The 144179-nt window shown below is 41.7% G+C and overlaps 1 protein-coding gene across 1 annotated transcript; it reads left to right on the forward strand.

The window, feature by feature from the left end:
• The first annotated feature begins 107636 nt into the window (after positions 1–107636).
• On the forward strand, positions 107637–111047 carry LOC125450128 (probable G-protein coupled receptor 139). The gene is made up of 3 exons (XM_048526107.2): positions 107637–107710; positions 107812–107925; positions 110143–111047. Exons 2-3 carry the CDS (start codon positions 107856–107858, stop codon positions 111045–111047), a joined length of 975 nt encoding a protein of 324 aa, XP_048382064.1. The 5' UTR covers positions 107637–107710; positions 107812–107855.
• Positions 111048–144179: the final 33132 nt, after the last annotated feature.

Consider the following 144179-nt stretch of genomic DNA (forward strand, 5'->3'; position numbering starts at 1 on the left):
CATAGGAAAAGGGCTTTTCCAATCAGCTCCCCGACATTTATGAGAATCATAAATTGATGAACGCAGAATCATGTACATATTGGATTGCTTTGTATGTGCAAAATTGTAATAATCACGTTCTGGCTATTGTTCAGACCCAAATTAAGTGTTTTTAGTCAGTGATTGATGCTGTAAAATGTGCAAGAATACTCAGATCAATTACTGTCCCCTCCTGCTGGGGTTTGTCGTTTTTGAGAAGGACCTGTATGCAACAATGAATAGTACTGATCACCGATAACTGTGCTACTGTTCTTTGTGCGCAAGTGCATTAAATGTTTCGACCAGGAATACTAAACTGATCTAAACTATGCCACATGATACTTGAGTTTGGAAGGCTGTGAATTTAAACTTACATGCACAATTTCGTAAGTTCTGAACAAGACTTAATGAACCCTAAAACATGGATCCTAAGATAATAAATTTTACAAAATTTTCAACTTATTATTCATATGGCAGCTTTACCAGGAGAACAATAAAATGCATTAATACTAATGATTTAATTCCACGCATTTTGATCACAGACAGACAGAAAGTAAAACAACAAATCCAAAATGAAAAATGGAAACAATGCAGCTGTGATAATTGGGGAGATAATGGGAACTGCAGATACTGGAGAATCTGAGATAACAAAGTGTGGAGCTGGATGAACACCCAGGCCAAGCAGCATCAGAGGGGTGCCTAAGATGCTGCTTGATCTGCAGAGTTCATCCAGCTCCACACATTGTTATCCCGTGATAATTGAGGAGGCTGTTTCTTTCTTTGAAAAAATAACTTTATCTCGTTTACAGATATCAATTTTATGCTGAAACAAGACATGGGCTCTGTAACGTCTAGTGCCTCTATATAAACATACAATTAAATTAATGATTATAAATCTGTCAAATGCATGTCCTCAGTCTGATACATCAGACGAAATAAAATCGAAAACCCCAGAGAAAAACATGCCCTCATACGTGTGGAGATAGGAGAACGCCAATGCCAATCCGTAAAATGCCGATCCTTTCCTGCTCACTGCCGACAACTCTCCAGCCACCATCGATGCCACTCCACCCACCGCCCCAACAGCCATCGGCTCTACAGGAAACACCAGGCCCCAGGCTTGCTGGGCATTCACCTGCCCCCGCCCCCCCCCACCAGGCCGCCCCGTCACTGGGGACGAACTGTCAGCCCTCATTGAAGGACTCCCCTTCATTCTCCTCCAGCCGAAGATCAATGATGCTGCTCATGCCTGAATGTTGAACAGTTTTTCTGCCACCTTCACCTCCACGCTTATTATTCGTGAGTCTAATCCTCCCTCTACTGACCCCTTGTCCCTCCTTTAATTTATCCCATCCTCTTGGACACCACCTCAAGGCCGCCTACCGCCCCTCGATCTATACATCTCTAACTGCCATTATTTGTTGCAACGTCCCCACCCCTCTCACTCACACCAATCTCAACAGAACAGGCTGCCTTCCGCTCCCTCCACTCCAACACTATCCTCACCATAAATCACACACGCATGGGAGGTGCAGTTATAGTATGGTGCACTGACCTCTAAATTGGCCAGACCATTTGCCAGCCCTCTGGCAACTGCTTCTAACGCCCCTTGATCATGACCCCTCCCTGATCGTCAAAACATCATGTCCCAGACCATTCATAACCTCATCATCTCACGTTCCCTCCCACCCATTACCTCCACCCTCATCATTCCTCAGCATCGCACCACCCATTTCTATTTCCTTTCTAAAATCCATAAATCCAATTGCCCTGGCTGACCTATTGTCTCTGCCTGCTCCTGCCGCACCGAACTTATTTCTACTTGTCTTGTCTCCATTTTCTCCACATCCTCCAACCTGCCCAGGAACTGCCAATCTACTTCCAGGACACCACCCATGTCCTCCACCTCCTCTAAAACATCTGATTCCCTGGCCCTCAACACGTCATGTTAACCAAGGTCACCCAGTGAGTATATACTTGCATTCCTCATGCAGACGGCCTGAAAGCCCTTCACTTCTTCCTCTCCCACAGGCCAGACCCTTTGTCCTCCATCGACATCCTTAATCATCCTTACACTGAACGACCTCTCCTTCAACTCCTCCTACTTCCTGCAGATGGAACGGCTTTCCATGGGTACCTGCATGGGCCCAAGCTATGCATGCCTCTGCGTCGGATACATGGAACAGACCCTCTTCCACGGCGACGCTGTCATTATCCCCCATCTCATCCTCTGCTGCATCGATAACAGTATTGGCCGGTGTTCACACAAGGAACTCAAACAGTTCATCCACTTGACTAACACCATCCACCCCAACCTTAATTTCACCAGGATCATCTCTGATACCTCTCTGACCTTCCTGGGCTCTCTATCTCCATCTCTGGTAGCCACTTGGAAAATGACATATATTTCAAAATCACTGTCTTCCATCGTTACCTCTACTACACCTCCTCTCAGCGACCTTCCTGCAAGAATGCTATCCCCTGTTCGCAGTTCCTTTGCCTTCACCACATCTGCCCTCAAGATGAGGCATGACACTCCTGGACATACCAGATGTCCTCGTTTTTCAGGGAATGCAATTTTCCCTCCAATAGAGGCCAAAACACCCTCGAACACATCGCTTACATTTCCTGCACCTCAGACCTGACACCCTCACTCTGCAATAATAACAAAGATAGAAATTTTCTTGTCCTCTCTTATCACTCCATCAAACTCTGGATTCAACGTATCCATCTCCGTCACTTTCAACACCTGCAAACGGGTCCCACTGCAAAGGATATATTTCCCTCTGCACCCACTTCTGCCTTCCGGAGGCTGTACCTGTGGTGCAACTCACTCATCTGCTCCACAGACCCCAAAAGCCCTATTACTCCCAGCACTATTCATTCCCTGCAAATGCAGGAGGTGCTACACCTGCCCCAGCACCTCCCTCCTTACCTTCATTCCAGGCACCGGAAAACCTCCACATGAAACAGATCTCCACCTGCACATCCGCTAATTTGCGATATTGTATCTGCTATTCCCGATGGGGCCACCATGACCTCAGGGAAACCAAGCAGAGGCTTGGAGTCCACTTTGTGGATTACCCAAGCTTGGTTAGTGCAAATGAAAACTCCACCCAGTCGCGAAGCACTTCAGCTTTCCCTCCCACTCTTTGAATGATATGTCCACCCTAGGCTGCTCCCAAGCCACAACAATGCGACCCGACAACTGTCGAAACAGCACCTCATATCCCTCCTGGAATCCTACAAACCAATGGTCTCAATGCGGGTTTACCAGATTCAAAATCTCCCCTCCTCAGACCGTATCGCAATATCAGTCCAGCTCATACCCAGCTCCTAACTTCTCCAACCACCTATCAACACATCCCAACTCAAGTCAAAGTCACATATCCTACCTACAAGCCTCATCCTGACTCTTCCATCTGTCTGTCCTCCCTGGAGCAACCTATCCCTTCCTAACTCCTCACCTACACTCACCTTTACTGGCTCCCAGCCCACCTCCTTAACCTGTCTGTATCCTCTACACCAAACTTCTTCTTTATCCATCTTCTATCCGCATACTCTTCTCTCCCTATTTATTTGAGAATCCACTTCCCCATCCCCATTTCTGAAGAAGGGTCTCGACCCGAAACGCCAGCTTTCCTGCTCCTCTGATGGTGCTTGTCCTGCTGTGATCATCCAGCTTCACACCGTGTAATCTCATCAATCATTCAGTGATATTTTGTTTCAAACATATGAGGAATTTGGAAGCTTTCAGTGATACAACCATTGCAGACAAGAGAGAAGATTCATTAGATGGTGCTTGAGGAAGTCAAAATGTCTCATTTATTTCCTGAATAAAATGTTATTAAAAGATAATCTCACTGGTTCGAAGAACTCTAGATCAGCACATTTTAACATTTTTCCGAATCTAATTCTGCCATTGAAGACCTTTACTAAGAACTGAAAATAGCAGGAGTCATTCTCCGGTCCAGTTTAATCTTGTCAGATTCCTAAACTACTTCCAAATACCAACTTTTCCCTCTGCATCGCATCCTACATAAATGTATGATATCAAATGAAAATATACATCAAATCAGGTACAAGAACTTTGCATCTGAAATTGTTAAACACAATGTTGATTCACACACAATAAAGTCAATAAAAGAAAGTCAAGAGAATATTTCTGAAGCTTGCATTTAGCCTCACTGGAACAGTATAGTGAGTCCAGGACAGAGATGATTGTGTGATAAAAGAATAGAGGTATTCTGCAAGGAGTAACTCTTGACGATTAGCAGTCGTATTTACTGACAACAGGGCATCCTGTGGAAGGCGAGAGAAGGCAATCAGCAGGGGAGAACTCCGATCATGTATTTTCCATATGGTTGCACGAGATCAGAGTTTATCTGTGATCTTCCCCACCCTCTCCTCCCCAGGTGCTTTACACATCTTCCTCCCTCGCCATGAAGCCTTGGCACATCCCTATTGCATGCAGGGTATGCCAGGGGAAGGAAGGGATTCTGTCCATCAACGCCTAATACCCAGCGAAGATGCCCCTTTTTCTATCTTGTATTTTGGGAGGTTGGGAATAATTCATCCATGAAAACACACTTCCTCAGATTGGCGGGAAGTGCAATTTTTTGTTGGCTTTATTGCTGCTTCTGGATCATATTGAGCATCATCAGTTCTCGGAGAATGTGAACGTGGTTGTGGGGATAGGGTAGTCGTGATCATGTATATTTCAATGAACGTGACTACAGTGGAGTTACAGATTGATGATGGTTTTCCTTCCACTATTTGACCACCTAAACAACGACACTCCACATTGCAGCTTCGTTTCCGTTGGTACAGCACTCACTAACACACACACACACACACACACACACACACACACACACACACACGCACACACACACACAAACACACACACACACACACACACACACACACACACACACACACACTCATAGTAATGAGAGACTTGTCATTCAAAAAGCCATGGGTCAAGTAAACGGTAATTTGTTTATCAGTGATCGGGCAGCAAGTGAGAAGTAACAGAGGAAACTTGTGCCGAATTCAGAGACATTTCCAACATTCTTACGGTGGAGATTGTGACGGAAAGAATTGAGTTCACTATTGTCTCTCTTGTGGCCAAATCGGTTGCAGCTGGCTTTTGTCAAGTTTAAAATCATACAACATGCTGCAGGTATGGTCTAAAAATGTACATGAAGACAGAAACTGTACATAGGGCAGTAAGCCTAGTCTAATCGAGAGACATGAATGCCAGAAACGTGCAGTGCTCCAAAGTGTCGTCTATTCTTGGCAAATGAAAACTAGGACTGTGCACATGCTCCAAGTTCATCTCATCGTGTGAAATGTCAAATACCAGCACAGAAGTCAGTATTGCGTCACCATGTTACTCTGTATTTACACTTGCATAGTGGTTGATACTGATCCACCTCCTTCAGAACCATGTCTCAGAGTGAACAGAAATTCTGCTACACCTGTACATCTGTCAGTTAGGGTTCCCTGATTGGACCAGATTAACACACCCCAAACATTGATCTCAACTTCTATTCCATCCACCTGACTGATCTCGTTACAATTATGAAATCCATTACCGTCTAAGTCCAGGATCTAAAGCTGATGATTTTTCTTGTCGCCTCTCAGGGAACGTCATTGCACCAGGTCCTGATTTTCTGACTGCACCTCAAATACTGATGTTGTATATCAGACCATTTGCCGCAAGTGCCTGTTTGGGGCCACATCACCGACGAGATCTTGTTACGTCATGAGACCAGAGCTTGCATCAACCCTGCACCTTATCCATGCTGGGACCACATTTCCTTGGTTTTGGCATTTGGCACAAAACTTCGGAACTTGAAGTAAACTGTCTCTCACGCTTCTGTCCATAATCAAAGTTTGGACTGCTCTGTCACGCAGACTGATTTGACAATGGATGGTACAGAGCTGTCCTTATGTGCGAAATGCCATAGGGCCTGAGGAAATACTTGAATTCCTTGCTGCTAAGCGATGGCCCATTGTCTGTGAGCAACGTTTCGTGGAGCCTTTGTGTATCAAATGATGTTCACGGCCTTTCTACTGTATTCCCCGTTTTGCAAAATGAACTATATGCACGTCAAACTACTTTGAGTCTGACTAAGATCGTTGGGGCACATGAAAAAGAGGATATAGTCAACATGTAACAGACTCCAAAGTTTACCCGACATTTCCCATGAATATGAGGAAGATGCAGAATGAAATTTATGCCCTTGCTAGCACTCTGGGTGCACCCTTACCAATATGGTTACGTCTGTGTCCCATACTGGACACCAGATATTACTTCGTGCTTCTATCATCATTCTGGAAACAGCTGTGTGACCCTGGTTGAGTTCAGACAATATCTGCCAGTGGCCTTTGCTCGGGTCAATTAATCTTGTTCCTCATATTAAAATGCTATCGTTTCCAGTGATCAGATCTCCCCAGGTCCAGAAAGCTTTCAATAGCAGATGTGAGAGTCATTTTGTTTCCATCATTAACACCAGTTGTTTTACTTTTGCAGGTCATCAGATTTTGCACCGGAAGTCTGACATTATCAGCGCTTACCAGAAGGGTCTTCAGAAACCAGAACAGACTTTTCCAAGTGTGATACCACCGCTAGTGCATCTACCAGCAGCTGGGAGCTCAATTTGCCCTCACTTGCTTCTTGGCCTCCTTGCATAGTGTTCCCAATCAGAGTTGTGCACACTTTTAGTGAGACCCCATCGCTTCATTTGACCTAATCCATGAACAATACGGCCTTGTCTCCTTTGAGTAGACCTAGCAGATATTCATGGTGTGTTACTATTACTACTGGATATATATAAACATATTGCTAGAACTTTCTCAAAGTATAGATGACTACCAAACCTTCTTTCTCTATGTGTGCACACTTGCATTCTCCAACAGTCAAAGTCTGGGAAGCACACACATTTTTGCGTTTCTCGCCATTGAATCATGAGTGAGCCAACACTACTTTAACACAGGACAGGGAGGCATCACATGTTGGCACCACATCTCGCTTGGGATTACAGTGTGCAAACAATTTAAATGATGAAACCTGCTTTTCCACTTCCTTAAAGGCTACTTCTTGTCTTTGAGACCACATCCACACCGAATTCTCTTTCAATATGGGATGTAAATTTGTCAGGTTGGAAGCCATGTTATACCTAAGGGTTCTGTAATAATTCACCAATTCATGGAAAAATCTAAGCTTTCGTTCAGATGAGGGCGGCTGGGCACGTTTGATCCGATTTGCGTTATCTTCCAAACAATGCACTCAAATCTTGTCGACTCTGTGTCCCACTTAGGTCAATTGGGACGCCTGGAACACACATTTATCCCTTCTCCAATGTATACCCACTTGGAGGAAAGTGTCAGTACAATGTCGCAGGACTCTTTCTGCTCATTATTGGTCTTCCTTGTTATTGGCATATCATTCAGTTAAAAGGTGAACTGGTGTAGATTTTGTAAAATGTTTACTGTGCTTCGCTGCAACATGTCACAAACTAATCGTCCCCAAAATGATAGTTTGGTGCATTGGTGAAAACCGTTATGCACCTTAAGTGTGCCATAACTCTGGCAAATCATTTTGAAAAACAAGTGAAGACCTGCCCGCTACATCATCACCACGCCAGCTTTCTGTGCAAGGACTGTATGTGAGGGATTGGATATTTATCGAGGTGCGAAAAGTGCTTTGCCATTTGCTTAAAATCCCCACCAAGGCAAACCAATCTGTTAGCCTTGACGATCGCAAAGATCAGTGTTGCCCATCACACAAACCTGTGACAACATTCGTTGCTTTAAAAGGTTATATCATCCATTTGTAATTATTTTAAAGAATTCATAAAGTGGAGTTCGACCAATAGAATAGACAGCTCGTGAGGTCTTGCAGTTTTTCTCAAAATCAAACCAAGTGAGGCAGCCTGGCTGCGTGCGGCTCGGACTCAAAGACCAGACTTCCTAGTTTTGTTGTTCAGCTTAGCTGTTGCTGGTCTTGTCTTGAAGAAATAAAAGTTACCCTCGGTCTCTTTTTTACAACGAGAAGCTGGAGTTCCTCTGATGCTGGGTCATATATGAGACGATTTATTTTGCAGATTTGTTTTTCTTTCCAACGGTTGTGTTAATTGGATATACCGTTTTGGGACAGTCAATTATTAATAGTCACTAAACCTGTAATTTTTTCAAGTTACCCTGTCGAGTTAAGTTATTCTAAATTCCTGTTCTTTTGCTCGTGTTTTAAGTACCATGTTTAAATAAATTATGTTTTGCATAACGTCAACTAGTTTGGCCTGTCACATTCATCTGGAAGACGGCACTTCACATGCGCCTTTAAAATAAGAAAACGGTGGATCTTGGCTTCGTTCTTTAAAGTCATTGTGTGGGTTTGATCTGGCCTGTAACAAAGTCTACTGGTTTGACGATTGTGTTACTTTCTAGCCTTCTGATGTATACCTCTACTGTTGTGCGTAAAGCCAATGATATTGAGAGGGTCTTGCAGAATCTTGGAATTGTTTCCTGGTCAACCTATAAGGTGGGCTTGATCTGTTCAGAAGCCCAAGGACCACACTGAAAAATCTTGTTGGAATTTAATTATGACTTCAATTCGGCTGCTGTTTTCTATTCAAAAACGAAATGTGAATTCTCCAACCAGTTCTGCCCACCAAGCTTGGGCGTGGCACTTTTACTACAATCAGCGGTAACCGATTCAGTTGTTCCTCGTACGGCAGCAGAACTGACGTTGCACTGTTCAGTCTTCTCTGGATAGTCCAACTGAATTCTTACACTGCTGAAGAGAGCCCAGAGTTTCTGCTGTCGCTTCTATAGTCTTCCGGTTTCAATCTCCATTAGAACCAGGTGACCATTTAACTTGACGTGTATTTTCGATGGTTCTGAGTTGGAAGGTGCGAAGAAACATCACTGTTCCAAGCAGGAAACAGGTGAAACCGATCGGGCATGTACTGTACTGGGGACAGACCTCTGGGTTATCTTACAAAATTTTGACCTGGTTGTACTCTTTTGCTATCTCAAATACACATAATGGCAGAAACCTGAACGTCCTGTTGGCCTGGATCCTTAAGACAATGATAAGCATTTGGCCAAGGCTTGGTTTTGTTTTGCCTGCCCTGAGCAAAGCTTTGCATTTCCTTCTCACAAGTATTGTCTCCCAAAACAACTCTTCCTGGCCAGGGTGCCTATTTCCATCATAACTCCCTGTAACTCACCCACATACTGCTGCATATTCTAATTACAAAAACAGTTTTGATGTCTTTTTGAAGTCAAGTGGGCTTCAGGTAGTAAGAGATTTTTGGTTAAGTCATTAATCCAACATACCAAATGGTGCATCAGCATCTCATTTAGCATTAAACCAAAGTCACATTCCTCTGCAAGCCCTCCCAGCCTCGGCAAAATTCTCAACACAGATTCCCCTGCAACTCAAACAACCGAGTAAAACCCAAAATGTCTCAGCATTTAGGGTGGTGTAATATCTCTGAACTAAATCCATCATCTTTGAAATGTTTTGATATCTTGTTCCTCAGGAATCAATAGGCTACTGATAATCAAAAAATGCCGTGGGTTCACAAGCTGCCATTAGAATTACACATTGTTTTTTCATCTGTACTAATATCATTTTCCCAGGAAAATATAACACATTATTTCCACATACTGGGCCCAGTCTTTTCGGAAGCTTCAAAATAATGGCATGATGGCAGAAATGTGGACCACAACTCCTAAATGCTTCTTGCCAAGGAGTTTCTTCATGAATTCTTTTGATTTTCTCACAAAGTCACCCTTTGTTTTAGCATGCATAGTACTTGTCAACAGTCTGTCTTTCTCAGAGCCAGCTTGCAAGGTGAACAGAACATCTGACAGTTCTGTCATTATCTGCAAGGCATGGTTTCCTAATCACGGCGGTTATTCTGGCTCAGTCAGGGAACTCACATTCTCTGAGGCCTGGACGTCTGACATTGTTGCAATTTCTACACTAATATTAACCTGTACACACTGTGACTGTTGTCCGAGGTGAGGGACAGACTGCACTTGTGCTGTGTGTGTGATGCAATGGATTTGTGCCCTGCCAGTGAAAGTGGCGACTGACACAGCGTTACAGAATTTCAGCACACTAAGGACCCATCAGCAGAACATTTGGACCATCTTTTCAATGCTGAGTCTATCCCCAGTGCCAATCTCTTGCCTTTTCCTCCAATATTCCCTGAATGATTTTTTTTCCCGATTTCTTCCTTGCAGTTTTTGCAATGCTTTAAATTTTTGCCCACTGACAAATCAGTGAGTGATCGTCTTTTGTTCCCTGAGAGTAAAAAGTCAATGAGACAAAATCTTTGTCATTGCATCTGTGCTATTTTTTTAATGAGGGAAAATGGAAGATAGTGGAGACAGGGAAATGGTGTTGTCAGTGACGGTGGTTGGAAGGTTTGTATTCTTAATCTGTCCAAAGAACTAACATAAGAATCTCAAATAAGCTCAACAAACCATCCCAGTCAAATATTATGTAATGGAAATTTCACTTCTTTCTTTCCCTTCAATGAAGCTGCTGGACTTCGTGAGTATTACCTCAAATTATGGTTTGGGTTTCATTTTCAACATGTCGGTAGATCATGTCAAAATCCACTGCACAACTCTGGTGACCATAAAAATTGCTTAAAATTCTTTCCACGTCTTTACTAACATAAATATCGGCAATCTACTCCTAGAGGCTGTATTCGTAATATCCTTGAGTTAGTAGTTGAGTGATTATTCGAGTTCTTCAATAATGACAGATTGCTTGTGGATTTCCAGCCACATCAATACAAATAGTGCATGTCTAAAACTCTTGGCGAAGGTGTTCCCGATGCCCTGATCAGTATTTTTCTGTGAAACAACAATAGATGATAACAACAAAACAACAAGGCAGACCGATGATCTGCTTATTATCAACCCTCTTTTGTTAGAACGTGGTATTTGCATATTGTGTATAATTTGCCACTGTAACGGTCGTTTCATTTAGAATAAAACAACCCTGGTGACTGAACTTAGAGGCTGTGCACAATTCTTCCAGGAAGAATTGGATTGCGTAATTTTTCATTCATTCACTGTGAGTTGAACAACATATATGTGTTGGTGGGTGAGTTATTTGTGGAGAGATTGGATCATTAGGATTATATTCATTGGAGTTTGTAAGATTGTATGGATGGATCTGAAGAAACCTTCAAAGTTCTTTCAATACTTGGCAGTGCAGATACAAAAAGACAGTGCCTGATTGGTGGGAACAAACGAACCAGGGGGCCACTCTATAAAGATAAGGTTTAGGGCGCTTAGGACTGAGATGAGAAGAAATTATCGCACAGAGAATGATGAGCCACTGGAATTCTCTACCACGTGACAATGTTAGGTCCAATACATTAAAGACCTTCAAGAAAGGTGTAAATATTTTTTGCACGAAGGAGGCGAAAGTGTATGGGCAGAAAGCAGAGTCACAGGTCAGAATTGGAAAAACTGTTCTGAGGAACTGTCATTGGACACGAAACTTTAACTGGTTCTTTTTGTCCCTTTGCATGTGCTGCCAGGCCTTCTGAGCCTTTCCAGCAACTTAGCTTTTGCTCCTGGCCCTATCATCTCCTTTTCTTTGTTTTGAAGACATAGCACATGTCTTTTTTCCCTCTGTTCCTGGGAGGCTCTTTCACGCAAGGTTTAAATAGTTTCTTTTAAGATTCCACAAACAAGAAATACATTTTTCAATGCATGATAAAATTTGGAGTCAGTGCATTTGATTATCTGAACCAAAAAAACTGCAGAAGCTGCTTGATTATCTGCTTGCTCACGCTGCTCTAATTAAGTAATTTATTATTCAGCTAGACTTGTCGTCTCACTGAAGTTTTAGTTCCACATCGTAGGTAATTGCGTTGATTATATGTTTGTGTTTCAGCAGGAAGAATCATTGAGTCCTAAACATCACTGCTTATTGGGAAAATGGAGTACCCGATTATATTACAGATTGAGCGCATTTACTATCCTATACTTGCAGCTGTTGGTGTAATTGGTAAGAGTATCATTCTAGTGTTTTTAATGAATGAAAATACTTAACTGTACTTTTACGTTTCTGTTTGAAATAAAACATACTTGCCAGGCTTTATCTATCTCTAATGCAAATCTTTCTGTTAGAGACCGAGCAAAATTTCTTGGTTTTGCTCATGCCTACAGAAGATAGTCGAGTTTACAAACATTCTCCACGAGATAGAATTCAAAACTGAAACATTTGTTCTGAGAACTTCCCATTGGTAGAAACTTTAGTGGGAATTGAATAAAAATTAGTTGCTTTGAATGAGAAATATCCTTCAGGGATCCATAAATTTTCTGTTGGAAATGCATGCATGATGTGGCTAGATGACAATGTAAGCCAATAAATGATTATCTTTTTGGATAATGGTGTTTTATATGTCTTGTGAGTGTGATACACTCATGTACCTTTCAGTTGTTTGTGATCCACTAAATATGTTCTCATGTAGCACAGTTTTGGCTGACTCAAATCTGAGTAGAGTGAACAGCACAGCATTATTATTCTTTTTTGTGTCTTCCTGAACTGTGGCACAGAGGAGGTTAAACTCACAAACATCAGGCAAGCGATTTAATCTTTCTTTTCTGTTGATACAATTAACGATTTGTCTTGTTATCTTGGGTTAACATTCACTCTCCACATTGTAAGTTGCCGGGTACAATTTAATTGCATAAAAGGATTGTTGGAATTATTTTCTGGAAGGTTAATGAAGATGTGTTTAATTGGGTCTACGATTGATTGCAAGCAGAATCTAACATTTAGCATAATTGTCATTTGTGGTAAATAATACTTGCTGCATTTCACATGAGGCTTATAAAAAAGCTGCACGTCTGACTGTCATTCAGTATGGTTTCGTGTCCCTGGGTGTTTTCGCTGCCATAAATTTTCACCTGATTTTCCACTAGAATATTGATAAGGCAGGCTGGGTAAATGCATCATGGTCGTCATTTCGCTTGTTGAATTTCAGATATGAGTAAATGAAGGTTAATTCACGAAAAAGATTAATGAACACAGCAAGTGACATTCAACACAAGACTTGGGTTAAATATATCACTTTACATCTTTCCAGAATTACAGCGATCTATTTCAAAGTAGCTTTGAATTTAATTAACATTTTTTCCGGTTTCCTACATTTTCTTTTGTACTCAGCAGATTTTCCTTGGCGCCAAAATAAAATAAAATTTGGTAATGCACCAACGTTGATTTCCTCATCCAGAATTTTGGTGCATTTTATTAGGAAATCTGGTTGTTTGATTTCCTCCCAAATCAGAACAAAATGTAAGAACCTACATTTTGCCTCAACAGGACTACAGAATGGTTCTTTTAATTTATAAAAGGAATTTTAAAAATGCAACAAATACTTTAATTAGTTCATTACCACGTGTCCTTTCATTCACTAAGTTTTTGTTTTGTCCAGCTCGAAGTTTTGTTGCACTTTTGTACCTGTTATGAACTATTAGGTACACCCATCTCCGTGTTGCTGTTCATGTGCTTTTGTCCTTCCCCGACTTCCTGTCTGTCAATTTCAAAATTGATTGCAAATATGTGGAGAACATAAATGATGAGGGGTAATCATGGATCCTGGTCTAGGGCACATCCGATAAACAAGCTTAAAGATGTATTTCTCAATACTTATAATTCTTAAAAATGTTTCTCATTGTATTTGGCCATGTAAAAATGTGCTTATTTGGTTGTTAGACGAATATTCTAAGCCCACATTACATTGTACTCTCTCCATTTATATCCAAATTGGGAGTTTAGTAAACATGAAAAAAAAAACTGTCAATCGTTTTCAGTGAAAACATAAAAGCCTATTTCCAGCTTCTATTCGTGCAATAAAAGTTTTATTCATGAGATTATTTTACTTTAAGAAATTGTTTGGGATATGTTTCAAAATCTCAACAACAGAAATGTGAATCAATGAATAATGACACATTTCATTCCAAAATAAAAGTCAACACCTTATTTACGTTAATCACGTTTAACATTCAATTTGTTTGCTCTTTATATATTGGTATTCATTCTGTTTTCTTACCTTAGTGTTGTAAATTACAAGTTAGGCTTGGATTATATGTCACAATAGCGTTGTTTTGATTGATGTATAACAATTGCTGTGTTTTTGTAATCATTGATGCTTGCATTGTAGCAGCAGCCAATAACAATGTGGTAATGTTCTAAATTTTTTCTTTCAGTTAACGTAGTGGCGATGATAATCCTGAGTCGAAGAAACTGTGGCCTCTCCAAATGCATCACTTGCTACTTGTTGGCAATGTCAGCATCAGATCTAATACTCGTTATTTTTGACGTTTTACTGAATAGAATTAACAACATTCATTTTCCAGTTACATTCCTGCACATCACTCCTCTGTGTGCTCTCAGACTTGTTCTGTTCCTTATGGCCATGGACAATTCTGTTTGGTTCACAGTTGCTTTCACTTTTGATCGGTTTATTGCCATTTGCTGTCATAATCTTAAATCAAAATACTGCCACAAGAGAATGGCGACTACAGTTATAGGAGCCATAAGCATTGTCAGTTGTTTACGTTCAGTTCCCTGGTACTTTGTATTTGCTCCTTCTTTTGTAACTGATAATGTGCCATGGTTTTGTATCTTAACACCAGAATACCATACCGCACTGTTTTGGAGAGTTTACGAGTGGATCCATAGTATTATGACGCCATCGCTTCCAATCGTATTGATTCTGGTGTTCAACATTCTCACTGTCAGGAATGTGATCATGAGCAATCGAGCGCGCCTGCGTCTCCGCGGTTATGGAAATGGAGAGAGTAAAACCGATCCAGAAGTTGTAAACCGTAGGAAATCCATAATTTTACTCTTCACTTTATCTGCTAATTTTATCGTGTTGTGGATGACAAATGTGGTACATTCTTTTGGCTGGCAAAATGTAAATTATAACTATGAAGACAAGACAAATAGTGATCCCATATTTGTTTTTCAAGAATTTGGATTCATGCTGCGACTTCTGTGCTCTTGTACAAACACATGCATTTATATACTGACCCAGTCAAAATTCAGAGAGGAGTTAAAGAATTCACTGAAATATTCATTTGATGTAATTGTTAATTTATGTAAATAAACAAAGTGAATTTCCCTGCAGTTGGAGCTGTGTTCATTCCAAAAAAAACAGCCATTTCAATTCAGATTCACTGCACAGTATTTGGAAGGTTATCCCGTCCCATGCGAACTGAGACCTGAAAATTTTGCGGACGCCTCAGTCAGTGGTGATGCTGACAGATTGAATGCTGATCTTAGCGATTACTTTGACAAGACCAATTTACGATTCCTCAGCCATGCATTTCATCTCTGGCTGCTGAATATTAGGATCTGTGAAGCCTGAATATTTGAAAGAGGAAGGAGCGGAAGAAGGTGGCAAGCAAACCATTATGAGGCTGCCATCTGTTGTACAGATGCAACTGGTCAAGTATCTGGTTTCTCAATACAGTAATGGATCGTTAAATATGTGGGTGGAGCAAATGGATAGTGTTGTAGACTCACACAACACAGAAACTAACTCTTTAGTCCAACCAGTCCATTTCAACCATACACATAAACTAAATCAGTCCCACCTATCTCTGTTTGGCCTCTATAACCACAAAATGTACTTATACATGTATTTAATAGAACATAGAACACAGAACATTACAGCACAGCACAGGCCCTTCGACCCTCGATGTTGTGCCGACGTGTCATACCGATCTCAAGCCCATCTAACCTACACTATTCCATGTACGTCCATATGCTTGTCCAAAGACGACTTAAATGTACCAAAAGTTGGCGAATCTACTACCGTTGCAGGCAAAGCGTTCCATTCCCTTACTACTCTCTGAGTAAAGAAACGACCTCTGAAATCTTATCCAAACATCTTTTCTTTGTTATAACTATATCCACATCTATTACTTCCCCTGGGAGTTTATTTCACTCCCGAATCTCTCTCTTGTATAAAAATGCTTCCCCTATGTTCTTTATCATTCTTAGTCCTCTGACTAAGACCGTATGATACCTAGGCTTGAATTCTTGACTGTGTGTTGGCGATGATTTACAAATTATAAGGTATTTTAGTTTATCCTGTGCATTAGCTGCGATTCCTGGTAATGGAATGAAGTGGTCACTTGCCTGAGTTATAATTGAGGTTATCGAGTTATATTGATGAATGCATATTTTGCTGGAGGAGTTATGTGTTTTTTAAAATATTTGTGCAGTGCATTGACATGCTCTATGAGTGATATTAATGGATAGTCAGGCCTGGTTAGCGGTGAACACAGATATTTGGGATAGGGTAACAAACTGCGGAGCTGGAAGAACACAACAGGCCAAGCGGCATCACAGGAGCAAGAAGGCTGACTTTTCAAGCCTAGACCAGTCTTCAGAAAAGAATTTCAGAATTTGCGGTGTCTGTTGGAGGTAAATTGAAGGATATGGGTCGGTTGCATTGTAGCTTTTATGACGAACGCCACAATTCATTCATTCTGGTAGTTGGACATTCATTTCGGATCGACCTGCTTTCAATGGCCACTTGGTGAGGAAATTAGAGACCAGATCGTTTTAGTTGCTGCTTTCACTCTCTCAGCGACAGCAATTCAAAACCTCAGTTATTAATATTTGTAATATTTCAAAGTTAGAAACTTAGTTAACCAAAGAATTGCCACAATCTCACAACAGCCATCGTCCAAACAATTCCGCACCGCACATCCGAGAGCATGCCATGCAGACTCATTCTCCTACCCGTGAATTTTCTCATGCTGAAGTCACCTAACTTCAACATAGAAATAGGATTACCGGTAAATGCATGATTAAGCAGTATGAATTGGTTATAACGTGGTTGACAAGTAGGGGAATGCAATTTGTAAAAGGCGAACTTATGTTGGCTACAATGTTATTCCATCGACTGTAGATTTTTGTTATCAACCTGAAATATAACATCATACAGAGTACAAATGTCTTCATTTGAACAGTTTATATGCTGGACCATCGCACCAGAATTATTTAAAATCACACCTCATTTAGTTCGAGGGATGGACTCTCATGCTCAATAGGTTGTACGAGTGTAAAATGAAGTTTAGTTTAAAATAGTATGCTAAAACATGAAACTTATTTGCATTATTTTGAATAGATTTTGTTACATATTCAACATGCCAGAATTGTTGAGCTGGCTAAACCAGCACTTGTCCAGAACTATTTTGAATACAGTGTCACTCAGCTTTACAACACATTTTAAACCTACAATTAACTTCAGTGGCAATGGGCTTCCTAGGAAAGCAATATCAGATTCCACTGCTTTATTTACCTGAAAATGTATACAAGAATTCTGTGCTGATGGAATGTTCGGTCAAATCATCATTTGAAGAGGGGAGGGAGTTTAACTAAAAATTACCAAAATGTCAATATCTGGAGAGTTTCGTGTAGAGTTGCTGGTTGTCATCTCAACCCCTCAATTTTGGACTGGCCACTTTTTTTAGGATCACGGCCACTTCAACGACTTAGCACTTAGATCATGCTGTCATGAAATATTACATCGAAAATTGCTGACGTGTCAATTTCAGGGGAGTTTCATGGAGAGTATGCCCGCTGTGAGCTCTGTCTCACACAATTTTGCACTCTGCACTTTTTTTGAGCATGTTCGCACCACTATACGGTACTGCATTTCCAGTTACAGAAATCTATTTAAAGCACATGTCTAACTTCATTACAAAGACAAGGTCAGGTTCATACTTGTAATGCCTCTTTGCAGCACCGCTTGCCTGAAAAGCTGTCAGTATAAACACAGCTCTAAAGGTGAAACTGCAGAGCCAAGGATGAATTTTGGAAGGATACATGATATTTATGTGACCTTTGAGCTCTTAAGTTTTTCCCCATCGGCCCGGTTGTATGTGAAGCATGATACTTTTACAGCACAGCGATGTGCTAGAATGCAACTATCTTGTGATCGCAGAACTACTTAAATGTCATGATTTCAAACATTTATGGTCAAGACGTTTCAGCAATTGCACAAATTCCTCGAATAATAGGGTAAAATGAAATGCATTAGGTTTCTGCTTTTTGGGCCTTTTCCTCGGGCATGTGGTTTCTCTGCAGAGTTTAAGCTCCAACACAACTGCCAATTCTAGCCACACAAGGATTTGAGTCTGCAGTTAGTGTAAAGAAGAAAACAATTAATTTTTTTCTGAAATAAATTAGCCACAATTCAGAGGTGGTATTCTTGTGACAATGTCATTGAACTCAGAGTTAAGATGATGATGTTCTTAGGGTGTAGCGGGAAATATCAACAATTACAGATGCATCTCCTTCAGCTATTGCCCCAAAAATCCCTTCTGAACAAACACTGCCAGCTCTGCGCAGACTCTGTGAAACATAATCACTATGACATTACCTTGTATTATTCTTTCAATGCATTTGATATTTTTGTACAAGTTTCAGCGTCAACAAACCGTCCGGGGTAGCCGTCTATTTCGATTATTATTTGTCAATGGGTTTGTCAGATAATTTTCAGCCTGTTCTCAGAAACCCAAAAGAAATGCTGCTTCAGATTCATTCAAAGCTACAGCACTAAATCTTCGAAAACCTGATCAGTGAAAGAAAAGTTTTTTTTCCCCCCAAACCTTCTGCTTATCACTGTGAAATTAACATCACTAAATCACAAAATGTATCGGTGGAAAATATGCTGAAACTGTGGTTGTTGACTTTCTCGCCGAGCTGGCATGTTCTTCTTCAGAAATTTCATTACCATGCTATGTGATATCATCAGTGGAACCTCTTATGAATTGATGTTGTGTAACGATGCTTGGGATTTATATTCTTTAGTCCAATATGTTGAGTAGTGTCATTTCTGGTTTTATCTGTAGGGTTTTATAGATGGGGTCCAATTCTATATGTATTGTGATTGCATTCTGGGCAGAAAACCATGCCAGTAGAAATTCACATGTGTCTTACAAGTCTTGATGTCAGTCCTGATGTGTTCTTGACTTACGGAAATGTGCCCGGTGTGTTAGGATATATTGTGTCCTCCTGTTGCTGTCTGCAAATCTGTTGCATTGTATAATGACAAACGTGTTGACTACATAACAGGTACACACTTTAGTTTGGAAGTGAGGAATAATGATGCGTTCCAGTCCTTGCATGACTTCTTCGCTGAGTCCTGAGATGGGTGAGCACATTCGTGTCCTGATGATCCGTTTGTGTACTTGATGATCAAAGATGAAGTGAGTGGCAAGTCAAATGTTGTCTAGTTTCAGTAAGTTTTACTTCCTTATTGAGCTTTTGGGCTGCATTGCTACTTCCTCCAGTAATCGGGCCATTGTTTCTTTGGCTCGTGGGATCCTGATTTATGTGAATAAAGCTGTGACAAGAAAGAATACCATATCTTCGTCATCTCTGATTTTTCTGATCTTGAGGGCATGAAGGAAATGGTGGGTTGAGGGGATGGAATGTATTGATCCGTGATACTTGTGATTCAACCTCTCTTGTAGATCCTTGGCCAGTTTGTGTGAAGTTGTGTCTTGTTAGAAAACAATGGGTCTGACGGGAATGTCACCCATCTGTACTTTAGGAAGTAAAGAGTTCAGGCCTTCTGGTTTCATTCCAATGTAGTGTGTCTTGATTATCTGTCCTGCCTCCATTGTCTCTTCAGAGCCTGGGAGATACTTTTACATAGATGTGGTGTTAGGTCTATCACCAAACGTTCATCAGTGTTTCTATCTGCAAGCTATACTTATGCTTTCTTAATACAGTCTGATTTGCTCATAATGACTGTCATGCACCATTTGGCCTCTTGTAAGATTATGACATTTTTGTCTTTCTTGGGATTATCTGTTGGTTTTCTCTCTGAGGTGATTAGATTGTCCTCTTTGTTCTTTATCTGTCTTGTGGGGACTATAGTTTGTTGGCTGGCTTGTTGTGTTTTCTCCGTGAGTCGGTTGTCTTTGAATATAATCTCCAGGGCGGTCACGAAGTCTGCTCTGTTCACATCCTTGCAGTCATATTTCAGTCCATATAATATGACAGCTTTCTCAGTTTCAGTAAATTGTGTGCTGGGTAGGTTTCCTGTCCAAGTGCCCAGATTGTTGTTGCACTTACCTTTGTGGTGGATCAGTTTGTTGAGTTTCTCCTTTAACTGGTGACTCTTCTTACTTTTGAATTTGTGTTGACTGATGATGATGTTGTGTTCTGGGGTTGTGGTTCCCTACTAGTGAGCAGTGTTTAGATCGGTTGATTTTATTCAGAAGTTTCCCATTTGTACCTGTGGCATCAGTATGGGCATCATGAACCATAGCCTGTCGCATGCTGCGCCTGTTATGTTCTGCTAATTTTTTTTGCCCGTGGACTGTTGAATGGATCGTGTATTTCTTGTTTTGGGTTAGTACCCCGTTTCTTCGGAATTTTTGGAGAAGATGAAGTTGTTCGTGGGTTATTCTCAGTAGGCTGGGACAATTTTCCCATTGTTGGGCAATGTTTAGTGTGTTACTCCTGCAAGTGTTTACAGATGTTACAAAAGTCTGAGGTTCGGGTTGTGGCTGATATTGACTTGATCGCCGAGCTTGCTTGTTCTCGTTGAGATGTTTCGCCATCATTCTGGGTGACATGATCAGTGGAGCCTCTGTAGGAACAGTATTATTCAACTCAACTTTGAATTTATATTGTTTTGTCGATTGTGTTGTGTTGTGAAAATTCGGGTTTTGAATTGTATTGGCTTGTTTATGCAGTCCATTTCGAAATGCTTGTTGAATGCATTTCGTGGAGAGAACTATGCCACGAGGAATTCCAGCATGTGTCTAAGTTTGGCTTGGTCTCCGATGGTGACTTTGTCCCAGGTAAACTGAAGGTCATACTTGTCTGAGTGTACTAATGCTTCAGGAGACTTTGTCATGCCATTTTTCCGCTCGTTGATGCTCATGTATTCTGTTGGCTATTTTGCTTCCTGTATGGACGCCATAATGTTTGTGGCAGTTGCTGTGTGATAATTTGTAAGCCACCTTGTTTCTGCATGTTGTTGGAAAGTGGTATTTAATCCTTGTAAGTGTTTGTCTTGGAGAGGTTGTGTTCTTGTGGACAAACATGATTCCTAGTGGTCTTCGGGGTCTAGTTGTCAGTTCCGACATGTTCTTGAAATAAGCCAGTGTGGCTAGTGTGTTAGTACATGCTGTCCTGCCTTGTTATTGCCTGTTTATTAGGCACCTGCTGCTGAGCTGCTGGGGATATCAGTTTAAGGCAAGAATTTTGTGTAAGTTTCTTTTTCTCTTTCTTGCACATTTCTGGGGTATTGTATTGTGCCGTGCCACTTTTAATTGGTCTCCTCATGCAGCTTTGTTTCTGGGCGTTGAGATTGTTGTTTTGGAAGGTGAGGATTTCATCAGTATGGTTTACTTTTCTGGATACTCAAGATTGGAACGCCACATTGGTCATTTTGGTTTCATTCTCATGCAGTCTGCATTGGTTATCTCACTGTTGTATTACCTCACGGCGGTGTTGGGACTATCACCACCAATTCATAAGTCTGTGGGTTACCACTGAACCAGAAACTGTACTGGACATGCTATATCAGTATTTTGGCTAGGCTCATGTCAGAAGATCGGAATCCTGCAATGAGTAACACACTTTCAGCCGCTGCCCAAAGTTTGAGCACCATTGACAGGCACGTCAGGGATGTGAAGGAATATTCTGCACTTGCTGGGATTTGTGCATCTTGAAAATATATTAGAAGATTAAGACCATATGGAGGAGAAAAAAAACAGCCTTTTGATTGTCTCCATGTCCACAAAAGTCCATTTCCTACTCGATCATAGGTCAGCAACGGTAATTTGAGCTGTCTGCAAGTTCAGGATATTAAGGAGGATATTAGAGCCATCTGATGAAGGGTCTCGGCCGGAAACGTCGGCGTTTCTGCTGTAAAGATTCTGCTTGGCCTGCTGTGTTCATACAGTTTCACACTTTGTTATCTAATATTCAGCAGGATTTGTTCTGTGCATCCAGAGTGCTTTCAGGAAACAGTTTGCATATATTCCAACTCATGGAAAGGCTGTACCAGAAATTGTACTGGGGAGTGAGCCAAGCCACGTGATCACAGTTTCAATGGAGAACCATTTTTTGAGCAGCAATCATAATTCTGTAAGTTTTAAGATAGCTTTGGGTAAGCTTATGTTTTGTTCCCGGTTTGAAGCGCCGAATTGGATTAGGCTAATTACAGACTATGAAGCAAGAAGTAGAGAAAAAAGTAGATTGAGGGCGGCTGTTTGTGTGTAACTCCACATCACACAGATGCCAATCATTTAAAGACGGTTTGATAAGTGGTCAGTAACTGTATCCTCCTATGAAGGTGAGAGATAAGGACCACACGTTTCGGGAAACTTGGGTGACTAGAGAAATTGAAAGATTATTCAAAAGCAAAGAGAAAATGCATGCCAGTTTTAAGAAACTGAAATTAAACAGATCCGGTTATGGAAGCAGATCTGAATTTAAACAAGGAATTGGGGCGGATGGGAGCAAACATGAAATGTCAATGGCAAATAGGATTAAGGTGAACCCCAAGGCATTTTATGCAAATAATGGGAGCAAGGGGATAGCCATGGAAAGTTTCAAGAACAAAGTAATTAATTATTGGTTGTAACCACAGAAAGTGCATGAGGTCTTTGATGAGTACTCACATTAATGTTCATGAAGGAAAGTGACATGAAAGATGATAATGTTAGTGACGAGCATGCTGGTATTCTGGGGGATGTCGATTTTAACGAAGACGTACTGTTGGGTATCTTGAAAATTATTAAGGCTTGATGGGCTATATCTCACAATACTAACGGTGGTAAGGGAGTCAATTGCTGAGACATTGACAGAGAGTCCTGTATCCTCTTTATGCACAAGTAAGATCATAGAAGCCTGGAGAATAACAAACATTTTTTTCTTTGTTGAAAGGAATCAGGGATGCTCAGGGAATCCCAAGTCGGTAAGTTTTCTATCATGATGAGAAAATTGTTAAAAAAGCTTCTTGGGAGCAGGATTTACTCACATTTGGAGAAGATTGGCCTTATAAGTGATAGTTAACTGGATTTGTGCTGGGGAGTTCATGTCTCACAAACTTGAGTGAACTTTTTGGAGCACGTGATATGCGTAGTTGATGAGGAAATGCCAATCGGTGCTGTCTATGTGGACTTTAATAAAAACTTGCACAACATCCCTCATGGTACGCTGGTGCAGAAGCCTTTGTTACACAAGATCCACACTGAGTTGACAAGTTGGATATCAACCTGGCTTGGTCACTGAAGGCAGTGTATCATTGTGGATCAGGGAGTTTTTGACTGGACCCTCTTAGCATTGGTATTATTCAATGAACAGCGTTGAGAGCTCGGTTGTTTGTTTTAATTTCAGACAGCACAAGTGTTAGTAGTTTTGCCGAAAGTGAGGATTTTATCAAACGATTATTGAAGTCAAATGCAAGAGGAAAAAAAAATAGACTGAACGGCAAGATCCTGAAGAATATTGATATACAAAGGGATTTTATGATACTAGTTCACATCTACCTGAAATTGCCAAGACAAGACAATGTGCGGTAAAGAAAGCACACGGTATGCTTGCCTCCACCATAAACAGCATTTAGTACAATGATCGCAGATCATGTTGCAGCTCTGCAACACTTCAGTTAGGCCACATTTGGAGTATTGTGTGATGTTCTGGTCGCTATACTACAGGAATAATATGGAAGCTTACAAAGACTAACAGAGAGTGGCAGAAAGAATGAAGGCTGTCAGAGTTTTTTAGGCATGTAAAGTGAAAAAGAGAGGTAAAATTGGACATTGGACCGATGGAAACTGACTGTGGTGAGGTTGTAGTGGGGAACAAAGAAATGACTGAGGAACTGAAGAATAATTTGACATCAGTCTTCAAGGTGGAAGCCAAGTGTAATATCCAGAAATTGAAGAGAATCACGGGACAGAGCTGATAATGGTGGCCATCATGAAGGATAAGTTGGTACAAAGACTGATTGGCCTAAAGGTGGAAAAATCAACTGGATCAGGAGGACTGCAACTTACAGTTGTAAAGGAGATAGCTGAAGAGATACTGGAAGCGATAGTGGTGATCTTTCAGGAATCGCTAAAGTCAGGGAGGGCTCCAGAGGACTGGAACATTGCTAACGTAACATCCCTGTTTAAAAAGGGAATAATGCTCAACATGGAAACTGACAGGCCAATTAGGCCAGCCTCGAACATGGGTAAGAATTTGGAGTCCATTGTAAACGATGAGATTTCTGAATATTTGGAGGTGCATGGTAAAATAGGGCAAAGCCAGCATGGTTTCATCAACAGGAGGTCATGCCTGACAAATCTGCCAGACTTCTTTCAGGAATTAATGAGCAAGGAAGACCAAGGAGAGCCAATGGATATTATCTGCTTGGCTTTCTCAAAGGCCTTTTGTAAGGTACTACACTGGAGGCTGCTGAGTAAGATAAGGGCCCACGGTTTTCGAGGCAAGGTGCTAGCATGGATAGAGGATTGTCTGTCTGACAGAAAGCTGAGAGTAGGGATAAAGAGGTCTTTCTTAGGATGGCAGCCGTTGACAAGTGGTGTTCCATAAGGGTCAGTGCCGGGACCACAATTTTTCACTTTGTACACGAATGATCTAGTTGAAGGAACTGTGGTTGTACTGGCGATTTTTGCAGATGTTACAAAGATAGGTGGAGGGACAGGTAGAATTGATGAGGTGGGAAGGCAGTAGAAGGGTTTCGACAGGATAGGAGAGTCAGAAAATAAGTGGCAGATGAAGTACAATGTGGGAAAGTGAGGTCATGTACTTTGGTAAGAAGAATAAAAGCATGGGCTATTTTCTAAGCAAGGAGAAAATTCAGAATTCTGGAGCGGAAAGCGATTGGGATTTCTAGTCCAGGATTGTCTCAAGGTAAACTTGCAGGTTGAGTCAGTCGGCAGGGTGGCAAATGCGATTTCGGCATTTATTGAATAAAAGAGCAACGATGTACGATTGAAGATTTGGAGTGTTGTATGCAATTTTGCACTCCATATCTCAGAAAGGATGCAGTGGCCCTGGAGCAAATTCAGAGGAGGTTCACAAGAATGGAAAGCTTAACATATGAGGAACGTTTGAAGACTCTTGGACTGTACTCATTTGAGTTTAAACGGATGACATGGGACCTAATTGAAACTTTCAGAATACTAAATGGCCTGGGCAAACTGGCTGTTGAGAAGATACGTCCATTGGTAGAAGAACTTGGGCCTCTTGGGCACTGCCTCAGTGTAAAGGGAAGAACTTTTAGAATGGAGAGAAGGTGAAACCACTTCAGCGAGAGAGTATTGGATCTATGAAACTCACTGTCACAGAAGTCTGTGGAGGCCAGTACATTGAGTACATTTAAGAATGACATAGATAGGTTCTTGATTATCAAGTGGTTGATGGGTTACGGGGAGAAAACAGGAAATGGCATTGAGGAACTTATCAGCTATGATTGAATGACATAGCAGACTCAATGGAAAGAATGGCCTAATTCTGCTCCTATGTCTTATGGTGTTATGGGTAAGACAACTTTTGATTTTTAACACTAGAGAATCAGAGGTGGACGCGAAACATGATATAAGCAGAGAACATTCGAGGCGATATGGATGTGTGGATCGTGGAATCTTTTTCAAAGTTTGAAAATGTCAAATAAGATGGGCACAGATTTAAGGGGAAAAGCTAAAGTGAGATGAGAGGGAATAGGTTACTTTATGAAGACAGTGTGTTGGCGTTGGTTCAGGCAAACAGGGGAATTGGGAGAAACAGATGCCAGAGCAATGTTTAAAAGGCATTTAGACATACACTCAAACAGCAAGACAATAGAGAGACGCACCATGCGCAGGCGGGCGAGTTCAGTTAAGAATCATGTCATGATCGGCACAAGAATTATGAGCCAAGAGTTTTTTTCTAACTAAGCTATAAAATGTACAAACCAACAATGACAAAACAGCATTGACCAGCTGTGTTCCACAGGGATCAGTGCTGGGTCCACCTTTGTTTGACATTTATTTAGATGAGTGAATAGAAATTATGCTTAATAAGTTTGTGGATAACACTGTTCTTCTTGGTATGGTACAAATTAAAAAAAGTTAACAAATATTATAAATAAACCATGATTAATTGATACAATGGTCTGTGGTTTGGCAGATAGAGTTAAACTTGGCTAACTGCAAGTCATTGCAATTTGATGAAACTCAACAAAGCCAAGAGCCATTCATTTAAAATACGACCCTGGGTACGCTTCAGTACAGAGAGATAGTGGTGCAGGTACATAGTTTGTTGAAGTTTGCATCACACATAGATAGAGTGGCTAAGGCGACATTAAGCACGCGTACCTTCATTGCTTTTACCTTTGATTATGGGAGTTGTGACGTTATGTTGTGGTTGTACAGTACAATAGTGCAGCTGTGTCTGGAGTGCTGTTTCTAGTTGTGGTCTATGTGTTGTCGGATGTGTCTTCTTAGGCTGGAGAGGGTTCAGAAGAGATTGACCAGAATGTTGCCAGGAATGGAGATTTTGAGCCAGATGGGTAGGCTATGACTTTTTCCTTGGGAATGAAGGAGGGTGAGATTTGACCTACTGGAGTTTTTTTTTAAATTGTAAATGGTACGCATAAGTGAATGGACGGTGTGTATTCTATCAGGTAGGGATGTTTTGCAAGTATTTTCTTTCGGGCCACGGGAGGAAAGGTTGAAAAATAAACCTGCAGGCCTTTTTTATAAGCACAACACGGAAAATGGTGGATGAAACCATGGTAGGTGGTGACATGAACAGGGAGGAAAGTATTCAGAAATTGCAGCAATTTCTTGATTAGCTGGGGGAGTGGGTCGAGGAATGGTAAAGCAGTTTAATATAGATAAGTGTGAGGTGTAATATTCTGGAAAGTCATATCACGGTACGAAAGTCAAGTTGAATGGCAGGGCCTGAAAGAGGGTAGGGGCACAGAGGGAAATTGGAGTTCAAGTAGCCAGTTCTCTGATAGTGGAGTCACAGATAGACAGGGTAGTGAAGAAGCCTTTTGGCACAGTGGCCGACATCAGGAAGGGCACTGACTGTAGAAGGTGGGAAGTATGTTGCAAATGTATGTTGGTGAGATTACACTCATAGTGTTGTATACAGATCTAGTCACCTTTCTGAAAGGAAGAATGTTCTTAAACTGGGAACAGCGCACAAGGAATTTATGAGCATGTTGCCAGGCCTCAAAGAATTGAGTTATCTGGAGAGGATGGACAAGCTAGGACTTTTTTTCTTTTGAGCAGAGAACACTGAAGGGGAAATCTTGGAGGAGTGCATAAGATAACGAGGGGCTTGAAAAGTTCAAGGCACTCAACATTTTTTTTTCAAAGGGTTGGAGAATCGATAACGAGAAGAGGGAAAAAAGATAAATGAGAGCCTGAGGGGGATCTGTTTTCCAGAGACGGTGATAAGAATACGGAAAGACCTGCCAGTGGGTGTGGTTGAAGCAGGTAAATCAACAACATTTAAAGGGCATTTGAATGTGTGCGTGGGCAGGAAAGATTGAGAAGAACATGTGTAAAGTGTAGGAAATTGAAGTTGTGTGGTTGGACGTTTTGGTCGGCATGGAGAAGTTGGGGACTAAAGATCAATCTCTGTGCCGTTGGACACCATGACAATAACTCTGTGACAGAGTGATTCCTTAGGAATTTGGAGATACGGATACAGTTACAATGTTTAACAGAAATTTAGATAAGCACATCAGTAAGAAATGCTTGGAGGAATATGGGGCATGTGGAGGCAGTTGGGAATAGCTTAGTTTGACATTTTGGTCAGTTTGGGTGGCTTGCACTGAAAGGTCTGTTTCCGTGCTCAGTAAATTTGCAATCCTGCTCTACTTTCTGCGTGCAGATCAACGGTTACTGAGGACTGTACTGCAGACTAGAATCGAACTGAAGCATTCAGGCATGATCTATATTTAAAAATAATACTCCAGATACTCTGGAGTCAGCATTGGGATCTGCTTGAAAGCTTCATATTTGACAATGGGCCTTTGTCATGTATCGGAAGTTTGTTCTACATTCCAGATGCCCATTCTCCATAAATTTTCTTAATAAGGAACTATCTCACAATGTGCCATTCGACCGCATCAGAGCGAGTGCTGTGTCAAACTCAATTGTGAGAAGGACGTGCAATCCAACACAGAGAGCAAGTCTCGGATGAAATCTCACAGAGTTTTACAAGAATGGATCAGGATCTGGGAACAACACTTCCTCTGGTTACAACATTGGAAAAGGGTTTTTCCTATCAGCGTAACGACATTTATGAGAATCATAAATAGATGAACACAGAATCATGTATATATTGGACTGCGTTGTATCTGCAAAATTGTAATAATCATGTTCTGGCTATTGTTCAGATCCAAATTAAGTGTTTTTAGTCAGTGATTGATGCTGTAAAATGTGCAAGAATACTCGTATCAATTTCTGCCCCTCCTGCTGGGGTTTGTGGTTTTTGAGAAGGATCTGTATGTAACAATGAAACGTACTGACCACTGAAAGCTGTGCTACTGTTCTTTTAATGCACTCGCGCACAATGTTTCAACCAGGAATACTAAACTAATCTAAACCAAGCCACATAATACTTGAATTTGTAAGGCTGTGAATTTAGTCTTACATGCACAATTTCGTAAGTGTTCGGAACAAGACTTAGTGAACACTAAAAAGTGGACACTAAGGTCATACATTTTAGAAAATTTTCAACTTTTTATTCATATGGCACCTTTACCAGGAGAGAGATAAACTGCATTAATATTCATGATTTAATTCTGCACTTTTTGATCACAGACAGACAAACAGACAGACAGAAAACAACAGTAAAACAAAAAATCAAAAATGAAAAATGAAAACAACGCAGCCGTGATAATTGGGGGGTTATGGGAACTGCAGATGCTGGAGAATCTGAGAAAACAAATTGTGGAGCTGGATGAACACCCCAGGCCAAGCAGCATCAGAGGGGTGCCTAAGATGCTGCTTGCCCTGCAGTGTTCATCCAGCTCCACACTTTGTTATCACGTGATAATTGAGGAGGCTGTTTCTTTCTTTGAAAAAATAACTTTATCTCGTTTACAGACATCAAATTTACGCTGAAACAAGACATGGGCTCTGTAATATCGAGTGCCTCCATATAAAGAGATGAATTAATTAATGATTATAAATCTGTCAAATGCATGTCCTCAGTCTGATACATCAGACGAAATAAAAGGGAAAACCCAAGAGAAAACAAGCCCTCATACATGTGAAGATGGCAGGCCGCCGATGCCAATCCGCCAAACGCCGACTTCAACCGGCCCACTGCCGACAGCTCTCCAGCCACCATCGATGCCACTCCGCCCACTGCCCCAACAGCCATCAGCTCAACAGGAAACACCAGCCCCCAGGCTTGCCGGACATTCACCTGCACCGCCCCAGGCCGCCCTCTCACCGGGCACGAACTGTCAGTCCTCAGTGAAGAACTCACCTTCATCCTCCTCCAGCCGAAGATCAATGATACTGCTCATGCCTGAATGTTGAACAGTTTTTCTGCAACCTTCACCTCCACGCTTATTATTCATGAATCTAATCCTCCCTCTACTGACCCCTTGTCCCTTCTTTAATTTATCCTATCCTCCTGGACACCACCTCAAGGCCGACTACCATCCCTCGTTCTATACATCTCGAACTGCCATTATTTGTTGCAACCTCTCCACCCCTCGCACACACTCCAATCCCTCACCCCCGAAACAGAACAGGCTTCCCTCTGCTCCCTCCGCTCCATCCCTAACCTCACCATAAATCATGCACGCACGGGAGGTGCAGTTATGGTATGGTGCACTGACCTCTAAATTGCCCAGATCATTTGCCAACTCTCTGACAACTCCTTCTAACGACCTTTGATCATGACGCCTCCCGGATCATTAAAACATCATCTCCCAAACCATTCATAACCTCATCATCTCAGGTTCCCTCCCACCCATCATCTCCATCCTCATCATTCCTCAGCATCACACCACCCATTTCTATTTCCTTTCCAAAATCCATAAATCCATTGCCCTGGCCGACACATTGTCTCTGCCTGCTGCTGCAGCAACGAACTTTTTTCCACATATTTTGTCTCCATTTTCTCCACTGCACCAACCGGTCCAGGAACTGCCCATCTACATCCAGGACACCACCCATGTCCTCCACCTCCTCTAAAACTTCTGATTCCCTGGACCTCAACACCTCACCTTCACCAAGATCATCCAGTGTCAATGTATTTGCATTCTAAAATGCATAAAAACCCTTCGCTTCTTCATCTTCTGCAGGCCAGACCATTCGTCCTCCACTGACACCCTTATCCATCTGTGCTAACTCGTCCTTAGACTGAACGTCTTCTCCCTTAACTCCTTCCAATTCCTGCAGAATAAACCGCTTGTCATGTGTGCCTGCATGGACCCAGGCTACGCCTGCCTCTTTGTCGGATACATGGAACAGTCCCTCTTCCACAGCTACTCTGTCACTATCCCCCATCTCTTCCTCTGCTACATCAATAACTGTATCGGCTGGTGATCCAACAAAGAGCTCAAATAGTTCATCTACTTTACTAACAACTTCCACCCCAACCTTAAGTTCACCAGGATCACCTCAGCTACCTCTTGTTCTTCCTGGGCCTCTCTGTCTCCATCTCTGGTAACCACCTGGAAAATGACATGTATTTCAAACCCACTGTCTTCCATCGCTACCTCTACTACACTTCCTCTCAGCGACATTCCTGCAATAATGCGATCCCCTTTTCGCAATTCCTCTGCATTCACTGCAGCTGCCCCCACGATGAGGCATGACACTCCTGGACATATCAGATGTCTTTGCTTTTCAAGGAATGCAATTTTCCCTCCAACAGTGGTAAAAAACAACCTCAAACACATCGCTTACATTTGTTGCACCTCAGCCCTGACACCCTCACCCTGCAACAAAAACAAAGGTAGATTTCCCGTGTCCTCTTTCATCACTCTATCAACCTCCGGATTCAACGTATCCATCTCCGTCACTTTCACCACTTGCAAACTGGTCCAACTGGAAAGGATATATTTCCCTCAGCACCCACTGCTGCCTTCTGGAGGGTGTGCTTATGGTGCAATTCACTCATCTGCTCCACAGACCGCACGAGCCCTATTACTTCCAGCACTATTCATTCCCTGCAAATGCAGGAGGTGCCACACCTGCCCCGACACCGCCCTCCTTCCCTTCATTCCAGGCACCAGGAAAACCTCCACATGAAACAGATGTTCACCTGCACATCCGCTAATGTGCGATATTGTATCCGCTGTTCCCGATGTGGACTACTTGACATCAGGCAAACCAAGCGAAGGCTCGGAGTCCACTTTGTGGAGCACTAAAGCTTGGTTAGTGACAAATGACAACCCCTCCCAGTCGCGAAGCACTTCAGATTTCCCTCCCACTCTTTGGATGATATGTCCATCCTGGGCTCCTCCCAAGTCACAACAATGTGACTCGACAACTGGAGAAACAGCACCTCGTATCCCGCCCTAGAATCCTACAAACCAATGGTCTCAACGCGGGTTTACAAGCTTCAAATTCTTTCCTCCTCGGACCGTATCTCAAAATCAGCCCAGCTCATACCCAGCTCCCTAACTTCTCCACCCACATATCAATTCATCCCAACTCAAGCCCAAGTCCCATTTCCCACCTGCAAGCCTCATCCTGCCTCTTCTACCTGCTTGTCCTCCCTGGCGCAACCTATCCCTCCCTAACTCCTCACCTACACTCACCTTTACTGGCTCCCAGCCTACCTCTTTGGCCTGTCTGTATCCTCACCACCAATCTTCTTCTTTATCCAACTTCTATCTGCCTCCTCGTCTCTCCCTATTTATTTGAGAATCCCCTTCCCCATCCCCACTTCTGAAGAAGGGTCTAGACTCAAAACGTCAGCTTTCCTGCTCCTCTGATGCTGCTTGGCTTGTTGTGTTCATTCAGCTTCACACCATGTTATCTCATGAATCATTCAGTGATGTTTTGTTTCAAACATATGAGAAATTTGGAAGTTTTCAGTGATAGAACCATTGCAGATAAGAGAGAAGATTCGTTATATGGTGCTTGAGGAAGTCAAAGTGTCTCATTTATTTCCCGAATAAAATGTTATTATTAGATAATCTCCCTGGTTCGAAGAAATCTCGGTCAGCTCATTTTAACCCTTTTCAGCAGCTAATTCTGGCATTGAAGACCTTTACTCAGAACTGAAAATAGCAGGAATCATTCTCCGATTCAGTTTAATCCTGTCAGATTCCTAAACTAATTCCAAATAGGAATTTTCCCCCTGCATTGCTTCCTGCATAAATGTGTGATATCAAATGAATATATCCATCCAATCAGGTACAAGAACTTTGTGTCTGAAATTGTTAAACACAATGTTGATTGAGACACAATAAAGTCAATAAATGAAAGTCAAGGGAATAATGCTGAAGCTTACTTTGAGCCTCAATGGAACAGTATAGTGAGTCCAGGACAGAGATGTCAATGTGAGGCCAACGTATGGAAAGCTAAAATAACAGAGAGATCCTGATAACCGAAGATCGTGTGATAAAAGAATGGAGGTGTTCTGCAAGCGGTAACTCTTGACGATGGGCAGTCACCTTTACCTACAAAACGGCATCCTGTGGAAGACGAGAGATAGCAATCAGCAGGTGAGAACTCCGATCGTGTATTTTCCATATAGTTGCATGAGATCAGAGTTTGTATCTGATCTTCCCCACCCTCTCCTCACCAGGCGCTTTACACCTCTTCCTCCCTCACAACGAAGCCTTTGCACATCCTTATTGCATGCAGGGTATGCCAGGGGAATGAGGGGATTTTGTCCATGAATGCAAAATGCCCGTCCAAGATGTCTCTTTTTCTATCTTGTCTTTTGGGACGTTAGGAATAGTTCGTCCATGAAAAGAGCCTTCTTCAGATTAGGGGGAAGTGCATTTTTTTTTGTTGGCTTTATTGCTACTTCTGGATCACCTTGAGCATCATCAGCTCTCGGAGGATGTGAATGTGGTTGTGGGGATAGGGTAGTAGTGATCACGTATATTTCAGTGAGCATGAGGACGTTGGAGTTGCAGGGTAATGACTTTTTTCCTCCTACGAGTTGACCACCTAAACAACGACTCGCCACACCGCAGCTTCGTCTCTGTTGGTAGAGCGCGCACACACACACACAACACACACACACACACACACACACACACACACACACACACACACACACACACACACACACACACACACACACACACACACACACACACACGCGCACACACACACTGTCACTCAAAAAAGCCATGGGTCAAGTAAATGGTAATTATCATGTCAGCGATCGGGCAGCAAGTGAGAATTATCAGAGGAAACTTGTGACAGAGCCAGAGACATTTCTCGCAGCTGCCATGTTATCTTTCATTGGCATATTTATCCGGCAACACTTCAGAAAGCGTGTGCAGTTTCGTGGTGTGACTCCTAAAAACTCAGACAGGATTCAATTCAGCAGGAACCTCCAATATTCCAGCATTCTTATGGTGGAGATCACGACAGAAAGAATCCAGTTCACTATTGTCTCTCTTGTGGCCAAATCCATTGCAGCTGGCTTTTGTCAAGATCAAAATCGTACAACATGCTGGAGGTATGGTCTAAAAATATGTCTATGAAGACCAAAACCATGCAGAGGGCATTAAGCCTCGTCTAATCGAGAGACATGAATGCCAGAAACGTGCAGTGTTCCGAAGTGTCGACCAAGTGGGGGAAAGGAAAACCAGAATTGTACACATGCTTCAAGTTCCATCAAGTAAATGTCAAATACCAGCACAGAAGTCAGTATTGCAGCACCATGTTACTCTGTATTTACACTTGCATAGTTATTGATGCTGATCCACCTCCTTCAGAACCATGCCTCAGAGTGAACAGAAATTCTGCTACACCTGAACATCTGTCAGTTAGGGTTCCCTGATTGGATCAGATTAATACACTCCAAACATTGATCTCAACTTCTATACCGGCTACCTGACTGATCTCGTTACAATTGTTAAATCCATTCTCGTCTAATTCCAGGAGCTGAAGCTGATTCTTTTTCTTGTAGACTCTCATGGAGCATCATGGCACCAAGTCCTGTTTTTCCATCTCCAGCTCAAGTACTGTGTGACAGACCATTAACCGCTTCAGGTGATGCAAGTGCTTGTTTGGGACCACATCACTGACTAGAACTGATTACGTAACGAGACCAGAGCTTGCATCAACCCTGCACCTTATCCATGCTGGGACCACGTTTCTTTGGTTTTGACATTTGACACAAAACTTTGTAATTTGAAGTAAACTGTCTCTCTCGCTTCTGTTCATCATCAAAGTTTGGACTGCACTGCCGTGCAGACCGATTTGACAATGGGTGGTATGGAACTGTCCTTATGTGCGAAGTGCCATATGGCTTGAAGAAATATTGGAATTGCTTGCTGCTAAGTGATGACCCGTTTTGTGTGACAAACCTTTCTTGGGGTCTATGTATATCAAGTGATGCTCACAGCCTTTCTATTGTATTCCCCGAGTTTGAAAAATGGACTGTTTGCACGTCAAACTACTTTGAGTCTGACTGAGAGTACTGGGGCCAATGACAGAGAGGACATAGTCAACATGTAACAGACTCCAAAGTTTACCCGACATTTCCCATGAATATGAAGAAGCTGCAAAATGTAATTTATGCCCTTGCTAGCACTCTGGGTACACTCTTACCAAGATAACAAAGTGTGAAGCTGGATGAACACAGTATGCCAAGCAGCATCGCAGGAACACAAAGACTGACGTTTTGGGCCTCGACCCTTCATCAGAAAAACATTATGGTTATGTCTGTGTCCAGTCCTGGACACCAGATATTACTTTGTGCTTCCATCATCATTCTGGAAACGGCTGTGTGATCCTGGTAGAGTTGAGCCAATATCTGACAGCGTCCTTTGCTCGGGTCAATTACTCTTGTTCCCCATATTAAAATGCTATCCTTTCCAGTGATCGGATTTCCGCAGATCCAAAAAGGTATCAATATTAGTTGTTGGAACTATCTTGTTTCCATCATTAACACCAGTTGTTTTACTTTCACAGGACATCCAGATTTTGCTTCTGAAGTCTGACATTATCAGCGCTTACCTGAAGGGTCTTCAGAAACCAGAACAGATTTTTCCAGGTGTGGTACCACCGCTAGTGCATCTACCAGCAGCTGGGAGCTCAATTACCCTGAGTTGCTTTTTGGCCTCCTTGCATAGTGTTCCCAGTCGCAGTTGTGCACAGTTAGAATGAGACCCTATCGCTTCATTTGTCATAAACTATGAACAACACGGCCTTGTCTCCTTTGAGAAGACCGATCAGATATTTGTGGTCTGTTACTATTGCAACTGGGCGTCCACGAACGTATTGCTAGAGCTTTCTCACATCATAGATGGCTACCAAACCCTCTTTCTCTATCTGTGCATATTTGCATTCTACAACAGCCAAAGTCTGGGAAGCAGACATTTTTGGGTGTTTCTCGCCATTGAATCATGAGTGAGCCAACACTACTTTGACACAGGACAGGGAGGCATCACATGTTGGCACCGCATCTCGCTTGGGATTGCAGTGTGCAAACAATTTAGATGATGAAAAATGCTTTTTCACTTCCTTAAAGGCTACTTCTTGTCTGTGAGACCACATCCACACCGAATTCTCTTTCAATATGGGATGTAAATTTGTCAGGTTGGAAGCCAGATTATACCTAAGCGTTCTGCATTAATTCACCAATTATTGGAAAAACCTAAGTTCTGCTTCAGATCGGGGCGCCTGGGCACATTTGACCCGACTTACGTTAGCTTCCAAACAATGCATTCAAATCTTGTCGACTCTGCGTCCCACATAGGTAAATTGTGATGCCTGGAACACACATTTATCACTTCTAATATGTATGCACAACTTGGAGAAAAGTGTCAGGAGTATGTCGCAGGATTCTTTCTGCTCATTATTGGTCTTCCTTGTTATTAGCGTATCATTTAGGTAAACAGTGAACTGGGGTAGATTTTGTAAAATGTTTACTCTGCTTCACTGCAACATGTCACAAACTGATTGTACGCAAAATGATAGTTTGGTGCATTGGTGAAAACCCTTATGCATCTTAAATGTGGCATAATTCTGGAAAATCATGTCGTACAACAAGTGAAGACCTGCCCGCTACGTCTTCACCACGCCAACTTTATGTGCAAGATCTGTATGCGAGGGATTGGATATTTATCGAGGTGCAAGAAGTGCTTTTCCTTTTGTCTAAAACCCCACCAAGGCAAACAAATCTGTTAGACTTTCCAATGGCGAAGAACAATGTTGTCAATTCCACAAACTTGTGACAACACTCATAGCTTTAAAAGGTTATTTGTGTTTTTTAAAGGACTTTGGAAGACGGAGTTCGACCAATAGAATAGACAGTTTGTGACGCCTTGCCAATTGTTCTCAAAATCGAACACATCGAACCAGCCTAGCTCGGTGTAGCTAGGACTCAAAGACAAGATTTTCTCGTTTGTTGTTTAGCTTTATGTTTAGCTTTAGCTGTTGCTGTTCTTGTCTTGAAGAAATAAAATTTACCCCCCTCTCTCTCAGTTACAACAAGAAGGTGTAGTTTCTCTGATGTTGGGTCATATACGGGATGTTTCATTTTGAAGAATTTTCTTTTTTCCCAATGGTTGTGTTAATTGGATGTCCCGTTTTGGGACAGTCAATTATTAATAGTCACTGTATCTACAATATTCTCAAGTTACCTAGGAGAGTTAAGTTATTCTAAATTCCTGTCCTTTTGTTCATGTTTTAAATATTATGTTTAAATAAAGTATGTTTTGCATAACGTTAACTAGTTTGGCCTGTTACATTGCATCTGGAAGTCGACACTTCACGTGTGCCTTTAAAATAAGAAAATGTTGGATCTTGGCTTCGTTTTTTACAGACATTGTGTGGGTTTGATCTGGCCTCTAACAAAGTCTACTGCTTTGGCGATTACTTCACTTTCCAGCCTTCTGATGTACTCCTCTACTTTTGCACTTGAAGCCATTGACATTAAGAGAGTCTTGCAGAATCTTGAAATTGCTTCCTGGTCAACCTGTAAGGTGGCCAAAATCCGTTTGGAATTCCAATGACCATACTGAAAAATCTTGCGGGAATTTAATTTTGATTTCAATTCGGCAGCGGTTTTCTATTTGAAAACACAGTGTGAATTTCTCAACCAGTTCCGTCCATCAAGCTCGGGCGTTACACTTTTACTGCAATCAGAAGTAACCGATTCATTGTTCCTCATATGGCAGCAGAACTGAACTTGCACTGTTAAGTCTTCTCTGGTATAGTCCAGCTATATTCTTACGCCAACTGAAGGGTTGGAGCCCAGAGTTTCCGCTATCACTTCTATACTATACTCTTCCGGTATCAACCTCGATTAGAACCAGGTGACCATTTAACTTGACGTGTATTTTCGATGGATCTGAGTTGGAAGGTGCGAAGAAACATCACTGTTCCAAACAGGAAACAGGTGAAACCGATCGGGCATGTACTGTACTGGACACAGATCTGTGAGTTATCATACAAAATTTTGAACGAGTCGGACGGTTCTGCTATCTCAAACACACATAATGGCAGAACTCTGAACAGCCTGTTGGCCTGGATCCTTAAAACAATGATAACAGTTTGACCAAGGCTTGGTTTTGTTTTGACTGCCCTGAGTGAGGCTTTGCATTTCCTGCTCACAATTATTGTCTCCCAAAACAACTCTTCCTGTCCAGTGTGTCTATTTCCATCAAAACACCCCATAACTCATCGTCATGCTCCTGCAAATTCTCATTACAAAACCAGTTTTGATGTTTTTTTTGAATTCAAGTAGGCTTCAGCTATTAAGGGGTTTTCACTGTTACATCATTAAACCAACAGACCAAATGGCATCTCATGAAGCATTAAACCAGAGTTACATTCCTCTGCAAGTCCTCTCTACCTCGGCAAAATTCCAGACACAGACTCCCCTGCAACTCAGTCAGCCGAGTAAAACGGAAAATGTCTCGGAATTTAAGGTGGCGTCGGATGTAGTATTGCTTAACTAAATCCGTCAACTCTTGAAATGTTTTGACATCTGGTGCCTCAGGAATCAATACGCTACTGGTAACCAAAAAATGCCGCGGGTTCACAAGCTGTCAGTACAATTATGTATTGTTTTTCATCTGCATAAATATCATTTGCCCAGAAAACTATGACATTTTTTCCACACACTGTGCCCAGTCTTTTCGGAAGCTTCAAAATGAAGGCATGATGCCAGAAATGTGCACCACAGCTCCTCAATGATACTTGCAATGAAATTTTGTCGTGAATGCATTTGCTTTTCTCTCGTCACCAGTGAAATAACACCACGGAGGCCAGTATCCCATCAGAAAGTCACCCTTGGTTTTAGCATGCATAGTAATTGTCTACATTGTATCTTTCTCAGAGCCAGCTTGCAAGGTGAACACAATGTCTCACCATCTGGTCACTATCTGCAAGGCATGGCTCCCTGCTTGTTGTGGTTAGAACAAAGAACATAGAACATTACAGCACACTACAGACCATTCGGCCCTCGATGTTGTGCCGTCCTGTCATACCAATCTCAAGCCGATCTAACCTACACTATTCCATGTACGTCCATATGCTTGTCCAATGATGACTTAAATGTACCTAAAGTTGGCGAATCTACTACCGTTGTAGGCAAAGCGTTCCATTCCCTTACTACTCTCTGAGTAAAGAAACTACCTCTGACATCTGTCCTATATCTTTCACGCCTCAATTTAAAACTATGCCCCCTCGTGCTCGCCGTCACCATCCTAGGAAAAAGGCTCTCCCTATCCACCCTATCTAAACCTCTGATTATTTTATGTTTCAATTAAGTCACCTCTCAACCTTCTTCTCTCTAACGAAAACAGCCTCAAGTCCCTCAGCCTTTCCTCATTAGACCTTCCCTCCATACCAGGCAACCTCCTAGTAAATCTCCTCTGCACCCTTTCCAAAGGTTCCACATCCTTCTCATAATGCAGTGACCAGAACTCTATGCAATACTCCAAGTGCGGCCGCACCAGAGTTTTGTACAGCTTCACCATAACCTCTTGGTTCTGGAACTCGATCCCTCTATTAATAAAAGCTAAAACACTGTACAGCTTCTTAACAGCCCTGTCAACCTGCGTGGCAACTTTCAAGGATCTGTGTACATGGACACCGAGATCTCTCTGCTCATCTACACTGCTAAGAATCTTACCATTAGCCCTGTACTTTGCCTTCCGGTTACTCCTACCAAATTGCATCACCTCACAGTTGTCTGCATTAAACTCCATTTGCCACGTCTCAGCCCAGCTCTGCAGCTTATCTATGTTTCTCTGCAACCTACAGCATCCTTCGTCACTATCCACAACTCCACCGACCTTAGTGTCGTCTGCAAATTTTCCAACCCATCCTTCTACGCCCTCTTCCAGGTCATTTATAAAAATGACAAACAGCAGTGGACCCAACACCGACCCTTGCTGTACACCAGTAGTAACTGGTCTCCAGGATGAACATTTCCCATCAACTACCACCCTCTGTCTTCTTTCAGCAAGCCAATTTCCGATCCAAACTGCTATATCTCCCACAATTCCATTCCTCCGGATTTTGTACAATGTTACTCTGGTTCAATCAGGCAACTCGTATTCTCTGAGGTCTAGCCGTCTGACATTGTTGCAATTGCTACACTAACGTTAAGCCGTTCACACTGTGACTCTTATCCGAGCTGATGGATAGACTCCACTCATGCTGTGTGGCCGATGCACAAATGGAGTTTAAATTCACTCGTGCGCATGAACATCTGACTTGGCCAGGACTTATTACCCTTCCCTCATTTCTGTACATCCATTGTCTACATGTACAAACATGTCAAAGCATATTTAAATGTATTGGTGCTGTTGTTCTCAACACACTGTGTTAACATGTAACATTACAATCACATCGTATTTTAAAGTTTCATCTTTGCTTGCAAACTGACAAATTGATGGGTGGTTGTCTATTGTTCCCTGAACGTAAAAGATCAATGAGACAAAATCCTTAACAGTGCATTTGTATTTCTATTAATGCGACAGAATGCAAGATAGTGGTGGCAGGGGAATGGTGTTGGCAGTGGTGATGGTTAGAAGGTTTGTATTCTTAATCGGACCAAAGAACTAATGTCAGAATCTCAAATAAGCCCAACAAACTGTCCTAGTCAAATGTTATGGACTGGAAATTTCACTTCTTTCTTTCCCTTCGATGAAGCTACTGGAATTTATGAGTATGACCTCAAATTATGGTTTGGGTTTCATTTGTAACATGTCGGGAGATCATGTCCAAATCCAACGCACATCTCTGGTTACCTGAGGTATTAATGCATGTTTGTCTTCCTGGCCTTACTCACCGCAAGGTATAAAGGATCCAACCATTTTGTACTGACTGCTTTGTCCCTGTGTCTCTTGGTTAGTCTCTCAGTATGACAGAAAGATAAAGGAAGGCACATGTACAGTGAGCCCTAGCTTGTACTTGCCTCGTCTTCCCTAACTGCCTTTGGAAAGATTGAATGCATTTTCAAGAAAGAGATTTCTTATTTATTTAACCCTCCTCTCCATTTGACTTTGAGTGCTTGTGAAGGCTTTCCCCAGTGCGTGTAGAATTTCGAGCTTGGTGCCAACACAACGATGAATTTCAACGGATTCTTTACTCTTCTTGAGTTGTAGGTGGAAGGTGGAGGGCGGTTGTGTTGCAGCTCAATGTAAATATTTAAAAAGTTGCTTAAAATTCATTCCATGCCTTTACTAACATAAATATAATCAATCTAATCCTAGAGTTTGTGTTCGTAATATCCTTGAGTTCGTAGTGGAGCGATGATTTGAGTTCTTCAATAACGACAGACTGCTTGTGGATTGCCAGTCACATCAATGCAAATAGTCCAAGTCTAAAACTCTTGATGAAGGGCTTCCCAATGCCCTGATCAGTATTTACCTGCGAAACAATAATAGAAGAGAACAACAAAACAACAAGGGAGACAGATTATCTGCTTATTATCAACCCTCTTTTGTTCGAAAGTGGTGTCTGCATATTGTGCACAATTTGGCACTGTAACGGTAGTTTCAATTAGAATAAAACAACCTAAGCGACTGAACTTAGAGACTGCATACAATTCTTTCAGTAAGAACTGGCTTGTGTAGTTTTTCATTCACGATGACTTGAACGACTCCATACATGTGTTGGTGGGGCAGTTATTTGTGGAGAGGTTGGATCATTACGATTATGTTCATTGGAGTTTGTAAGATTGCATGGAGGGATCTGAAGAAGCCTTTAAAGTTCTTAAAATGTTTGGTAGTGTAGATACAGAAAGACCACACCTGAATGGTAGGTACAGCGGAACCAGGGGGCCACTGTATAAAGATAAGGTTTAGATCACTCAGGACTGAGATAAGAAGATGTTACATCACACATTGAACGGTGACCTATTGGAATTCTCTACCATGTGAAACTCTTAAGTCTAAAATATTAAAGACTTTCAAGAAAGATGTAAACATTTTAAGTACAAAGGAGATGAAAGTGTATAGGCAGAAAGCAAAGTCATAGGACAGAATTGGAAGACCTGTTTTGAGGAAGGGTCATTGGACCCGAAACTTTAACATTTTTTTCCCCTTCACAGCTGCTGCCAGGCCTTCTGAGCTTTTCCAGCAACTTAGTTTTTGCTCCTGACCCTATATTCTCCTGTTATTTGTTTTGAAGATATAGTGCATGTTTTTTTTTCTCTGTCCCTGGGAGGTTCTTTCACGCAAGGTTTAAATGATTTGCTGCTTTTTAAGATTCCTCAAATAAAAAAAATAAATTATTCAACGCATGATAAAATTTGGAGTCAGTGCATTTGATTATCTGAACCAAAAAAACTGCAGACGCTGCTTGATTATCTCCTGCTCACCCTGCTCTAATTGAGTAATTTGTTATTCAACTAGATTTGTAGTCTCACTGGAGTTTTAGTTCAACGTCATTTTGCATTGATTATATGTCAGTCTTATGCATGTCTTTCAGCTGGAAGACTCATTGAATCCACAACATCACAGCTTGTTAGGAAAATGGAGTACCCGATGATCTTACAGATCGAGTGCATTTACTATCCCATACTTGCAGCTGTTGGTGTAATTGGTAAGAGTGTCATTCCAGTGTTTTTAAAGAAAGATAACACTTAACTGTACTCTTATGTTTCTGTTTGAAGTAAAACATATTGCTGGGCATTAACCATTTCTGACGCAAACCTTTCTGTCAGAGACTGAAGCAAAATTTCTTGATTTTGCTTATATCTACTAAAGAAAGTCGAGTTTATAAGCATTCTACACGACGTTAAATTCAGAAATAAAGCATTTGTTCTGAGAACTCCCCTTTGGTTGATACTGCAGTGGGAATTGGATGAAAATTATTTGAATTGGAAGATAAATATCCTTCAGGGATCCATGAATTTTCGATTGAAATTGCATGCATGACGTGACGAGATGGCAATGTAACCCACGAAATGATTATCTTTTTGGGTAATAGTATTTCGTATGTCTTGCGATTGCGATACGCTCATGTACCTATCTGTTGTTTGTGATCCACTGAATATGTTCTCATGTGGCACAGTTTTGACTGACTCAAATCTGAATACAGTGAACAGCACAGCATTATTATTCTTTATTGTGTCTTCATAAACTGTGATACAGAGGAGGTTAAATTCACAAGCATCAGGCAAGCAATTTCATCTTTCTTTTCCGCAGATGCAATTGATGATTTGTGTTGTTATGTTCGTTACGTTAATATTCAGTCTCCACACTATAAGTTGCTTGGTACAATTTAATTATATAAAATAATAGTTGGAATTATCTTCTGCAAGGTTAATAAAAATCTGAGGAATTGGGTCGACAGTTGATTGCATGCAGAAGCTAACATTTTGTACAATTGTCATTTGTGGTTAATAATACTTGCTGCATTTCACATGAGGCTTATAAAAACACTGTCATGTTGTTTGATTTTGTGCCCCTGGGCTTTTTAGCTACCAGAAATTTTCATATGATTTCCACTCGAATATTGATAAAGTAGGCTGAGCAAATACAACAGGCTAGGAAATCAAAAAACTGGGAAGGCTACAAAAACAAACGGAGTATAACAAAGAGAGAAATAAGGAAGGAGAGGATGAAATTTGAAGGTGGGCTAGCCAGTAATATTAGAAACGACAGTAAAAGTTTCTTTCAATACATAAGAAACAAACAAGAGGCAGAAATAGATATTGGGCTGCTCCAAATTGATGTTGGAAGGCGACTGATAGGAGATAAGGAAATAGCTGAATAACTTTAAAAGGACATTGCATCAGTTTTCACAGTGGAAGACGTGAGTAGTATCCCAAAAATTAAGGAGAGTCGGGGGCAGAGGTGAGTATGGTAGGCATTACAAAAGAGAGAGTGCTAGAAAAGCTAAAAGTTCCAAAAATTGATAAATCTCCTGGCCCCGATGGGCTACATCCTAGAGATATGAGGGAGGTGGCTGAGGAAATTGTGGAGGCTTTGGTTGTGATTTTTCAAAAGTCACTGAAGTCTGGAAAAGTAGCATTGGAAAATCACTGTTGTAACACTCTTGTTTAAGAAAGGATCAAGATAAAAGATGGAAAATTATAGGCCGATTAGCCTAACCTCGGCTGTTGGTAAAATTCTAGAATCCATTGTTAAGGATTAGATTTCTAAATTCTTGCAAGTGCAGGGTTGAATTAGAACAAGTCAGCATGGATTTAGAAATGGGACGTCGTGCCTGGCAACCTCTTAGAATTATTTGAAGAGTTAACATATAGATTAGACCAGGAAAACAGAGTGGATGTTATATATCTAGACTTCCAAAAGGTTTTTGATAAGGTGCCCCATGGGAGGCTGCTTAGTATGGTGAGGGCCCGTGGTGTTCAAGGTGAGCTACTGGCTAGGATTAAGAAGTGGCTGTCTGACAGAAGGCAGAGAGTTGGGATAAAAGGCTCTGTTTTGGGATGGAAACAAGTGGTGTCCCGCAGGGTTCAGTGTTGTGGCCGCAGCTGTTCACTTTATATATTAATGATCTGGATGAAGGGACTGGGGGTATTCTGGAGAAGTTTGCCGATGATACACAGATAGGTGGACAGTCAGGTAGTACTGAGGAGGTGGGGAGGCTGCAGAGAGATTTAGACAGTTCAGGAGACTGGTCCAGGAAATGGCTGATGAAATTCATCTGCTTGCTGTTTTTATATTTATATTCATTTTGTTTTCTTAGATTTGTGTTGTTTATGCTTGGATTATATATCACAATAACGTTGTTTTGATTGATGTATAGCAATTGGTGTGTTCTTGTTATCATTGATATATGCTTTGTAGCAGCAGCCTAAAACAATGCGGTAATGTTCTGAAATTTTTCTTTCAGTTAATGTAGTGGCGATGATAATCTTGAGTCGAAGAAACTGTGGCCTCTCCAAATGCATCACTTGCTACTTGTTCGCAATGTCAGTATCAGATCTAGTGCTCGTCATTTTTGATGTTTTACTGAACAGAATTAACAACATTCATTTCCCAGTTACATTCTTGCACATCACTCCTTTGTGTGCTCTCAGAATTTGTCTGCTCCTTATGGCCCTGGACAATTCTGTTTGGTTCACAGTTGCTTTCACCTTTGATCGGTTTGTAGCTATTTGCTGTCATAATCTTAAGTCAAAGTACTGCCACAAGAGAATGGCGACCACGGTTATAGGAGCCATAAGCATTGTCAGTTGTTTATGTTCAGTTCCCTGGTACTTTGTATTTGCTCCTTCTTTTGTTGAAGATAATGTGCCATGGTTTTGTATCTTAACACCAGAATACCATAACGCACTGTTTTGGAGAGCTTATGAGTGGATTCAAAGTATTTTAACACCTTTGCTTCCAATCATATTGATTCTGGTGTTCAACATTCTCACTGTCAGGAATGTGATCGTGAGCAATCGTGCGCGCCTGCGTCTCCGGGATTATGGAAATGGAGAGAGCAAAATCGATCCAGAAATTGTAAACCGTAGAAAATCCATTATTTTACTCTTCACTTTATCTGCTAATTTTATCGTGTTGTGGATGCCAAATATGGTACATTCTTTTGGCTGGCAAAATGTAAATTATAACTATGAAGACAAGACAAATAGTGATCCGATATTTGTTTTTCAAGAATTTGGATTCATGCTGCAACTTCTTTGCTCTTGCACAAACACATGCATTTATATACTGACCCAGTCAAAATTCAGGGAGGAGTTAAAGAATGCACTGAAATATTCATTTCATATAATTGTTAATTTATGCAAATAAACAAAGTGAACTGCCCTGCAGTTGGAGCTGTGTTCATTCCTAAAAAAAAACAGCCATTTCATATTTTATTTGAATGTATCTGTCGTGCTTGTTGACGGATACTTGAACGTGGCAGCACAGATTAGAAGGATGGCTAAGAAGTCCCAAGAGGCACTTTCCGTTAACATTTGTAACTTGGATTCTAAGAGCAGCAAGGATACGTTAGAGATGAACAGGACTTTGGTTAGGCTACAGCTGGAGAAATGTGCATTGTTCTGGTTACTGCAATATTGGAAGGATATCATTGAACCAGAAGGTGTGCAGAATAGACTCACCAGGATATTTGTTAGTCTGAAGCATTTCAGCTTTAAATAGATGTTGGAAAAAAAACTCAGTGGTTCTCATTTGAGTAGGCAACGTTGAGGGGGCACATCATTGTCCTGTAGAAGATAACAACGGGCATTGTCAGGATGAATATAAAAAAAAACTGTTCAATTGAGATGGAGAGTTAATAATGAGGTCAATTAAATTTTAAAAAGATTTTTCTCTCCTGGGATGGTGTGAAGCACGAATTCACTGCCTAGGATGGCACTTGATGTGTAAAACTTATAACACCTAAGATTTCCTTGAATAAGCACTCTAAGTTGCAGAACTTTGAAAGAAAATAAAAGAAAATAAATGTCAGTAGAATTCGAAAAAAGAACATTGAAAGAAAAAAATTGGGTCAAAATGAAAGTGTATCTCGTGTCGTTAGAGATGTATTGTCGGCACACACATGTTGGGTCGATTGGCCCATTCTATTCTGTATGATTCTATGATTCTCAATCACTGTTCCGTCTTTGTGACAGGAAAAAAAAAATATTTAATGATATTGCTGTGTGATTTTCTGAATGGTTTCTAACTGTTTAAATCTCTGACACCTTTCTTAAAATTTAACTGCATGACCATTTCAACTCCCCCATCCATTCTTCAGATGACATGTCCATCCTGGTCCTCCTGCAGTGCCATAATGATGCCACCCGTAGGTTGCAGAAACGCTACTCATATTCCGCTTGGGAACCCTGCAGCCCAATGGTATCAATGTGGATTTCACCAGCTTCAAAACCTCCCCTCCCCACACTGCATCCGAAAAGTAGCCCAGCTCATCCCCGCCTGCCTAACCTGTTCTTCCTCTGCCCTATCCCCTCCTCCCACCTCAAGACGCACCTCCATTTCCTACCTACTAACCTCAACCCGCCTGCTTGACCTGTCTGTCCTCCCCGGACTGACCTATCCCCTCGCTACCTCCCCACCCATACTCTTCTCTCCACCTACCTTCTCCTCGATCCATCTTCAGTCTGCATTCCCTTCTCTCCCTATTTATTTCAGACCCGTCTCCCCATCCCACTCTCTGATGAATTGTTCCGGGTGCTCCAGTTTCCTCCCACAGTCCAAAGATGTGCAGGCTAGGTGGATTGGCCAATGCTAAATTGACCCTAGTATTCCGGGGTGTGTGGGTTATAGAGGGGTGGGTCTAGGTGGTATGCTCCAAGAGGGCGGTGTGGACTTGTTGGGCCGAAGGGCCTGTTCCCACACTGTAGGGAATCTAATCTAATCTAATCTAAAACGTCAGCTTTTGTGCTCCTGAGATGCTGCTTGGCCTGCTGTGTTCATCCAGCTCCACACTTTGTTATCTTGGATTGTCCAGCATCTGCAGTTCCCATTATCTTTGCATAACTCTCTCGTTGGTTTGTGAATCCCAACTGATAATCAACTGTCAGCCCAATTCATACATAGCATGTCATTCTTGGGTCTGCCATCGATTCTCTCAGATAAAGATTTTGTTAAATTATGTCGGGATAATTTACTTTTGATCCGGAAATTTGTCGTATTGTCGTGTTCCTCTATTTATTTCTTCAACTTCAGATTTGCTGCATAGCATTTGGAAGGTTATCCCATCCCATGCGAACTGGGACCTGTAACTTTTGCGGACACATCAGTCAGTTGTGATGCTGACAGATTGAACGCTTATGACGTTTATTGTGACAAGATCAATTTCCAATTCTTCAGCCATGCATTTCAGCTCTGGCTGCCAAATGCAAGAGTCTGTGAAGCCTGAATGTTTGAAATAGGAAGGAGCAGAAGAAACTGGCTGTGATCTGGTGTACAGATGCAACTGGTCACGAATCTGGCTTCTCAATACATTAATGGATCATTACATATGTGGGTGGTCCAAATGGATAGAGTCGTAGACTAATACAACACAGAAACTAACTATCCAGTCCAAACAGTCCATTTCGACCATACATATAAACTAAATCAGGCCCACCTATCTTTGTTTGATCTCTATAACTACAAAACATACTTATACCTGCATTTATCCAAACATCTTTTCATTGTTATAGCTATATCCACAACTATTACTTCCGCTGGAAGTTTATTCCACTCCCAAAACTCTTGTATATATATATATAAAAAATCCCCCCATGGTCTTTATAATTCTTAGTCTTCTCACCGAAACCATATGCTACCTTGGCTTGAAATATTGATAGGTTGGTGAGTTGGCGAGGATTTACAAATTACCAAGTATTTTACATTATCCAGTGCATTAGCTGCAGTTGCTGGTAATCGAATGAAGTAGTCACTTGCCTGAGTTATATTCGCGATTACCCAGTCATGGTGGTGACTGCATATTTTGCTGGGAGGAGATATATGGTTGTTTAATAGTTGCGCAGTGCAATGACATGCTCTATGAGTGATATCAATGGATAGTCAGGACTGGTTAGGAGTGAAGACAGATAATTGGGGAGGGGTAACAACGTGTGGAGCTGGATGAACACTGCAGGCCATGCAGCATTAGAGGAGCATGAAGACTGACTTTTCAGGCCTAGACCATTCTTCACAAATGAATTTCAGAATTTGGGGTGAGTGCTGGTGGTAAATTGGAGGATTAACATCCGTTGCATTGTAGTTTTTATGAGGAATGCGACAATTTATTCATTCTGATCGGAGGACAAACATTTCAGATCAAGCTGCTCCCCATGTTCACTTGATAAGGAAGTTAGAGAGCAGATGGTTTGTTTAGCTGCTTTCATTCTCTCAGCAACATCAATTCAAAACTTCAGATATTAATATGTGTAATATTTCAAAGTTAAAAACTTAGTTAATCATAGAATCGCCACAATCTGACAACAGGCCCTTTGGCCAAACAAGTCCACACCCTCCCTCCGAGAGTATCCCACGCAGACCCATTCTCTACCCGCTCCCCCACCCCCGTGTATTTTCAAATGTCTAAGCCACCTAACTTGAACTTCCCCAGGCCCAGACGATTATTTGAAATAGGGTTTCCGGTAAAATGCATGCTTCAGCATAATGAATCAGCTATAACTTGATTGACAGGTAGGGGGATGCCATTTGTAAAAGGCAAATTTATGTTGGCTATAATGTTATTCCATCGACTCTGGATTGTATGTTATCAGCCTGAAATATAACATCAGACAGAGAACAACTGTCTTTGTTTGAAGAATTTATATGCCGGAACATTAAAGGCACCAGCATTATTCAAAATCTCACCTCGTTTAATTAGAGGAATGGATTCTAATGATCAATTAGATTAGATCCCCTACAGTGTGGAAACAGGCCCTTTGGCCCAACAACTGCACACCGCCCCTTGAAGCATTCCATCCAGACCCATCCCCCTATCACCCACACACCCCTGAACACAACGGGCAATTTTAGCATGGCCAAACCACCTAGCCTGCACATCTTTGGACTGCGGGAGGAAACGGGAGCACCCGGAGGAAACACATGCAGACACGGGGACAATGTGCAAACTCCGCACAGACAGTTACCTGAGGCTGAAATCAAACGTGGGTCTCTGGCGCTGTGAGACTGCAGCGCTAACCACTGAGCCACCGTGCCGCCCACAATAGGTTGTATGAATGTAAAATGAAATTTAGTTTAAAATAGTATGAATGCTGTTAAAACACGAAATTTACTTGTCTTATTTTGAATAGGTTTTGTTAAACGTTTCACATGCAAGAATTTTTTAACTTGCTCGTGTAAATCATTCATAGCAAAATTTGTCTGTGTTACAATCAGCGCTTGTCCAGAATTATTTCCAATACAATGCCACTCAGCTTTACAACATATTTTAAGCCTGCAATTAACTTCAGTGCCAATGGGCTTCATAGGAAAAAAAATATCAGATTCCACTGCTTTATTTACCTGAAAATCTATCCAGAATTCTGTGCTGATGGAATGTCAGGTAAAAATCATCATTTAAAGAAGGGAGGGAATTTAACTAAAATTTACCAATATGTCAATATCGGGAGAGTTTCGTGTGGAGTTGCTGGTTGTGAACTCAACCTCACACAATTTTGGACTTGTCACTTTTTTTAGGATCATGGCCACTTCAACGACTTACCATTTATACCAGGTTGTCGTGAAATATTACATCACAAATTGCTGATGTGTCAATTTCAGGGGTGTTCCATGGAGTGGTTGCTTGCTGTGAGCCCTGTCTCACATAATTTCGCACTCTACACCTTTATTTTGTGCATGCTCGCACTACTATACAGTACTGACCTTTCGTGGGATTTCCAGTCACAGAAATCTATTTAAAGCCCAACTCTTAATTCATTGCAAAGACAAGGTCAGGTTCGTACGTGTATTGCGTCCTTGCAGCACTGCCTGCCTGTTAAACTGTCAATATAAACACAGCTCTGAAGATGAAGCTGCAGAGGCATGACTGAATGTTTGAAAGATAAATGATTTTTATGAGACTTGTGCTCTGAAAGACGTTTTCAACATCGGTCACATTGTATGTGTGGCATGATAATTCTGCACCACAATGATGTGCTAGATTGCAACTATCTTGTTACAGCAGAACCACCTATATGTCATGATTTAAAATATTTATGGTGAAATCATTGGGCTGAATGTCCTTCTTCGCATCCCACATCTCATTGTCTTATGATACAAAACGACATCTGTGTGGCTCTGTGTGATCACCTGTCGTGTGTATGAACTGTTCAAAAAGAAGAGGAGTCTCAGTGGTGGGGAGGAACTGTTAGAATAAAGGATCTGTTTCCGTGCTGAATGATGCAATGTTTCTGAAAGGACATGAACCACACCACAAAATCTTGCGTAAGACAAAATGACAGTATCCCCTGAGCAGTTCCTACAATGCAGGGCATCTTCCCACATATTCATTCAGTCTGCGATAATAAAATGTGAGGCTGGATGAACACAGCAGGCCAAGCAGCATCTCAGGAGCACAAAAGCTGACGTTTCGGGCCTAGACCCTTCATCAGAGAGGGGGATATCTGCAGTGGGTTCTAACTGCTAGTCACAGCATCAGATCGCCAGGTCGTTGGAACAATGCAGTGATTCTCAACAGATGGAATAGGAATTCAACTGGTAACTCTTCTGTCAAGTTCAATTTTAGAATAAGAGCCAGATTCTAACTAGAATTAGGTCATTTTAAATAGTCGAGATAACATGGCATTCGCTGATAGAGCAGTAATCCACCTGTCAGGGGAAACCACTCATCTGCATGCAGTCTTAAATAGCATCTTCATTAGGTTTTTGATTACTGAACGAAGAAGTTAACCTGAAGCATGACGCATGACAAGTCAAAACAAAGGAGATCTTCAAATGCACTGACAGTAAAGTGTAGCTTTTTTGGCATATTAGAGCCAGTGACAAAATAAGTCAAAATGTGAATGGTGACATTTGGGAATTGTTTCAGCAATTGCTCAAATTCCTCGAATAACAGGGCAGAATGAAATTCATCAGGTTTCTGCTTTTTGGGTCTTTTCCTCGGGCATGTGCCATCTCTGCAGAGTTTAAGCTCCAACACATGTGCCAATGCTAGTCATACAAGGAATTGAGCCTACAATGAATGTAAAGAAGAAAACAATTAATTCTTTTCTGAAAGAAATTAACAATACTTCGGAGGCGGTATTCTTCTGGTGATGTCATTGAACTCAGAGTTCATAGGATGATGTTCTTAGGGCGCAGCGTGAAAGGTCAACAATGACATAGGCAACTCCTTCAGCTGTTTCCCCAAAACGTCCCTTCCTAACAAATCCTGTTATTTCTGCTCAGAATCTGTGAAACACAATCGCTATGGCAATCCACTGTATTCTTCTTTTATTGCATTTGTTATTTCTGTACAAGTTTTGGTGTCAGCAAATCGTCCGGGGTCGCCATCTATTTCAAGTATTATTTGTCCATGTGTTGATCAGGTAATTTTAAGCCTGTTCTCAGAAACCCAAAAGAAATGCTGCTTCTGTTTCATTCAAAGCTACAACACTAAATCTTTAAAAACCTAACGAATGAAAAAAAGTTCTTTTTTTCCCCAAATCTTCTGCTTTTCACTGTGAAATCAACATCACTAAATCACAAAATGTATCTGTAGAAAATATGCTGAAACTGTGGTTGTTGACTTTCTCGCCGAGCTGGTGTGTTTTCATTCAGAAATCTCATTACCATGCAAGGCGACATCATCAGCAGAGCCTCCGATGAATCGATGTTCTACGACTATGCATGGGGTTTATATTCTTGAGTCCAATATGTTGAGTAGTGTCATTTCTGGTTTGATCTGTAGGGTTTTGTATATGGGGTCCAATTCTATATGTATTTTGAATGCATTCTGGTTGGAAAATCATGCCAGTAGGAATTTGCATGTGTCTTACAAGTCGTAATGTCAGTCCAGATGTGTTCTTGACTTACAGCAATTTCGCCGGTGTGCTGGGACGCACTGTGAACTCCTGTTGCTGTCTGCTAATCTGTTGCATGCTGTAATGACAAACGTGTTGTCTACATACCGGATCTGCACTTTAGTTTGGAAGTGAGGAAGAGTGATGCGTTCTAGTCTTTGCTTGTCTTCTTCTGCAGTGAGTCCTGAGGTGGGTGAGCACATTTGCGTCCTGATGATCTGTTTGTGTACTTGATGATTAAATACGAACTGAGTCGTGAAGCACATATCTTGTAGTTTCAGTAAGTTTTAATTCCTTATATTGAGCTTCTGGGCTGTGTTGTTACTTCCTCCAGTCATATGGCCACTGTTTCTTTGGCTCGTGGGATCTTGATTTATGTGAACAAAGCTGTGACAAGAAAAAATACCATAATTTCGTCATCTCTGATTTTTCTGATTTTGAGGGCATGAAGGAAATGGTGGGTTGAGGGGATGGAATGGATTGATCCGTGATACCTGTGATTCCATTCTCTTGTCGGTCCTTGGCCAGTTTGTATGAAGGTGTGTCTTGTCGGAAAACAATGAGTCTGATGGGAATGTCTGGCTTCTGTACTTTAGGAAGTCCAGAGAAGCGTGTGTTGTTCATGCCTTCCGGTTTCATTCTCATGTAGTGTGTCTTGGTTATCTGTCCTGCACCCATTGTCCCCTCAGAGTCTGGGAGATCCTTTTCATTGGTGAGGCGTTAGGTCTGTCACCAAATGTTCATCAATGTTTCTTTCTGCAAGCTATGCATGCAGGAAGGTGCTGATTGGTGATTGGGGTGAAGGCTTGCATCAGTGTAATCACCACTAACAAACAGTGGTTTGTGGAGGGTGAAGGCATTAGAAGTAATGTTAGCGAATTTGCTGATGACACAAAGTTGGGTGGCAGTGTGAAATGCTAGGAGGATGTTATTAGAATACAGGGTGACTTGGACAGGCTAGGTGAGTGTACAGATGCATGGCAGATGCAGTTTAATGTGGATCACAACGAGATCTAGGTGTTCTTGTACATCATTCAATGAAAGAAAGCATGCAAGTACAGCAGATAGTGAAGAAAGCTAATAACATGCTGGCCTTCATCACGAGACAAATTGAGTATAGAAGCAAAGAGGTCCTCCTGCAGCTGTACAGGGCACTGGTGAGACTGCAACTGGAGTATTGTGTGCAGTTTTGGTCCCCCAATTTGAGGAAGGACATTTTTTGCTATTCAGGGAGTGCAGCGTTAGTTCACAAGGTCAATTCCCGGAATGGCAGGACTATCATATGTTGAAAGATTGGAGCGACTGGGCTTGTATACTCTTGAGTTTAGAAGGATGAGAGGGGATCTGATTGAGACGTATAAGATTATTAAGGGTTTGGACACAGTGGAGGCAGGAAGCATATTTCCGCTGATGTGTGAATCCAGGACCAGAGGACACAGTTTAAAAATAAGGGGTAGGCCATTTAGAACAGAGTTGAAGAAAAACTTCTTCACCCAGAGAGTGGTGGATATATGGAATGCTCCGCCCCAGAAGGCAGTGGCGACCAACTCTCTGGAGGCTATCAAGAAAGAGATAGGCAGAGCTCTTACAGATCGTGGAATCAAGGGTTATGGGGATAAGGCAGGAACAGGAGACTGATTGTGGATGATCAGACATGATCATAACGAATGGTGGTGCTGGCTCAAAGGGCCGAATGGCCTACTCCAGCACCTATTGGCTATTGTCTATTGCCTATGTGCTTTCTTATTACAATCTGATTTGTTCACAATGATAGTCATGCACCATTTCGTCTCTTGTAAGATTATGACAATTTGTTTTTCTTGGGATTATTTGTTGCTTTTCTCTCTGATGTGATTATATTGTCCTCTTTGTTCTTTATCTGTCGTGTGGGGACTATAGTTTGTTGGATGACTTGTTGTGTTTTGTTCGTGAGTCCGTTGTCTTTGAATGTAATCTCCAGGGCTGTCATGGAATCTGCTCTGTTCACATCCTTGCAGTCATATTTCAGCCCATATAATCGGGCAGCTTTCTCAGTTTCGGTAAATTTTGTGCTGGATAGTTTTCTTGTCCAAGTGCCCAGCTTGTTGTTGCTCTTGTCATTGTGGTGGTTCAGTTTGGTGAGTTTCTCCTGTAACACGTGTCTCTTCTTCTTTTTGGATTTGTGTTGATTGATGATGATGTCCTGATCTGGGGTTGTAGTACACTACTAGTCAGTCGTGTTCAGATACATTGATTTTGGTCAAGCGTTTCCCATTTGTTCCTTAGGTATCAGTATGGGCATCATGAATCATTGTCTGTTCACGCTGCGCCTGTTATGTTCTGCTATTTTATTTGCCAGTGGGTTGTTGAATGGATCATGTATTTGGGGCAGTACCTGGTTCCTTCGGCATTTTTGGAAAAAGTGATGATTTCACGGGTAGTGCTCAGTAGGTTGGGGAAGGTATGCCATTGTCGGGCAATTATTACTGTGTTGTTCCTGCAGGTGTTTAAAGTTGTGGTAAAATTGTGCGGCTCGGTTGTGGCTGACGTTGTTGTCTTGATAGCCGAACTGGCTTGTTCTCGTTCAGACTTTTCGTCATCATGCTAGGCGATATGATCAGTGGAGCCTCTGTTGGAACAAAGTTATTCGACTTTACTTTGAATCTTTATTGTTTTGTCTATTTTGAGTTGAATTGTGATTTGTACGGGTGTGTATAGGGGGTCCAACTCAAAGTTTTTGTTGCTGGCATTACTTGTGGAGAACCATGCCACTAGGATTTCCTGTATGTGCCTATAACTAGCTTGGGTTACTATGGTGACTTTGTCCCAGTTCACCTGACAGGCTTCATTGCCTGAGTTTACTGATGCTTCAGGAGACTTTGTCATGCCATTTTTCTGCTCATTGATGTTCATGTATTCTGTTGGCTATTTTGCTTCCAATCTGGCCGATACAATGTTCGTGGCAGTTGCTGTGTGACAATTTGTAGGACACCTTGTTTCTGCATGTTGTTGGAGTGTGGTCTTTAATCCTTGTAAGTGTTTGTCTTGGAGTGATTGTGTTCTTGTCGGCTAACATGATTCCTAGTGGCCTTCGAGGTCTAGTTGTCACTTCCAACATGTTCTTGAAATAAGCCAGTGTGGCTAGTCTGTTGGAACGTACTGTACTGCCTTGTTGCCTGTTTATTAGGCATCTATTGCTGAGTTGGTGGGAATATCAGTTTAAGGCAAGAATTTTGTGTCTTTTTTTTTTCTCTCTCTCTTGCGCATTTCTGGAGTGTTGCATTTGCCCTGACAGTTTTAAGCTGTGGCCTAATGCAGCTTTGTTTCTGGGTGTTGAGATTGTTATTTTGGAAGGTGAGGATTTGATCAGTATGGTTTGCTTTTCTGGATTCTCAAGGTTGGAATGGTCCATTGGTCATTCTGGTTTCATGCTCATGCAGTCCACCTTGGTTATCTGTCCCAAATCCTGTCATCTGTTCTTTGTCCAGGTGGTTGTATTACCTCACTGCGGTGTTGGGTCTGTCACCACCAATTCGTAAGTCTGTGGGTTACCACTGACTCAGAAACTGTACTGGACATGTTATATCATTATAATGGCTAGGATCATGTTCGAAGAGCGAATTCTGCAACGAGTAACACACTTACAGCCTATCCCCAAAGTCTGAGCACCATTGACAGGCACGTCAGGGATGTGAAGGAATATTCTGCACTTGCTGGGATTTGTGCATCTCCAAAATACGTCAGAAGGTCAAGACCATCCACGAGGAGAGAAAGAACAAAACAGTAGTTTGAATTTCAAAATGCCAAAAAAGTCAATTTCTTCCACGACTACAGGTCAGCAACAGTAATCGGAACTGTCTGCAAGTTAAGGATATTAAGGAGGATGTTAAGGCACAAAAAATACACTGAAGATCTTTAGACCGCACTTTAGACAAACTAAAAAACGCTATTAGTTGCAAGGGCAAGGGCGTGATGGGAGGCAATGGCGTAATATTATCACCAGAGTTTTAATCCAGGGACCCAGGTAAAGTTCTGCCTCCTGGCGTTCAAAACCTGTCACGGCAGCTGATAGAATTTGAACTCAATAAATATCCGGTATTAAGAGTCTCATGATGACTATGAATTCGCTATCGGTTGTTGGAAAAACCCACCTGATTCACTGATGTCCTTTGGAGAAGGAAACTGCCATATGTACCTGTTCTGACCGACATCTGTTTCCAGAACCACAGCAATATGGTTGTCTCATAACTGGACTCTGGGCAGTTAGTAATGGGCAATAACTGCGAGGCTAGCCAGCGATGTCCTCATCCGCTGAATTAAATTAAAAAAAAGGAAACTTCAGACATTGCACGTCACCCTCCAACTCATTTATTTCCCTGACTTAGGCAAATATCGCTTCTCCTTTGGTATTGCTGTTTCAAAATCCTGAAACTCCCTCCTATTGTGGGGCATTGTGTGCCTACCAAAAGTACATTGACTGCAGCAGTTCAAGAAGCAAGTGCACGACCACCTTCTCAATGACGGAGCTAGGAACGGGCAAAAAATGCTGAGAAACCAAGCGCGCTGAAAAAAAATTGAGGGCCATGTAACAGACGAGATTGGTTGAGATTTTTCAACACATGACATCGTATATAGTTTCAGTGTGCAATCTGATCGCTGAGAGAAAACTGCAGTAGTACGTTCCGGAGAAGCAGGACATCGTTCAAAGTCAGTCAGAGCATGGAAGAGAGCACAGCAGAGCAGAGCTGATTCCAGAGGCCAAGCTCCAGAGGTGATATTAAAACTCAAAGTGTAATAGAGGATTGAATGCTTTAGGATTAGTTCTAGAGCCTGAGTGAATAGGATCCCGAGGGAAATAAATGATAATATCTGTATATATGGTTTGAAGTTGGACAGATAAATCCAGTACGATAAGAACAGATGGCACCTGAATTGGAGATGCACAATTATACTTACAAGTGGGCTTGTTAGTCAAACTTTTGTGGGTTTAAACAGTGTGGAAGAGGTTTGGGAAATAGCAGTAAATCAGCATCTGGTGCGATTGAAATGATCGAAGTTGAGTCAAGAAAGTGTACGAAGAAGAATTGGCAGTGCCGGGTTAATAAGCACGACAGAATGAATAGCCTGAAGGCGGAGTCTTGTGGACCGCTTTGCAGAACACCTATGCTTGGCTCGCACTGAACAACTGCAACTCCCAGCCACTGAACCATTTCAACTCCACCTACCATTTCTCAGACGGCATGTCCACCCTGACCCTCCTGCAGTGCCACAACAATGCTCCCCGAAGGTTGCAGGATAAGCCACTCATTTTCTGCGTGGGAGCCCTGCAGCCCAATGGTGGATTTCACAAGCTTCAAAATCTCCCCTCCCTCTAATGCATCCCAAAACCAGCCCAGCTCGTCCTCACCTCCCTCACCTGTCCTTCCTGCCATCTATCCCCTCCTCCCATCCCAAGCCCTACCCCCATCTCCTCCGTACTAACCTCATCCCGCCCTCCAAATCTGTCCGTCCTCCCGGGACTGACCTATCTCCTCCATACCTCCCCACCTATACTCACATTTACTGGCTCCATCCCTTTCTCTTTGACTTGTCTGCCTCCTCTCTACATATCTTCTTCTCTATCCAACTTCTATCCGCCTCCCCTCTCTCCTTCTCTATTTCAGTACCCCATTTCCCCTCCCCCATTTCTGAAGATTGGTCTAGGCCCAAAATGTCAGCCTTCCAGGTCCTATGATGCTGCTGGGTCTGCTGTGTTCATCCACCTCTACACCTTCTTGTCTTGGATAGTCTGAAGCGTGTTCTTTTAATGGAATGAGTACAATGCAGCAGATTATTTCAGAGCCTGGATGAGTACATGGGACAATAATGTGGTAGGCGTTACAGAAATTTATTTGCGAGAAGGATTGGTTGCGGGGTGCAGGGAAACTTGCAGCTCAACATTCCAGGGTTTAGATGTTTCAGGCGAACTAGAGGTGAGTGTGAAATCCATTGGGAAGCATGTTACTTATTCATGCGAAAGTCACATGCATACAAAGTGAAGGCACAACCTCGCTCAGCCAGCAATGCCATATGACTAGATGTTAGGAATAAGAAAGATACAATCACTATAATGGAGTTACATGACAAGCCTCCCAGTAGACAGTGGTAGATAAAAAAAAACATGAAAAAGATCATGGAAAGATGTAAAAACAGCAGATTTATTGCTGTGGGTAATTTTAATTTCCTCAACATTGACTAGAACGCCCATTGTTTAAACAGTTAATATTCGGCAGAATTTGTTCGATGCATCCAGAGAGGTTTCAGGAAACAGTTTGCAGATACTCCAACTTATGGAAAGGTTGCATCAGAAATTCAACTGGGGAGTGAGCCCAGCCAGATGATCACAGTTTCAATGGAGAAGCATTTTGGGAGCAGCAATCATAATTCTAAAAGTTTTAAGATAGTTTTGGGTAAGCTTATGTCTTGTTCTCAGGTTGAATGCTAAATTGGTGTAGGGTAATTACAGAATATGAAGCTCGAAGTAGAAAAAAAATAGAACGAAGGCGGCTGTTTGTGTGTAAATCCACAACACACAAATGTGAATCTTTTAAAGACGGTTTGATAAGTGCTCATTATCTGTATCCTCCTATAAAGGTGAAAGATAAGGATCACAAGATTCTGGAAACTTAGGTGACTAGAGATATTGAAAGGTTATTCGAAAGGAAACAGAAAACACATGTCAGTTTTAAGAATCTGAGTTAAAACAGATCCGAGGGCGGTGATGGAAGCAGATCTGAGTTTAATCAAGAAATTGTGAAGGATGGAAGTGGACATGAAATGTCAATGGCAAGTAGTATTAAGGTGTATCCCAAGGCATTTTATGCAAATAATGAGAGCAAGGGGGTAGCCATGGAAAGTTTTTAATTATTGCGTGGAGCCACAGAAAGTGCATGAGGTCTTTGATGAATACTCACATTAATTCAAGAAGGAAAGTGACATGAAAGATGATAATGTTAGTGACGGGCATGCTGGTATTCTGGGGCATGTCGATTTTAACAATTACGTAGTGTTGGGTATCTTGAAAAGTATTAAGGCCTGATGGGATATATCTCATAATATTGAAAGTGATAAGGGAGTCAAGTGAGATGAGAGGGAACAGGTTATTTTATGTAGAGAGAGATAATGGGAACTGCAGATGCTGGAGAATCCAAGACAACAAAATATGAGGCTGGATGAACACAGCAGGCCAAGCAGCATCTCAGGAGCACAAAAGCTGACGTTTCGGGCCTAGACCCTTCATCAGAGAGGTTATTTAAGTAGACAGGGCGTGTTACTGTTGGTTCCTGCAAACAGGGAAGTTGGTAGAAACAGATGCAATAGCAATGTTAAAAAATGCATTTAGGCACACACTTGGACAGCAAGGGAATAGAGAGAGATGCACCATCTGCAGGCAGGCGAGTTCAATTAAGAAACATATCATGATTGGCACGAACATTATGAGCCAAGAGGTTTTTCTTTCAACTCAACGATAAAATGTACAAAACAACATTGACAATACAGCATTGACCATCTGTCTTCCACAGGGATCAGTGCTGGGTTCACCTTTGTTTGTCATTTATTTAAATGGTTTAGATGAGTGAATAGAAAGTATAGTTAATAAGCTTGTGGATAACACCATGCTTCGCGGTATGGTATAAATTAAAGAAGGTTAATGAATGTTATAAATAAATCTTGATTAACTGCCTCAATGGTCTGACGTTTGGCAGACAGAGTTTAACCTGGCTAACTGCGAGTCATTGTATTTTGATAAAAATCAACAGAGGCAAGAGTCACCCATTTAAAATATGACCTTGTATACTGTTTCAGTACAGAGAGATAGTGGGTAAGGCACATAGTTCGTTGAAGTTTGCAACTCCCATAGATAGAGTGGTTAAGACAACATTTAGCACGTGTACCTTTATTGCTTCGACCTTCGGTTATAGGCATTGTGACTTTATGTTGTGTTTGTACAGTATAATGGCATAGCTTATCCTGGAGTGCTGTTTCCAGTTGTGGGCTCTGTGTTGTCGGAATTGTCATCTTTAGCTGGAGAGGGTTCAGAAGAGATTTACCAGAATGTTGCTGGGAATTGAGTTTTTCAGTCAGATGGATAGGCGGAGACCTTTTTCATGGCAACGTAGGAGGGTGCGATTTGACTTAATAGAGCTTTTTTTTTAAAAATTGTGAATGGTACGCATAAGTGAATGGAGCATGTCTATTGCCTCAGGTGGGGACGTTTTATAAGTGTTTTCTTTCGTTGGAGAGGAGTTCGTCTGCCCAGTCCTCTGAAAGTGAAGCCACAGGTAGACAAGGTAGTAAAGAAGCCTTTTGGCACAGTGGCCTACAATCAGCAAGGGCACTGACTGTAGAAGTTGGGAAGTTAAGTTGCAATTGTATGTTGGTGAGACTACATTATAGTGTTGCATTCAGTTTTAGTCAACTTTCTAAAAGGAAGAATGATCTTAAACTGGGAAGGGCACAAAAGGAATTTATGAGCATGTTGCCAGGACTCAAAGAATTGAGTTATCTGGAGAGGATGGAGAAGCTAGGACTTTTTTTTTCTTTTGAGCAGAGAACACTGTAGGGGAAATCTTGCAAGAGTGCAAAAGATCACGAGAATCATAGAAAAGTTCAAGGCACTCAATCTTTTTCACAGGGTTGGAGAATCAAGGACCAGAAGAAGGAACAAAGATAAATGAGAACCTGAGGGGCATCTGTTTTACAGAGAGGTTGATAAGAATACGGAATGAGCTGCCAGTGGAAGTGGTTGAAACAGGTACATTAACGACATTTTTTTAAAAAAGCATTGCGATGTGTTCACGGACAGTAAAGATTGAGAAGAACATGTTTGCAGTGCAGGGAATTGGAGGTAAGTGTGGTTGGACGTTTTGGTCGGCATGGAGCTGATTGGGATTTAGGACCTATCTCTGTGCTGTCGGCCACCATGACAATAACTCTGTGACAGAGTGATTCGATCGGAATTTGTCGATACGAATACAGTTACACTGTTTAACAGGAATTTAGACAAGCACATCAGTAAGAAATTCTTGGAGGAATATGGGGCATGTGGAGGCAGATGGGAAAAGCTTAGTTTGACATTCCGGTCAGTTTGGGTGGCTTGCACTAAAAGGTCTGTTTCCGTGATATGTAATTTTGCCATCCTGCTCTACTTTCTGTGTGCAAACCAACATTTAATGAGGACTGTATTGTAGACGAGAATCAAACTGAAGTATTCAAGCACGATCTATTAAAAAAAAAACAAATACTCTGCAGTCAGCATTGGGATCTGATTGAAAGCTTCATATTTGACCATGGGCCATCATCGTGTATCGGAAGTTTGTTCCACATTCCAGGTATCTATCCTCCATAAATGCATATTGCAACATTATGATCGCATTTGACCCCAGTTGGTGTTGCACAGAAACTGTAATAAATGGCTTTTCACTGCTGTAGATAGGGGCCAGTGGCTCTCGATCAGCAAAGGCAAAATTCATGGTCCGGCATATGGTTCAGCCTGTCACTGAACTGTGTGTGGGTGGTTCACCCGATCGAGGGGCAGCCTTAGGTTAGACACTGGACAAACACGCCCCACACCCGGAGTCTCACCAAATTGTTCACCACTCTGATGCTGTGAGACATGTGTCTCCGTGCACTGGACGTTCACACCATGCCAGGGAGGATACATCGATCAACATTGAACCCCTCCTCCACTACGCAGTTTACCCAAAACTTACTCGATCACCCGCTTTAGAAGGTTGCCTGTGACAGAGAGAGACCGTGTGAGATAGAGAGAGATAGAGAGGGATGATGGCACAAAGAGAGAAAAATAAAGAAGTTTAGGCAGAAGGGGTGATGGAAAGAGGGTTGAGAGGGAAGGAGCTATAGATGAGGACTGGAGAGGCTGAGAGTCATTTGGAGGCAGAATACAGAGGTAGGGTGAGAAAAAAGAAACGAGAGAAAAGAATGACAGAGCATGAAGATTGAGGTAGGAAAGGCGAGAAGAAAGAAGAGTGCATCAAAATAGAGAATTTAGGTTTGGAAAAAAAAGATGCAATGTTATTGGGAGAGGCTGAGATAATGACGTTAGTTTGGGAATGGATGTCGGGTAGAACGGGGATAGGAGGATTAGTTTGTAATTGATACAGGACAATGGGGTTCGATGGGGATCAATAGAGAGCTATGGAGAGGATACAAAACATTGGGATCACTTTGTCAACTGAGACGGGGATGTGAGAAATTCAGAGGACTCATCACCACATGAGTATTTGTTAGAATTCATCAAAACTACAGGTCTTTGCTGTAATCTTCTGGGGAGTGGTGGGGACAGTTAGTAACCTCCCCACGGGCACCATGGCCTCAGAAACGACCTGCACTCTGATTTTGATGGGATTTATTTGGACCAGCTTCAGGCTTCTGTCTTCTTCTGTGCCAAAGAGGGAGTGATGGAAAGAGAGAGGGGAAGGAGAGACAAAGAGCCTCAAATGGCACCAGTAACTGCCACAGTGATGAAAAATAGGACACTAAGAGGTGCAGGAAGTGAGAGAGGAAGTAAGACTGAAAAACAGGCAAAGAGAGAGAATGTTGATATAGCTTCCATGATAGACAGGAGTAGTATGAGAAAGAGAGTGCAACCGTGAATGTGTGTGAGGGACATTGACACTGAATCAAAGAGTCAGTGACAGACAGAAGCACAATGAATATAGAGCAAGTACAAAGCTCAAAGCGATGATTAATTTATCACAACGCAAGTGTGGCAGGTTTGTCGGGGTGACGTGTTGTGTGAGGAGGATAGAGAGGACGACTGGTTCCTCTGACCACTGGAGCCACAAAAACAAAATGTAGCAAAATCATCCATTCATGTGACCATCCGCAACTCAGCAGGTCCATCTGTCCCATTCAAAAAATATGTGCCATTGTGTTAACGAGACGGGAATGGGACCCAGCACAAGGGGCCAGACAAAAAGACAACTGTGACAGCACAGTCCGACACGTGGGTAACTAAGATTGTGTTGTTAGTCAGTGATGGAACAAGAGAGTGGTGGCAAATTGGATGTTTGGAATTGGATCTTGGAACGACAATAAAAGTGAGAGTGCAGCAGAGAGATTGGGGACTTGGAAATATTGGGTCGAGAGAGAAAGAGTAGAAGAGAGAGAGAGAGCGCAGAGGGGTGGGGTGTTGTGGGAGAATGAGATGGATGGGCCAGACAGACTCGTGCAACGACTCATTGAAAGGGAAGGAGTGTGTCTGACAGATGAACGATGTCATTAAACACAAAAATTCAAGTCTACATCTTGCTTTGAGACAGAATTCAGACCCCAAATATGGACCCTTTTGGAAAGGCATTTCGTTTTCCTATGTCTTCTGCTCTCTGCCTCGCTGTCTCCATCTGGATTGTTCATGGCATCTGTGCCTGAGCAGCCGAGGCGTTCAGGCTATCTCCTCAATGAGGAGGGGAACGAGAATGTGACAGTCATGAAACATGACACCTGCATCATTGAACAGTCATGCACACTCAGAAGGAAACGTAGACTCGTCGGGGAGTTCGTCCTGATCTCATTGCCTAGTGCCAGTTCTCCAAACGAAGAAACAATAGGGCTCGGTGGGAAGCGGTGGGAGAACAGGGGCTGATTGAAGTTGCAAATGGAGAATCGACACTGGCTGTAATGAATGAAACGGTTTCCTTGTGTGCTATAAAAATCCAACTGCAGCCACAAACTAGAAGTGGAACAGTTGGCGTCCTGAAATTAAATAGCTCAGTAACACTAACGGGTTAGAGAGTGTGTGGGCGGGTTGGGGTGCGTTCCAGAGGGGTGAAGGGAAGCGTCAAAGCAGGCATGGAAAATGTTACTCTGGGGACTCTTTCCAGTGGAGTATATGTTATAGCAGCGGCAGCTACGTTACAGCCGGGGGAGTACATTCCTGTAGGGTGGCACGTTATAGCAGGTGTCATTCCAAGCAGTTCTTCGCTGCCCATTCCCGGGTTCAGGCACCAGATAATGGAGCATCTAGTGCAGTTCTCTGGTTTTCTCCTCGTACATAACCAATGTCCAACCATGCTGTTAAGGGAGACAAGAACCAAAACACAAAAACGGCGCAAAGTGGAGAGATGAGAGTGTTGTCCCCTGGTCAGTCAGGTACAGAATCACACGAGGAAGGGGAAAGAACAGGGCGCGTCTGTGTGTCTGTGGAGGGGTGGTATGGAGCAGTGATCAATGCCAGTGCTGGGGGTGGTGTTTGGGAGAGACAGAGAGACACAGGGAAAGACAGAGAGAAAGAGTGAGGTAGAATGAGAGAGGTAGAGAGATGTATCAATGAAGAAGGCAGGTTCACTGGATGACTCGGTGGGGCGAGCCGAATGCGAATGGCCGGGTTGTCAGTGGGCGAGTGTTGCGGAGCTGGGGAAGGGGCAACCTGACGGCATCTGTCTGTCTTTGTGTATCAACAAGTCTGCAGCAGCAAAAACTCTCTCTTTCAGTTCTGTGTGCTCAGCCACTTTAAACTCAAGGAGAACAAGATTGAGCCCCCCTCAGCAGGTGCTGCAAGTTGTGACATTGATAAGTTAGAGACCATAAGTGAGAGAACATACTTTCAATCACCCCGTGACTTTTGCAACCCAGATGAATAACTCAGTACAAAAAAGAACTATTGAGGAGAAACTTTCAAATCTGCAAGAAGGAATGCAAGAATTCTTGCAAACAAAGAATTGTTTTCGCCATCCTCCCTCCACACAGCTATTGGTTTGTTGGATGAAGTGCCAGAGGAGGTGCCAGATGCAGGCTCAGTTCCAGAGTTTAACAGACGTTTGGATAAGCATATTAATAGGAAACGTTTGGAGGGAAATGAATCAAACGCATGCAAGTGGGCCTTGTTTAATTTGCAACAATAGTAAACAAGGACTGCTTGTACCGAACTGTCTGTTTCCATACTGTACAACTCTCTGTCTCTATCACGGCTGGAGACAACAACATCAGGGTTCACATCTCATCAACAATCACTGTGTATCCCAGAAGGATGTCAGAAAACAAATAGAAAGACCATGATACACCCCCATGCACCCGCTCAGCAACACTTCGTGAGGTAAAGTATAAATAATGCAAATATACTTATCACTTACTCTTTCTGTCGCTGATTTCAAAACTTCATCGCCTTTTCGTTCCAATGGTCTGTGAGACCCAACAATACCAGCTCAGTCCTCGCCCCCTTCTTTTTAAAAATTCCAAGCCCCATCCCATCATAAAGAATTGTTTCGTCAATTCACTTCGACTGGCGATTTCAACTGTCCATCGGCCTGTACGACCAAACCCCTGCTTTAGTATGATCAGTTTCCTGCAAATGATGTGTATCACCCTGTAACTCCATACTTGCAGTCCTCTAACTTGACTATTAACATATGCCCACCAAACCCTCGCTACTCTCTTGCCCATTGCTCAAACCCTAGCGTCCAGTCCAAATGTAGCTCACAGCTCGATCAGGAGGCTTTCCCTCATTGATGGTCCACTGTGCTTTCAACCTCAACCTACTGTTCGCTCTTCATTGGTGCGGCACCTCCTGCCCCCCGCCCCCCGGTACTCTCTCTCCTGATTGGGTGCTGCACCTCTTCTCTCCATCCCTTTCATTGCCACACAATGGCTTCTGTTAGCACCCTAATGTTCTGCATTGTTTATTCCCATCGATCATCCCCTATCAGTCAAATACTATTCCACGATGATTGACCTCATAGGGCGCAATTCACTCCTCCATGTCCCATCTTTCTTGCAGTTCGAAGGATGGATTGCTCTGCCCGAAACTTAAACTCTGATTTATTTCAGAAATCCTGAGAGACCTGCGAACTTTTCGAGCAATTTCCACTTTGGACCATGATTTACAGCGTCTCTCCTTCCTTCAGTTTCTATCCTGCCAAGCAACATCTGACTGTTTCCATGCATTGACTATCAGGGAAGTGCTACCATTAAGCTGAGACCAACTCTGTGACTCTGGATTGCCTCATCACCAATGATCCCATGAGAGTCGACTGTCGAGGCAGAAGTGTGGCAGCAACATGTTTACTGTCAAGGCAGGTTAGATAGTTCTCAGAATCATTCCCAATAACTGTCTCCCCGTGAGAAGTAGTATATATCAGCACAAGACAGTCACTGTTTACACACTCTCACCCACAATCACCAGATTGCATGTTTGAAGCAATTTGTCGAAGCCAATATGAACTCGAAAAAATTGGCTGCACCATAATCATCTTACTTTCTCTGAAAAACAAAGTTGAGAAGAAAAGCCATACCTCCAGCTTCTGTTAACACTTCCGTTACAGCCTGAACGCCTTGAGCAAGAAAATATTGTCAGTTTGCTGGGACATTAGATCCAGGCTCCATATAAACCAACTGAACTACATTGCAGAGGCTGTTTGATGCCAGAAAAGATAGGGAGGGTCAATAGAAATGAATGTGGATTTACAACATGAAGGGTGGGAAGATTTCATCTTACTCCCTCACTTTTAGAACATAGAACATAGAACATAGAACAGTACAGCACAGAACAGGCCCTTCAGCCCACAATGTTGTGCCGACCATTGATCCTCATGGATGCACCCTCAAATTTCTGTGACCATATGCATGTCCAGCAGTCTCTTAAATGACCCCAATGACCTTGCTTCCACAACTGCTGCTGGCAACGCATTCCATGTTCTCACAACTCTCTGCGTAAAGAACCTGCCTCTGACATCCCCTCTATACTTTCCACCAACCAGCTTAAAACTATGACCCCTCGTGCTAGCCATTTCTGCCCTGGGAAATAGTCTCTGGCTATCGACTCTATCTATGCCTCTCATTATCTTGTATACCTCAATTAGGTCCCCTCTCCTCCTCCTTTTCTCCAATGAAAAGAGACCGAGCTCAGTCAACCTCTCTTCATAAGATAAGCCCTCCAGTCCAGGCAGCATCCTGGTAAACCTCCTCTGAACCCTCTCCAAAGCATCCACATCTTTCCTATAATAGGGCGCCCAGAACTGGACGCAGTATTCCAAGTGCGGTCTAACCAAAGTTTTATAGAGCTGCAACAAGATCTCACGACTCTTAAACTCAATCCCCCTGTTAATGAAAGCCAAAACACCATATGCTTTCTTAACAACCCTGTTTACTAACTTTCTCTCTCCCCTTTTCTCCCTCCCCTTTTTCCTTGCCAGTCATTTCCCTCAAACTCTATCTCGTCTGACTGTTTATCCTTTTTTGATTCTTTCTTTTTCATATGACCGTCACACCCACGACAGTCCCACTCCTTTCTGTCTTCAGACCCGCTACTATTTTAACCCATACATAACTCTTCCTTCTCTCCTTCTCTCTCCCTCCCCTTCTCTCTCTCTTCCCCCTTGTCCATAAATGTTTCACCAAGGTTAGGTTTCGACTTTTTGTTGGTTCCTATTAGTGATCTCCTCAAAAGCCCGTCTCCCAGTATCATCAAGGGTCTGGTTGAGGCGTGCAGCAAAATTAACCTGTCGACTGAGGACTGTTCCGAGTTAGCTCTGCCCAGGCGCTTTGCTGAATCATTGCCTAAACGGGAGGTAGGCTGCCTCACGCGTTGGAGATGCTGAAAGTGATGACGCCACTTGGGAGAGGTTGTATGCACCCTGTCCCACTAATCAACAAATGCCACATTCCCAGTTGATCAGCACAGCCCCAGCCTTAGGAATTGGTGGAGATCAGGCTAAATATCATTTTCTTCTGCACTGAAATCATTTGGCACAACAGGGGCAGGGATAGTATTGGACTGGAGGAAAGACTGTCCCCATCACCAACGGGGACAGAATGGAACTAGATCCAGAATAAATCTCTCTCTAACCTCCTTGTGTGACATTGTCGTAAAACAAGACAACACAGGGTTAGATGCACAGTAAAGCTTCCTCTCTCCTGACCACATTGTTCACTTCCAGGACACAACAGCCCATGGTTAGACATAGAATAAAAGTACCTCTGCAGTGTCAACACCAATCACTCCCGTGACATTGAAAGGATAGCATTAGATATCGAATATATTTACCTATACCCTGTCTCCATCTATCACGGAGCTTTATACTGGTTAAAGCAAACAAGCATAAAACCTTCTTCACCACGTTGTCTACTCGTGCGGACACTTTTAAGGAACCAGGATGTGTGAGTTAATCTTTCGGCATACCAAACAACTTCATGTCGATGGACTAAACAGCTTATAGAAAGCATCGTTTGTGCAATTGCTGGTTGATCCCGTTGGCTGACCATTCTTTTCTTTGCAGCTTTCCTCCCGTATCTTCAGGAAGCCAGAGAGCATTTTTTACAAACTTTGGTTTGGAACTGTAGTTTAATAATCTCTGAGTGGAAACTGAACCTAATTCACATGAAGTAGCAATTAACTGCAGCCTCTGGGGGAGTGACATTATCTCACTTATATGTTGCCTGTTTTGCTTAAGAAGGATTTATCTCACAATGTCTTATCTGAGCGGAACAGGGCGAGCGCTGTGTCAAACCCAATACTGAGAAAGACTTACGATCCACCACAGAGAGCAAGGCTCGGATGAAATCTCAGAGAATTTTACAGGAATGGATCAGGACCTGGGAACAACACTCCTCTGGTTACAACATTGTATGAGAGCTTTTCCTACCAGCTGAACAACATTTATGAGAATCATCAATAGATGAACGCAGAATCATCTACATATTGAACTGCTTTGTATCTGCAAAATTGTAATAATCGCCTTCTGGCTATTGTTCAAAACCAAATTAAGTGCTTTTCGTCAGTGACTGATGCTGTAAAATGTACAAGGTTTGTGGTTTTTGAGAAGGTTCTGTATGTAACAATGAAAAGTACTGACCACGGAGAATGGTACTAATGTTCTTTCAATGCACTCGTTCACAATGTTTCAAACAGGAATACTGACCTAATGTGAAGCAAGCCACATCATTCTTGAATTTCTAAAACTATGAATGTAAGTTTGCATGCGCAATTTTGTAAGTGTGTTGAACAAGACATAATCGAACACTATCACGTGGACTCTAAGATAATAAATTTTACAAAGTTTTCAACTTATTATTCATATGGCACCTTTACCAGGAGAAAGATAAACTGCATTAATATTAATGATTTAATTCGGGACTTTTTGATCACACACAGGAAGACACAGTAAAACAACTAATCAAAAGGAAAAAAAAATGGAAACATCACAGCCATGATAATTGAGTAGATAACAAGGACTGCAAGTGCTGGAGAATCCGAGATTACAAAGTGTGGGGCTGGATGAATCCAGCAGATCAAGCAGCATCTTAGGAGCTCTAAACAGGTGAAATCGATCGGGTGTGTACTGGACTGGGTACAGGCCTGTGAGTCATCTTACAAAATATAATGACAGAAACCTGAACGGCCTGTTGTCTTCGATCCTTTAGACAATGATAACTTATTGGCCAAGGCTTAGTTTTGTTTTGTCTGCCATGCGTGAGGCTTTGCATTTCCTTCTCACAGCTATTGTCTCCCAAAACAACTCTTCCTTTCCAGGGTGTCTATTTCCATCAGAACACCTCGAACCGCATCTTCATGCTCCTGCATATTCTAATTACAAAACCAGTTTTGAACTTCCTGACACAGATTCCCCTGCAACTCCATCAGCCGAGTAAAACAGAAAATGTCTCGGAATTTATGATGGCGTTGGATGCAGTATCTCTTAACCAAATCCGTCAACTCTTGAAATATTTTGATATCGGGTGCCTCAGGAATCAATAGGCTACTGATAACCATAGATTTCCACGGGTTTACAAGCTATCAGTAGAGTTAGGCATTGTGTTTCATCTGCGCAAATGTCATTTGCCCAGAAAAAAAAAATAACACGTTATTTACACACATCGAGCCCATTCATTTCGGACGCTTCAAAATAATGGCATAATGCTAGAAATGTGCACCACCAGTCCTAAATGATTCTTCCCAGGGAATTTCATCATAAACACATTTGTTTTTCTCACAAAGTCACCCTTTGTTTTAGCATGCATAGTACTTGTCAACAGTCCGTCTATACCAGAGCCAGCTTGCAAGGTGAACAGAACATCTGAGAGTCCTGTCACTATCTGCAAGGTATGGCTTCCCGATCATGGCGGTTATTCTTAATCAATCAGGGAACTCACATTCTCTGAGGCCTGGCCGTCTGACATTGTTGCAATTTCTACACTAATATTAACCGGTACACACTGTGTCTGTTGTCCGAACTGATGGACAGACTCCACTCGTGCCGTGTGGCCGATGCAAGGGATTTGTGCCCTGCCAGTCAAAGAGGCGACTGACACAGCGTTACAGAATTACAGCGCAGTAAGGCCCCATCAGGAGGCCATTTGGACCATTGTTACAGCGCTGAGTCTATCCCCCAGAGCCAGCCTCTTGCCTTTTCCTCCAGTCCTCGCTAAATGAATATGTTTCCCCCCGTATCATCCTTACAGTTTTTGCAACGCTTTAAATCTTTGCCCATCTGTCGTTATGATTCATTTTACGGGCTGGAGAAGCTTTTCCCTGTCGAGTTCAAGTTCAAGCCACCGAGTTGACTATGTAAGATGGCAATTGGAATATTGGCCTCTATGCCAAAGAGAACAGTGTGAAAAACTAAGCTCCTCAAAGTACACAAAATACTAATGAGATCACTGCTGAAATTTATCAATAGTTTAGCCCAATGATCAATGGATGTATACATACATATATACATATACATATATACATGACTCACGCGGATGATTTGTAGGCTTAATCAAGATTACTTGGAAATAAAGGGGTTAAGATCGGATTCGTGGAAAGAGATGTATGGAAGAGTTTTTTTTGTCAAATTCACTCGTGGGACATGGACATCTGTCTGGGCCAGGAGTTATTACCCATCCCTCATTTCTATACGTCCATTGTCTCCAAGAAGAAACATGTGAAACCATATTTAAATGTATTGGCACAGTTGTTCTGAACACACCATGTTAAAATGTAACATTACAATCACATTGTATTTTTACGTTGCATCTTTGCTTGCGAACAGACAAATCGGTGAGTGACTGTCTATTGTTCCTTGAGTGTAAAAAGTCAATGAGACAAAATCTTTATCATTGTACGTGTGTTATTTTTTAATGCGAGAGAATGGAAGATAGTGCAGACAGGGGAGTGGTGTTGGCCGTGGTGGTGGTTGGAAGGTTTGTATTCTTAATCTGTCCAAAGAACTAACGTAAGGATCTCAAAGAAACCCGACAAACTATCCCAGTCAAATGTTATGAACTGGAAGTTTCACTTCTTTCTTACCCTTCTATGAATCTACTGGTCTTCATGAGTATTAACTCAAATTGTGGTTTGGGTTTCATTTTCAACATGTCGGTAGATCATGTCCAAATCCAATGCATTTCTCTGGTTACCTTAAAAATTGCTTAAAATTATTTCATTTCTCTACTAACATAAATATATTCTATCTAATCCTCGAGGCTGTATTCTTAATATCGTTGAGTTAGTAGTGGAGCGATGATTCGATTTCTTCAATAATCATAGACTGCTTGTGGATTTCCAGTCACATCGATGCAAATCGTCCAAGGCTAAAACTCTTGGTGAAGGTCTTCCCGATGGCCTGATCAGTATTTGTCTGCGAAACTACAATAGAAGAGAACAACAAAACGACAAGGCAGACCGATGATCTGCTTATTATCAACCCTCTTTGTTAGAACGTGGTATCTGCATATTGTGCACAACTTTGCACTGTAACTGTAGTTTCTATTAGAATAAAACAACCTTGATGACTGAACTTAGAGACTGTGCAACAATTATTTGAGTAAGAACTGGATTGTGTAATTTTTAATTCACTATGATGTAAACAGCTCCACATATGTGATGGCGGGAGTGTTATCTGTGGAGAGATTGGGTTATTAGGATTATATTCAGTGGAGTTTCTAAGATTGTGTTGAGGGATCTGAAGACACCTTTAAAGTTCTTACAATACTTAATAGTGCAGATACAGAAAGACCGTGCCTGATTGGTGGGAACAGCTGAACCAGGGGGCCACTGTACAAAGATAAGTTTTAGGGCGCTGAGGGCTCAGATGTCAAGAAATTACTTCACACAGGAATGATGAGTCACTGGAATTCTCTACCACGTGAAACTGTTAATCCAAAACATGAAAGACTTTCTTGAAAGATGTAAACATTTTAAGTACGAAGGAGATGAAAGTGTCTGGGCAGAAAGCAGTTTCATAGGACAGAGTTGGACAAATAGTTCTGAGGAACTGCCATCGGGCCCAAAACTTTAACTAGTTATTTTTTCCTTCACAGATGCTGCCAGGTCTTCTGACCTTTTCCAGCAACTTAGATTTGCTCCTGGCTCTATCTTCTCCTGTTCATTGTTTTGAAGATACAGCACATGTTTTTTACTCTATGTCCCTGGGAGGGCCTTTCGACACAAGTTTTAAATAGTTTTCTTTTTTATTTCCACAAATTACATATAAATTATTCAATACATGATAAAATTTGGAGTCAGTGCATTTGATTATCTGAACAAAAAGAACTGTGGATGCTGCTTGATTATCTGCTTGCTCACGCTGCTCTAATTAAGTAATTTGTTATTCGACTAGATTTGTAGTCTCACTGGAGTTTAGTTCAATATAATAGGTAATTGCATTGACGATATGAATGTCTTTCAGCAGAAAGAATCATTGAGTCCACAACATCACAGCTTCTCCGGAAAATGGAGTACCCGATTATCTTACAGATAGAGCGTATTTACTATCCTATACTTGCAGCTGTCGGTGTAGTTGGTAAGAGTATCAATCCACTGTTTTTAAAGAAAGATAATCCATGACTGTACTCTTATATTTCTGTTTGAAATAAAACACACTTGCCAGGCTTTATTCATTTCTAACGCAAATCATTCTGTCAGAGACTGAAACAAAATTTCTTGGTTTTGCATATGCCTACTAAAGAAAGTCAAGTTTATAAACATTCTACACGATGTTGAATTCAAAAATAAAGCAGTTGTTCTGAGAACTTCCCATTTGCAGATACTGCAGTAGAAATTGAATTTAAACAATCGTTGAATTGGATGACAATTATCCTTAAATGATCCACGAATTTTCTATTGAAAATGAATGCATGACGTGACTGGATGCCAATGTTAGCCAATAGATGATTCTTTTTGGATAATAATATTTTACAAGTCTTGTTATTGCGATACATTCATGTAGCTTTCTGTTGTTTGTGATCCACTGAATATGTTCTCATGTGGCACAGTTTCGGCTGACTCAAATCCGAGTACAGTGAACAGCACAGCATTATCATTCTGTTTTGTGATTTCCTGAATTGTGACACAGAGGAGGTTAAACTCACAAGCATCAGGCAATTTATTTAATCTTTCTTTTCTGCTGACTCAATTAATGATTTGTATTGTTTCTTGGGTTAATATTCAGTCTCCACACTACAAGTTGTTAGGTACAATTTGATTGCATGAAATGATTGTTGGAATTATCTTCTGGAAGGTTAATAAAGATGTGTTGAATTTGCTCGATGGTTGATTGCATGCAGAATCTAACATTTAGTGCAATTGTCATTTGTGGTAAATAATACTTGCGTCATTTCACAAGAGGCTGACAAAAATGCTACATTTTTGACTGTCATTCAGTATGAATTTGTGTCCCTGGGTGTTTTTGCTGCCATCAATTTTCATACGATTTTCCACTAGAATATTGATAAGGCAGGCTGCGTAAATAAATAATGATCGTCATATCACTTTTTGAATTTACGATCAGAGTAAATGAAGGTTAATTCATGAAAGAGAATAGATTAATGAACACAGTAAGTGAATTTTCTCACAAGATTTGAGTTAAATATCTCAGTTTACGCCCTTCCAGAATTACAGTAATCTATGATAAAGTAGTCTTTATTTAATTAACACTTTTTTGTGTTTTCCTACGTTTTCTTTTCTATTCAGCAGATTTTCCCTGGCGCCGAAATAAAATAAAATTCGTTAATGCAGCAACGTTGATTTCTTCATCCAGAACTTTGGTGCATTTTACTTGGAAATCTGGTTCTTTGATTTCCTCCCAAATAAAAAAAACAAAATGTCAGATCCAGCATTTTGCCCCAACAGGATTAGAGAATGGCTCTTTTATTTGATAATTGAAATCAAAAATAAAAAATAAATTGTACTACAATTACTTTAATTTGTTCATTACCACGTGTCCTTTTATTCGGTAAGTTTAAGTTTTGTCCAGCTGGAGGTTTTGTTGCACTTTTGTATGTCTTATGAACTATTAGGCATACCCATCTCCGCATTGCTGTGCACATGTTTCTGTCATTCCCCGACTTCCTGTCTGTCATTTCCAAAATCGATTCAAAACATATGGCGAACATAAATGATGAGTTGTAAGCAGGGATCCTGGTCTACGACACAACTGATAAACAACGTAAAGATGTATTTCTCTTTACTGATACCTTTTAAACATGTTTCTTACTGTATTTGGTTCTGAAAAAATATGCTTATTTGATCATTAGATGAATATTCTTAGCATGCATGACATTTTACTCTCTTCATTTACATACAAATTGGGAGTTTGGTAAACATTAAAAAACAAACGGACAATTGTTTTCAGTGAAAACATAAAGCCTATTTTCAGCTTCTATCGGTGCAATAAAAGTTCTATTCTATAAGACTTTTGTACTTTAAGAAATTGTTTGGGATATGTTTCAAAATTTCAACAATCGACATGTGAATCAACAAGTAATGACACATATCTTTCCAAATTAAAAGTCAACACCTTTTGGATGTGAATCACTTGTCACATTCAATTTATTTGCTCTTTTCATATTTGCAATCATTTTGTTTACTTACCTTTGTGTTTTTAATTACAAGTGAGGATTGGATTATATGTCAAAATAAAGTTGTTTTGACTGATGCATAGCAATTGCTGTGTTTTTGTAATCATTGATGCTTGCTTTGTAGCAGCAGCCAAAAACAATGTGGTGATGTTCCAGTTTTTTTTCTTTCAGTTAATGTAGTGGCGATGATAATCCTGAGTCGAAGAAACAGTGGCCTCTCCAAATGTATCACTTGTTATTTGTTGGCAATGTCAGCATCAGATCTAATACTCGTCATTTTTGATGTTTTACTCAACAGAACTAACAACATTCATTTTCCAGTTACATTCCTGCACATCACTCCTCTGTGTGCTCTCAGACTTGTTCTGTTCCTTATGGCCCTGGACAATTCTGTTTGGTTCACAGTTGCTTTCACCTTTGATCGATTTATAGCCATTTGCTGTCATAATCTTAAGTCAAAGTACTGCCACAAGAGAATAGCGATCACAGTTATAGGAGCCATGAGTATTGTCAATTGTTTACGTTCAGTTCCCTGGTACTTCATATTTGCACCTTCTTTTGTTAAAGATAATGTGCCATGGTTTTGTATCTGAACACCAGAATAGCGTACAACACTCTTTTGGAGAGTTTATGAGTGGATCCATAGTATTATGACACCATCGCTTCCAATCATATTAATTCTGGTGTTCAACATTCTCACTGTCAGGATTGTGATTGTGAGCAATCGTGCGCGCCTGCGTCTCCGGGGTTATGGAAATGTAGAGAGTAGAATCGATCCAGAAATTGTAAACCGTAGAAAATCCATAATTTTACTCTTCACTTTATCTGCTAATTTTATCGTGTTGTGGATGCCAAATGTGGTACATTCTTTTGGCTGGCAAAATGTAAATTATAACTATGAAGACAAGACAAATAGTGATCCCATATTTGTTTTTCAAGAATTTGGATTCATGCTACGACTTCTGTGCTCTTGTACAAATATATGCATTTATATACTGACCCAGTCAAAATTCAGAGAGGAGTTAAAGAATGCACTGAAATATTCATTTCATATAATTGTTAATTTATGCAAATAAACAAAGTGAACTGCCCTGCAGTTGGAGCTGTGTTCATTCCTTAAAAAAAACAGCTATTTCATATTTTAACCTGAAATGTCTGTAGTGCTTGTTGGGAGATCCCTGAACGTGGCAACACAAATTACAAGGATGGCCAAGAAGTCTCAAGAGACACTTGTTTTTACATTCATGGCTTGGATTCTAAGAGCAGTAAGGATACATTAGAGATGAACAGGACGTGGTTAGGCTGCAGCTGAAGTAATGGGCATTGTTCCGGTCACTGCAGTATGGGAAGGATATGATTGCACCAGAAGGTGTGCGGGGCAGCTTCACCAGGATATTTGTTTGTCTGACGAATTTCAGCTTTGAATAGACGTTGAAAAAAACTCGGTGGCTCTCTTTTGAGTAGACAAGGTTGAGTGGTGCATGCTTGTGCCGCAGAAGACAATGAGGGGCACGGCCAGGATAAATATAAAACAACTATTCAATTGAGATGAAGAGTTAACAATAAGAATTTAATTAAATTTGAAGTGAAATTCTGGAGATGTGTATGGAATTTTAAGATGAAAAAAAGATTTTCCACACCTGGGATGGTGTGAACCTCGAATTCACTGCCTGAGAAGGCAGTTGATGCTTAAAACTCAGAACACATAAGATTTCCTTGAACAAGCACTTTCCATTTTATAACATTGAAGAAAAAGACCAAAAGGAAAGTGCAACTCATGTTGATTGAGAGATGTATTGTCGGGGTGGACATGTTGGGCCGATGGCCCTATCCTATTCTCTATTATTCGCTGATTCTCAAACACTGTTTAGGCTTTATGACAGAAAAGAACTAAAATATTTACTGGTTTTGCTGTACGATTTTCCGAATGGTTTCTAACTGGTTAGCTCTCTGGCACCGTCCTTAAAATTTAACTATACGACTCTCTTGTGGTTTGTGAATCCAAATCAATAATCACCCATCAGTTCAACTCATGCATTGTAAGCCAAGCATATCGTTCTCGGGACTGTTATCGATTCTCTCAGATGAAGATTTTGTTACATAATATCAGACTAATTTACTTCAGGTCCAGCAATTTGTAGTATTGCTGTGTCCCTCTATTTATTTCTTCAACGTCTGGTTCTCTGTAAAGCATTTGGAAGCTTATCCCATCAGACAGACAACAACCGTCTCATTCGAAGTATTTATAGGACAGAACATCAAAGGCACCAGCATTATTTAAAATTTCACTTCATTTAATTTGAGGAATGAGCTCGAGTGCTGAATAGGTTTTACGAATGTAAAATGAAGTTTAGTTTAAAATAGTATGAGTGCTGTCAAAACATGAAACTTACTTGTATTATTTTGAATAGGTTTTGTTACATATTTAACATGCACTAATTTTTGAACAGGCTCATGTAAATCATTCATACCAACATTTGTCTGTGTTACAACCAGCACCTGTCCAGAACTATTTTTAATACAATGCCACTCAGCTTTATAACACATTTAAAACCTACAATTGACTTCAGTGCCAATGGGCTTCAGAGGAAAGAAATGTCAGATTCTGTTGCTTCATTTACCTGAAAATGTATCCAGAATTCAGTACTGATGGAATGTTTGGTCAAATCATCATTTAAAGAGGGGAGGGAATTTCACTAAAAATTGCCAAAATGTCAATATCTGGAGAGTTTCGTGTGGAGCTTCTGGTTGTGAACTCAACCTCATACAATTTTGGACTGCTCACTTTTTTTAGGATCATGGCCACTTCAACGACTCACCACTTTTCTCAGGCAGTCATGAAATGTTACATCGGAAATTGCTGAAATGTCAATTTCAGCGGAATTCCATAGAGGGGCAGCTTGATGTGAGCTCTGTATCACATAATTTCCACCTCTGCACCTTTTTTTTGAGCATGCTCGCACTACTATACAGGACTGACCATTCATGGGATTTCCAATCACAGAAATCTATTCAAAGTTCAGCTCTTACTTCATTGCAAAGACAAATAGCAGAACTCCCTATATGTCATGATTTCAAATATTTATGGTCAAGAGTCATTAGGCTGAATGTCCTTCTTCCCATCCTACAACTCATTGTTTTATGGTACAAAGCTACATTTGTGTGGTGATGTGTGATCACCTGCCTCGAGTTTGGCCTGTTCAAAAGAGAAGAGGAGTCTCAATGGTGGAGAGGAGCTAATCATTTCTGATGGACAAATGAAACAGGAAATTAACGTGTGTAGGACCAGACCAAGGTGAGAGTGGAAACAATGAAATGAAGTCCTGCTCCTCCAGAACCTGCTCATGCAGTTTCCTCCCAGCGATCAGATTGCACACTGGAACTATATACGATGTCATGTGTTGAAAAATCTCAACCAGTCTCATCTGTTACACGGCCCTCACTGTTTTGATTTGTTCAGGCAGTCTGGTTTCTCAGCATTTTTTGCCCGTTGCTAGTTCCGTCATTGAGAAGGTGGCGGTACACATCCTTCTTGAACTGCTGCAGTCAATGTGCTTTTGGTCGGCACACAATGCCCCACAATAGGAGGGAGTTTCAGGATTTTGAAACAGCAATACCAAAGGAGATGTGATATTTGTCCAAGTCAGGGAAATAACCGAGTCGGACGGTGGCGTGCAATGTCTGCAGTTTGCTTTTGTTTCATTTAATTTAGCGGATGAGGACATCGCTGGCTAGCCTCGCATTTATTGCCCATTGCTAACTGCCCAGAGTCCAGTTATGAGACAACCATATTGCTGTTGGTCTCGAAACATATGTCAGCCAGAACGGTAAGTATGGCAGTTTCCTTCTCTAAAGGACATCAGCGAACCAGGTGGGTTTTTCCAACAACTGACAGCGAATTCACAGTCATCATGAGCCTCTTAATTCTGGGTATTTATTGTGTTCAAATTCTATCAGCTGACGTGGCAGGTTTTGAATGCCAGGCGGCAGAACTTTACCTGGGTCTCTGGATTGACACTCTGGTGATAATAACACTACGCCATTGCCTCCCATCATGCCCTCGTCCTTGAAACTAATAGCGTTTTTAGTTTGGAAATTGCTGTCTAAAGATCTTCAGTGTCTTTTAAGAACCTTAATATCCTCCTTAATATCCTTAACTTGCAGATGGTTCCGATTACTTTTGCTGACCCGTGGTCGTGGAGGAAATGGACTTTTGTGGACATGGTGACAATCAAACGGCTTTTTTTCACCTCGTGAATGGTCTTAATCTTATAATGTATTTTGAAGGTGCACAAATCCCAGCAAGTGCAGAATATTTCTTCACATCCCTGACGTGCCTGTCAATGGTGCTCAGACTTTGGGGATAGGCCGGAAGTGTGTTACTCGTTGCAGGATTCCGATCTTCTAACATGATCTTACACAAAATAATGATATAGCATGTCCAGTACAGTTTCTGGTTCAGTGGTAACCCACAGAATTACGAATTGGTGGTGGCACACCCAAAACCGCAGTGAGGCAATACAACCACCGAGTCAAAGTAGAGACAACAGAGTTCTGGACAGATAACCAAGGTGGACTGCATGAGAATGAAACCGAAATGACAAAAGTGGTGTTCCAACCTTGAGTATCCAGAAAAGCAAACTATACTGATCAAATCCTCACTTTTGAAAACAACAAACTCAACACCCAGAAACAAAGCTTCATGAGGACACTACTGAAAAGTGGCAGGACACAATTCAACACACCAGAAATACACAAGAAGGAGGAAAAAAAATACACAAAATTCTTGCCTTAAACTGATATCCCCAGCAGCTCAGCAACAGATGCCTAATACACAGGCAACAACAAGGCAGTACAGTATGTACCAAAACATTAGCCACACTGGCTTATTTCGAGAACATGTCGGAGCTGGCAACTAGACCCCAAAGACCACTAGGAATCATGGTAACCCACAAGAGCACAACCACTCTCAGATGAACACTTACAAGAACACTTAAAGACCACATTCCAACAACATGCAGAAACAAGGTGTCTTACAAATTATCACATAGCAACTGCCACGACCGTTATATCGGCCAGACACGAAGCAAAATAGCCAACAGAATGCATGAACATCAATGAGCAGAAAAACGCATGAAAGACTCCTGAAGTATTCATACACTCAGACAATAAAGCCCAACGGTTAAACTGGGACAAAGTCACCATCTGAGACCAAGCCAAACATAGACACATGCTGGAATTCCTAGTGGCATGGTTCTCTACATGTAATGCATTTCACAAGCATTTCGAATTGGATTGCATATACAAACCCATACAAGTCAAAACCCAAATTTTCACAACACAACACAATCGACAAAACAACATAAATTTAAGTTGATTTGTCCCAACAGACGCTCCACTGATATTATCGGCGATCAAGTCACCAACATTAGCCACAACCCAAGCCACAGAATTTTGCAAAGTCTTTCCACAGCTACAGTTTTAACACACTAAAATTGCCCCACAATGGGAATCCTTCCCCAACCTACTGAGCACTATTCTTGAACAACTTCACTTCCTCCAAAAATGCCGAAGGAACCTAGTACTGCCCCAAAACATGAAATACATGATCCATTCAACAACTCACGGGCAAAACAAAACAGGACATAACAGGCGCAGCATGCGAAGGCTATGGTTCATGATGCCCATACTGATACCACAGGTACAAATGGGAAACGTCTGACCAAAATCAACCGATCTAAACACTGCTGACTAGTAGTGTACCACAACCCCCAGAACACGACATCATCACCAGTTAACACTAATTCAAAAATAAGCAGAGTCACGAGCTTCAGGAGAAACTCACCAAACTGATCCACCACAAAGGTAAGTGCAACAACAATCTGGGCAATTGGACAAGAAAATTACCCAGCACACAATTTACTGAAACTGAGAAAGCTGTCCTATTATATTGACTGAAATATGACGACAAGGATGAGAACAGAGCAGATTTCACGACAGCCCTGGAGACTACATCCAAAGACAACAGACTCACGGAGAAAACACAACAAGTCATCCAACAAACTATAGTCCCCACACGACAGATAAAGCACACAGAGAACAATCTAATAAGATCAGAGAGAAAAACAACAGATAATCCCAAGAAAGACAAAAGTATCAGCATCTTACAAGAGGCCAAATGCTGTATGACTGTCATTGTGAACAAATCAGATTGCATTAAGAAAGCACATGCATGGCTTGCAGATAGAAACACTGATGAACGTTTGGTGATAGGCCGAACACCTCATCTACGTAAAAGGATCTCTCAGTCTCTGAAGACAATAATGGATTCAGGACAGTTAACCAAGACACACTATATGAGAGTGAAACCCGAAGGTATGAAAAACACATGCTTCTATGGACTTCCGAAAGTACAGAAACGAGACATTCCCATCAGACCCATTGTTTTCCGACAAAGCACACCTTCACACAAACTGGCAATGGACCTAGCAGAGAGGTTGAATCACGGGTGTCACGGATCAATCCATTCTATCCTCTCAACCCACCATTCCCTTCATACCCTCATGAACAGAAAAATCAGAGATGACAAAATTATAGTATTCTTTCTTGTCACAACTTTATTCACATAAATCAAGTTCTCATGAGCCAAAGAAACAGTAGCCATATTACTGGAGGAAGTAGCAATGCAACCCAGAAGCTCAATAAGGAAATAAAACATAGTAAAACTACAAGACATGTGCCACGCTACTCACGTCATCTTTAATCACCAAGTACACAAACAGATCAACAGGACACGAATGTGCTCACACATCTCAGGACTCACTGCAGAAGAAGACATGGAAAGACTAGAACAAACCACTCTTCCTCACTTCCAAACTAAAGTGTGGATCAAGTTTGTAGACAACACGTTTGTTGTCATAAAATACAAAGGGTTAGCAGACAGCAACAGAAGGACACAGTACGTGCTAACACATCAGCCACATTGGCGTAAATCAAGAACACAGCAGGACTGACATCAAGACGTGTAAGGCCCATGTGAATTCCGAATAGCATGGTTCTCTGCCCAAAATGCAATCAAAATACATATAGAATTGGATCCCATATACAAAACCCTACAGATCAAACCAGAAATGACACTACTCAACATAGTGGACTCAAGAATATAAATCCCAAACATAGTCGTGCAACAGCGATTCATCGGAAGCTCCACTGATGATGTCGCCTCACATGGCATGAGATTTCTTAACGAGAACACGCCAGCTCAGCGAGAAAGTCAACAACCACAGTTTCAGCATATTTTCCACAGATACATCTTGTGATTTAGTGATGTTAATTTCACAGTGAAAAGCAGAAGATTTGGGGAAAAAAAACTTTTTTTCACTCATCAGTTTTTTAAAGATTTAGTGCTGTAATTTTGAATGGACCTGAAGCAGCATTTCTTTCAGGTTTCTGAGAACAAGCTTCAAATTATCTGACAAACCCATTGAAAAATAACAATCGAAATCAAGGGCTACCCCGGAAGTTTTGCAGACACTGAAACTTGTACAGAAATATCAAATTCAATAAAAGAAAAATACAATGGAATGCAATAGTGATTATGTTTCACAGAGTCTGAGCAGAAATTACACTATTTGTTGAGAAGGGATTTCTTGGGGAAACATTTGAAGGAGTTGCATCTGTAATTGTTGATCTTTCATGCTACGCCCTAAGAACATCATCACATGAACTCAGTTCAAAGACATCGTCACAAGGCTACCGCCTCCGACGTGTTGCTAATTCCTTTCAGAAGCAAATTAATTGTTCTCTACTTTACACTCATTGCAGCCTCAATTCCTTGTGTAACTAGAATTGGCAGATGTGTTGGACCTTAAACTCTGCTGATATACCACATTCCCTCGGAAAAGACCCAAAAAGCAGAAACCTAACGCATTTCATTCTGCCCTATTATTCGAGGAATTTGAGCAATTGCTGAAACGTTTTTCTGTTTGCTCGCATGAGTACCTCGTGCAGGGGCATGGCACTGTGATGTCAGGCAGGTATGGGGATGGTCATCCTGAACGTAACTCTCCACTGAACACACTTTTACCAATTATTGCCATTACTGAGTGAATCGTGCCCTCTCCCACTGTCCATAATTCACAGTATGAAACAAACCCAAAATGTCATCGTTCAAATTTTGACTTAATTTTTCCACAGGCTCTAATATGCCAAAAGGAAACTGCCCTTTCCTGACAGTGCATTCGAAGATCTCCTTTGTTTTGACGTGTAATGCATCATCCTTTACGATTACTTCCTCGTTCAGTCATCAAAATGTATTGAAGATACTACTTCAGACTGCATGCGGATGAGTCGTTTCCCACGATAGATGGATTACTGCTCTATCAGTGAATACCTGTTATCCAGACTATTTTAAATGATCTCATTCTAGTCAGAATCTGGCAATTATTCTAAATTTTAACTTGACAGAAGAGTTACCAGTTGAATTCCTGTTCCATCTGTTGAGAATCTCTGCATTTTTCAAAAGGCTTGGCTACCTAATACTCTGGCCAGCAGTTACAGCCACTGTGGACACCATTGACTGAATATGTGGGAAGGTGTCCTGCATTATAGGAACTTCTCATGGGATAGACATTTTGTCTTAGCCAAGATTTTGTGGTGTGGTTCATGTCGTTTCAGAATCATAAAGTCATTCAGCACAGAAACAGATCCTTTACGCTAACTGTTTCCACACTGTAGGGATCTATCGTCTATTTACAATAAAAATACGAACCAGACTCTTTGTGTTAACGTTGTCACAGCCCCATTCCAGGTCGTTCTTGAATCTTACCACTCACATGTTAAAATAATGTCGTCTCTTCATTAACCCCTCTGTGTTAGGTGAATAGACGTTATCTGTGCCCCTCATGAATTTTAAAATATCTTTATATGAGGTCACCGCTCAATCTTCTGTGCTCCAGTGAAAATGATTCCAAAGTATTTAAACTCTCTTTATGGTTTGAACTTCTCGGTCTCAGTCACATTCTTTTAATTCATTTCTGCAATCTTTCCAATTTAATAACATTTGCATTGGACCAGCCCCACTGGTTCTTGAACTAACGTGTAAAACATAAGAATAATTTAAGCTGAGAAAAATGGGCTTCATGTGATTGTGTATGTCGAATCAGAGCACATTTTTTCTAATATCATCACGAAAAGAGCATTGTTTCATTAATTCATATCATACAGTCAATGAAGCTCATGCAGTTTTAGTCAGATTTATCACCTTCACAGCAGCAGAGAAACAAAAATGACGATAGATTGACGAATCGTACATATCCTGTGCAAGTATTATTCCAATACTGGGAGGTAATATGAATTGGGTATGATTGGGCTGCTCATTGCTATTATTCCGCTGTTCGGGAATTCTGTGCGCTGTTCAAGAGGAGGCCTTTGAACACAGATTGTGTGGAACATCTGAGAATGCTGTATTCTGAATTTTATCTGGCAGTTATCACTAAATCCATAAACTATTTAAGAATGTGGACAATTATTTGCTTTCTTTTTGAATGATGAGAATTGCCTTTGGGAAGTGAAACAGCAGGATCCTGCCCCAAGGCACAATCTGCGCTATCAATCTTTGTGAACAAAGCCCAGATCAATCCAACAGAAAGTTTTTGCTTTTAAAGTCGATCTTTCCACATCTGTTTAAGATTGCTTCATAGCAGAGCGGAGCTGATTCCAGAGGCCAAGCTCCAGAGGTGATATGAAAACTCAAAGTGTAACAGAGGATTGAATGCTTTAGGATTAGTTCTAGAGCCTGAGTGAATAGGACACCGAGGGAAATAAATGATAATATCTTTAGATGTCGTTTGAAGTTGTCAGATAAATCCGGTATATGAACAGATTGCACCTAAATTGGAGAGGCACAATTATCCTTACAAGTGGGCTTGTTAGTGAAACTTTGGTGGGAACAAACAGTGTCGAAGAGGTTTGGGAAATAGCAGTAAATCAGCATCTGGTGTGCATGAAAAGATCGATGTTGAGTCAAGAAAGTGTCAAAAGAAACATTGGCAGTGCCAGGTTAATGAGCACTGCAGGACGAATAGTCTGAAGGCAGAGTCTTGGGGACCGCTTTGCAGAACACCTTCGCTCAGTTCGCACTTAGCAACTGCACCTCCCAGTCACTGAACCATTTCAACTCTCCCTACCATTCCTCAGACGGCATGCCCACACTTGGCCTCCTGCAGTGCCACATCAATGCTACCCGAAGCCTGCTGGACCACCAACTCATATTCCGCTTGGGAACCCAGCAGCCCAATGGTGTCAATGTGGATTTCACAAGCTTCAAATTCTCCCCTCTCCGTACTGCATCCTAATACCAGCCCAACTTGTTCTCACCTCCCTAACTTGTCCTTCCTGCCATCTATCCCCTCTTCCCATGCCAAGGCCCACCCCCACCTCCTATCTACTAACCTCATCCCGCCCTCTTGACCTGTCTGACATCCCTGGACTGACCTATCTCCTGCATACCTCCCCACCTACGCTCACCTTTACTGGCTCCATCCCTTCCTCTTTGACCTGTTCTGCCTCCTCTCGACATACCTTGTCCTCTATCCAGCTTCTATTCGCCTCTCCCTCTCTCCCTATCTATTTCAGCACCCCGCTTCCCCTCCCCCATTTCTGAAAATGGGTCCAGGCCCAAAACGTCAGCCTTCTAGGTCCTATGATGCTGCTGGGCCTGCTGTGTTCATCCAGCTCTACACATTTTTGTCTTGGCTAGTCTGAAGTGTGTTCGTGTAACGGAATGAGTACAATGCGGCAGAATATTTCAGAGCCCGGATGAGGACAAGAATGTTGCAGCTGTTCCAGAAACTTGGTTGCTAGAAGGATTGAGGTTGGGGTGCGGGGATACTTGCAGCTCAACATTCCAGGGTTTAGATGTTTCAGGCGAAATAGAGGGGAGTGTGAAAGCCATGGGGAAGTATGTTACTTATTAATGCAAAATCACATGTGGACGAGGTGAAGACACAACCTCACTCATCCAGTGATGCTGAGATGCGAATGTGATAACATCCTATTGATTTCTATACTTCTATAAATTTAAGTCTTATCTGCATTTGATTCCTATACAGAGACTTTAATTTATAGAAGTGAACTCTCATCTACCTACACATCGGTATGCAGACACTGCCCTGAAGCTTCCTGCCCAGCTAGGAACTCAGGGTAAAGCTTTTGTAACTCCTTAGCTTCTCGCACATCGGTATGCACACACTGTCTTAAGCTTCCTGACTGAATTAAAATTAGAATCAAACTGTTTCCAATAGGGTTAAGTGGGGAAAATTTGTAAAGGTGTGAAATCTCTAAAGCATGTAACTTCTGTCGCTGACAAAGGGGCCAGGGCACTGACTTTGTTCTAGCCAGACACACTGGCAACTTGAAATCAGAATCTGTCCCGGACAACAACTCAAAATCGCCTCCTGCCATTAGCAGCTACTTCACTAGCAATCGATACTATATCCTGGTCTTTTATGTTGTTGATGTAATAATTGTTTGGTATCCTGTTTTTATCTGTTATCGTAATTGTTTTATGTATCATGCCATTGTAAATTGTGAAATCGTTTTATGTATCATGTCTTGTGTAAAGTCTAAAAAGCGGGCACTGTCTGCTGCTCGGGGAGAGTTGCTTGCGAGGCTCTGCGCTCTGTGCCGGGTTGAGTAGAGTGACTCTCCACAGCTTGTGCTTGCTTGGGGATAAAGGGATTTGTGTTTTTCTAAACAGGTCAGTGTCTTGGTATTGCAGCAAGTCCGTGAGGGTCTCCAAAAATGAACTTGACTTTTGGCGCAACGAGCAGGGTTCCAACATCTACAGCAGTCTCACATGGAGGCCTAAATAAGCGATCGTTCGAGTGTCAGTGGAGTGAGATGGACGGGCCCGAAAGGTCTGAATCTCCTTGGCCTCTCTCACTAACCTGCCATCCATGCGACCCCTGGTCCCTGCATGGCTCTGTAGTGACGGAACCCGAGACAACTCACGGTCTTGAACACTGCTAAATCCTAACGCCTGGAGGTTCGATTCCCCAGGTGAGTAAAGAAATCCGGGAGTTTCGAGTCCTCCGGTGGCCAGGGTTAGAGTCCCCAGGTCAGATAACTGGCAATTTTTAAAATCCGTGAGGATAGGTTTCCACCGATGACCGGGGGTGAAACCCTGTGTCGGGCATTAGGGAAAAGGGAGGGGGGTTAGTATAAGACCTAGGTATAGAATACCTTCAGTTTCTGTCTGTTTCAACCAACCGGCCTTCGACCGATTGTTAAGAGGGGAAATCTCCCACGCGAAGTTCAGGACCCTGATGTGGGTGATGAGACTGGGGAAACTGCTATAGTATATAGAGATAGTAAAAAGTGAAATAGAGATAGTAAAAAGTGAAAGCACTAATAAAAAAAAGAGCAAAAGGTAAAAAAAAGGGACAAACACTAGATAAGTCGGATGTCGGCACTCCTTTACATCGGTTATGCCGGGATGACCCCGAAAATGACGTACAGTACAGTCGTCTGTCAGCATGCTTAAACAAAAAATTGGGAAATGAGAATTGCCCATTGCGGGGAACGTGGGAAATAGATCTATGTACTAAAGCAGAAGAGGCACTGGAAAGGGTTAATGTCATTCTGGAGAAAGAGAGCTGAGGAGCTGACTGAAAAATCAAAACTGGCCAGTTGGGTGGATCATGCGTGTAGGTGAGGGAGCAGTGCCTGTGATAACGAGGGGAAACCAAAAACTTGGGAAGCTTTAAAACTGCAGTGTGGGGATCATGGGATGAATAAAAGGGAAAGAATTAACCAAGAAAGGCAGGAGTGAGAACACTGAGATATAGAATGGTGGCTTGATCGGCAGGCCGCGTTGACAGAAAACAATAATTGGAGTTACCTCCTGACATATCTGGCATGCCAATGTTGTTCCAAATTAATGACACAGATGAGCAAGACGAGAAGGACTGGGGAAGGCATCCGTCTGCCCGCATCGGGCCCACTACCCCCTCCACAATCCTACCCATCCTTGCCCAATCTACATCTGCAGGCATCCCAACATTGTCATCAGTCCCAGCAACCGCCAGCATACACTGACCAAACTAAAGCTCCAATAGAATCTCCAAGCCCTTCAGTAGTCAGCCCACATGAATAACCTGACAAACCCACGGCTTGTACAGATCCTGTCTCCTGTCGCACCAGATCTAAAACAAAACAGACAAACAGGAAACAGGATGCTGACCAGGAAGACATAAGTCCCGGGTGCAGCCTACTTGACCCTCTAACACCTGTTTACTGTTTCCTGGCGACTCCACAAGGAGCGAAGAATAAGATAGTCCCAACTCACATGCAGAAGATAGTGAATGTGAGGACAGAGTTTGGAAGAGACCCTCGAATAGCCATCCCCTAAAGAAGGACCCCTGTAAGAAGAATCACCAGCAATTCCTGAATTGCATGGTTCCTCACCCGAGCCCAACACAAGGGGGTCAAAATGCAATGCAAGTCTATACCCCTTGGAAGCCAAAAATGATGTGCTTAATTATGTCAGGGGTCCCTGATCGAAAGACTAACCCAGAAGATTTTATAGATTACATCCTGGGCACTGTTCAAATGTACCATGCCACCCTATAGGCTCTCTTTAGCCTGTGCTGCATCTACGCTGCGCTCTCCAGCCCTCGGGGTCAGTCCCAAGAACTTGACCTCCCTCAACCCTATCTGTGCCTTCTTAGGGTTTACCTTCAACCCGCTCTTGCACTGGAGTTAGAACAACTCACTAAGGAGAGGGCCATGTTCCTCACTATTGTCTGTGAACAACAGGATGTCGTCCACGTACTGTACAAGCCTGTGAGACTCACTGAAATCTTTTAAACAGTCTGCCATACACTGGTAGAGAATGCTGGGGCTACAGTGGAAACCCTGTGGTAGAAAACTACATGTGTACCGTTGTCCTTTAAAACTAATTTGTATTGGTCCTCCTGCCGAACTGGGATAGACCAGAAATCATTCGAGATATCCAGCATCGTGAAATTCCACCCCCGCCCACCACCGACCCCGCTTTAAGGCAGGAGAGCGCCTTTCCATCAATGGCACACGCCATTGTTTTGAAATTCAATCCCACTTCTCCAGGTAATCGATACCTCTTGAAATTGCTGGCTGCGGTTTCTCCCACGGCTGTGGCCTGGGGGCGGGGTGGGGGGGAGGGGATGGTCACCACCACTTATCCAGGTAATGGATACCTCTTGAAACTTGCTGTTTCTCCCACAGCTGTGGCTCTGCTGGGTCCTAGAACCCACCTGCAACATTAATTCTTTTTTTCCCAAGAATTTCTGATTTTTGTGTATGGTAAATTTGTTTTTTTTTAGCATGTATAAATCCAACTCTTGCTTGGTAATTTTTTTAAACGAACTAGCGTTTTCTTCGCCTCCTGCCACTCTCTCTGTAAGTTCAGGGCACCATTGCAACGTTAGTGCCCGTACTGCCTCCCTGGTTCAGTTTGGTAAATGGGATATGGTGACACTGTGCAAGTGAGACGTGATGCAGAGCAGAGATTCCTCCTGTGCACTCACCCTGTTGCCCTTCCTCCTGACTGATAGCAATCATCATGCGGAGTGGGTATTGAAACTGCCCTACCCCGTGTGGTACTGCATCACTTGCACACGCACATACATCGTACTGAAACTGACAGGTTTACAATAGGCCCTTTAAACTTGAATTATAACAACCAGTTGCCTACTGCTCCACTCGCCTGGACACTGTAGCTCAGGGATTACCCCGCTCTACCCAAATTCTCCTCCCTGCGATTTGTTCCTTATCTCTTCCTGCTCCAGTATTAATCCAGTCACATTTCCGAGCGAACCCCCACATGACTTCCTGCTGAGGAACCAATTCCTGACCTCTCCCCACCCGGCCCTTACTGATGCTCCAGTCCTTTCTCCGGACCTAGTGTGGATTTTTAACGTCCTCAGATACACCCATCCAGGATTCCCTGTCTGTTGAAAACCTCCAGGCAATCCTCCTCCCTAAACAGTTTCAGACTTAGAATTAAACAATTGGCTATTCTCAAATGCGCTGCCCATGTCTCTGTAGATTCTATAGTTACTTGGGGCAACGCTCGGGCTGGTCTGGCTGCTAAACAGGCTGCTGCAGATCGCATTTTTATTGTATCCTCGATGAACAACAGGTAGTAAATCGCAAGCCTTCTGACAAGACGGGCATGCCAGATATAGTCACTGTTTGGCGCTTAAAGGGGGACGCCCCTGCTTCTGAAAAGAGTATTTGGAAGGTGCATGGATATTTGCATTCTGTGTCCTCAGACCTTGGGTTACCCGAGTCGGCCAAGTGTGTGTACCTGATACTTTGTTACCGATGCTTGTGACCTGTCTGCATTCTGACACCCGCCTTGGCAAGGAGGGAATGAGTGTTATTCTGCTCGGTACCTGGTCGCACCCCAGACTGGCTGAGGCAGCCCAGTCTCGTACAGTATCTTGTCCCACATGCCAGCAAAACAATGTGAGTCAGGGGGTAAGATGCTTACCAGGAAAACAGCCTTGCCAGGTGGACCGTTTGAATGCATTCAACTAGATTTTGTTGAATTGCCATGCGTAAAGTGTTACAAATATTATCTTGTCATTATCGATGTATTCAGTAGGTGGACAGATGCTTTCCCAACGACAAACAACAAAGCCTCAACAGTAGTAAAACTGTTATTAACCGAAATAATACCAAGGTTTGGAGTACCGTGACAAATTAGTTCGGACAATGGCCCTCAAGTTGTAGGGAAAATTAATAAGGAACTGTGTGATACATTACACATCCAACAGCAATTCCACTGTGTCTACCACGCCCGGGCAGCAGGGATATTGGAGAGAGCTAATGGAACACTTAAGAATAAACTAACCGAGTTGACATCAGAAACAGGCGTTAATTGGTTAAAGATTTTGCCACCTGCCTTGTATCACATGCGGATAACACCCTACTCTACTACTGGGCTCTCAGCAGCAGAAATAGTCTATGGCCGACCCAGCAGGACACCATGGGATGTCAATACCAGCCCACCCACCCAAACTGACCTAAATGTGATGGGAGAAGAAATGCAAAGGTACTTCCAACAACTAACATCATCTTGAAAGTTTCTCCATTCGCAGGTGAAGTGCACCCTCAGACCACCTCCGCAGACACCGGAACCAGACCTCGAGATTCAGGATCGATCTTCGTGGCCACAGATTGGAGATTTTGTACTTGTCTGGGACTGGGATCACCCCAAGCTTGGAGCAAGGTGGAAAGGATCATACAAAGTGCTTCTTCAGACTCTGACAGCCCTTAAAGTTAAAGGACAGAGTCGCTGGATCCACTTAAGTGACTGTAAACGATGGATTTCCTCATCAGCGTGCAGTTAACCATTGGGCTGAGTGTTATTCTGCCCATGCATGGTCAGCAGGACAATCTGTTTTATAGGACACACATCCAGCTGCACGGGAATCAGACAGCACGTTACCCGCTAGTACGGTCTGGTGAAACGTTATTTGTGGCAACACCTGCTTGGAACTCTGGTCAGCTTTATGAAGTAGAGTATTCCGGTAAGACTTGCCAAGGGGAGAGGGGAACATGGACGAGGGGTGTGCAGGGGACATGTGTGAAACTGGTAGTTAGTGGCATCCCTCGTTGTGTGGATACTAGACCTAGGAATGGGAAGGAGGAGTCTAACTGTACAAATCCCAACAGCTATCCATTTTGCTTGAATGGAACTGGGACTTGTTGTGTGCATGATCTAGTCACTAATCACCCCCATAATGTTTCCGGGCCCCATCGGTGCGCAAAGAGAAATTGCACCACTAGAGGAGGGTTGCTGGACTGCCCCTGCTTAGAATCTAAGCCAATAACTGTGACCCTGGGCACACAGTAGAGTTGTGGGGATTGCAATAGCACCAGTGTAAAAAACAGACTACGGGTCGTTTCCATTTAACTCCGCAAACTTGCACATAAGAGTCAGTCCTCCTGGCAGAGCTATCAAGAAATACGTGAGTGTGTTACCTGCTACTGAGCTAGAAAAAGGATTAGTTTTCCTCCTTAATGGGATCTCCACAACTGTCACTCCAACTCTGCCGGTGTTGTTTGCTATTGGGACCATTGGGCCCCTCACAGTCCCTTGTTTTCAACAAGCACAAATTGAACGGCAAATTGTCACATGCTACCTGAGCCAGGAGATTTTGCTGAATGGCAGAACCCAGTTGCCCTGGGATCTTCCTTGGGATATGGCTTCCTGGGAACTGTCAGCTTGGGAGGCTCCCCTGCAGTGGTGGCTGCAAAAAATCGGAGTTATCTTATATGTGGACTCACCACCCTGGGAAACAGCACAATAACGGCATTGGAGGCGGTCAACCAAGAATTGGCTGAACTTCAGCTGTATGCTCAGCAAACCCTGTATGCAGTGGACTATCTGGTGGCTCAGCAAGGAGCAGTATGCACTATTATAGGGGACAAGTGCATTACCCAAGTCACCAACGAGTCCTATAGCATTAACCAGGCTATCCAAGCCATACAGGGGCAGATGGAACAGTACAGTGAGGGGCCCCGGCCTGGAGAGGGTTTTTTTGGGATGGCTTATGGGCAGTTCTTGGGGCCCATATTTGCTGCATGGGTTAGTTGTTCCAGTCGTTGTCATAGCTACCTGCGGTACATATATGGTATGCCTGAACCCTTGCTGCAGACTTGTGTTTGATAGGCTGGCAGCTCCCCTCTCGGCCCTGTTATAGGTTATCATGAAATGATAAAAGGAGGGAATGAGATGTTAATGTCATAGCATCCCATTAATTTTGTATACTTCTATAAATTAAAGTCTTTTATCTGCATTTGAATCCTATACAGAGACTTTAATTTATGGAAATAAACTCTTATCTACCTACACATAGGTATGTAGGCACTGCCCTGAAGCTTCCTGCCCAGCTCGGAATTCAGGGTAAAGCTTTTGCAGCTCGTTATCCTCTCAAACATCGCTATGCAGACACTGTCTTAAGCTTCCTGACTGAATTAAAATTAGAATCAAACTGTTTCAAATAGGGTTAGGTGGGGAAAATTTGTAAAGGTGTGAAACCTCCAATGCATGTAACTTCTGTCGCTGACGAAGGGGCCAGGGCACTGACTTTGTTCGAGCCAGACACACTGGCAACTTGAAATCACAATCTGTCCCGGACAACAACTCGAAATTGCCTCCTTCCATTAGCAGCCACTTCACTAGCAATCGATACTATGTCCTGGTCTTTTATGTTGTTGCTGTAATAATTGTTTGGTATCCTGTTTTTGACTGTTGACGTAATTGTGTTATGTATCATGCCATTGTAAATTATGAATTCGTTTTATGTATCATGTCTTTTGTACAGCATAAAAAGCGGGGGCTATCCACTGCTCGGGGAGAATTGCTTGCAAGACTCTGCACTCTACTGGGTTTCTCCACAGTGATTCTCCACAGCTTGTACTTGCTTGGTAATGAAGGGATTTGTGATCGTCTAAACAGGTCAGTGTCTTGTTATTGCAGCAAGACCGTGAGGGTCTCCGAAAACAAACTTGACAATGCCATATGGCTGGACGTCAGGAATAAGAAAAATGCAATCACTATAATGGAGTTACAAGATAGGTCATCCACTAGTCAGTGATGGATAACAAAAAAGAAATGAAAAAGATCATGGAAAGATGTAAAAACAGCAGAGTTATTGACGTGGGTAATTTTAATTTCCTCAACATTGACTGGAACTCCCATCGTTTAAACAGGTAATATTCAGCAGAATTTGTTCTATGCCTCCAGAATGGTTTCAGGAAACAGTTTGCAGATATTCCAGCTCATGGAAAGGCTGTACCAGAAATCGTACTGCGGAGTGAGCCTCGCCAGGTGATCACAGTTTTAATGGAGAAGAATTTTGGGAGCAACAATCGTAATTCTGTAAATTTTACGGTAGTTTTGGGTAGTCTTATGTCTTGTTCTCAGGTTGAATGCTAAATTGGTGTAGGGTAATTAACGAGTATGAAGCAAGAAGTAGAGAAAAAATAGATCAAGGGCGGCTGTGTGTGTGTCAGTCCACATCACACAAATGTGAATCATTTAAAGACGGTTTGATAAGTGCTCAGTATCAGTATCCTCCTCTGAAGCTGAAAGATAAAGATCGCAAGATTCGGGAATCTTAGCTGATGAGAGATATTGAAAGGTTATTCAAAAGGAAACAGAAAACACATGCCAGTTTTAAGAATCTGAGATATAACAGATCCAAGAACAGTTATGGAAGCAGATCTGAATTTAAACAAGAAATTGGGATGGATGGAAGTGGACATGAAATGTCAATGGCAAATAGGATTAAGGTGAATCCCAAGGCATTTTATGCAAATAATGAGAGCAAGGGGGTAGCCATGGAAAGTTTCAAGAACAAAATAATTAATTATTGTGTGTAGCCACAGAAAGTCATGAGGTCTTTCATGAGTACTCACATTAAGATTCATGAAGGAAAGTAACATGAAAGATGATCGTGTTATTGACGGGCACACTGGTATTCTGAGTCATGTCGATTTTAACGAGGATGTAGTGTTGGGTATCTTGAAAATTATTAAGGCCTCATGGGATATATCTCATAATATTAAACGTGGTTAAGGAGTCAAGTGAGATGAGAGGGAACAGGTTATTTTATGTAGACAGAGTGTGTTAGCGTTGGTTCCTGCAAACACGGGAGTTGGGAGAAACAGGTGCAATAGCAATGTTAAAAAAAGACATTTGGACACATACTTGAACAGCAAGGGAATAGAGAGAGATACGCCATGTGCTGGCAGGCGAGTTCAGTTAAGAAACATATCATGATCGGCACAAACATAATGAGCCAAGAGGTTTTTTTTTAAACTGAGCTATAATATGTACAAAACACCACTGACAAAACAGCATTGAGCAGTTGTGTTCCATAGGGATCAGTGCTGGGCCCACCTTTGTTTGTCATTTGTTTAAATAATTTAGATGAGTGAATAGAAAGTATAGTTAATAATCTTATGGATAACACCATGCTTCATGGAATAATATAATTGAAAGAAGATTAACAAATGTTTTAAAAATTCTTGATTAACTGTCTCAATGGTCTGAAGTTTGGCAGACAGAGTTTAACCTGGCTAACTGTGAGTCATTACATTTTGATAAAAAAAAGGCAAGAGTCATCCATTTAAAATATGACCTTGAACACTTTTTCAGTACAGTGAGATAATGGTTAAGGAACATAGTTCGTTGAAGTTTGCATCACCCGTGGATAGAGTGGTTAAGACAACAGTTAGCACGCGTACCTTCGTTGCTTCAACCTTCGATGATAGGCATTGTGACTTTATGTTGTGATTGTACAGTACAATGGCGTGGCTAATCCTAGAGTACTGTTTCCAGTTGTGATCTCTGTGTTGTTGGAATTGTCATCTTTGGCTGGAGAGGATTCAGAAGAGATTAACCAGAATGTTGCCAGGAATGGAGTTTTTGAGTCAGATGTATAGGCTGAGATCTTTTTCATGGGAACGGAGGAGGGTGAGTTTAGATCTAGTAGAGCATTTTTAAAATCGTAAATGGTACGCATAAGTGAAATGGAGAAGTCTATTCCCTCAGGTGGGGAAGTTTTACAAGTATTTTCTTTCAGGGGAGAGGAGAAAGAGTTGGAAAATAAACGTGGGGGGCTTTTTTATATGCACGATTCGGATGTTGGTGGATGACACCACACTAGGCGGTGACATGGACAGTGAGGAATGTTATCAGAAATTGCTTCAATATCTTGATTAGCCCGGGAAGTGGGTCGAGGAATTGCAAAAGCAATTTAATATAGCTAAGTGTGTGGTGTAACATTTTGGAAAGTCATATCAAGGTAGGAGCTTCATGTTGAATGGCAGGGCCTGAAGGAGTCTGGGGGCACAGAGGGAAATCAGAGTTCCTATGCCCAGTTCTCTGAAAGTGGAGTCACAGATAGACAGGGTAGTGAAGAAGCCTTTGGTACAGTAGCCTGTGTCAGCAAGGGCACTGACTGTAGAAGTTGGGAAGTTAAGTTGCAATTGTATGTTGGTGAGACTACACTCATAGTGTTCTGTTCAGTTCTAGTCACCTTTCTAAAAGGAAGAATGATCTTAAACAGGGAAGGGCGCAAAAGGAATTTATGAGCATGTTGCTAGGACTCAAAGAATTGAGTTATCTGGAGAGGATGGTCAAGATCGGACGTATTTTTCTTTTGAGCAGAGAACACTGAAGGGGAAATCTTGGAGGATTGAATAAGATCACGAGAGGCGTCGAAAAGTTCAAGGTACGCAATCTTTTTCCCAGGGTTGGAGATTCAAGGACTAGAAGAGGGAAAAAAAGATAAATGAGATCCTGAGGGGTATCTGTTTTACACAGAAGGTGATAATAATACGGAATGAGCTGCCAGTGGATGTGGTTGAAGCAGATACATGAACAACATTTAAAAGGCATTTGGATGTGTTCATGGTCAGGAAAGATTGAGAAGAACATATCAAAAGTGCAGGGAATTGGAGTTAAGTGTGGTTGGACGTTTTGGTTTGCATGGAGCATTTTGGGATTAAGGACCTACCTCTGTGCTGTAGGGCACCATGACAATAACTCTGTGATGGAGTGATACCAGAGGAATTTGTCGATGCGGGTGCAGTTACAATGTTGAACGGAAATTGAGATAAGCACATCAGTAAGAAATGCTTGGAGGAATATGAGGCATGTAGAGGCAGATGGGAATCGTTTAGTTTGACATTCTGGTCAGTTTGGGCGGCTTGCACTGAAAGACCTGTTTCTGTGATATGTAATTTTTTCAAACCTGCTCTACTTTCTGTGTGCAAATCAACGTTTATTGAGAGCTGTATTGCAGACTAGAATCGAACTGAAGTATTCAGGCATGATCTATATATATATAAAAAACAGATACTCTGGAGTCAGCATTAGGATCTGATTGAAAGCTTCATATTTGACAATGGGCCATCGTCATGTGTCGGAGGTTTGTTCCATATTCCAGATAACCATACTCCATAAATACATATTGCAACATTATGATCTCTTTTGTCCCCAGTTGGTGTTGCACAGCATCTGTAATGAACGGCTCTTCACTGCTGTCGATCGGGGTCAGAGGCTCTTGAAGGAACGAAGACAAAGTTCATGGCCCAGACGCACTGTTCTGCCAGTCACTGAACTGTGTGTGGGTGGGACACGCGATCGAGGGGCAGCCTTAGGTTAGACACTGGACAAACACACCCCTCACCCGGAGTCTCACCAAAATATTCGCCACTCTGATGTTGTGAGACATGAGTCTCCGTGCATTGGATGTCCACACCATGCCAGGGAGGATACATCGATCAGCATTGACACCCTCCCCAACCTCACAGTCTACCCAAACCTTAGTCTACCACCGGCTTCAGAAGGTTGTCTGTGACAGAGGCAGAGCGTGTGAGATAGAGAGAGATGATGGCACAAAGAGAGATAAATAAAGAAATTTAGGCAGAAGGGGTGATGGAAAGAGGGTTGAGAGGGATAGAACTATAGTATAGGACCGGAGAGGCTGAGAGTCATTTGGAGGCAGAATGCAGAGATAGGGTGAGAAAAGAAATGAGAGACATGGATGACAGATCATGAGGAGAGAGGTAGGAAAGGCGAGAAGAAAGAAGGGTGCCTCAACAGAGAAGATTTAATTTTGGAAAAAGATGCAGTGTTCTGAGGAGAGGCTGAGATAATGATGTTAGTTTGGGAATGGATGTACGGTAGAATGGAGCAGGAGAATTAGTTTGGGATTGACACAGGACAATGGAATTGGATGGGGATCGATACAGGGCTACGGAGAGGAGGCAGAGCATTGGGATTATTGTGGCAACTGAGACGGATATGTGAGAAATTCAGAGGTCTCATCACCTCATGAGTATTCGTTAGATTTCTTAAAAACAACAGGTCTTTGCTGTAATCTTCTGGGGAGTGGTGGGGACAGTTGGTAACCTCCTCATGGGCACCATGTCCTCAGACTCGATCTGCACTCCGATTTTGATGGGATTCATTTGGGCCTGCTTCAGGCTTCTGTCTGCTTCCGTGCAAAAGAAGGAGTGATAGAAAGAGAGAGGGGAAGGAGAGACACAGAGCCTCAAATGGGTCCAGTAACAGTCACAGTGATGAAAAATAGGATACAAAGAGGTGCAGGAAGTGAGAGAGGAAATGAGACTGAAAGACAGGCAAAGGGAGAGAATGTTGATATAGCTTCCATGATAGACAGGAGTAGTATGAGAAAGAGAGTGCCAGCGTGAATGTATGTGTGAGACATTGACACTGAATCAAAGAGTCAGTGACAGACAGAAGCACAATGAATATAGATCAAGGACAAAGCAGAAAGAGATGATTACTTTACGCAATGCAAGCGTGGCGATTTTGTCGGGTGGTGTGTTGCGTGCGCAGGATAGAGAGGATGGCTGGTTCCTCTGACCAATGGAGCCACAAAATCAAAATGTAGCAAAATCATCCATTCAGATGATCAACCAGAACTCAGCAGGTACATCTGTCCCAGTCAACAAATATGTGTCATTGTGTTAACGAGACGGGAGGGGGACCCAGCACAAGGGGCCAGACCATCAGGGGACTGTGACAGCACAGTCTGACAAGGGGGTAACTGAGACTGTGTGGCCAGTCAGTGATGGAACAAGAGAGTGGTGGCAAATTGGATGTTTGGAATTGGATCTTGGAACGACAATAAAAATGAGAGTGCAGCAGAGAGATGAGGGAATTGGAAGTATTGGGTAAAGAGAGAGAGAAAGAGTGGGAGAGAGAGACAGCACGCAGAGGGGAGGGGTGATGGGAGAATGAGACGGATAGGCCATAGAGACTCGTGCAATGACTCAGTGAAAGGGAAGGAGTGTGTCTGACAGATGAACAATGACATTAAACACAAAAGGAAAGCAAATCTACATCTTGCTTTGAGACAGAATGCAGACCCCAAATATGGACCATTTTGGATAGGCATTTCGTTTTCCAATGCCTTCTGCTCTCTGCCTCGCTGTCTCCAACTGGATTGTTCATGGCATCTGTGCCTGAGCAACCGAGGCGTTCAGGCTATCTCCTCAATGAGGAAGGGAATGAGAATCTGACAGACATGAAATATGGTACCTGCATCATTGAACAGTCATGCACACTCAGAGGGAAATGCAGAATCGTCGCGGGATTCATCCTGATATCATTGCCTTGTTATGGTTCTACAACAAATGACAAAATAGAGCTCGCGGGAGCTGGTGGGAGAGCAGGGACTGATTGAATTTGCAAACAGAGAACTGACACTGGCTGTGATGAACGAAACGGTTTCCTTGTGTGCTGTAAAAATCCAAATGCAGACATAAACTAGAAGTGGAACAGCTAGCGCCCTGAAAATAAATAGCTCTCAAACGCTAATGGGACAGAGATTGTATGGCCGGGTTGTGGTCTATTACAGAGTGGCGAGGGGAAGCGTCAACGTGGGCGAGGAAAATGTTACTCTGGGGACTCTTTGCAGTGGAACATATGTCACAGCAGCGGGAGCTACGTTGCAACAGAGGGAGTCCATTCCTATGGGGTGTCACCTTATAGCGGGTGCTATTTCCAGATGTTCTTCCTTGCCCCTTCCCGTGCTCGGTCACCATTGAATGGAGCATCTGGTGCAGTTCTCTGGTGTTCTCCTCGTACATAGTCAATGTCCAACCATGCAGGTAAGGGAGACCAGAACCAAACACAACAACGGGACAACGTGGAGAGATGAGAGTGTTGTCCCCTGGTCAGTCAAGTACAGAATCACACGAGGAAGGGGAAAGAACAGGGCACGCCTGTGTGTCTGTGGAGGTAAGGTACGGAGCAGTGATCAATGCCAGTGCTGGGGGTGGTATTTGGGAGAGACAAGAGAGACACAGAGAAAGACAGAGAGAAAGAGCGATTGAGAGTGAGAGAGTTAGAGAGGTGTATCAATGAAGAAGGTGGGTTCACTGGATAACTCGATGGGGGGAGCATAATGCGAATGGCCGGGTTGTCAGGGGGCGAAGGTTGCGGACATGAGGAAGGAGCAACCTTTCAGCATCTTTCTGTCTTTGTGTAGCTACACGTCTGCAGCCGTAAAAACCCTCTCTTTCAGTTCTGTGTACTAAGCTACATTAAACCAAACGAGAACAAGATTGAGCGCCCCCCCCCACCCCCCATCAGGTGCTGCAAGTTGTGACATTGATAAGTTAGAGACCATAAGTGAGAGAACATACTTTCAGCCAACCCGTGTCTATTGCAAGCTGGGTGAATCGCTCAGTATTAAAAATAACTATTGAGGAGAAACTTTCAAGAACGAATGCAAGAATTCTTGCAAACAAAGAATTGTTTCCATAACCTTCCTGCCACACAGTTATTGGTTTGTTGGACAAACTGCCAGAGGAAGTGTCAGGTGCAGGCGCAGTTCCAGAGTTTAACAGACATTTGGATAACCATTTTAACAGGAATCTTTTGGAGGGACTCGTTTAGTTTGCAACAATAGTCAGCATGGACCAGTTGTACCGAACAGTCTGTTTCCATACTGTACGACTCTCTGTCTCTATGACAACTGGAGAGAACAACATCAAAGTTAGCATCTCATCAACAGTCACTGTCTATCCCAGAAGGATGTTAGAGAACAAGTAGAAAGACCATGAGACTTCCCCATGCACCCGTTGAGCAACACTTTGTGAGGTAAAGTAAAAATGACACAAATATACTTCTCACTTTCGCTTTCTGTCACTGATTTCAAAAACTCAATCGCGTTTTCTTTCCAATGGTCTGTGAGACCCAACAACATCAACTCTGTCCTCGCCCCCTTTGTTTCGAAAATACCAAACCCCAATCCATCATAGAGAATTGTCTATTTCCCTCCCTTCGACTGGCTACTTCAGTTGTCCATCAGCCTATGCGACCACACCCCTGCTTTTGTCTGGTCTGTTTCCTGCGATTTATGTGTGCCACCCTGTAACTCCACACTTGAGGTCCTCTAACTTGACTATTAACACATTCTCCCCAAACCCTCGTTACTATCTTGTCCATTGCTCAAACCCCTGCGTCCAGACCAAATGTAGCTCAGAGCTTGATTAGGAGGCTTTCCCTCATTGATGGTCCACTGTGCTTTCAAGCTCAACCCGCTGTTCGCTCTTCATTGGTGCAGCCCCTCCTGCCCCCCCCCCCCCCCGCCCCATGCTCTCTCTCCTGATTGGGAGCTGCACCTCTTCTCTCCATCCCTTTCATTGCCACACAATGGCTACGGTTTGCACCCTAATGTTCTGCAATACATATTCCCATCGATCATCCCCCATCAGTCAAATACTATTCCATGATGATTGACCTCATAGGGCGCAATTCACTCTTCCATGTCCCGCCTTTCTGGCTGTTCGAAGAGTGGATTGCTCGGGCTGAAACTTTAACTCTGATTTATTTCAGAAATCCTAGGAGACCTGTGAACCTATCGAGCAATTTCCACTTTGGTTCATGATTTAGAGGTTATCTACTTCCGTCAGTCTCTATCCTGCCAAGCAATATCTGACTGTTTCCACACATTTACTAACAGCAAAGTGCTACCATTAAGCTGAGACCAACTTTGTGACTCTGGATTGGCTCATCACCAATGATCCCATGAGACTCGACTGTCAAGGCAGAAGTGTGGCAGCAACATGTCTACTGTCAAGGAAGGTCAGATAGCTCTCAGAATCATTCCCAATAACTGTCTCCCTGTGAGAAGTAGTATATATCAGCACAAGACAGTCACTGTTTATACACTCTCACCCACAATCACCAGATTGCATGTTTGAGGCAATTTGTGGAAGCCAATATGAATTCGAAAAAATTGGCTGCACCATAATTATTTTTATTTCTCTGAAGAACAAATTGGAGAAGAAAACCCATATCTCCAGCTTCTGTTCACACTTCCCTTACGGTTTGAATGCCTGGAGCAAGAAAATATTGTCAGTTTGCCGAGACATTAGAGCCAGACTCCATATAAGCCAACCGCACTACATTTCAGTTGCTGCTTGACGCAAAAAAAGCCAGGGAGGGTGAATAGAAATGAATATGGATACGCAACACGAAGAGTGGGAAGATGTCTTCTGTCTCCCTCACTTTTACTCTCTTTCTTTGACCCCTTTTACCCCTCCCCTTTTTCCTGGCCAATCATCTCCCTCAAGCTCTATCTTGTCCTCCTGTTTCTCCTTTTTCCATTCTTTCTTTTTTCATCTGACCGGAACACCCACGACATTCCCACTCTTTTCTCTCTTTACCTCTGCTACATATTTTAACCCATTCTTAGCTCTTTCCCCTCTCGTTCTCTCTCTCTCCCCTTATCTTTCTCTTTCCCCCTTGTTCACAAACGTTTCACCGAGGTTAGGTTTGCACTTTTTGTTGGTTCCTACTAGTGTTCTCCTCGAAAGCCCATCTCCCAGTATCACCAAGTGTCTGGGTGAGGCGGGCAGCAAAATGAGGCTGTCGACAGCACTCTTCCGAGTTAGCTCTGCCCAGGTGTTTTGCTGAATCATTGCCTAAACGGGAGGTAGGCTGCCTCACACGTTGGAGATGCTGAAAGTGATGACGCCACTAGGGATAGGTTGTATGCACCCTGTCCCACTAATCAACAAATGCCACATTCCCGGTTGATCAGCGCAGCCCCAGTCTGAGTAATTGGTGGAGATCAGACTGAATATCATTTTTTTCTGCACTGACCTCATTTTGCACAACAGGGACAGGCAGAAGATTGGACTACAGGAAAAACTGTCCCCATCAAACCCTCCGAGGACAGGGACGGGATGGAGCTAGATCCAGAATAAATCTCCCTCTGACGTCATTGTGTGACATTGTTGTGTCACAAGACAGCACAGGGTTAGATGCACAGTAAAGCTTCCTCTCTCCTGGCCGCATTGTTCACTTCCAGGACACAACAGCACGTGGTTAGACAGAGAGTAAAACTACCTCTGCACTGTCCCCATCAATCACTTCCGTGACATTGACAGCATAGAATTCGATATCGAATATACTTACCAGTACCCTGTCTCCATCTATCACAGCTTTATACTGGTTGAAGCAAACAAGCATAAAACCTCCACCACCACGTTGTCTAATCCTGCTGACACTTTTAATGAGCCAGGATATGTAAGTTAATCTTTCAGCAAACAAACTCCTTCATGTCGATGGACTAAACAGCTCATAGAAAGCATCGTTTGTGCAATCGCTGGCTGATTCCTTTGGCTGATCATACTTTTCTTTGCAGCTTCCCTCCCATATCTTCAGGAAGCCAGAGAGCATTTTTACAAACTTTGGTTTGGAACTGTTGTTTAATAATCTAAGTGGAAACCGAACCTACTCCACATGGAGCAGCGATGAGCTGCAGTCTCCGGGGGAGTGATATTGTCTCAGTGATATGTTGCCTAATTTTCGAAATAAGGACCAATCTCTCAATGTGTCATCTGACCCGAACAGAGCGAGCACTGTATCAAACCAAATTGTGAGAAGAACTTGCGATCCACCACAGAGAGCAAGGCTCGGTCGACATCTCAGAGAATTTTACAGGAATAGATCGGGTTATGGGAATAACACTTCCTCTGGTTACAAACATTGGAAAAGGGCTTTTCCTATCAGCTTAACGGCGTTTATGAATATTATAAATAGATGAACGGAGAATCATCTACGTATTGGACTGCTTTGTATCTGGAAAATTGTAATAATCGCGTTCTGGCTGTTGTTCAGATCCACATTAAGTGCTTTTAGTCAGTGATTGATGCTCTAAAATGTGCAGGGTTTGTCGTTGTTGAGAAGGAGCTGTATATAACAAAGAAACGTACTGACCACTGATAACAGTGCTACTGTTCTTTCAATGCACTCGGTTACAATGTTTCAACCAGGAATGCTAAACTAATGTAAAGCAAGCTGCATTATACTTGAATTTCTAAAACTATGAATTTAAACTTTCATGCGCAATTTCATAAGTGTTGTGAACAAAACTTAATTGAAGACGAAAATGTGGACGCTAAGTTAATAAATTTTACAAAATTTTCTACTTATTATTCATATGACACCTTTACAGGAGAAAGATAAACTGCATTAATATTAATAATTTAATTCCGAACTTTTTGATCACATACGTACAGACAGAAAGATAAAGTAAAACAAAGAATCAAAAGGAAAAAAAAATGGAAACAACACAGCCGTGATAATTGAGTAGATAACGGAGACTGCAGGTGCAGGAGAATCCGAGATAACAAAGTGTGCGGCTGGATGAATCCAACAGATCAATTAGCATCTTAAGAGCTCTAAGCAGGAAACAGGTGAAATTGATCGGGCGTGTACTGTACTGGGTACAGGCCTGTGAGTCATCTTACAAAATATTGACGTAGTCGGTCTTTTTTGCTATCTCAAGCCCACATACTGGCGAAAACCTGAACGGCCTGTTGGCCTGGATCCTTAAGAGAATGATAAACATTTGAACAAGGCTTAGGTTTGTTTTGCCTGCCCTGAGTGAGGTTTTGCATTTCCTTCTCACAAGTATTGTCTCCCGAAACAACCCTTCCTGGCCAGGGTGCCTATTTCCATCAGAACACCCTGTAACTCATCCTCATGCTCCTGCATATTCTAATTATGACACCAGTTTTGATATCTGTTTGAAGTCAAGTAGGCTTCAGCTAGTAAGAGATTTTCACTGTTACATCATTAATCAAACATATCGAATTTTGTCTCAGCATCTCATTATGGATTTAACCAAAGTCACATTCCTCTGCAAGTTGTCTCAACCTCGGCAAAATTCCCGACAGAGATTCCCCTGCAACTCAAACTGCCGAGTAAACCTGAAAATGTCTCCGAATTTATGATGACCTCGGATGCAGTATTTCTTAACTAAATCCGTCAACTCTTGAAATGTTTTGACATCTGGTGCCTTAGGAATCAAGAGGCGACTGATAACCATAAATTTCCGCGGGTTCACAAGCTCAGTTGAGTTAGGCATTTTTTCTCATCTGCTCAAATATCATTTTCCCGGAAAAAAAATAACACATTATTTCCACACCTGGGCACATTCATTTCACACGCTTCAAAATAATGGCATAATGCCAGAAATGTGCACCACAAATCCTAAATGATTCTTGCCAGACAATTTCATCATGAATGCATTTGCTTTTCTCGCAAAGTCACCCTTTGTTTTAGCATGCAGAGTACTTGTCAACAGTCCGTCTTCCTCAGAGCCAGCTTGCAAGGTGAACAGAACATCTTACAGTCCTGTCACTATCTGCAAGGTATGGCTTCCTGATCACGGTGGTTATTCTGGTTCAATCAGGGAACTGACATTCTGTGAGGTCTAGCCGTCTGACATTGTTGCAATTGCTGCATGAATGTAAAGCCATTCACACTGTGCCTGTTTTCCGAGCTGATGGACAAGACTCCACTCGTGCTATGTGGCCGATGCAAGGGATTTGTGCCCTGCCAGTGAAAGTGGCGACGGACACAGCATTACAGAATTACAGCGCAGTAAGGCCCCATCAGGTGGCCATTTTGACCATGGTTACAGCGCTGAGTCTAACTCCCAGAGCCAGTCTCTTGCTCCAATACTCGCTGAATGAGTCTGTTTTATCACCATGTCATCCTTGCAGTTTTTGCAACGCTTTAAATCTTTGCCCATCTGTCGTTATGATTCATTTTATGAGCTGGAGAAGCTTTTCCCTGTCGAGTTCAAGTTCAAGCCACCGAGTTCCCTGCATAACAACGATGGCAATTGGAATATTGCCCTCGATGTCAAAGAGAACAGTGTGAAAAATTAAGTTGCTCAAACTATACAAAGTACTAATGTAATCACTGCTGAAATTTTATCAATAGTTTTAGCCCAATGATCATTGGATATATCCATGCATATATACATATACTATATACATGACTCATGTGAATGATTTGTAGGGTTAATCAAGATTACTTGGATATAAAGGGGTTAAGATAGGATTCGTGGAAAGAGATGCATGGAAGAGTTTTTTGTTAAATTCACTCGTGGGACTTGGACGTCTGAGTGGGCCAGGATTTATTACCCATCCCTCATTTCTGTACGTCCATTGTCTTTAAGTACAAACATGTGAAACCATATTTAAATGTATTGGCGCAGTTGTTCTGAACACACCATGTAAAATGTAACATTACAATCACATTGTATTTTTAAGTTACATCTTCGTTTGCGAACTGGCAAATCGGTGAGTGATTGTCTATTGTTCCCAGAGTGTAAAAGGTCAATGAGACAAAATCTTGATCGTTGTATCTGTGTTATTTTTATAATGAGAGAGAATGGAAGATAGTGGAGACAGGGGAGTGGTGTTGACAGTGGTGGTGGTTGGAAGGTTTGTAATCTTAATCTGTCCAACGACCTAATGCAAGAATCTCAAATAAGCCCGACAAACTATCCCCATCAAATGTTATGGACTGGAAATCTCACTTCTTTCTTTCCCTTCAATGAAGCTACTGGATATCATGAGTATGACCTCAAATTGTTTGGGTTTCATTTTCAACATGTCGGTAGATCATGCCCAAAACCAATGCACAACTCTGGTTACCTTAAAAATTGCTTAAAATTCTTTCTATGTCTTTACTAACATAAATATAGTCAATCCAATCCTCGAGGCTGTATTCTTAATATCCTTGAGTTAGTAATGGAGCGATGATCGAGTTCTTCAATGGGGATGGACTGCTTGTGGATTTCCCGTCATATCGATGCAAATAGTCCAAGGCTAAAACTCTTGACAAAGGTCTTCCCGATGCCCTGATCAGTATTTGTCTGCGAAAGAACAATAGAAGAGAACAACAAAACGACAAGACAGATTGATGACCTGCTTATTATCAACCCTCTTTTGTCAGAACGTGGTGTCTGCATATTGTGTACAATTTGCCACTGTAACGGTAGTTTCAATTAGAATAAAACAACCTTGGTGCCTGAACTTAGAGACTGTGTATAATTCTTTGAGAAGTACTGGGTTGTGTAATTTTGCATTCACTATGATTTGAACAACTCCATGTATGTGTTGATGGGAAGTTTATTCATGGAGAGATTGGATATTAGGATTATATTCATTGGAGTTTGTAAGATTGTATCGAGGGATCTAAAGAAACCTTTAAAGTTCTTTCAATACTTGGGATTGTAGATACAGAAAGACCATGCCTGATTGGTGGGAACAGCTGAACCAGGGGCCACTGTACAAAGGTAAGGTTTAGCGCGTTGAGGGCTGAGTTGACAAGAAATTACTTCACACAGGAATGATGAGCCACTGGAATTGTCGACCACGTGAAACTGTTCATCCAAAACATTACAATCTTTCATGAAAGATGTAAGCATTTTAAGTACGAAGAAGATGAAAGTGTCTGGGCAGAAAGCAGAGTCATAGGACAGGGTTGGACAAACAGTTCTGAGGAACGGCCATCTGACCCAAAACTTTAACTAGTTCTTTTTTTTCCCTTCACAGGTCTTCTGAGCTTTTCCAGCAACTTAGCTTTTGCTCCTGACTCTATCTTCTCCTATTCTCTGTTTCGCAGATATAGCACATATTGTTTTTCTTTTTCTCTCTGTCCCTGGGAGGCTGTTTCACGCAAGTTTTAAATAGCTTGTTTTTCTTTTTAATTCCACAAATAAGATATAAATTATTCAATGAGTGATAAAATATGGAGTCAGTGAATTTACTTATCTGAACAAAAAGAACTGCAGAAGCTGCTTGATTATCTGCTGATCACCGTGCTCTAATTGAGTAATTTGTTATTCAACTAGATTTGTAGTCTCACTGGAGTTTTAGTTCAACATCATAGTTAATTGCATTGATTACATGTCTGTCTTATGCATGTCTTTCAGCTGGAAGAGTCATTGAATCCACAACATCACAGCTTCTTTGGAAAATGGAGTACCCGATTATCTTACAGATCGAGCGCATTTACTATCCCATACTTTCAGCTGTCGGTGTAATTGGTAAGAGTATCATTCCCGTGTTTTTAAAGAAAGATAATACTTAACTGTACTCTTACGTTTCTGTTTGAAGTAAAACATACTTGATGGGCTTTATTCATTTCTAACACAGGCCTTTCTGTCAGAGACTGAAGCAAACTTTCTTGGGTTTGTTTTTGCCATGTAAAGAAAGCTGAGTTTATAAACATTCTACACGATGTTGAATTCAAAAATAAAACATTTGTTCTGAGAACTACCCTTTGGTAGATAATGTAGTGGAAAATGGATAAAAAAAATAGTTGAATTGGATGATACACATCCTTAAGTGATCCATGAATTTTCTGTTGAAAATGCATGCATGATGTGACTAGATGCCAATGTAAGCCACGAAATGATTATCTTTTTGTATAATAATATTTTGTATGTCTTGTGATTGCGATACACTCATGTACCTTTCTGTTGTTTGTGATCCACTGAATATGTTCTCATGTGGCACAGTTTCGGCTGACTCAAATCTGAGTACAGTGAACAGCACAGCATTATCATTCTGTTTTGTGTCTTCCTGAACTGTGACACAGAGGACGCCAAACTCACAAATATCAGGCAAGCGATTTAATCTTTCTTTTCTGCTGATACAATTGATGATTTGTCTTGTTGTCTTGCGTTAATAGCCAGTCTCCGCAATATAAGTTGTTGAGTACAATTTAATAACATAAAATGATTGTTGGAATTATGTTCTGGAAGGTTAATAAAATGTGTTGAATTGGGTCTATCAACAGTTGATTGCATGCGGAATGTAACATTTAGCATAATTGTCATTTGTGGTAAATAATACTTGCTGAATTTCGCAAAAGACTTATCAAACGCTGGATATTTCTTTGTTATTCATTATCCTTTTGTGTCCATGGATGTTTTAGCTGCCATAAATTTTTAACAGATTTTCCATGAGAATATTGATACGGCAGGCTGGGTAAATTCATCACGATCGTCATATCAATTGTTGAATTTCAGATAAGAGTAAATGAAGGTTAATTCACGAGAGAGAATAGACTAATGAACACAGCAAATGACATTGAAAACGAGAGTTGGGTTAAATATCTCACTTTATGCCCTTCCAGAATTACAGCGATCTATTTAAAAGTATCCTTGATTTTAGTTAACAATTTTTTCTATTTTCCTACATTTTCTTTTGTAATCAGCATATTTTCCTTGGTACCAAAATAAAATAATATTTAGTAATGCACCAACATTGATTTCCTCATCCAGAACTTTGGTGCATTTTATTTGGAAATCTGGTTCTTCGATTTCCTCCCAAATCAAAGAAAAATATGTAAGAACCTACATTTTGCCTCAACAGGGCTAGTGAATAATACTTTTAATTGATAAAGGAAATTAAGAAAGGCTACTATTACTTTAATTTTTTCATTACCACGTGTCCTTTCATTCGTTAAGTTTTAGTTTTGTCCAACTCGAGGTTTTGTTGCACGTTTGTACCTCTTATGAACTATTACAACATCTCCGTGTTGCTGCTCACATGCTTCTGTCCATCCCCGACTTTCTGTCTGTCAATTCCAAAACTGATTGGAAACATGTGGCTAACATAAATGATGAGGGGTAATCAGGGATCCTGTTCGATGACGCAACAGATGAACAACGTAAAGCAGTATTTCTCTTTCTGATACCTCCTAAAAATGTTTCATTTTTGCATTTGGTCTTTGTAAAAATATGCTTATTTGATTATTAGACGAATATTCTAAGCCTGCATTGCATAGTACTCTCTCCATTTATATCCGAATTTGGATTCTGGTAAATATTTTTTAAAAAACTGTCAATTGTTTTCACTGAAAACATAAAGGCCTGTTTCCAGCTTCTTTCTGTCCATTAAAAATTTTAGATATAAGGTTATTTTATTTGAAGAAATTGCTTGGGATATGTTTCAAAATATCAACACTGGACGTGTGAATCAATGAGTAATGACGCATTTCATTCCAAAATAAAAGTCAACATATTATTTATGTTAATCACTTCTCACATTCAATTTGTTTGCTCCTTTTATATTTGTATTCATTTTGTTTTCTTACCTTAGTGTTGTTAATTACAAGTTGGACTTGGATTAAATGTCACATAAATGTTGTTTTGATTGATGTGTAACAATTGCTGTGTTTTTGTAATCATTGATGCTTGCTTTGTAGCAGCAGCGAAAAAACAAAATGTGGTAATGTTCCAAAATTTTTCTTTCAGTTAATGCCGTGGCAATGATAATCCTGAGTCGAAGAAACTGTGGCCTCTCCAAATGCATCACTTGCTACTTGTTGGCAATGTCAGCAGCAGATCTAATGCTAGTCATTTTTGATGTTTTACTGAACAGAATTAACAACATTCATTTTACAGTTACATTCCTGCACATCACTCCTCTGTGTGCACTCAGAATTGTACTGTTCCTTATGGCCCTCGACAATTCTGTTTGGTTCACAGTTGCTTTTACGTTTGATCGGTTTATAGCCATTTGTTTTCATAATTTTAAATCAAAATACAGCCACAAGAGAATGGCAACCACGGTTATAGGAGCCATAAGCATTGTCAGTTGTTTACATTCAGTTCCCTGGTACTTTGTATTTGCTCCTTCTTTTGTGACTGATAATGTGCCATGGTTTTGTATCTTAACACCAGAATACCATACCGCACTGTTTTGGAGAGTTTACGAGTGGATCCATAGTATTATGACACCATCACTTCCAATTATATTAATTCTGGTGTTCAACATTCTCACTGTCAGGAATGTGATCATGAGCAATCGTGTGCGCCTGCGTCTCCGGGGTTATGGAAATGGAGAGAGTAAAATTGATCCAGAAATCATAAACCGTAGAAAATCCATAGTTTTACTCTTCACTTTATCTGCTAATTTTATCGTGTTGTGGATGCCAAATGTGGTACATTCTTTTGGCTGGCAAAATGTAAATTATAACTATGAAGACAAGACAAATAGTGATCCGATATTTGTTTTTCAAGAATTTGGATTCATGCTGCGACTTCTGTGCTCTTGCACAAACACATGCATTTATATACTGACCCAGTCAAAATTCAGGGAGGAGTTAAAGAATGGACTGAAATATTCATTTCATATAATTGTTAATTTATGCAAATAAACAAAGTGAACTGTCCTGCAGTTGGAGCTGTGTTCATTCCTCAAAAACAAACAGCCATTTGATATTTTACTCTAAAATGTCTATCGTGCTTGTTGACAGATCCCCGAACGTGGCCGCACAGATTAGAAGGAAGACTAAGTAGTCCCAGGAGGCACTTGCCATTAACATTCGTGACTTGGATTCTAAGAGCAGTAAGGATACATTAGAGTTGAACAGGACGTGGTTAGGCTGCAGCTGGAGTAATGGGCATTGTTCCGGTCACTGCAATATGGGAAGGATATGATTGAACCAGAAGGTGTGCAGCGTAGATTCACCAGGATATTTGTTAGTCTGAAGCATTTCAGCTTCGAACAGAGGTTGGAAAAAAAAACTCGGTGGTTCACTTTTGAGTAGGCAAGGTTCAGGGGGCACATGCTTTTCCCGCAGAAAATAATGAGAGGTGTGGAGACGATGAATATTAAACAACTATTCAATTGAGATGAAGAGTTAACAATGAGTGCATTTGAAGCTAAAATGAAACTCTGGAGGCTTAGATGGGATTTTTAGAGGAAAGAAAAATCTCTCCCGGGGTTGTGTGAACCACAAATTCACTGCCTGGGAAGTCAGTTGATGCTTAAAACTCAGAACATATAAGATTTCCTTGAATAAGCACTTCAACTGTCAGAACATTGAAATAAAAAAGGGTCAAAAGGAAAGTGGAATTCGCGTTGATTTTGAGGTGTATTATCAGTGTAGACATATTTGGCCGATTGGCCTATTCTATTCTGCATGATTCGCCGATTCTCAATCACTATTCAGGCTTTGTGACAGGAAAAATATTAAATATTCAATGGTTTTTCTGTATGATTTTCTGAATGGTTTTTAACTGGTTAAATCTCTGGCACCGTTCTTGAAATTTAACTATATGACGCTCTCATTGGTTTGTGAATCCCAATCGATAATCAGCAGTCAGTACAACTCATGCACAGTAAACCAAACATATCATTCTTGGGACTGTAATCGATTCTATCGGATAAAACATTTGTTATATTACATCAGTATAATTTACTTTTGGTCCAGAAATTTGTAGTATTGCCGTGTTCCTCTATTTATTTCTTCAACCTCAGGTTCTCTGCATAGCATTTGGAAGTTTACCCCATCCCATGCGAACTGAGGCCTGAGAATTTCGTGAACACCTCTGTCAATGGTGATGCTGACAGATTGAAGCCTGATTTTTGAGATTACTGTGACAAGACCAATTTACGATTCCTCAGCCATGCATTTCAGCACTGGCTGCCGAGAATTAGGGTCTGTGAAGCCTGAGTGTTTAAAATAGGAAGGAGCAGAAGAAGGTGTAAAGCAAACCGTTCTGAGGCTGCGATCTGGTGTACAGATGCAACTGGTCAATAATCTGGCTTCTCAATACAGTAATGGATCATTAAATGTGTGGGTGGAGCAAATGGATAGCATCGTAGACCCACGCAACACAGAAACTAACTCTTCAGTCGAACCAGTCCATTTCGACCATACACATAAACTAAATCAGTCCCACCTATCTCTGTTTGGCTTCTCTAACTCCAAAACGTACTTATACATGTATTTATCCAAACGTCGTTTCATTGTTATAACTATATCCACATCCATTACTTCCCCTGAAAGTTTATTCCACTCCCGAATCTCTCTCTTGCATAAAAAATGGCTCCCCCATGGACTTTATCAATCTTAGTCCTCTCACCTAAACCGGATGATACCAAGGCCTGAAATCATGACATTGAGTTGGTGATGATTTACAAATTATGAGTTATTTTAGTTTATCACGTGCATTAGCTGCAGTTGCTGGTAAAATGGAATGAAGTGACCACTTGCCTGAGTTATATTTGCGGCTATCCAGTTAGTGTGATGACTGCGTGTTTTGCTGGAAAGCATTATGTGGTTTTTAATAATTGCGCAGTGCAATGACATGCTCTATGAGTGATATCAATGGATAGTCAGGTCTGGTTAGCAGTGAAGACAGATATTTGGGGTGGGGTAACAAATTTTGGAGCTGGATGAACACAGCAGGCCAAGCAGCATCAGAGGAGCAGGAAGGCTGATGTATCAGGCCTCGACCTTTCTTCAGAAATGAATTTCAGAATTTGCAGTGAGTGTTGTTGGTAAATTGAAGGATATGAGTCGGTTGCGTTGTAGCTTTTATGAGGAATGCAACAATTCATTCATTCTGGTCGTACAACATTCATTTCAGATCGACCTGCTTTCAACGGTCACTTGGTAAGGAAGTTAGAGAGCAGATCGTTTTAGGTGCTACTTTCATTCGCTCAGCAACATCAATACAAAACCTCAGATATTAATATGTATAATATTTCAAAGTTAAAAACTTAGTTAATCATAGAATCGCTACAATCTGACAACAGGCCCTTTGGTCAAACAAGTCCACACCGCCCATCCAAGAACATGCCGTGCAGACTCATTCTCCTACCCGTGTATTTTCTCATGTGTACGTCACCTAACTTAAACATACCTATGGCCAGGCGATTATTAGAAATAGGGTGTTCCAGTAAAATGCGTGATTCAGCAGTATGAATTGGCTGTATCGTGATTGACAAGTAGGGGAATGCCATTTGAAAAATGCGAACTTATGTTGGCTATAATGTTATTCCATCGATGATGGATTGTATGTTGTCAACCTGATATATAACATCATACAGAGAACAACTGTCTTCATTTGAAGAACTTCTATGCCAGAACAACAAAGGCACCATCATTATTTAAAATCACAATTCATTTAATTAGAGGAATAGCCTCAAATGCTCAATAGCTTGTACGAATGTGAAATGAAGTTTAGTTTAAAATACTATGAGTGCTGTTAAAACATGAAATTTACTTGCATTATTTTGTATAGGTTTTGTTACTTAGTTAACATGAAAGAATTTTTGAACAGGCTCATGTAAATCTTTCATACCAACATTTGTCTGTGTTACAACCAGCGCTTGTCCAGAACTATTTTGAATGCAATGTCACTCAGCTATACAACACATCTTAAACCTACAATTAGCTTCAGTGCCAATGGGCTTCATAGGAAAAAAAAGTCAGATTCTGCTGCTTTATTTACCTGAAAATATATCCAGAATTCTGTGCTAATGTAATGTCAGGTCAAATCATCATTTAAAGAAGGGACGGAATTTAACTAAAAATTACCAAAATGCCAATATCTGCAGAGTTTCATGTACAGTTGCTGGTTGTGAATTCAACCTCTCACAATTTTGGAGTGGTCACTTTTTTTAAGTATCATGGCCACTTCAAAGACTTAGCAGTTATATCAGGGTGGCGTGAAATATTAATTCGGAAATTGGTGATGTGTCAATTTCAGGGGAGTTCAATGGAGGGGTTGCTTGCTGTGAGCTCTGTCTCACACAATTTCGCACTCTGCACCATTTTTTGAACATGCTCGCACTACTATACAGTGCTGGCCATTCATGGGCTTTCCAGTCACAAAAATCTATTGAAAGCCCAGCTCTTACTTCATTGCAAAGACAACATCAGATTCATACATGTATTGCCTCTTTGTAGCACCGCCTGCCTGATAAACTGTCAATATAAACACAGCTCTAAAGATGAAGCTGAAGAGGCACGGCTGAAGTTTGGAAAGATAAATAATTTTTCTGTGACCACTGTGCTCTTAAGAATCTTTTCCCCATCATTCCCATTGTATGCAGAACATGACAGTTCAAGACCACAATGATGTGCTGGAATGCAACTATCTTGTTATAGCAGAACCACCTGTATGCCTTGATTTCAAATATTTCTGGTCAAAGTCATTGGGCTGAATGTCCTTCTTCTCATCCTGCTTCTCATTGTCTTAATGTACAAAGATAAAGCTGTGAGGTGATGTGTGATCGCCTGCCGAGTGTTTGAACTGTTCAAAAAGAAGAGGAATCTCAACGGTGGAGAGGAGTTCATCATTTCTGATGGACAAATGAAACAGGAAATTAATGTGTGGTGGACCAGACCAAGATGAGAATGGAAACAATAATTTGAAAGTGAAGTAATCTTAAACAGATGTGGAAAGGCCAAATTTAAAGGCAAAAATGTTCCGTTGGATTGATCGGAGCTTTGTCCACAGAGCTTGTTTGCACAGATTGTCTCGTGGGCTCAGGATACTGCTCTTTCACGTCCGAAAGGCAATTCTCATCATACTAAAAGAAAGCAAATAATTGTTTACCTTCTTAAATAGTTTACGGATTTAGTGATAACTGCCAGATAAAATTCAGAATACAGCAGTCTGACAAGTTCTACACATTTTGTGTTCAAAGTCCCCCATTTGAACAGAGCACAGAATTCCCAAACAACAGAGTAATAACAACGAGCTGCCCAATCATACACAATTCATATTACCTCCCAGTATTGGAATAATACTTGCACAGGATAGGTACGATTTGTCAATATATCATCATTTTTGTTTTTCTGCTACTATGAAGATGATAAATCTGGCTACAATTGCATGAGATTCATTTACTGTTCGATATGAATTAATGAAACAATGCTCTTTTCGTGATGATACTGGAAAAATGTGCTTTCATTCAACATGCACAATCACATGAAGCCCATTTTTCTTAGCTTAAATTATTCTTATGTTTTACACCTTAGTTCAAGAACCAGTGGGGCTGGTCCAATGTGAATGTTATTAAATTGGAAAGGTTGCAGAAATGAATTAAAAGAATGTCGCTGAGACTGAGAAGTTGGAACCATAAGGAGAGTTTAGATACTTTGGGATCATTTTCACTGGAGCATAGAAGATTGAGCGGTGACCTTACAGAAAGTATATTTTTTTAATTCATGAGGGGCCTCTGGCTTTGTACATAAGATTGAAATTCATTCTGCGCTTCAATCTCTGTTAGTGTTTGCATGCCCGATGGACTATGTTCATATGTTTAATTTAAAGGATAATGTATGCAATTGTATCTTCAATATTGCAAAAATAATGGAAGAAATAATGAAATGGAAGTTGGGGTTCAGAACGACAGGATGCTGCCATCTGAAAGTAGTCAAAACAAAAAGTTGTCAAAGGCTGCAGTCTGATGTGCACTTTAATGTCTGCGTTACTGATTTCAAGGCATAGGACCCCTCTCAGATTGTGAATGAATTCTATCCATTCATCGTCATTGACCAATGCCTATTCGTTTGAAACTACCTTGTCCCAGCAAGTGGTCCTGTATTCAAGTGACCGAATGATTAGTTTTTTTTTAGAAATTCTGATTCAGGCCAATTTTGGTGTGCAAACTCTTTGAGTTGTCCGATGGATATTGGTGAAACTGATCCTTCCTTTCAGGGGACTCTTGTATCTTGTGGTGTCTAAAACAAACAATAAAAAAATACAGTGTTTTTTGCTGATGTGCAGTCTTTGTGGGCATGAATAGCCACCCACAAAATAACAAACTTCTAATTTGGAAATTTATTTCTAATGCAGTTCTTCATTCTTAAATGAAACTCAATTCATCTGCTAGCAGAAGAAATCGGACTTTAGGCGCCCATGTTACATATTGGGGTACTAACAATTCTGAGAACTAGGAGCATACATTTAAGCTGTAAAATAAGAGGATTCCGGCGTTTAATTCAGTATTGACTCGTCCAGTGGAAATGAAGAGTGAACCACTCATTTGAGTAATTCAACACAATCTATGGAACTGAGAGGTTGTGCATTTCTTTCATTTTTATCTGACTGGGACAAAAATGATGACAGAAAACCAGACCTGTGAGAACTGGCACTGCTTCACTACCTTCCTACAATGCATCACGATTATTTGTCATAGATTCAGAGGTTTGTTGAATTACCATAACTTTTCGAGAATTAATTCAGCCCAATCTGATTTGCATCACTTTGACTGAGCTGTCCATCAAATCAATTGCATTTAACTGCAAACATTTAGCTTTCTCCACGTCTATCAATGTCAAACTCACCTGTTTACAACTTCATGGCTTATTCTCCTTCTCCACTTGGCCCCAGCTCGCTCCCTCATATTCGTCGCCATTTGATGTTCAGTAACGTTACCATCATTGAAGCCATTCACTATCAACAAACTGGGAGTTACTGCTGAAATAGAATCTGACCAATGCCCCCTGTTACTCAATGGTTTTACAAGCACTGTAGCCTCTACATCACCAACATCCTGCGGGTTACCACTAAACCAGCAACTGTGCTGGACATGCTGTATCATTATAATGTCTAGTTCTTAGAAGATCGGAATCCTGCAATGAGTAACGCACTTCCAGCACATCCCCAAAGTCCAAGCACCATTGACAGGCATGTCAGGGGTGTGAAGGAATATTCTGCACATGCTGGGATTTGTACAACTCCACAATACATTAGACGATTAAGACCATCCAGGAAGAAAAAAAAACAGCCATTTGATTGTCACTATGTCCACAAAAATCCATTTCCTCCACGACCATAGGCCAGCAACAGTAGTGGAAATCATTGGCAATTTGTCCTACAAAAAAAAACACAAAAGGTCTTCTGATAGTACATTCGAATACTACAAACGCTGATAGTTTGAAGGACAAGGGCGCTAGCGGAGGCAGTAGCCTAGTGTTATTATCGCCAGACTCGTTAAACCAAAGAGCCAGATAAAGTTCTGGCTACCTGTCTTGGAAACCTGCCACCGCAGCTTGTGGAATTTGTATTCAATAAATATCTGAAATTAAGAGTTTCATGATGACTGTGAATTCATTATTGGTTGTTGAAAGAACCCACCTGGTTCACTGATGTCTTTTAGTGAAGGAAACTGCTATTCTTCACCATTCTGGTCGACATGAGTCACAGATCCACAGCAATATTTTTGACTCAACTGGACCCTGTGCAGTTAGGAATGAGCAACAAACGTGAGGCTAGCCAGCGATATCCTCATCCCCAGAAGGAATTAAAGAAAAAAATATCATGGAAGCGTCAACAATTCCACGTTCCCCTCCAAGTGTTTTATTTCCCCGCCTTGGCAAAATATCGCTGCTCCTTTGGTGTTGCTGTTTAAAATCCAGAAACCACCTCCCTCAGGGCATTGTGTGTCTACCTACAGCACATTGACTGCAGCAGTCCAAGACGGACACTGACTGCTGTCTCCTTGATGATGGAACTAGGGATGGGCAAAAAATGTTGACCAACCAGGGGCGCCAAAGGAAAAAAAAACCGAGGAGCATGTAACAGGCGAGAGTAATCGAGATTTTTCAACACATGACTTCGTAAATAGATCCAGTTTGCCATCTGATCACTGGGAGTAAACGGCAGTAGCTGATTCCTGCCAGCGCACAATTATACTTACAAGCGGGCTTGTAAATGAAACTTTTTTGAGTTTGACCAAGTTGAAGTGGTTTGGGAAACATCAGTAAACCTGCATCTGGCGTGATTGAGAAGATTGATGTTAAGTCAAGAAAGTCTAACAGGAAGAACTGGCAGGGCCAGATTAATGAGTGCAAGAGATGGAATAGAATGAAATGTGTTTCTTTTAATGGAACGTGTATAATATGGCAGATTATTTCAGAGCCTGGATGAATACATAGGGCAAGAATGCGGTAGCCATTATAGAAACTTGGTTGCGATAAGGTTGGGATTGTCAGCTCAATATTTGATGGTTTAGATGTTTCAGATGAAATAGAAGGGAGTGTGAAAGCCATGCGGCACGTTACTGATTGTTGACAATGCCACAACTGTAGTATGTGAGAACACAATGGAGGACTCATTCAGCATTGCCATGTAGATGACTATTCGGAACAAGAAGGGTGCAATAACTATGATGGACTTACACTGCAAACCTCCCAACAGCCAGTGGGAGATAGTGAAAAAAGATACGTAAGCAGATCATGGAAAGCTGCAAAAACAACAGAGTTATTGTAGTGGGTAATTTTAATTTCCTCAATATTGACTGGAACTCCTTTCATACAACCAAATAATACACAGCAGAATTTGTTGTGTGTATCCAGGGTGGTTTCCTGAAACAGTATGCAGATAACCCAATTAATGAAAGTACACTTGAGTTTATGCTCGAGTTTTTTTAATGTTTACACGAGTTAGAAGAATGAGAGGGGATTTGATTGAGACATATAAGATTATTGAGAGATTGGACACTCTGGAGGCAGGAAGCATGTTTCGGCTGATGGGTGAGTCCAGAACCAGAAGACACATTTTAAAAATAAGGGGTAAGCCATTTAGAACAGAGTTAAGGAAACACTTCTTCACCCAGAGAGTGGTGGATATATGGAATGCTCTGCCCCAGAAAGCAGTAGAGGCCAAATCCCTGGATACTTTCAAGAAAGAGATGGATAGAGCTCTTAAAGATAGTGGAATCAAGGGTTATGGGGATAAGGCAGGAGCAGGATACTGATTGTGGTTGATCAGCCATGATCATAATGAATGGTTGCGTTGGCTCAAATGGCCTACTGGCCTACTCCTGCACCCATTGTCTATCGTCTATTGTCTATTGACAGTGCCAGACATTGTACTTCAGCGTGAGCTTAGCCAGGTGATCACATTTTTAATGAAGAAACATCCTGCGAACAGCAATCATAATTACAAATATTTAAGATAGTGATGCAAAAGCATAAGTCTTGTTCTCGACTTGAAGTCCCAAATTGTGATTGGCTAATTAGACAGTATGAAGCAAAAAGGAGTGAAAATAGATTGAATGCGATTGTTTAAGGGTAAATCCACATCTGACAGGTGTGAATCATTTAAAGATAAGTTTATAGAGTTCAGGACCAGCATCTTCCTATGACGGTGAAAGATAAGGGTGGCAAGATTCGTGAAACTTAGGTGATTGGAGATATTGCAAGGTTGGCAAGAAGGAAACAGAAAAAAAAGTTCCAGATTTAAGAAACTAGAATAAACAAGAGCGGAGAACGGTTTTGGAAACAGAAAATAATTCAAATGAGAAATTGGGAGGGATGGGAGAGGAAATGAGATGTCAATGGCAAGTAGGATTGAGGTGAATCCCAAGGCATTTTATGCAAACAATGAGAGCAAGAGTGTAGCCATGGGAAGTTTCGATCATTTCAAGGACAAAGTAAGGAATTACTGGGTGGAGCCAAAGTAAGTGGGTGAGGCCCTTAATGATATTCACATTAATGTTCATGAAAGAAAAGGACATGAAGGATGTTAATGTTAGTGAAGGGCATGCTGGTATTCTGGGGCATGTCAATATTAATGAGGACATCATGTTGGGTAACTTGAAAATCATTAAGGCCTTATGCGACATACCTCAGAATACTGAAGGTGATGAGGGAGTCAGTTGCAGAGACATTGACAGATAATTTTGTATCCTCTTTAGTCATAAGTAAGATTTCAAAGCCGAGAGAATAATAAAAGTGATTTCTTTGCTTAAGGGAAAATGGATAAGAAGGGAATTCCAAGTCGGTAAGCTTGGTATCATTGGTAAGAACTTTTTTGTATCATTGTGGGCAGGATTTACTTGCATTTGGTGAAGCATGTCTTCATAAGTGATAGTTAACATGACTTTGTGCTGGGGAGATCTTGTCGCACAAACCTGATTGAATGTTTTGAGCAAGTGACATGAGTGATTGATGAGGGCATCCCAAACGGTGCAGGCTTCGTGGACATTACTAAACACTTGCACAAAATCTGTCACGGTATGCTCATGCAGAAGATTATGTTGCATAAGATCCATATTAAGTTGACAAGTTGGATACTAACTTGGCTTGGTCACAGAAGCCATGGTATCATTGTGGAGGATGGTTTTTCTGACTGGAGACTCTTACCAGTGATATTACGGAACGATATTACTGAGAGGTTTGTCGTTTGTTTCAATTTCAGACAGCACAAGCATTGGTGAAGTAGCAGATAGTAAGGATGTTTATCAAACGATAGAGTTTGAACAGTTTGATAACCGGGCAGAGTTGTGGACGCTAGAGTTTAATCCAGACAATTGTGAAGTGAAATGTTTTGGGAAGTCTAATGCAAGAAGAAACTATAGGGTAAATGACAACACCCTGAGCAGTATTGATACAAAAAGGGATTTTATGGTACTAGTCCACACCTCCTTGAATGAGAGGTAAAAAAAGCATATGGTATGCCTTCACCATACAGGGAATTTAGTATAATGTTAGCAGGACATGTGACAGCTCTGCAACAGTTTAGTAAGGCCACATTTGGAGTATTGTGGGATGTTCTTGTCACTAAACTGCAGGAATAATATGGACGTTTTGAAGTGGATACAAGAGAGGTGAACCAGATTGTGGGCTGTGATTGGATTGCATTAGCCCTAAGGAGAGAAAAACAGAGGGCGTTTAATTTGGTCGTCGACACTGGGAAAAAAGAGGACTGGGAAGCTTTCAAAGACCAACAGAGCGCAACAGAAAAATTAAAGATGTTCAGAGTTTCTTTAGGTATGTGAAGGGCAAAATGGAGGCAAAAGTGGACATCAGGCCACTGTAAATTGACTCTGCTGAGTTTCTAGTTGGGAACAAGGAAATGGCTGAGGAACTGAATAATTACCGTCAGCCTTCACGGTGGAAGACATCAGAAATAGACCAAACATTCACGAGAATCGGGGAGCAGAGCTGAGTATGGTGGCCGTTGCCAAGGAAAATGTGACAGAAAAAAACTGATTCTCCTGAAGGTGGGCAAATCACCTGAAACAGATAAACTACACCCTAGAATTTGAAAGGGAATAGCTGAAGAAACACAGGAAACGTTAGTGGAGATCTTTCAGAAATCACGTTGGTCAGGGAGGGTACAAGAAGACTGGAAAATCTCTAATGTGACACCCCTGTTTACAAAGGAAGTAAGGGAAAAGACAACAAATTACAGTCCAATTAGCCTAACCTTAGCCGTGGATAAGTTTTTATAACCCATTGTAAAGGATGAGATTTCTGAATATTGGAATGTGTGTAGTAAAATACAGAAAAGTCAGCACGGTTTCATTATGGGTAGAACACGCCTGACAAATCTGCCAGATTTCTTTGAGAATGTAACCAGCAGGGCAGACCAAGGAGAGCCAATGGATGTTAATGACCTCGAATTCAAGAAGGCCTTTGATGTTGTGATACAGGAGTCTGCTGAAAAGGATAAGGGCCCACGGTGTTAGACACAAGGTGCTAGCGTGACTAGAAGATTGGTTGTCTGGCAGAGGGCAGAGAGTAAGGACAAAGGGTTCTTTCTCAATATGGCAGCTAATGACATGTGATGTTCTGAAAGGCTCAGTTCCAGGACCACAACTTTTCACTTTGTACATTAATGAGCTGGATGAAGGAACTGTGGGTATTCTGGCTAAGTTTGCAGAATGATACAAAGATAGGTGGAGGGACAGGTAGTATTGATGAGGTGGTGAGCCTGCAGAATGACTTGGAGAGTTTAGGAGAGTTGGAAAAGGAGTGGCAGACGGATTGCAAAGTGGGAAAGTGTGAGGTCATGCACTTTGGTAAGAAGAAATAAAGCATAGACTATTTTCTAAATAGTTAGACAAATCCAAACTTGGGAGGTCTAGTGCAAAGTTGCTTCAAGGTAAAATTGCAGTTTGAGTCAGCAGTCAGGAAGGTAAATGCAATGTTGTCATTTATTTTTAGGCGACTTGAATATAAAATCTGAGATATACTACTGAGACTTTAGTCGGGCCAAATTTGTAGAATTGCATGCAGTTTTGGGCCCCATATCTCAGGAAGGATGCATTGGTCCTGGAGCAGGTTCGGAGGAGGTTCATGAGAACGGTTTCAGGAATAGAAAGCTTAACATATACGAGGAACGTTTGAGGATTCTTGGACTATACACAGTGGTATTTAGAAATACGACGGGAATCTAATTGAAGCTTTCAAAATGCTGAATGGCCTGGACAAAGTTGATGTTGGGAAGATGCTTCCGTTGGTAGGAGAGTCTAGGACCTGTTGGCACAGCCTTAGAGTAAAAGAAAGTCTTTTTGAAAGGAGATGAGGAGAAATATCTTCAGAGATAAAGAGCAGTAAATCTACCAAGTTCATTGCAAAAGAAGGCTGTGGAGGCCAGATCAGTGAGTACATTTCAGACTGAGAGAGATAGGCTCTTGATTATCAAGGGGTTCAAGGGTAAGGGTAGAAAGCAGGAGAATGGGGTTGACGAATTTATCATGATTGAATGGCGAAGCAGACTTGTTGGACCGAATGGCCTAATTTCTGCTCTTATGACTTCTGATCTCATAGAGTAGACACCGTTGGATTTTTTTTTCGCTATAGAAATAGAGGCTTAGGTGAAACTTGACATAAGTATATAAAGTTCTGTGGAATATGGATTGAGTGGACACTTGAGTCTTTTTCTCAGTTTGGAAGTTCAAACAATAAGGGCACAGGTTTAAGGTGACGGGGAAACAGCTTAAGCGAGATCAAGGGGGCAGGTTATTTTAGGTTTACAGAGCTTGGTAGTGCTGGATCTCACAACTGGGGAGTTGGGAGAAACAGATGCAATAGCAATGTTTAAGAGATATTTAGACAGCCACTTGAACAGGCAGGGAATAGAAGAAGCGAATGATGTGCAGGCATGTGGATTCAGATTAGAGTCATATCACAATCAGCACAAACATTGTGAGCTAAAGGGTTTTTATTTTAACTGAGCTATACAACGTAAAACAAAACATTGACAAAACAGCATTGACCAGCAATGTTCCACATGGATCAGTGCTGGATCTACATTTGTTTGTCATTTATTTCAATGATTTAGAAGAGTGAAGAGAAAGTATAGTTTGTGCGCTTGTGGATAACAGCATGTTTGATGGTATAGTGGACAGTAAAGAAGGTGATCTAAGATTATAATAAGATCTTGATTAATTGCCTCAATGGACTGAGGTTTATCAGACAAATTCATTTGGCTAATTGTGAGTTATTGTATTCTCATAAAAATCAACAAAGACAAGAGCCATCCATTTAAAATGGGTCCCTGTGTACTGTTCTGGTACAGAGAGATAATGGTTCAGGTGTATAGCTCTTTGAAGTTTGCATCGCCCATAGATAGAGTGGTTAAGACGTCAGCTCGCACGCATGGCTTCATTGCTTAGACCTTTGGTTAAAGACATTGTGGGGATATATTGAGTTTGTGCAGGACGTTGGTGCGGTCTCTCCTGGAGTACTGCTTGCAATTTTGGACTCAATGTTGTAGGAAGTGTCTTCTTAAGCTGGAGAGGGTTCAGAAGACATTTACCAGGATGTTGCCCAGAATGGTGATTTTGAGTTATATGGATAGCCTGGAACCATTTTCACGGGAGAGAAGGAGGTTGAGAGATGACCTAATACAGTATTTGTTTAAATCATGAAGGGTATGCACAAGTAAATGAAAAGTGTCTTTTCCCTCAGGTGGGTGAGTTTTGGGGATATTTACCTTCAGGGCAGACGACAAAGGTTTAAAACAAAACATGGGTACTCTTTATATACATTGTCAGTCGGCTTGTGATGACACCACAATAGGCAGTGCCATGGACAGTGAGGAAGATTATTAGAAATTGCAGCAAGACCTTGATCAGCTGGGGAAGTGAGTCGAGGAATGGTAAAAGCAGTTTAATATAGGTAACCGTGAGGTGCTCCATTTTGGAAAGCAAGAGTTTCGTGGTGAATGGAAGGGCCTTAATGAGTGTAGTGGCACAGAGGGACCTCGGAGTCCAGGTGCCCAGTTCTCTGAAAGTGGAGTCACAGGTAAACAAGGCAGTGAAAAAAGCTTTTGGCACAGTGGCCTCCATCAACAAGGGCACTGAGTGTAGAAGTTGGGAAGTAATGTTGCCATTGTACGTTGTTGAGATCACATTTGAAGCATTGCACTCAGATTTAGCCACCTTTCTATAGGAAGGGTGTGCCTAATTTGGAAAGAGTGCAGAAGGATTTTACAAGCATGTTGCCAGGGTTAAGGGAATTGATTATCAGGAGAGGATGGACAAGCTATGATACTTTTCTTTCCAGCATAGGACACTGAAGGGGAAATCTTATCGGAGTGTATAAGATCACGAGAGGCATAGAAAAGGTAAAGGCAATCAATCTTTTTCCTAGGATTGGACAGTCGAGGACCACAAGAGGGGAAAGAAAACATGAGAACCTGAGGGGCAACTGTTTTACACAGAGAGTGATAAGAATATGGAATGAGCTCCCAGTGGAAGTTGATGAAGCAGATACATTAACAACATTTAAAAGGCATTTGGATGTAGGCATGAATGGGAAAAGTTGAGAAAAATATGCATAAGGCGCAGGGAATTAGAGTTAAGTGTGATTGGATGTGTTAGTCAGGATGGAGCAGTTTAGGACAAAGGACCTGTCTCTGCGCTGCAGGACACCGTGACTGTAACTCTATGACAGAGTGTTGAAGCGAATTTTTAGATGCCATTTGACAGAAATTTAGATAAGCACATAAGTAAGAAATGCTTGAAGGAACATGGAACATGTGGAGACAGATGGAAATTAGTTTACTTTCAGATTGTGTTTCATATGGCTGGCCTGGACTGAACGGTCTGTTTCCATGCTGTTTAACTGTGCAATCCTGCTCTACACGCTGTGTGTAAATCAACGTTTACTGAGGGCTGCATTGCAGACTAGGATTGAACTGAAGGATTCAGGCGTGGTCCAGACAAAATAACAGATAATCTGGAGTCAGAGTTGGGATCTGATTGAAAACTTCATATTTAACAATGGGTCCTCGTCCTGTATGGGAAGTTTGTTTCATATTCTAGATATCCATCCTCCATAAATACATACTGAAACTTTATGATCTCTCTCTCCCAGTGAGTGTTGGACAGAAACAGTAATACAAGTTTCTACACTGTTGTTATGGACGTTTCCTATCCATTGCTGTGTTCTGCTGCCCCACACCCTTTGTCTCGCCCACGTTCACCTTTCTGATGGTGATGGCATGGGATAAGGCTCTCCCCTTTCTACGCCCATGCAGTCAGATCTCTCCTGATGAACCGCGGGCTGTTCAGGATATCCAGACATCACAAAGCAATTTGAAAACAGAGTACAATCCCAAACATGGGGTGGCAAGGTAGTTGGACAGTGAGTGTCTCTGCATGTGTGCATAGCTGGATATGGACACAGAGATAATGGGAACTGCAGATGCTGGAGAATTCCAAGATAAAAAAAATGTGAGGCTAGATGAACACAGCAGGCCAAGCAGCATCTCAGGAGCACAAAAGCTGACGTTTCGGGCCGAGACCCTTCATCAGAGGCTCTGATGAAGGGTATAGGCCCGAAACGTCAGCTTTTGTGCTCCTGAGATGCTGCTTGGTCTGCTGTGTTCATCCAGCCTCACATTTTATTATCTTGGATATGGATACACATCAGTTCCTGAATGAAATGTCTATGTGCTCGCACGACTATCACCTGACTGATCCTGTATGAATAAAACAACAGAGAAGAGGCCCTTCTGTCCATTGAGTTTGTGCCATGAAAAATATATTACTGCTGATGCTGGTCCTATTTTCTCCCACACTAAGCCCATTGTCTTGAATGTTGCAACACTTCAAGTGGCTCACCCAATACGGTTTAAAGTTTGTGAAGTTTTGCACAGCTGTCACCCTCTCAGGCAATACATTTCAGACCCCCACCAACTTGTCCTTGGCCCTCCTCATGTTATATATCTTAGTCAGGTCCCAGATCAACCTTCTGTTCTTCATTGAAAATGACCCGGCCTTATCCTGACTCCCTTCAACGCTGTAAATTTCCATCCCAACATACATCCTGGTGCATCTTCCCTGTCACATCTCCAGTACATTCACATCCTTTCTAAAGTGCAGTGACAGGAACTTCACACAGTCCTGCAGCTATGGTCTAACCAAACACCTGTCCTACTTCAACATTGCCTTCATGCTATTTTAATCAATACCGCGACTGTAAAAGGCAAGGATTGTTCTTGATGAACTTATTAATCAATTTGGGATCTCTGGATATGCACCTCGATAACCGTCTATTCCTCTGATCTTACTCCTGCTTGCTATTCAGTCAGTAGTTGCGTATAGATGCCCGTGTATACGCGCAATCTCCTCATCCAAGAGCCTGTGAGTAAATTTGTGCGAACACATACACGTGGACAAAGACATACAAAAGTCCCCAAATGTATGACACAGCAGGTTTAGTCTGCTGCATCATCCTGACGTTTCTGAACATTAAGCAGTGCAGAAAGCTTCACACAACACAGAAAAGTTCATCCTCCACAACACTGAGATGTGTTTCTGCTATCCTACCACTGCCATGAATGGAATTATGTTCATCGTGTAGAACCGCGCGGAACAGGCCATTTGATCCAAATAGCCCATGCTGACCATGTTCTCAAAAGAAACTACATCCACCTGGCTGGACTTGGCCCAATTTCCAATAAACACTTCCCATTCACGTACTTATCCAAATGTCTTTTAAATTTTGTAACTGTCCCCACATCCTTCACTACCTCTGGCAGTTCATTTCGGACGCAAACTCCTCTGTGTAAAAAAAAAGCCCCACCGTGTCCCTTATAAATCTTTCTTGACTCAGCCTACATGTATGGCTCCTGATCTTGAAATTCCCCAGCATAATGAAAAGATACTTTGTTCAACTCATCTATGACCTTCATGATATTTAAACCTCCATATTTTTACACTTAAAATTTAAAGTTCCAGTGGAGAAAAAGGTTCTTGCCTATCCACCTTTTCCACATAATTGAAGACTTCCACTATCAATTACATCCTCAAAATGTTTTCTAAACCTTATTCAGCTTGATAATAGCCTTCCTATTGAGAGAGATAATGGGAACTGCAGATGCTGGAGTATCCGAGATCACAAAGTATGGGGCTGGGAGAACACAGCAGGCCAATCAGCATCCGACGAGCACAAAATCTGATGTTTTGAGCCTAGACCCTTCATCAGTGGTCCTAGGCCTGAAATGTCAGCTTTTGTGCTCCTAGGATGTTGCTTGGCCTGCTGTGTTCATCCTGCTCCACACTTTCTTATATCATGTCTGCGTCTACCACTTCCGCTGGCAACACGTTCCAGGCACCCACCACCCTCTGCATAAAGAACTGTCCATGCATATCTGCCATAAAATGCCCTCCTCTCACTTTGACCTCATGACCGGAGTAATTGAGTCCCCCACTCTGGGGAACAGCTTTTTGCTCTCCATCTTGTCTATGGCTCTCAGCATTTTGGAGAACTCAATCAGGTCGCCCCTCAATCTCCATCTTTCGAATGAAAATAATCCTAATCTTCTCAACATCTCTTTATAGCTGGTGCCCTCCATACCAGGCAACATCCTGGTGAACCTCCTCTGCACCCTATCCAAAGCATCCACATCCTTTTTGTAATGTGGCGACCAGTGCTGTACGCAGTACTCTAAATGTGGCCGTACCATAATCTTATACAACTGTAACATGATCTGCCAACTCTTGTACTCAATACCCCGTCCAATGAATGAAAGCAAGAAGCCGTATGCCTTCTTGACCACTCTATTGACCTATGTTGCCACCTTCAGGGAACAATGGACCTGAACACCCAGATCTCTCTGTACATCAATTTTTCCCAGGATTTTTCCATTCACTGTATACTTCACTCTTGAATTAGATCTTCCAAAATACATCATCTCGCATTTCCCCAGATTGAACTCTGTCTGACATTTATCTGCCCAACTCTCCAATCTATCTTTATTCTGCTGTATTCTCTTACAGTCCCCTTCACTATCTGCTACTCCACCAATCTTCATGTCATCTGCAAACTTGCTAATCAGACCACCTATACCTTCCTCCAAATCATTTATGTATATCACAAACAACAGTGGTCCCAGCACAGATCCCTGTGGAACACTACTGCTCACAGGCCTCCAATTTGAGAAACACCCTTCCACTACTACTCTCTGTCTCCTGTTGCCTAGCCAGGTTTTTTTTTCCATCTAGCTAGCACACCCTGGACCCCATATGACTTCACTTTCTCCACAAGCCTGCCATGGGGAACCTGATCAAACGCCTTACTGAAGTCCGTGTATATGACATCTACAGCCTTTCCCTCATCAATCAACTTTGTCACATCCTCAAAGAAATCCATTAAGTTGATAGGACATGACTGCCCCTGCACAAAACCATGTTGTCTATCACTGATAAGTTCATTTTCTTCCAAATATGAATAGATCCTGTCCCTCAGTATCTTCTACAGCAGCTTCCCTACCACTGACATCAGGCTCACTGGCCGATAATTACCTGGATTATCCCTGCTACCCTTCTTAAACAAGGGGATGGCATTGGCAATTCTCCAGTCCTCTAGGACCTCACCAGTGTTAAGGATGCTGCAACAATATCTGTTAAGGCCCCAGCTATTTCCTCTCTCATTTCCCTGAAATCCTGGGATAGATCCCATCTGGACCTGGTGACTTCCCACCTTCATGCCTTTTACAATACCCAACACTTTCTCCCTCCTTATGCCGACATGCTCTACAGTAATCAAACATCTATCCCTGATCTCAACATCTCTCTATTGCTGCCCATCTTGAAAATTGGTCAATAATTGTCAGACAATATGCCTTTCCATGGGACTGGAGAAGTGGTCCCGTAATATCTATCTGTATATGCTCCCAGGGCCCCTTCAGACAAGGCTGGTGTCCCATTCTGATCTTGTCGGACCTGCCAGGATTGTGCTGGGCACATGTCAGGCAATGGTGACAGTGTCGTGCAATGTCCCTGCCCAGGCCTTTCCATCACAATTCGTTTCCCATACTGGTAATCATGGCGTCACGCTCTACATTGGACACGTCATAGTGTAACTTCATAAGGGTACGTTAGATGCATTCGGGGGCCATAACCTTGTCATTCAATCTCCAGATGCCCTTTCCATCTAATGTGGTTTATCATCTAGGCCTTCTACCATGATAGGGTTTATTTTAATTAGCCCGGTATCTTGTTTCATTTCAGCCCATATCCCTGGGACAGGGGAACAGATGGCTCCAAACCCATTGTCTTTGAATGGCCAATCACGTCCTGTCACAGATGCAGCTTGGACAATCTGTAGATGGCTTGCATAGGTTCCCATTTTCTCCTTTATCCCATCGGGATGGGGCCAAATTAATTTGCCTTTCCCGCAATCTATTAGCACCTCATACACTTTTATCAAATCGTTACCCATGATAGTTCCTTCATTATATTTACACACATAAAATCGCATTGGTATATATCAGTTACTAATTTCCACGAAAGTGGTTTTGCTCGCCAATGCCTTTTACATAGGTCATTTTGTTGGTCGTGGGCAGGGGTAAATCTGTGATGGATATGGAGGCTCCTGTGTACACTAGCATCTCACATTATTTGCCCCCTACTAGTGCAGACACATACATCCTAACTTCTCTATTACCCGTGTCCATGGGGGCTGCTGGACGTCAGTCCGTCTCCCATTGAGAGGTTGTGGTTGCTGGTTTACCATGTTTTTTTTCCCCAAAAGATATCCTCAGACAGGCCCTTCTTGCCACAATTTTGGCAAGTGCTTCCAGACATTCCTTTGCTCTGGTTTTGGGCTCTGCATTCCTTGGCAAAATGCTCTTTCTGACCTTAGTTGTGGCAAGTGAATTTTGGTTTTATCTTTGTCATGGCACCTAATTTTTCTTGTTTTATACGAATGGGGGAGGGGTGTTTCTCCAATCCCTTCCTTTATTTCAGATGCCCATTCTACCAACTCATCATAATCTCTAGTAGCAATTACCCCGATCTTCAGGATTTCCTGGTGAGCGGGTGACAACCCATCTTTAAATGTCTGTATTGATACCCTTTCGTTACTGTTTGTATCTGTCATCCCTGCATATTCTTGACATACCCTGAACAATCTTTCCCGTATTCAGATGCCCCTTCTCCCTTCTGTTGTTTTGTGTTTATTGTTTTAGACCAATTGGTGGGGGCATTTCCTAGGGCCCATTGGACTTTGGCTTTAAAGTGGTTAAAAGGTTTCTCTGTGCCTCTCTCTCAGCTCTTAATTCTATGGTATGAATCCACAGTCCACCTCGGTAATCGTGTTTAGCTCGGGCTGCGGCGTCAGCCTGACCAGAACTGCTCCCCATTAACCACCATTTATCTTGCAGACAAGCCACTTGGACAAGTTGGTGTCTCGTAAGTGTAATTGTTGCCCCACCCAAATAGTGTCTGATTCCACCCAGAATTTTGTGTTTGCGCTTCTAGGTTGTAGCCTTCCCAGGGACGCCAATATTTGTTGTCTTTTTCCTGGTGTGAAGGGCTGATATCTAGCGGTTGGGGCTGCCAGCATGCTGCCCTGGGTTACCACGGTAAGATTAACTTCCTTACTCAGACTCTCCTCTGGGAAGTTCCTTCCCTGGAACGGTATCGGTTCAAAGGCCCCCACTGACCCTCTGCTAAGAACTGGTTCCTTTTTATTTCCTTCTTCCTCAATTCGTCATTCTCGGATCCTTTTTCCGTCTGTTCACCTCCTCGTGAGCTCTAATGTTTGCGCTATAAAGCCGGCCAATTGATGTCTGAAAAGAACTGCAGAGTTCTTAGTTTTTACCCTAAGAGCCAATCTCGCCGTTGTTCTGGGGCCTGTTCGATTTAATGAGTGAATGTCTCTCCGTCATATATTGATTAATGAGTGACCCTGGGGACCCCCATTAGTCTTCCTTTCCCGCCATGATGGATGGTAGGTTTAAACCCACATTCTCCCCCGATATTTCGCCTGCATTTACCCACCAGCCATGGCAACTCGTGTTCTCCCACCAGCCACGTCTCACTCGGGAACCTCTGACTACTCGACTGCGCTCACCTATCGGCCAAGACTTTACTTGTTTTCCCACCGGCCGTGTCTCACTCAGATCAATCCTATTGGAGTCTGGCAATACCTATTGTGGGAGTGATCAAGTCCCCATATCCCACTTATTTCAATTTTCCTCGGCGGTTTCACATCATTTCATTCTCTTCTTCCATTTGAGCATCACATTCAAGCTACCTCTTCTCCAGTCTCTGCACCCACTTTAGGAACCTGACCTTTGTGTTCCGGTGGTGGGGGTGGCGAGTGTGGGGTGGGGAGGTTCTCCTCTTAACAACCGATTCAGGCTGCATGTTCGAGACAGGTACCTCCTTGTCCAGTTGTGCTCAACTCATAGGGCAGGCAGTCTCGCATTCACGCTCAACTGATCCTTAAATACTGTGGTTCAACTCATTTCACGTGTGTCCGGTACCCTGTCCCACTATCTGGGCTGTGGCCATGCTGCCCGGGCTGTAACACGATCCTTGCGAGCTGTGCCAATTTGTTGTCGGTAAAATATTAGCAAATACTATTTCATAGTGAGTCAGACACAGCTTTATTAACAAAAGCATTTGGGAGAAGCAGGGACCTCAAAGGGGCCTCACCAAGCTCTCAGCTATCACAGATGATTTCAAAGCTTATATACACTTGCTGTTACTCGCCACCCTCCCCAGTCATATGCACAGTTCCTTGATCTGTTCCAGGCATCTCACAATCAGCAGGGGTTGCCTCCCCAGCTTCAGTCTAATGGTTCAATCCCTTATCAGAGTTGCTATGTTGTTAGCTTGCAGGATCTTGCTGTTTCAGCGTGGTTCTGCTTTTTCAGCAGTTTGTAATGTGAAAGAGATTTCTTCATGCTGTTTGTTGTTAGAAGTTAACTCTTTACTTACACCGCTCCTTCACAGGCAAAGAAGATGCAGTGAAGTGAGGTAGACATTGCGCTCAAGAGAGAGGAAGAAAGAGGCTTATGTACGGTTTAGGAAAAGAGGAATGGAAAAGGCTCTAGAGGGATGCAATTTATCCAGAAAGGAACTGAAGAAAGGGCTTAGGAGAGCTATAAGCGGGCACAAGTAAATCTTGGCAGATAGGATCAAGGAAAACTCCAAGGCTTGTTACACGTATGCACAGAACGACAGAATGACCAGAGAAAGTTTAAGGCTGAGCGAAGATTGTAAAGAAAATTTGTGCACAAAGCCTAAAGAGATAGGAGAGGTCCTTCATGAATACTTTTATTCAGTATTCACAACTGAGAGGGACATAGTTGTAGAGGAAGACGTTGTTAAACAGGCAGGTAGGCTAGAGAAGTTTAATGTTAGTAAAGACGATGTGCTAGGAACTCTGAGAAAGTTGAAGATAGATAAGTCCCCCGGGCCTGATGGGATTTATCCGAGTATTCCATGGGAAGCGAGGGAAGAGATCACAGGGCTGTTGTCAACGATTGTTTCGTCCTTAACGTCCATGGGTACAGTGCTGGAAGATTGGTAAGAGGCAAACGTCATTCCCTTGTTCAAAAAGGGAGCAGGGACAGACCCAGAAATTACGGACCAGTTAGTCTTACATCAGCTTGGGCAAATTATTGGAAAGGGCTCTGAGAGACAGGACAGACTTGGAAAGGCACAGTTTGATTCGTGATAGTCAGCATGGATTTGTGAGGGGCAATCATGCCTCACAAACCTTATTGAAATCTTTGAAGAGTTTACCAGACACGTGGATGAAGGTAGATCAGTGGATGTGGCATTCATGGATTTAAGTAAAGCTATTGATAAGGTTCCCCATGGTAGGCTGATGCAGACATGAGGCATGGGATATGGGGAAATGTGGCAGATTGGATTCAGAATTGGCTGACTCTTAGAAGACAAAGGGTAGTAGTGGACAGAAAATATTCAACATGATGCTCAGTTACGAATGGTGTACCACAAAGATCTGTTCTGTGTCCTCTTCTATTTGTGATTTCTGAAAATGAATTGGATGAAGGAGTGGAAGGGTAGATTAGCAAGTTCGCAGATGATACAAAGGTGGCTCACGCTGTGGACAGTGCGGAGGGCTGTTCTGGGTTACAAAAGAACATTGATAGAATGCAGAGCTGGGCTGAGAAGCGTTGGATGGAGTTTAACCCTGAAAAGTGTGAGGTGATTCATTTTGGAAGGACAAACTTGAAAGCAGAATGCAGGTTTAAAGGAAAGATTCTTGGCAGTATGGGGGAGCACAGGGATCTTGGGGTTCAAGCCCATATTTCCCTGAAAGCTGACACCCAGGTGGGTAGAGTTGTTAAGAAGGTGTATGGTGTGTTAGCTTTCATTCATCGAGGGACTGAGTTCAAGAGCCGTGAAGTTATGCTCCAGCTGTACAAAATCCTGGTTGGGCCACATCTCGAGTATTGTGCCCTGTCCTGGTCATCTCATTATTGGAAAGATGTGGAAACATTAGAAAAGATGCACAGGAGATTTACCAGGATGTTGCTTGGAATGGAGGGAATGTCTTATGAGGAAAGGTTGAGAGGCCTTGGGGTTTTCTCTTTAGAATGAAAAAGGATGAAAGGTGGCTTGACAGAGGTGTACAAAATGATCAGCGTTATAGATAGAGTAGACAGTCAGAGACTTTTTCGTCGGGGGGAGGTAGCTTTTACGAGCTGACATAGCTTTAAAGTGAAATGAGATAGATATTGGGGAGACGATAGAGGTAGGTTCTTTATTCAGCGAGTGTTAGGGGCATAGGATGCATTATCAGAGAGGGTAGTGGAGTCGGACTCATTCTGGGCATTTAAACGGCTATTAGATAGGCATTTGGATGATAATATAAGGTGGGGGTGGAGGTTAGATAGACCTTAGGTTTTGGGTAGAATTTCGGCACAACATCCTTGGCGGAAGGGCCTGTACTGTGCTGGACTGTTCTATGTTCTATGATTTGGATGAGAATGCAGAAGGCATTATCACTATGTCTGCAGATGACAATAAAACAGTTGTTATATGGACAATGTGGAATGTTATCAATATTTTCAGCAGGATCTTGAACACCTGAAGAAGTGGGCTGAGAAATGGAAAGTTGAATTTAATACAGATAAATGTGAGATGATACATTCTGAAATCTCAAATCGTGGTAGGGTTTTATTGGTGCATGGTGATACCTTCAGGAGTGCAATGGAGCTGTGAGTCCTTGTAGGTCAGTTGCATGGTTCTCTGAAAGCATAGTCGTAGGTAGAGCGGGCAGTCGAGAAGACTTTTGATGCACTGGGCTAGGTCAATCTGGGTACTGAGTGTAGGAGTTGGGCAGTCATAAGCAGTTTTGCAGGCCATTGGTGATCTCGCACACAGAGCATTGGAAGCAGTTTATGTCACCCTGTTACAGAAAGGATGTTATTGAAGTAGAGAAAGTGCAGAAGACTTTTCCAAGAATGTTATCAGGCTCAGGGGATTCAGTTTTCGGTAGAGGTGGCAAGCTACGAATCCGAGATCTGATAAAGGTATGTGAGATCATTAGAGGCATGGATATGGATGAATGCACTCAGTATTTAACCCACAGTTGGGATCCCAGGGCTTCAGTTTATGATAGGAAGGGAAAGAATACATGGGAATTTGAAGGACAACATTTTTTTCCCCAGAAAGTGGATTGCATATGTAATGAACATGTAACTAGAATAGGTAGGATTGAGGTTCACAAGGAAGAGGTATTAGAAATCCTACAGAGTGTGAAGTTAGATAACTCCCCTGGGCCGGATGGGATTTATCCTCAGATCCTCTGGGAAGCCGGGGAGTGAATTGCCGAGCCTTTGGCATTGATCTTCAACTCGTCATTGTCTACAGGAATAGTGCCAGATGACTGGAAGATAGCAAATGTGGTTCCCCTCTTCAAGAAGGGGAGTAGCGACAAACCTGATAATTATAGACCAGTGAGCCTTACCTCAGTTGTTGGTAAAGTGTTGGAAAAGGTTTTAAGGGATAGGATTTATAATCATCTAGAAAATAATAAATTGATTAGGGATAGTCAGCACGGTTTTGGGAAGGGAAGGTCGTACCGCAACTCCAGAATGACGCATGCAAGGGAATTTCAGAATGAATGCATTTGTTTTTATTTCTCTCATCGCTACTGAAGTAATACCGCAGAGGCTAGTATCCCATCACAAAACCACTCTTTTATTTTAACATGCATTGTACCTGTCAATGGTTTGGCTTATGTAGAGACAGCATGCAAGGTGAACAGAAGCTCTGACTCTCCTGTTATTATCTGTCTGACACGGCTCCCTGATTGGAGCATTTATTCTGGTCCACTCAGGGCACTCACATACTATGAAGTCTTGCTGGCTGGCATTGCTGCAATCACGACACTAATGTTGAGGCATCCACATTGTGACTGTTGTCCGAGGCGATGACAGACGCCATTGGTGCTGTCGTGGCCAATGCAAAAGATTTGTGCCCCACCAGTAAAAGCAGTGGCTGACACAGGTTCATAGAGTTACAGCGCAGTTACGGCCCAGCGGGAGGCCATTTGGACTGTTGTGCCAGCGCTGTGCCCATTCTCCAGTGTCAAACTCATGCCTTTTCCTAAATTTTCACTGAGTGGATATGATTTTCCTCATATCATTTTTGATCTGTTTGCAACGCTATAAATCTTTGCCTCTCTGTCGTTATGATTCGTTTTTCGGGCTGGAGAATCTTCTCGCTGTCTAATTCACGTTAACACATCCACGTTCAGTACTTGATAGCGATGGCAAATAGAGGATTAACCTCTATTACAAAGAGAACAGTGTGTAAAATTACATTCGTCAAACTATACAAGGTACTTATCATATAACTGCTGAAATGTCGTTAATAGTTTTAACCCCATTATCCATGGGTATACATATCCATAGTGAGAAATGACTCACATGGGGTGATTTGTACATTGATTCAAGGGAATGTGTACATGATTGTGTTAAGGTAGGTGTCACAGGAAGAGATTCATGGAAGCGTTTTTTTTTAACTCTCTCTTGGAACACAGGCATTTGACAGCATCTTTTTTTTAAACCTCATCCCTCATTTCTGTACGTTCATTGCCTACAAGTACAAACATATTTGAGCGTACATGATTGATGCAGTTGTTCTGCACACACCAGGTTTCAATATAACATACCAATTACATTGTGTTCACGTTCCATTTTTGCTTCCAATCTGACAAATCGGCGAGTGATTCTCTGAGTGTATAAGGATAATGAGACAAAATATTCATTATTGCATCTGGGCTATTTTTGAATTAGAGATAATGGAAGCTAGTGGAGGCAGGGGAGTGCTGTTTGCAGTGGTGGTGGTGGGAAGTCTTGTATTCTAAATCTGTCCAAAGAACTAACGGAAAAATCTCAAATAAGCCCTCAAACTGTCCCAGTCAAATGTTATGTACTAGAAAGTCCACGTCTTTCTTTCCCTCTGAGAAAGCTACTGGAATTTATGAGGATTTCCACAAATTATAGCTTAGGTTTCATTTCAAAACTGTCGGTATATCATGTCAAAGGCCAAATGCACATCTCTGGTTCCCACATTCCAACTCTGTCAATGACTTTATGCATTTTTGTATTGCTGACTTTACTCTGTCCATCGGGTTTAACCTATCCAAACATTTCATATAGGCTATTTTGTCCCTGTGCCTCTCATTTAGTCTCTCCTTATGACAGAAAGATAAAGGAAGGTGCATGTACAGTGAGCCCTGGTTTGCCCCTGTCTCATCGTCTGTACCTGCCTTTGGAAAGATTGAACAGATTTTCCAGGAAGAGATTTCTTATTTCTGTAACCCTCCTCTCCATTTGGCTTTGAGTACTTGTGACGGTTTTATTCCATGCACGTGGAATTTAGAACTTGGTTCCAACACAATGATGACTTTCAAAGGACTTTTTACTCTTTCTGAGTTGTACAGAGTAAGGTGGAGGGAGGTTGAGTTGCAGCAGAATGTAAACAGTTTAAAAATTGCTTAAAATTCTTCCATGTCTTTACTAACATAAATATAGTCACCTACACCTAGAAGCTGTATCCTTAATATCCTTGAGTTAGTAGTGGAGCGATGATTCCAGTTCTTTAATAATGATAGACTGCTTGTGGATTTCCAGTCACATCAATTCAAACAGTCCATGTCTAAAACTCTCGACAAAGGGCTATTGTGGTCTATTCCGGATGCCCTGATCAGTCTTTGCCTGTGAAGCAACCATGGAAGGGAAAATTAAAACAACAAAGCAGACAGATAATCTGCTTATTGCCAACCCTCTTTTGTTACAATATAGTCTCTGCGTATTGTATATAATTTGCCACTGTAACGGTAGTTTCAATGAGAAAAAAAAAACACCATTGGTGATTGAACTTAGAGACTGTGTACAATTCTCTGAGTGAAAACTGAGTCATGTAAATTTTCATTCACTATGATTGGAAAAACACCATATATGTGTTGGTGGGAGTTATTTGTGGAAAGAATGGATTATTAGAATTATATTCATTGGAGTTTGTAAGATCGTATGTAGGGAGCTGAAGAAACCTTTAAAGTTCTTACAATACTTATTCGTATAGATTCAGAGACGATGTACCTGATGTGTGAAGACAGCCGAACCAGCAAGACACTGTTTAATGATAAGGGGTATGTGCCTTACGACTGAGATGAGAAGAAATTACATCACACAGATAACGATGATGCATTGGAATTCTCAACCAAGGGAAACTGTTAAGTCCAAAACACGAAAGACTTTCAAGAAAGATGTAAATATTTTAAATACTAAGAAGATCATAGAGTATGGGCAGAAAGCAGGGTCATAGGGCAGATCTGGACAAACAGTTCCAAGGAATGGTCACTGGACCCGGAACATAAACTCTATGTTTTTTTCTTCACAGATGTTGCCAGAACTTCTGTGCTTTTCCAACAAATTTGTTTTTGCTCCTGCTCCCATATTCTCCATTTCCTTGCTTCCAAGATGTAAAACTTCATTTTTTTTCTTTCCCTGGGAGGCTCTTTCACGCATGCTTGAAATAGCTTGTTTTATAACATTCCACAAATTTTAAAAAATCAATGCATGATAAAATTTAGTGTCAGTGCATTTGATTTTCTGCTTGCTCGCATTGCTCTAATTAAGCAATTTGTTATATAACCAGATTTATAGGCTCACTGGAGCTTTAGTTCAGAATAACAGGTGATTGCATTGTTGATTTGACTGTTTTTCAGCAGTAAGAACCATTGAATCCACAACATCACAGCTTACTTGTGGAAATGGAGTACTCGATTATCTTACAGATAGAAAGTATTTACTACCCTATACTTGCAGTTGCTGGTGTAATTGGTAAGAATATCACTCAAGTGTTTGTCATGAAATATAATATAAAACGTAACTGTACTCTTATGTTTATGTTTGAAACAAAGCATTATTGCCAGGCTTTGCTCATTTCTAAACCAAAACTTTTTTTTCAGAGCTTGAAGCAAAACATCTTTGTTTTGCTTATGCCTGCTGAAGCATATTGATTTAATCAACATTCTACACAGCCTTGAATTCAAAAATAAAACATTTTTCCTGAGTTCTTCTCTTCGGCAAATGCTGTGGCATGAGTTGATTAAAAAAAAGAATCGGATGATAAATATCCTGAATGGCATCTATGAATTGTCTATAGAAAATGCATGCATGAGATGATTAGATATCAAGCTAAGTCAATAGATGATTATCTTTTCTTGAAAGTTTTAATAATCTTGATAAGTTTAAATGTCTTGTGATTGTGACACACTCATATACCTCTCTATTGTTTGTGATCCACTGAATCTATTCCCATTTGGCATAATTTCAGCTGACTCAAATCTGAGTACTGTGAACAGCACCGTTTTATTACTTTTTTGTGTCAACATAAGTGGTAACTTAGAGGAGGTTTAGCTCACAAACATAAGGCAAGCAATTTCATTATTTTTTTCTTTTTTCTGCCAGTACAATTAAAGATTTGTGCAATTATGTTGTATAAATACAGTCACCACTCTATATGTTGCTAGGTACAATATCGCTATATAAAATGATTGTTGGAATTGTCCTCTGATAGGCTAATAAAGATGTGTTGCCTTGTGTCTACGGTTGATTACATGCATCATCTGACAGCTAGCTAAGTTTTCAAAAGTGGTAAATAGTCGTTGCTGCTTATAACATAAGCCTGATCAAAACACTGCAGGCTTTATCATCATTCAGTATAATTTTGTGTCCCTCAGTGTTTTAGCTGCCACAAAGCCTGATATGGTTTTCACCTAGAATATTGATAAGGCACGCTGGGTAAATGCATACTACATCGTCAAATCACTGTTGAATTTATGATCAGAATAAATGAAAGCTAATTCACATCAGAAAATAGGTTAGTGAACATAGCCAAGTGAAACGTTACTTAAGATTTGGGGTAATTCTCTCACTTTGCGTCCTTGCAGAATTACAGCTATCCATTTAAAAGTAGCTTTTCTTTTATTTAACATCATTTCTGTTTTCCTCCATTTTCAATTGCATTCAACAGTTCTGCCCTGGAGCCAAAAGGAAGTAATATGAGGAAAAGCACCAACATTGATTTTATTCACACAGAACTTTGGTGCATCCTTTGGAAATCTGGTTCTTTGATTTCTGCCCCAAATCAAAACATGTTAGAATGCATATTTTGCCTCAACAAGACCAGAGAATTATTATTTTCTCTGATAGTGGGAATCAAGTGATAATAAATTGGCCACAATTACTTTATTTTCGTCGTTGCCATGTATACTTTAATTCGGTAAGTTTTAATTTGGTCCAGCAATAGATTTTGTTGCACGTTTGTACCTCTTATGGACTCTTCGATATACCCAGGTCCGTATTGCTGGTCACATGCTTCTACCTTTCTCCGAGTTCCTGCCTGTCACATCGAAATTTGATTGAAAACATTTGGCAAACATAAATGTTAAGGAGTGTTTAGGGATCCTGGTCCATGACACAACAGATATACAATGTAAACATGTATTTCTTTTCATTGATATATCTTAAAATTACTTCTCATTATATTTAGTCCTATGAAAATAAGTTTATTTGATAATTAGTGTAATATTCAAACCTATATCACATTTTCTCTCTCTCTATTTATCTCCCCATTGAGAGTTTGGTAAGTCTTAAAATAAACTGTCATTTACATCAAATAGATAAATGTCTATTTCCTGTTTCTATACGTGCATAAGTAGTTTTATTCATCAGATGATTTTACTTTAAGACATTGCTTGGGATATCATCCAAAATCACAACATTGGACTTGTGAATAAGTGAGTACTGAAACACTTCCTTTGAAAAAAATGTCAACTAATTATGGATATTATTCACTTATCATGCTCAAATAATTTGCTAGTTTTTAATTAGTTTTAATGTTGTTTTCTTAACTTTGTGTTGTTAACTGAAAGCTAGGCTTGGCTTATATAAAATAATAATGTTGTTTTGATTGATGTGTAGTACTTTCGTTTAATAACTGATGTTTGTTTTATGGTAGCGACCAAAAAAAATAGTGATTTTCCACAATCTTTCTTTCAGTTAATGTTGTGGCGATCATAATCCTGAGTCGAAGAAACTGTGGGCTCTCAAAATGCATCACTTGCTACTTGTTCGCAATGTCAGTATCAGATCTAGTGGTCGTCATTTTTGATGCGTTACTGAACAGAATTAACAACATTCATTTCCCAGTTACATTCCTGCACATTACTCCTCTGTGTGCAGTCAGAATTGTTTTGTTCCTTACTGCCCTGGACAATTCTGTTTGGTTCACAGTTGCTTTCACGTTTGATCGGTTTGTAGCCATTTGTTGTCACAATCTAAAGTCAAGGTACTGCCACAAGAGAATGGCGAACATGGTGATAGGAGTAGTGAGCATTGTCAATTGTTTACGTTCAGTTCCCTGTTACTTCGCATTTGCGTCTTCTTTTGTCACTGATAATGTGCCATGGTTTTGCATCTTAACACCAGAATATTATACCACCTTCTATTGGAGAGCGTATGAGTGGATTCAGAGTATTTTAACACCTTTGCTTCCAATCATATTGATTCTGGTGTTCAACATTCTCACTGTCAGGAATGTGATAGAGAGCAATTGTGCCCGCCGGCGTCTCCAGTGTTATGGAAATGGGGAGAGTAAAATCGATCCAGAAATTGTAAACCGGAGAAAATCCATAATTTTACTCTTCACTTTATCTACTAATTTTATCGTGTTGTGGATGACAAATGTGATACATTCTTTTGGCTGGCAAAATGTGAATTATAACTATGAAGACAAGACATATAGTGATCCGATATTTGTTTTTCAAGAATTTGGATTCATGCTGCGACTTCTGTGCTCTTGTACAAACACATGTATTTATATGTTGACTCAGTCGAAATTTAGAGAGGAGTTAAAGAATGGACTGAAATATTCATTTAATCTAATTGTTATTTTATGTAAATAAACAAAGTGAACTACCCTGCATTTGGAGCTGTGTTTATTACTGAAAAAAAAGTTGATATTCTATTCTAAAATGTTGATAGTGTGTGTTCACAGATCCCTGAAAGTGGCTACAGAGATGAAAAGAATGGGTAAGAAGAAGTCCCAAGAGACACTTGGCGTGACCATTTGTGACCTGGATTCTAAGTTCAGGAAGGATACGTTAGAGATGAACAGGATATTGTTGAGGCTAAACCTGGAATATTGTGCACGACTCTGTTCACTGCATTATAGGAAGGATGTGATTGTGCCAGACGGCGTGCTTGGAAGATTCACCAGGATGTTTCTTCAGAGAGAGCATTACAGCATTGAATAGAGCTTGGATAAACTCGGGTGGTTTTATTTTGAGTAGGCAAAGTTGTTTTGGAACATGGTTTTCCCATAGAAGATAATGACAGGCATAGACAGGACGCATAGAAAGCAACTATTCCCTTGAGAGAAAGAGTTAATAATAAGGATGCATGAAACTAAAATGAAATTAATGAGGCTTAGATGGGTTTTTAATAGAATCAAAAAATGATTTTTCACTCATTGGATTTAGTGAATCCTTGTATTCACTGCATGGGAAAGCAGTTGATACGGAAAACCATGACATATAAAATTTCTTTGGATGACCACTTTAAATGTCGGAACATTGATTTAAAAAAAAGGGGGCCCAAACGAAAATGGAATTCGTGTCGACTTAGAGTTGCTTTGTCGGTGTAGACGCGTTGGGCCCAAGTGTCGATTCTATTCTGTATGATTTTCTGATTAGGCAGAACTGTTCAGACTTTGTGACAGGACAAATTATTTACTAGCTTTGCTGTATGATTCTCTGAATGCTTTTCAACTGTTTCAGTCTCCAGCACCGTTCTCTAAATTTAACTGTGTGACTCTCATTGGTTTGCGAATCCCAATTGATAATCCCCATTTAGTCCGGCTCACGCATCGTAAAGCATGCACACCTTTCTCGTGACTGTCATTGATTCTGTCAGATAAAGATAGTATGAAATGTCATCAGGGTATTTCACTTTTCATCAAGATGTGTTTAGTATTGGCGTGCACCTCTATTTATTTCTACAACCTCAAGTTCTCTGCATAGCAGATTGAAGGTTATCGCATCGAACGTGAACTGGAACCTGAAAATATCACGAAAACCTCAGTCAGTGGTGATGCTGACAAGTTGAACTCTGCATTTCGAGATTCCTGTGACAAGACCAACTTACAATACTTCAGCCATGCATTCCAGCTCTGACTGTAGAATATTAAGGTCTGTGCAGCCTGAATATTTGAAGTAAGAAGGAGTAGAAGAAGATGTTAAGCAAACCGTTTTGCAACTGCTATCTGGTGTACAAGTGCAGATGTTCAAGGCTGTGGTTTCTAAATACAGTAATGGATTAGTGAATAAGCTGGTAGTCCAAACAGATCGATTTTTAGATTCATGTAGGACAGAAACAGGCCATTTGGTCCAAACAGTGCATGTCGACCATATGCATATGCTAAGCTAGTGCCATCTATCTTTGTTTGGCCTCTGTAACTCCAGAACTTAATTATTCATGAACTTATCGGAACGCCTTTTCAATGTTATAACTATATCCACTTCTTTTAATTCCTCTGTTAGTTTGTTCCACACACAAAACGCTGTGTGTAATAAAGCATGTTCTTTGTAAGTCTTAGGCCTCTCACCAAAACAATGTGCTCCCAAGACTTGAAATCTTAACAGGTAGTTGAATTGGCAATGAATTCCCCATGCAGATGGTCTAAAGGCGTTTCCCTTCTTCCTGTCCACCTGCATTCCCCAAGCAGATGGCCTAAAGGCCCTTCACTTCTTCCTGTCCCGCCGGCCGGACCAATACCCCTCCAACAACACCCTCATCCACCTAGACAAACTCGTCCTCACCCTCTAAAATTTCTCTTTCAACTCCTCCCACTTCCTACAGACAAACGGGGTGGGCATGGGTACCGGCATGGGCCCAAGTTATGCCTGCCTCTTTTTAGGTTACGTGGAGCAGTCTCTTTTCCGCACCCACACTGG

This window comes from Stegostoma tigrinum, chromosome 48 (assembly GCF_030684315.1).
Source record: "Stegostoma tigrinum isolate sSteTig4 chromosome 48, sSteTig4.hap1, whole genome shotgun sequence".
NCBI lineage: Eukaryota > Metazoa > Chordata > Chondrichthyes > Orectolobiformes > Stegostomatidae > Stegostoma > Stegostoma tigrinum.

Bases quoted from the DNA above. Each gene is read 5' to 3' on its own strand.
- LOC125450128 (XM_048526107.2), top strand. From the start codon at position 107,856: ATGGAGTACCCGATTATCTTACAGATCGAGCGCATTTACTATCCCATA. The intron at 107,926-110,142 runs GTAAGAGTATCA...TTTTTCTTTCAG, and splicing joins TTCAGCTGTCGGTGTAATTG to TTAATGCCGTGGCAATGATA.